The following is a 116,679-nucleotide window of genomic DNA, read 5'->3' as shown; positions in this document are numbered from 1 at the left end:
AGTCCTTGAAAATTAATCTTCACTGAAAACCAGTATTCAGGAGACCCTGGAAGGTTTATATATTTCCCTCGGTCCTGGACACTAAACACTGTGCCCCATTAGGGAAGTCTACCAAGAAGGCTGAAAGCGTCTACCTGTGGCATTACAGCAGTGTATGGCTTCACGGTTGTCCAGCCTCCTAATTGTTCAAGGGGGGTCAACTCTGTGAACTGATTGATGCCTGGAAATTTGGTAGAAGGCTGGCTCTTTGGCTCTTCCATGTAATGAACAGCAAGCGTTCAGTTGATTTTCTTTCTGAAAAACCTGTGATCCATTTGTCACCACTGGATGTCTCTCTGGTCAACCCTTCCCTAGGATCTGATTAGTAATCCCTGGTGCCTGGTATGGTAACCATGACCACTTTAAAGTTTAAGGATTAATTGCTACCACCTGGGCTTGGTCACAGCCTGTCCCACAGCTCTCCTGAGACCAGTAAGCCCATTTCAAAGTCCTTTCTGCCAGTATTCAAAGACTAGAAAGATAAGTCAAAAACATTCTTTTTTAGATTTCTTATTTCTCATAAAAGATTACAATGAGTCTTCTGGGTTCACAAAGACAGTGCTTCCAAAATTTTTAGGGGGCGCCATGATACATTTGAAAATATGATTTGGCGCATATGTATGTGCATTTTTTATTGAATTATATTGACTTGCACCACTGCATTAGTTTCAGGTGTGAAATGTAATGATTTGACATTTGTTCATTGCCATAGAAATTGACAAAAATTTTTTTTTCTTGTGATGAGAACTTTGAAGATTCACTCTTTTAGCAACCTTCAAAAATGCACTACAACACCATCAACTATAGTCACCATGCTGCACATCACATTCCCGTGACCTATCCACGTACTATGTGTGTATAGGCATCTATATCTATGTATAAAATCAGCATAAAATATTAGAAATAGTACATTGGATACACATGCTATACTCTGTGACTTCCCCTCCAATTCTACAGCATTTTAAATTAATTAATTAATTTAAAAAGATTTTATTTATTTATTTGAGAGAAAGAGCATGAGAGAGCACAAGCAGGGGAGCAGGTTCCTGCTAAGCAGGGATCCCAGATGTGGCACTCTCTCCCAGGACCCCGGGATCACGACGCAGAAAATCAGGAGTCAGGAGCTTTGATGCTTCACAGGTCAGTATTTCCTCTGCAGCTGAGGAGATGAAGGCAGACGCTTAACCGACTGAGCCACCCAGGCACCCCAGTATTTTTAATTTAAGCCCCACTGAATCGATAACAGTGACCCCACAGCTTAAAAAAAACTCTCCTAAAGATGTTTTCTAACTCGGTATGGATGAATTTGAGGGTGAAGGTTTTTAAATATTTTACATATCCCAAGAGTTATGTAGGCTTTTGATACAATTATCTGTTTCGGGCTTTTTAAAGCCTAAATGCAGCTGGGGATAATGGATCTAGGTTTAATGTAGATTTGCATTAGCCAATCCAGGAAATTGTTGAAAAAGCAACTGGCTGCCTTTCATGGCACACTAAATAAGGAATATCTGGGTGATTCGTTTGACCATTAGAGGCAAATTGCAGCTATGGAAAGATTTTAATATTTTCTTAGGATCCTGTATGCTTACATAGGAATAGATAAAAGAAAAAAATTCATGAGCTTATCTCCTAAATGTCTCCTAAAAAGCCTGCAAAAAGCAGGCAGACCTATTATAAAGAAGTATCCGAACAGGCAAGGATCTGAAAATTAATCAAGAACTGTTGTTGTTTTTTAAATTTAAGCACATCTATTTTCCTTATGAGGGACAATGATGAAGAATGACAAACCAGATGAAGGGAACAGGAGCACTGCTTCCAGATACCCTGGAAGAGGCAGGGAAGACAAAGGGTAAAGACACAGTGGACCCTCACCATCCTTCCTACTGTGAGCTCTAGGGCTTTGGGCAAGTTATTTAATTTGATTTCTGTTAAGCCTTGATTTCTTCTTCCATAAAGGGAAGAATAAAGTAAGGCAAATTTGCAAGCTTGTTATGAGGATTTGGGGAAACTTTGTATGGAATCTAATAGTTACACTGACTAGCATATAATAGGTTCATAATAAATAAAATAATCTTTTCTCTCCTGAGATCTCTTGTTTGTGTTAGGGGCAGGATGGAAGGGGGAAGGGAAGATTCTATGGATCTTCAACCACAGGTGGGTGGCCCTAAGTGAAATGACAGTCATTGCAAAGGGCCATTTCATGGAAATCAGAAAGTCAGCTCAGAGGCCATTAATTATTTCAGGGCAAAGGCTACTCCTAGGTGGGGCATTTTGTGTGTATTTGCAGTTGTCAGAAGACTGCCAATAGGAACAATAAGTCATATGAAAGAATGGTCTGGGAGGAATAAGGGAATCTTTCAAGATATACAATGTTTGCTTTGGTGCAGCCAACGAGAAGCCATATAGTGTTAATATTCAGGCAAGTTCATGAAAAACAAGTAAAGGAGACTCTTGCTTTGGGAGAGGATGAGTAATAAATGTATGAGCACCTGCCCATGGTTGAGATACACCATCTTCTGACAGGTCTATTTTCTGCATCCCAGGATAGAATTAAATTTTATAAATCTTAGTATCTTTTTTTACACTATTAATTTTTAAAAATCATGGAGAGATATATACACACAATAAAATTTGCTACTTTCACTATTGTTAAATTCAGTGGCATTACTTCTATGCACAGTGTTGTGCAACCATGATTACTAATCTATTTCCAAAGCTTTATATCACCCCAAATAGAACCGGTACCCATTATGCAGTGACTCCCCAGTTCCTCCCTCCTGCCAGACCTTGGTAACATCTTACCTACTTCCTGTCTCTATGAGCTTGCCTCTTCTATATATTTCATATCAATGGAACCACACAGCATTTTTTTTCTTTGTATCTGGCTTATTTCACTTAGTATAATGTTTTCAGGATTCATCCATGTTGTGAAATGTATCAATTTAATTACTTTTTTATGGCTGAATAATATTCCACCATCAAGATACACCGCATTTTGTTCATCCGCTCATCTGTTGATGGACACTTGGTTGCTTCCCCTTATTGGCCACTGGACTAATGCTGAAAGGAATATCAGCATAGAAATATTTGTTCAAGTCCCTACTTTAAATTCGTTTGGGAATATCCATCCCCAGGGGTGGAATTCCTGGGTCACATGATACATTATGTTTTATTTTTTTATCTTATTACCTTTTTCTATACTCAAAGTCATGGCCATGGGACCTGGTAAATTAGTTAACCCACTTGACTCATAGTTTCTGAAAATGGTGACATTCATATTTACCTCTTAGGTCGTGGTAAGATTAATAATGATGTGAATAAAGCACACAGCATAGTGTCTGTCCCAAGTGTTCAATAAACTGTAACCAAGGAGATGTGGATGGTTCCAGAAAACTATGTCCCACCCCTTGGGGTAAACTGGCACATGCTGTACCATGGCACCAACTCTCTTCATCTTGTCACCTGGGTCCATGCGGTTCCCCCCTAAACTGCTTTGAGCCTCATTTTGTCACTTCATCTTGTCAACACCTATTTTCCTATCTCGGTTATCAATCTTTTTGTTTGTTTTTTTTTTAATTCTATATTAATAGACTTTACTTTTTTAGATCAGTTTTAGGTTATAGAAAAATTGAGCAGAAGACACAGAGTTCCTAAATCCCTCCACCCCCACACAGGTACCACACAGGTCGAGCCTCCTGCTCAAACCAACACCACCCCCTAACAGAGTGGGACATTGGATATAATCAAAGGACCTATACTGACACCTCATTATTACCCAAAGTCCAAAGAATTTTTTTTAAGGGCCTAATTTTACCCAGTTAGCAGGTATAAGTGCTGAGGCTAGAATATAGGTTTCCATATCAAAACCTCATCATCCATAATCAATGGCCAAAACCCAAAGTTATTTACAGCCAAATCACCTTCAACTCATATCTCAGAAAATAAAACCTTATAAAGAGGGTCCTACTTTCTCCTTTCATAAAAGAAACTGGAGATTACTTCACAAAAGAAACTGAATTTCCCATGAGAACAATTAGATCTTTACATGCCCCTCCCAGAAAACCTCACCATCAGTCACAATATTTCCAAATCTTGTCCTTGTTATAATGCTGGGTCAGCGAACACCATTTTTTCCCAAACGCGTCCCCATCTTCAGTACAGTCCCGGTAGATCATGTGTCTGTACCAGAAGGGAAACACACATTTTGCAAAGTCTACAGAGAAGAGAGACAATCAGAATAGGAAATCTATTTTGTACCTCCTCTTTGCCCTCTCTCTCATGCACACACTCAGCCCCATCTACTCAGCAATATTGGGGTGGAATTGAGGTTTAGCTAAATGTTTTCTTTTCAAGGTCCCGTGGTTGAAGCTCTCATAATACGTCTTTGGAGCAATGTGATTTTCGTACTGTCCGAGACCTGCACAAACCTCATTTTCACAATTTAATTGACTGTGGATTTCCTTTTTAGAGCCCTCTTGTAGGCAGGTCTCATTGAACCACACAGCCCTGGTGACAAAGATCACCAATCAATCACCCTGAGGTGTTCAAGGCAAGACACTCACCTTCTTCAGAGCAATATTTCCAATATCCTTGGTAAGTCTCATTTAGGGAGCACCACTTATGTTTTGTCTTTAACTTCATGCAGTCATAGAACACTTCATTTCTATAGTAGAATGGAAAGAAACACTTGCCATCTAGAGAAAACAAAAATGCTTGGTCCTTCTCTGGGAGTGTTAGTTGAGATGTTACAAAGTTACTTTTGCCCCCACCTGGTTGCCCAGAAATGAGAGCCAGGGTCTGGGGTTCTGTTCAACATTATTGGGTCACATGACTGCAGAGCTGTTGGACCTCTACTAATAAAGATTTCTTATTTTCAACCCTTCTCTATGTCGCACTTTTTTGCATGGTATAAGCACTCTTGATATTTTGCTTAGCATTTGGCCCCAGTTCCAGAAACCTATCCTAAGCTTAGAAACATAAATGTGAGACTTCTTAAGCAATTTCCCCTTCATTTCTTTTCTTTATCTTCTTACACACACACACACACACACACACACACACACACACACACACACTGTATATAGCTTGGTTTGTATCTATCCACAGTTTTCTCCATGCACACCTGGACATTATATATACATATTCATATATCCATACAATATACATATAACTGTATATTTTATACATGTAGGGGCATACATGCACAGATTTTTTGCTACCTCCTGAAATGAATCATACTTTATATCGATAACTTGTTTCTAACTTAGCATATCACAAAAATCCTTTCCAACGTATCTTTTTTTTTTTTTTTGCCCTCCTGGCCTTCATTTAAAATAGCATTCAGAACTTTCTCTAGTTTTGAATTTTTGTTTTTTTTTAATCTACTAGTTTTGAATTTTTGTTTTTTTTTTTTTAAAGGTATTTTATTTTTTTTTAATTTTTATTTATTTATGATAGTCACAGAGAGAGAGAGAGGCAGAGACACAGGCAGAGGGAGAAGCAGGCTCCATGCACCGGGAGCCCGACGCGGGACTCGATCCCAGGTCTCCAGGATCACGCCCTGGGCCAAAGGCAGGCGCCAAACCGCTGCACCACCCAGGGATCCCGAATTTTTGTTTTTTTTAATCTACAAATCTTTTTTTTTTTAATGTTTTCCTATTATTTATTTATTTATTTATGATAGTCACACAAGAGAGAGAGAAGCAGAGACACAGGCAGAGGGAGAAACAGGTTCCATGCACTGGGAGGCTGATGTGGGATTCGATCCCGGGTCTCCAGGATCGCGCCCTGGGCCAAAGGCAGGCATTAAACCGCTGCGCCACCCAGGGATCCCAAGTTTTGAATTTTTGAATTCATCATCTTTCTCTTTCACTTATATTCTTACTCAGTGAATGACATCTCATCTACCCACTTAGGCCAGAAAATTTATCCAATGTATGCTTTTAACCTTTGGAGCTCTCACTCCTTTCTAATGCAAATTCATATTCTGTGATATGGGTTTTGCTAAATTTATTCAATATTTCCCTTATTCAGATTATTTTCCTTCTGTATATAAAGCTGAAGCCACTTTCCATGTATGTAAATCCTTATGTACTAAACCATTTATTTCTATAGAATGAAATCCCAAAAGCATGATTATTAGGTTAAAGCACACATGAACTGTTAACATTGCTGGGTATTGTTTTCTCAGAAGACAATGGCAATTCATCTTTCCTACCAATGTGCTCTTTTACCTGGATTTTCATCACCATGAAATTTCAAATGCTTTTGCACAATTTGAAAATGTTTACCTTTATTTTTATTTTATTTTTTTAAAGATTTATTTTTATTTATTTATGATAGACAGAGAGAGAGAGAGAGAGGCAGAGACACAGGCAGAGGGAGAAGCAGGCTCCATGCAGAGAGCCCGATGTGGGACTTGATCCCGGGACCCCAGTATCACGCCCTGGGCCAAAGACAGGCACTAAACTGCTGAACCACCCAAGGATCCCAGATGTTTACCTTTAAAACAGATTGTTCCGGTCTTGCTTTAAAATAGATGATGCAGAGTAAAATGAGCAGGGTCTGAAGCCAGCAAGCATCAGAAAAAAATTACTTATTATTATTTGATGCATTTTTGGCTGATACCATGCTATTTGTTATTACTATTGTGATTTGTTTAAATATCTGATAATACAAGGTGTTTCTCCAGAACACTTTTGTTTGTAATATTCCTAATTACTATTGGACATTTTTCCTATGTGAATTTTAAAATCAGGTATTTTCTGTTATATTGGCTGAAATTGAAAAGTAGTGCCAGCGAAGTGCCAGTAAAGGTCAGGGTAACTCTATTTCTCATATTTCTTCTCTCTAAATTTCTCATTTACTTTTATCAATTTTTTAACAGATTTTATTTATTTATTCATGAGAGAGACAGAGGCAGAGACATAGGCAGAGGGAGAAGCAGGCTCCATGCAGGGAGCCCGATGTGGGACTCCATCCTGGGTCTCCAGGATCATGCCCTGGGCTGAAGTCAGGCACTAAACCGCTGAGCCACCCAGGCTGCCCTATCAAATTTTATGAAAAGAGAAAAGTAATTTTATCAAGAAAAATCCCACTGATCTCCCCATTTTTACACAATTAAAAGAAAATTTATTTAATATCAAAAGTTTCTAATCAACTTACCTTTGATTTCTGGAAGGTGAGTTATAGTTTCTGAAAAAGAAAATTTGAAGCTGACATTTATCTTGCTATTCTTATGTCTTCCAACCGAGAACATGGCATGATCTATTATTTAAAACTTGCTTTATGTTCTTCAATATGATTTTATCATTTACTCATTTAAGTCCTGAACATTTCTTGTTGATTTAACCCCAAAGTGTTCTATCATCTCTAGTGGGTTCTTGCCAGTATAGAGAAAAACAATTAACTACTGTATATCTATCTTGTATCCAACCACTAAGCCAGATTCTCTTATTGAAGCTAGTAAACTTTATTAGTTTTCCTGGGAGTTTTAAAGTATGCAATCATACAATAATTGCACATCTTATTTTCTCTGGTTTATGGATTAATTCCCTTTTTTAAAGGTTATTTATTTATTCATGAGAGACACAGAGAGAGGCAGAGACATAGGCAGAGGAAGAAGCAGGCTCCTTGTGGGGAGCCTGATGCGGGACTCAATCCCAGGACCCCAGGATCAAGGCCTGAGCCACAGGTAGTCACTCAACCACTGACCATTCAGGCATCCCAAATATATAGTTTTTTAGAAAAATATTTTATTTATTTACTTATATGAGAGAGAGGGCAGGACTGGGGGAAGAAGCAGGGGGAGAGGGACAAGCAGACTCCACACTGAGCCCAGAAACTGATGCTGAGCTTGATCCCACAAGGCTGAGATCCTAACCTAAGTTGAAATCAAAAGCCAGATGCTTAATCTACTGAGCTGCCCAGGAGCCCCTAAAATATATAGTTTTATAATACTGCAGGCATTAACAAAGATGGTCCTATAAGTATGAAAACATTTGCACTTCCTCTTTAGATGACAAAAAGCTTTTTCTTACTTCATTATGTTCTATAAGACTCTGTTTTTGCAAAAAATAAAATCACATTATGAAGTTGTATGGGATGATACATTTGGTCACTCGGAAATATTAACAGTAAAATTGACAGTAATATTATAATTGCTTTTTTCTTTTTCCTTAACTACTTTTAACATAGATTGTACTTTATGTTATATACAAGGACATAAAATAGTAGTTTCTCATGAAAAATATAATTTCTTGCTAGGAAAAGAAGCATATTACTGAACAACTTTACATTTTATGGCCAAATTTAAAAAGAAATTCTAATAAAATAATTTTTATCAACTTACCTGCAGCTGGTAGATCATCATCTGAAAGACACAATTTTATTTTATTTCATTTTTAAAGATTTTATTTATTTACTTGACAGAGAGAAAGAGCACAAGTAGGCAGAGTGGCAGGAAGGGGGAGAGGGAGAAGCAGACTCCCCGCTGAGCGGGGACCCCGATATGGGATTCCATCCCAGGCCCTGGGATCATGACCTGAGCAGAAGGCAGACAGATGCTTAACTGACTAAGCCACTTAGGTACCCCTATTTTTATTTTATTTTTTAAGATTTTATTTACTTATTCATGACACACACACACACACACACACAGAGGCACAAACACAAGCAGAGGGAGAAGCAGGCTCCATGCAGGGAGCCTGACGTAGGATTCGATCCCAGGGCTCCAGGATCACGCTTTGGGCTGAAGGCGGCGCTAAACCGCTGAGCCCCCCGGCCGCCTTATTTTATTTTTAAAAAGTAATCTCTAAAAAAAATAAAAATAAAAAATAAATAAAAAGTAATCTCTATACCCATCATGGGACTTGAACTTAAAACCCGCAGATCAAGAGTTGCATACTCTATGGACTGAGCCAGTCAGGTGCCCCCAAAGACATTACAATTTTTAGCAAATATTTATTTCACTAGGTTTAGCTTTTAAAATAAAATAAAATAAATAAAATAAAATAAAATAAAATAAAATAAAATAAAATATTTTACTAAATTGTAGTCCAGTAAGGATAATATTTTGAAGGGGATGCATCAAAACTTCAGTGGTGCTTATTTTCAGTGGTATAATTGTGGGTGATTTTTTGTTTTTCCTTTTGCTTTAACTGCACTTTCCGGAGCTCCTGGCTGGCTCAGTCAATGAAACATGCGACTCTTGATCTCAGGGTTGGAGTTTTGAGCCCCATGTTGAGGGTCGATATTACTTGAAAACAAAATCTTAAAACACACACACACACACACACACACACACACACACACACATACACACATCTCTGTATTTTCCAAATAGCGTTAATGATCAGGAGCAATAAAAATGATCTCTAAAACAAAACAAAGCAAAAATCAGTAGACAAAAACAAATGACTTACTTTTTCCATAACTTCCTACAAAATAAGCTACAATATAGTAGGGAAACTGTGTTCTACAACTTCAGCATTCTTTTCTGTTTTGTTTTTGCTTTATTCTGTTTCTTTTTAGTACTATCTGAAAGGCACAACCTGAAGGAAACATTTACTTATTTGTCTTTCGCTTTTAAAATAAGATCAAATTGCTTTTAGCATCCGATATAAAAGGGTCTTGGGGCATCTGGGTGGCTCAGATGGTTAAGCATCTGCCTTTGGTTCCGGTCATGATCTTGGGATCCTGGGATCGAGGCCCACTTTGGGCTCCCAGTTCAGTGGGGAGTCTGCTTCTTCCTCTTCCTCTGCCTTTTCCACTGCTTGTACTCTCTCTCTCTCTCTGTGTCTCAAATGAATAAAAAAAAAAGTCTTTGCAGTTCCGTGTTACAGGTTTGTTGTGAGGAATAAATGAAATCATACATCAGGGCTCTGCACCATAGGTGGCACATGGCAAGCACGTATCTCATGGTATCTATTTTATTGCAATGATAAAAGATTTCTCTCCTTATAATAATTATTATTATTTTCTCCTTGATGAGATGGAAAACTCATTCAAGTTTGCAGTCGATTTTCACAAACAATAGAGAACTTATATTCACTAAAATTGGCTCCAGGATTCATGTTTAGGAGACTCTGGTATCTCACAAGTATTGAAATTACAAGAAATCTCACAGAAAGTACTAAGGCATCACATAATAAACTGCCCATTGTTCGCAGATCTTCAACTGTTCTTCTCTGAGATTGGAAGAGAGACAGGATCTCAATGGGTGTGTTTTGGCCTGTAAATGTTGAACTGGCAACCTGTACAAAATATGATTTTTTTTTCTGGGAGTAGGAAATACGACATAAAGAAGGCATTTAGAAATGACTTACTTTTTTCACACTTACAAGTATGAAGGATTCCAGTTGGAGGACACATTCAGAATATAAATTGACAGTACAGAGATGTGGCTCAAGAAATAAGCTTTCTCGGAATCTTTAACTCACTTATCCCTAGGCTGCTGTGTGACTTTTGGTCCATGACTTAACCCCTCTGTGCCTCCAATTCTCCTCTACAAAACGAGGGCAATAATGGTACCTACCTAATGGGATTGTCATGAGAAACATGTGTATTATGCATATCAAGTACTTAGCTTAACACCAGAAATTGTGTCTGCCATCCACAGGGGCGAGGCATGGGCAATTCTTTTGAGTATGTGAGAATGTTTCCATAACACAATGGGTTAAATGCTTTAAAAAGAAAACCTAAACTAACCATAACAGCAAAGAATTACAGAGCACTCTTGCTCGGAATGTAAAACAGTGCAGCTGCTGTGGAAAAAAACAGTACGGAGTTTGCTCAAAAAATTAAAAATAGAACTACCATGTGATCCAGTAATCCCACTTCTGGGTATTTATCCAAAAGGATTGAAATTAGAATCTTGAAGAGATATCTGTACTCTCATGCTCACTGCTGTATTAATCTCAATAGCCAAGATGTGGGAACATCATAAATGTCCATCCACGCATGAATGGATAAGGAGAATGTGGTATATACATGCCCTGGAAATTTATTGAAGAGAAATAAATTCATTAAATAAATACAATTAAATTGCATTAAAAGAGAAGGAACTCCTGCCATAGGCGACAATATGGATGGGCCTGGAGGACATCAGGCTAAGTGAAATAAGCCGGATGCAGAGAAACAGATATTGGATGATTCCACTTCAGCTGAGGTATCTCAAATAATCAGACTCACTCTGTGACTATTAGCTGCTAAATGCAAGCCTGTATCCTGGTTCTCTAATACCCGCAGGTGGTAGCTGTGATAATGACATGACAACCTCACCCATGCTGGCTGGCATCCTCCCAGCATCTCTGGGGGTGGGGGCAGCAAGAATCATTCTTCTCCTGTGCTGGGTATGGGAACTCAGAGCCTTGCCTGAGGTCACAGATGGAGCTTGGGTTGGAGCCAGAGAGGCCAAGAGGGGGCTGGACTTTGGAGCCCCTGCTGGAGGGAGGTGGGATAGCGGTGATCCATGGCTGGGAAGGTGTGCTCAGCTCTCCAATAGTAGGGACCACTGAGTCCCCTCACTCCCCCACCCCCACTCCATAAAATAATAAAGGCTCTTGCAGTGCAAGATTCATATTTTAGCACAAGCCTTTGCTGAAATTTAGCTATCCGCCAACGGGCAGTTCATCCCCCCAGAAATGGTCACAGGCACCAGGTGACAACTCCAGAACTTTGGGTTCACGCTGCATGTCAGGGGCTGCCTGCCTGGATGGTCCTCCTTGCAAGGGAGGCCACTGTCATGTAATCCTTCAGTGTGTCTCTATAGCTTGTAACCGTGGAGAAATTACATTTCGTACACAGCAAATGTCTAGTCCTGAAACGAGATCATTCAACCGGGCCCTCTGTGAAGCCTTGCCAGGTCAGTCGCATCTCTAGTGTCACTCGAAGCATGTCGGCGGTTGAGCTCGCATGGCTCATCTGTCTCCTCTCTGTCTTCCCACCAGCCAGTGGACTCATGATTGGAGGTACTCCTGCCACATAATCTCTGCATCACATGGGCCTGGCGGGATCCAAACCTCCCATCTCATGGCTTCTAAAATGCTAAAATGCAATGCTTCTCAGTTCTGTCTCCAGGATGAGGATGTCCCTTATTCTTGATGGCTATTTTATTGCCTGTAGGCTGGGTTGCTGTGGGGACTCGGTAGTTAATGCCTGTACTATGACAGTAGCCAAAGGCCAACATCAGCACTTGTGGTATGCATGTCAGTGGCTCAAAAGAAACCCCCAGAGACAACAATGGGGCCATCTTAACCTCTGGGAAGCAGACACTTGTGTGTGGAGATGGACAGCATGAATAAATAACATCTGCAAAGACTCAGAAGTGCACTTAGCACCAAGTAAATGCAAAGACCAGCTAACGTGCCTCGGACTGGGGAATCTTCATTCACCAAGACTCTGGGCACCATTGAGATAGTGTCACATGGGAAAATACGACATCAGTAATTCAGGAGGCCAGGCACTAAAAGTGGAGAAATTTTAGGAACATCTTAACCAGCTTCTTGCATTTATATTTTCTTTTCTATGTTCGTACAAGTGATATCTCATGAAAGAATCAACGTCTGAGACAAAAGCGTTATTTTTACATAAGCATAAAACAAATATTCTAACAGATAAGAAAGCAGTGGTCACCATCGCTTTGCAAAATTTTTGCAAAAAAAATTGTTTTCACAGCTATGTGCGATCCCCATCAAATATGTAAGAAATGCCTCTGTGATGAACTCCCTTCTTGTGTTGTCATTTACAATCATTGAAGGCCCTTCGATTTTGGTTAAGGAATAAAACAGACTTGCCAAAATTCAGTTCCATTTTCAAAGACTCAAACAAGGCATTTAAAATATAGTAGGGTGAGAGAGACACAGTTATCAGGTAACACGACTCTTTCATCAGGATTTTCCAAACTGCATTCTTATTCTTTCATTTTTATTAGTCAAACCTTCTTATTCTTTTTTTTTTTTTTTTTTTTTTTTTTTTGCTTTTTTAAAGCCTAGCAGTGGCTCATGTCTCTTAGAAATACTTGAAAAATAGAGAGAGTACATTTTTCTCTCTCAGGGTACGTGAAATTAGGATGGCTCTTACCCTCTCCATGGCATCTCAAGTCTGATTACATATGTTAGGAGATGTGCAAGACTCGGTTTTTAAATGTCCACCCCCGACACTGTCACTGCTACTCACCTTCATATTCAGGACCAATCACACTGTGAAGCCAACAGACCCAGAGCAATAGAAACTCCACATGCAGGGCCATGCTCCTCCCCTCAGGGACTGCTGGTTGACCAGCTCATCCTCAGGGATTTTATAGCCAACACCCCTGTCTCTTCCATGTCTCCTCCCTCCTCCTCCTTACCTTTCCTTCTCCCTCCTCCTCCCTCTCCTTTTCCCCTAGACTCCTCCTTCTCTCCTCCCCTTCCTTCTTGTAATGCCACTTCTCCTTTTCACTCCCTTATCCTTCCCCTGCTTTTTCTATCCCTCCTCCCTCTACCCTTGTCCTCCACGTCCTCTCCTTCCCTTCTCCTCCTTTCCTCTCTCTGCCCCAAAGCTAGACCACCTGCCTCACATCAGAAGAAATGCAGAAAAAGAACTATGCAAGGATTAGGTAAGTCACAGAAAGGAATTTCAGGTTGTTTCCACTATCATCAAGGATCCATGAGAGTATAGGTTTATCTATGTCTTGGTGCTTTTGGGTCTTTGAAAGTCCAGGGAGGCTGGTTGGAGATGCAGATTTGCTTCCAGATACAAGCATCCATGTGCAGGCTCTGTGGATCTCTGGTTTGGGCCTCAGCTCTCCAGAGACACATGGCAATCCACCCAGTGGGCTGCAGGTGGCTTTGCAGTTCTGAGGAATAAGCAATGTCACATTATGGTTCCCTACATGTCACAACTCTGAGAAGTAAGACTGAATTCTGAAGTCTCTTGTAGTCTTCACTGATATACTTTAAGTTAAAAGTATATCTATCATGTCTCCTTCATATTATTAGTAAGATGAGAATTTCCTTTGGAACAAACGATAAGGAAAGCCTTGGCCCCAAATTACAACCATCAAAGTGTCAACACCCATCAAATTGGAGGCTCTCAACTGTAGGACTTCTGCTCTGGGACAATATATTTTATTCTTATTTTTTCTAAATATTTTATTTATTTACTTATTTTAAGTAGGCTCCATACCCAGTGTGGAATCCAGCATGGGACTTGAACTCACGACCCTGGGATCAAGACTTAAGCTGAGATCAAGACTTGGACATTTGAGGCACCTTGGTGGCCTAGTGGTCAAGCATCTGTCTTTGGCTCAAGGCATGATCCTGGGGTCCTGGGATGGAGTCCCGCATTGGGTTCCCCCGCAAGGAGCCTGCTTCTCCCTCTGCCTGTGTCTCTGCCTCTCTCTGTGTCTCTCATGAATAAATAAATAAAATCTTAAAAAAAAAAAGAGTTGGACACTTAACTGACATAGCCACCCAGGAGCCTAGATTTTATTTTTAAATGAAACCAAAGCTTACTCAAGAGTTTTGGATTCCAATTCTAATTAGAAATGATCTCTGTCTTTACTTATCTCTAACATTCTTGCCTTCATGTACTGCTTCCTGTGGTCACTTAAGAAAGATTGTCCCTAAATCTTGGACTGATAGATGTCCACACAGGACAATGAAGTTGGCATTTGGGGATTCTTATCAGCATCTCAGCATTCATTTCATGTGAACCACTTTCTCCTCTTCCCGGGACTTGAAGCCATACATATCTCGCCAAGGAATACTTCCAATCTCAGAGCACAATTCTTCGTCATGTCTTTACCTCTGCTGTACACAGACCATTGTCTGCAAGATGGTGTCAGTCGTAGGCAGTTTTCCCTTCATGATCCAGAGGGCCAGGAGATGCTGTATTCACTATCTTTGTTGTTCAGATAGCATGTGAACAAGCAGTAGCCACTTCCCCTTCTTGTTTGAACATCTTTCACCGACACGTGGTAAGGCAGTTCTGGAATATGTTCTGCAACATAATAGTTGGTCTTTGGCTCACTATCATTTGTTTTGAGGGTTGGCACTTTATGAATACAAAACCACAGATATTAAGATGTCACATACTTGCAAGTCCTAAACCACGTGTGTTTGCCTCATCTCTGTTCCGTGTCAATCACAACTGCAAGTCACGTCACTAAACCTCCCACTCCAAATATTTACTCAGTCACATTTGTTTTGTTATTACCCATGTGAGATCAAAGAATCACTTAATGAATGAAGGAGACAGTTTCTCATGAGCACATTTTGTTGGCAAGTTTTAATTTCTGTGATTTCTATATGTCTGAGCATTGGTGAATGGGCTAAGAATCGACACACTCTCATAGTCTCACTAAACTTTTGCACAGCCTGAATATAATTCAGGGAAAACTTTTTTAATCACATATTTTCTGAGGTTTTAATTTAATTAATTAATTTATTTAATAAATCTCTACACACAACGTAGGACTTAAACTCATAACCCTGAGATTAAGAGTTGCACACTCTTTTGACTGAGCTGTCCAGGCCCTTCTGAATCCTGTATTTTCTAGAACATTGTTAATTAGGATTTGCTTGAGCAAATCTCAAAAATCTTCAACTACCAAAATTTATTGGCCATGTACAGCAATAATTTAAAGACTTGTGTAAGTTCTTAGCTTAGAGGGTACCTAGGTGGCTCAGTGGTGAAAGCGTCTGCCTTTGGTTCAGGTCATGATCCCAGGGTCCTAGGATTGAGTCTCCCTCTGCCTATGTCTCTGCCTTTCTCTGTGTGTCTCTCATGAATAAATAAATACAATCTTAAAAATAAAATAAAATAAATTCTTAGCTTCCATAGACCTGAAAGAATGTTTTTTAAAAATATTTTGTAAAACCGGTGTTTTGAGATTTGATTGGTGAGAACAAAATGTATTAGGGTATCTCATTTTTAAAAATTAATGTTTTTATTATATTTAGAAAGAAAGATTGTTTTACACAGTTAACAATAGGAGTGGCAAAATTATCATTTTGCTTTTAATTTATGCTTGTACTATTGGAAGCCTTCTGAAACAGGATTTTTTGGAAGACAGGTGGTCTTCAGGGAAGAAATGTGACTCTTAAAGATTTTGTTTAAGAGTGTGAATGTGGAATACCAAGCAATTATTAGATGTAGATACACATAAACACTTAATCTCTACTATTCTGCTTTATTTATGATATTTTAAATCATCCCAATATTGTACCCTAAAGGAGTATAATGTTCTTCTGAAAATTAACTTTCTTAATCTTCATACCAATAATTTTTTTATTCTCTATGCCTGTTTGAAAGTTTTTAATAACTAATTTTTTCATAAAATTAATGGCTTTCCGAAAGCTATTTTTTAACAATAACATGAGTAGGGTCGTGTTTTGCTTTTGCATAACAAATTGACATATTGTCTCACTGACATAATTTCTACATATAAAGTACATAAGATGTCTAGAATATGTCTAGAATGCATACTCATATTTAAAGGTAAATATTAACATTAAAAATGAATCTGAAACCATGCCTTGTTAACATTACCGATGTTTTGCAAATTAAAATGCATGCTGTGCATATTAACAATGAAAACAGCCAACATGATCACAAAAATCGTTGATCAAGTTGGCCATCTGTACGTCTTTGGAAAAATGAAGAGAAAAAAAAAAGTCATTGATCAAATAAGCATTCAGGGATTTCCAGGAAAGATACCTGTTGAGGCAACTGGACTGGCTGGCCAAAGGCCAAGGTCAGAATTGAAACAGATTTTAGCCAAATAACAAGATCAAAATCCAACTTTAGGTCTAACCTATACCAGATGATTCCTCACTTCTACTTAAATTTGCATTCATCGGAACACTAATGCAACTGAGCATTTCTTCTCTTGCTACAGTAAACCACTCAGCATTTATGTCCTATTCATTTCCTTTGCCTGCGCTTCTACTCGGTTCTTTGCCTTTTTCTTGCAATTTGAATGAATTCCTTGAGTATGCTAGGTATTAATGTCAAGTCAGTCCTAGACAGTGCAAACACTTACCCCCTGCCCTCACCTTGAACCTCAGCGCATCCGTGCTCTCACTCCTGGAACTGAAGTCGGGCTTCCAGGCTCACAGCTCTGTCTGCTACTAGCTGTGTGAGCCCGGTCCCTCATTTCCTCTTCTCTAAGACAGTGATAATAGCATCTGCCTAACAGGACTTGTGGGGGGAATTACACGAGTTATAGTGGATGAACAGCTGGCTAAGTGCCAGTCCACTGTCTTTTCCTCTGTACCTCACAAGCGGAGGGATTTAGGAAAATTCTTCACTATGGAAGGGCACGGGAAACTTTTCAGGGAAAGCTCTCTGCCTCCACCTCCCCTGGGCCCCACTTATGCTCTGTCTTGCCTTAGATGTGCCAGTGGCATCCACTGTTGCCCCTACCAGGGTGTCTAGCACATCATTCCTAGTGTCAAGTTGTGTCATCTCTCGGTATATGGGAAGCTTGAGGAAAAGAGAGCCAGCCTTGTCCTCATGAAGGTACCACTCTAAGCAAGAGTGGGTGGTATCAGAAAAGGTGTTTTGAGGGCAGCCCGAATAGCTCAGCGATTTAGTGCCACCTCCGGCCCCGAAGGTGAGCCTGGAGACCTGGGATCGAGTCCCACATCAGGCTCCCTACCTGGAGCCTGCTTCTCCCTCTCTCTCTCTCTCATAAATAAATACAATCTTTAAAAAAAGAAAAGGTGTTTTGAAATAGAGAGCCCTGTTGGGGTCCTAGCAAAGAGGATTGAAACTCGCTTTGTGTTGTGTGTGAGAATGTGGTGTTGAAAGATGCCCCAAGAAGGCTTAGGGCTCCCTGGAGACCAGTGGTTCCAATGAAAAGACGAGGCCTCTAAAGTTGTTGTTCAATGTGTATAAAGTTTCAGCAATGCAAGATGAATATGCTCTGGAGATGTGCTGTAGAACAGAGTGCCTATAGCTAATAATGCTGTATTGTGCACTTAAAGTTTGTTAAGAGGGGAGATCTCATGTTGAATGTTCTTGCAAACAAAACAGACACAAAGGGACTAGAGGGAGCTTTTGGAGGTGATAGACATGTTATTACTTTGATTGTGGTGGTGGTTTCACAGGGATATGCATATCTCCAAACTCATAATCAGACAGTAAACATGTACAATTATACCTCAATAAAGCTGTTTTTAAAAAAATTACAAATGCCAGTAGGTCTAGGCTGGAGGCTGAGAGTCATTATTCTTAAAAGCTTTCCAGTGATTCCAATATGCATTCCTATTTTATTTTATTAATTTGAAGATTTTATTTATTTGTTTGAGAGCACAAGGAGGGGAAGCAGCAGAGGGAGAGGGAGAAGCAGACTCCTTGCTGAGCAGGGAGCCTGATGTGGTACTTGATCCCAGGACCCTGATATCATGACCTGAGCCGAAGACAGACACTTAACCAACTGAGCCACCCAGGTGCCCCTTATATTCCTATATTCAAATAAGGAGTAGTTGAGAGCGAAACAGAGGCAAGCTGATGGACTAAGAAAAAGACAGAGGGAGGGAATACACACATGTATATATACATGCATATAAATGTATGCATATGGGATGCCTGGGTGGCTCAGCAGTTGGGCGGCACCTTCAGCTCAGGGCGTGATCCTAGGATCCCGGATCAAGTCCCGCATCAGGCTCCTGCAAAGAGCTGGCTTCTCCCTCTGCCTGTGTCTCTGCCCCCCTCTCTCTCTCATGAATAAATAAATAAATCTTTTTTTAAATTTTTTTTTAATTTATGATAGTCACACACAGAGAGAGAGAGAGAGAGAGGCAGAGACACAGGCAGAGGGAGAAGCAGGCTCCATGCACCAGGAGCCCGATGTGGGATTCGATCCTGGGTCTCCAGGATCGCGCCCTGAGCCAAAGACAGGCGCTAAACCACTGTGCCACCCAGGGATCCCAAATAAATAAATCTTAAAAAAATAAATGTATGCATATATAGAGTGGGATATTCAAGTCAGAATGACACACAGAGATTGGTAGTGCAAACCAGAGACTGAGAGAGATAAAGAGGAGGGAAAAGGACACAGGGCAGAGAGCAAAAGGGAGAGGGGGGAGAAAGCTGGTACAGGAGAGGCTGAGAGAGAGTGATCTCCACAATACAGAGAAAGAAGGAAAGGCAGAGACCGAGACAGGAACTAGGATATGGAAAGAAGGCTGCCATGTCAGAAAACAAAGACCATAAACCTCTTATTTGGAAAACCCCCAAACCTGTGAAATGAGAACCTGGCACCAAAGTGGCAATAAAATGAGACTCCAGACTCAGCTGCTCCAAGTCCCACTTTCCCCACCTATTTGCTGTATGGTTTTGGCAAGTCCCCGAGCACATTTGTGCCTCCATTTCCTCATCCTTAAAACCAACAGGTCCTACCTGTGATCAAGGGTAATATTTGGTAAATCTCTATGGTGTCAATCCTAAAAGATACTAAGGCAGGGCAGTAGACTTACAAAATTTTCAGAATGGTAGAATGGAATTTTAAAATGAGGAAAAATGAGATAATATGTTTCAGAGAGCTGCTGGTTTCGATTCTCCCATACTTCCCTTCTCACTAGAAAATTCTAGGGCTCTTGCTCTTAAATTATTCACCTAAAATCTGTCCACTTCCTTGTAGCTGCATATCCAGGAGCACTTTCTCCTCTGTTCATTAATATTCTGCTCATGACCCCAGCCTCTGCAAGATCCCATTAACATACACATGATTGAATTTTATGGGCCTCATGGATATGCATAAACTCATCTTGGGGCATCATTAATCATGGGGCTATCCCATCCAAACTGCCCTGATTCTAACCACTTACAGAAAACCTTCCTTTGGGAAGCTGCAGTGTCTTCCTACAGACAGGTTGGGGCCAAAGCGGTCGGGCCTGTCCCCAAATAATCCAGAGATTTGGGGAGCAGAACCTTAAGAGGGCTCGTGGAGACAGCTAGGGCCAAGAAGGACTCTCTCAAAGGTACACCTCAACCTAGAAACTCGGGAGGGGTGTGAGAAGTGGGACTTGGGGGCCCCCACAGCAAGGAGGGTTTAGAGCAGCCCTGTCCTCTGGAGGAAGAATAACATGAGCTATAAATATCACTGTAAGTTTTGCAGTAGCCACATTTTTTTTAAAGTAAGATAACAATATATTTTGTTGAACCATGATATCCCAAATATTATCATTTAATGTCTGATCAACACCAAAAAATTTAATGAGATATTTATATTCTTTTCCTTTTCATGCTTCTTCTTCAGAGCTCAGTAAGTTTTTTATGCTTACAACATGGGGCAATGAAAACTCGCCACATTTCAAGTGCTCAAGAGCCCACAAGTGGCTGGTGGCCGCCATGCTGGACAGTGCTCTGGAGCTCTGGGAAAGGAAGGCCAGAGAAAGTGGGGAAGGGGGGTGTCGGGGGCAGATTCCTTTCTCTGTTAAGAAACTCGAAGGGGTGGGTGAAGCCAGACTGTCTGAGCTATGTAAAGCCACGGAAGGCTGCCTGTACCCCAAGTTTGGGGAAAAGAGATGGAAGAAAAGAGAACTAGTCTGGACAAATTGCCCATTAAGTTCCTGGTAGTCAACTACTATCTACATGGTCGCATGAATCTTTGCACTATCCCTCTAAGGTAAGGCTCACTCTCCCTGTTTCATGAAGGAGAAAGCGGAGATTCAAACATCTTCCTGAAGTTTTGACACTGCTCCCTCCAAAGGCTGCCTGAATGCATAATAGAAGAGGTGCACGTGTGTATGCATATGTGTGCATGTGCGTGTGCATGTGCGTGTGCGTGTGTGTGTGTGACGGGGTCTCACACTGAGGTTTTGTTTCACACATGGAATCATCATCTGCTGCCAAGGAGCAGAAGGACTCAGTGTTTTGAAGCCACACTAAAAGTCCCATGCTTTTATGCCCATGAGCTCCTATAATTCCCACAATAGCTTCCATAGCTGGATTGTAATCTCCACAGATGAGAACTTGAAAACCAGAGATCAGAGAGGTCAAATGATCTTCCTAAGGTCACCCAATAGATAAATGGAAGAGGGGGTCTTTGAATCCTGGTTGGTTGGGTGTCATTGTCTTCTCATGGCTCCACTGTAACATTTTTGACTCAAGAGAAAGAACAAGCTGAGGCGGTGGGTTAGGCTGCCTCCTGGTGACACTCTCAGCACCTTTACACTACCTGGTGTGGCTGTTCCATGTTGGGTGATAGATATTGGTGCCCATGTCTCATTTCTGTTGAGGTCAGAAATCACGTCCAGTTCCTCTTGGTAGTTGCCACAGTTCTATATAGATGGTAGGGTTCTGGAATACTTATTAGATAGATGAATAAAACAATGAATGGTAGAAGAATGGATGGATGGATGATGGATGGAAAGAGGGATGGATGGATGGATGAAAGGATGGAAGGAAAGATGGATGAATGTGTGAATATTTGTGTATACAAACACATCTGTAATATTTACACATTATATATGCATATGGATTGCATATGCAAAATTATTGTTTTTAATTGTGAAAGTCATACACAGCTGTGGTAATTTAAATGGAGAATCTCATAGTTGCCCTTAGTTGCTCATTCTCACTTCTCAGAGATCCCACCAGCTAATAATATGGTGACAATGGCAAGATGCCAGCCCCAACTACCCCATGGCCCAGAACAAAGGGTCCTCCACAGCATTTGAATGTGCCAGTGCACAAGGAATAACTAGGTCCTAACCTGAATGTTCCAGACGTGGGTGTCTGGCTCTTAAAGATCTGGATCTTAAAGATCACTTTACAGTTCAATCATTGTCTTGAACCACCTCCAAATATTTTCTATTAATATCCATGTCTTCATCCAAGTAGGCTCATTAACATTCCAGAGCGTCAGTCCGTATCAACTCCTTGTATTTGTACAACATCCTTTATGGTACGAAGAAGCAAGTCATGCAGATACCTGGGGGGAAGCATCCAGGTGGAGAAAAGAGAAAGCACAAAGGCCCTGAGGTGTAAGGAAGCTTGGTCTGTGCTGGAAGCAGTGAAAGGCCTGGTGTAAATGGGGTGGATCAAGGGAGAACAAGAGCGATAAGGAATGAGCTTTTAGGGGAAGGCCAGGTATGGACGGTGGGTTGTATTATAGAAGTGATGGAGAATTGTGAATTGATGGATGCCCCTTGCCCCCTCTTTAATCTCTCCAGTGGCTTCCATTTTCATTTAGAATCTAAAGAAGGCTCTGCAGGGTCTAGCCCCATCCACCTCACCAAGCATCTCTCAGGCCTCACTCCTCCCTGCTCCAGCCCCAGACACATCAGGTTCAGCTTTTCCTTAAATATACCTAACTCTTTCTCACATCCTGCCTCTTCTGCCCAGATGAGCCACCATGACCCCGACTCCCCTCGTGTCTATATCCCGCTCTTCCTGCAGGTCTGTTTCTATGTCATTTTCTCAGAAGAGCCTCCCTTGGCCTCCTAACCAGTCACCTTGCCCCAGTTCTTCCTTACCGAAGCCTCTGTCCTTCATCTTTGCCATGATCACAAGCAAGAGTTATATGCTTGTCTCTGGTTTATTCCCTTCTAGTCTGGCTCCTTTGAAGATGGCCAACCCCAGGAAGGCAGGGGCCGGGCCTGTCTCACACGCTGCTATCTCTCATCCCCTAGCCCTGCAGCCCACATATCACAGGTTCAGTAAATATCAGTAAATATCTGTTCCTGAATGAATGCTTAAAAGCAAGCACCAAGGGTGGCTCAGTCATTAAGTGTCTGCCTTTGGCTCAGGTCATGATCCCAGGGTCCCAGGATTGAGACCTGAGTTGGGCACACTGCTTGGCAGGGAGCATGCTTCTCCTGCTCCCTCTGCTGCTCCCCCCGTTTGTGCTCTCTGGTTTTCTATATCAAATAAATAAATAAAATCTTAAAAAAAGAAAAAAAAAAAAGAAAAAAAGCAAGCCCCAAGGGAAGCCCCATCAGCAGCCCTGCGGACAGGACAGGGAAGAGCCTAGAGTCCAGGATCCATGAGGGAACGACAACCATTTGGGAGAGGGAAGAGGAAAGCCTGCCTTTGCAGGAGCAGGAGAGACAGAAGATGCTGAGTTCAAGAGCCATTCAGGAAGTAGAAGCCACGGGATTTGATGACTGATGGGACATGAGGGAGGAGAAAGCTTTACTCTTGGGAGGGAGAAGCAGGTTCCCTGTGGCGAGCCAAATGCGGGACTCGGGCCCAGGGCCCCTGGATCACTACCTAAGCCAAAGGCAGATGTTCAACCACTGACCCACCCAGGTGCCCCAAGGGGGATCTTTTATAAGAGTATTAATCCCACTCATGAGGCTTCACCCTCATGACCTCATCACTCCTACCTCCTTCTGCCAAAACTTTGGGAATTGGTATTCCAACATATGAACTTGAGGGAGTCACAAACATTCAGACCATAGAGAACATGGTACAATTAAATCAAGTCATGGTGTGTGTGTGTGTGTGTGTTTAGGGTTTTATATCAGGAGCTGAATCTTGGAATTGGAGGCATTTGAGGGGCATCTCAAGTATAGATGGCTATACTGGGAAGGCAGTTGAAAATACAACCTTGACACTCAGAAGTAAAGTTTTCCTGGAGAGGTCTGGTACGAACAGTGATTTTGGCTGCCATTTTTGGGGTGCTTAGCACATATTAGATCCCATGGTAAGCCTGAAGACAGTGTCACACAGCAGCTAAGATCCCAGTTTCTGGAATTAGGTTGTCAGAATGAGGTTTGTGATCCTAAGCAAGATACTTTAGCTTTATGGGCCTCAACTTCCCCAAATATGCAATGGAAGTAATACTAGTGCCCCTGCTTTGGGTTACTACCAAGATCATAATGAATTTAGAATAGTGTATAACACTCAATGAGTATTACCTGTTATTTTTTACTGATCTCATTTAATCACCATTAACAACCCTAAATGATAGGTAAGATTAGTAACCCCACTTTAAAAAAAGATTTTATTTATTTATTTGAGAGAGACAGTGAGAGAGCAGGAGCAGGGAAAGGGGTAGACTTCCTCCTGAGCCAGGAGCCCGACATGGGGCTCAATCCAGGGACCCTAGGGTTTGTGACCTGAGCCAAAGGCAGATGCTTAACTGACAGCCACCCACGCGCCCCAGTATCCCCATTTTTTTAGATGATAAAACTAAGCCTTGGAGAATTTAAGCAATTTCCAAAGATTACCCAGGTGGTAAATGGTAGAGTTAGGATTTCAACCAGGATCTGCTAATCCTCCACAATCAAAGGTACATCATCCAACTACAGTGTCTGAACCACCAGTCAGAGTTAGTCATGAGCAGGTAGGCAGCGAATGAGACATCACTCAGGCAAAGTAAGTTTGGGGCATGGTGCTGTGGTTAAAAATAACAACAACAACAAAAAAAATCAGAAAATGCTCCAATAGGTAGCAGGAAAGCCAAGTGAAAGGATGTGTTCTCAGACCAAAGTGCTCAGTGGCGTCCCCTACCTGTTTGAAGACCTGAATCAATGGCCTTGGGATATTTTTTACCCCAATCCACCATCTAGATTTGTTGCTAAGAATTGGTGCCATCTGATGTCTCCCCTGAGCTACCCTGATATTTGCCTTAATTAATCATAAACACAAGTAACAATTTACAATGGAAAGACACTTTCACATCAGGATCTGCCTGGACCCTCATGGCCTCCCCCAGAGGCAGGAGTTATTAACCTACACTCTGCAGGTGAGGGAACACAGGCCCATGGAGGGGAAGTGGTTTATGGAGTTTGAGGACTCTGACACTGATGTAGACAGGACTGCAGCTGAACCCGAGATTGTCACTTACCACCTGCGGTGCCTGGATAAGTTACTTAATCTCCCAAATCTTGGTCTCAATCTTCTGTAAAACATAGCTGATCATGCCTGCTCATCAGGTTGTTAGAAAGTGGCATATGGTAGGCGCTCAAAAACGTAGCCAGCAATAGAAGTGGTGATAGTAGCTGAGCCTCAAGACAAAACCAGACCACCAATTCCAATCCTGGCTTGTTGTTTCTACAGAGAATGGCACATCTATGTGTCATTAAGGAAATGGTACAGAGGCAAATAGAGCCAGTAGAAATTATGGCTAGTGAGGATGGTAAATGCTGATTATTAAAGTACTTTATTTTTTATTTTTAAAGATTTTATTTATTATTCATGAGAGAGAGAGAGAGAGGCAGAGACACAGGCAGAGAGAGAAGCAGGCTCCATGCAGGAAGCCCAATGTGGGACTCGATCCTGGTTCTCCAGGATCACACCCTGGGCCAAAGGCAGCGCTAAACTGCCGAGCCACCCGGGCTGCCCTATTAAAGTACTTTAATATCCAGCCAGATATGGGTGTTATCCATGGGGAGGGTTTAAGGCTATGCTAAAGATCCCCATGATGAGTAGAGCCCTTGGAGCCACTTATGTGGGTTAGAATTCTGTCATTTTCTCGTTGTGTAATCAACTCAGATCACTTAGCTTCTCTGAACCTCAGCTTCCTCATCTGTGAAATGCGATTAAAATAGCTATCATTTCATTTGTGAGAACCAAGTAGCATAATGTGTGTTGAATGTGTAGCCTGAAATGCAGTAAGTGCTCAACAAATTCCTACATCTCTCCTTCCCGTTACACTGTCCACTCCATAATGACAGTGTATGTATTTTTTCTTCCCTGTAAGAGTAAATTATTCTTCACTGCCCTCTGGGGATAGAAAGTAAAACAGCATGCATGACACCAAACCTGGGAGTTAGTGAAAGAAGAAGGGACCCACAGGAGCAAAATTTTTGTCTTCCTGGGGCTTTGGGTGGCAGTTGAGCATCTGCCTTTGGCTCAGGTCATGATCTTGGGGTACTGGGGTAGATCCGCAAATCAGGTTCCCTGCTCAGCAGGGAGTCTGTTTCTCCCTCTCCTTCTGCCCCTCCTTCCTGCTTGTGTGTACACACACTCTCTCTCTCAAATAAATAAATAAATAAAATCTTTTAAAAAATGTTTTTGTCCTCCTTCAATGCAGAAAGAAGAGGCCAGTTGAAATGAACCCATGGTCCAGTTATCTGTTGGGATGGACAACTTTCCTCCTCTACTTCTATGAGACAAGTGGAAGTGAGTATACTGGAAAAATCTGGGGAGGATTTGGAAACCAGAACGAATGAAAGGGCCAAAGTAAAGACTCCTGGATTCAAGTAGGGAGGAGATAGAGAATCATCTGCTTTTGGACTGTCTTGACTACGGATAGCTGACAACATGGAAAGTCAGACCATGGGTAAGCAGGTGGCTGCTGTAATTGACACAAGCACCTTTCATGATGCTCAGGAACATGGTAGGGATGTGCAGTTATGTTCATTAAAAGGAGGGCTCTAGGGGTGGCTCAGTCAGTTACACGTCTGACTCTGGATTTTGACTCAGGTCCGTGAGATCGAGCCCCAAGTTGGGCTCTGAGCCATTCTCTCCCTCCCTCTTTGGCCCTCTCCCACCACTCACATGCTCAATCTCTCTCTCTCTCTCTCTCTCTCTCTCTCTCTCTCAAAAAAAGGGGGAGGCCTCTATGATTCCAACGGATTGTGTCATCAGACTCCAACTTAGACCCTCCACAATTTTTCTTAAATTGTGGTAAAATGCCCAGAAGATAAAATTTACCATCTTAACCATTTTGAAGTGTACAATTCAGTAGAAGTACATTCATGTTGTTGTATAACCAATAGCCAGCACTCTTTTCAGCTTGCAAAACTAAAAGAACTCTGTACCCATTAAACAACTTGGATTTCTCCCTCCCTCCAACCTCTGACAACCATCATTCTGCTTTCTGTATCTATGAATTTGACTGCTCTAGATACCTCATGAAAGTGGAAGCAAACAGTACTTGTCTTTTTCTGACGGGCTTATGTCACTTAGCATAATGTCCTCAAGATTCATCCATGTTGTAGCAGCTGTCAGATTTCCCTTTTAGGGCTGAATAATATTCCACTGTGTGTGTGATACACACATGTACATACCACATTTTGTTTATCCATTCATCCGCTGATGGACTTGGATTGTTTCTAACTTTTGGTTATTGTGAATAATGCTGCTATAAACATAGGGTATAACAAATACTTCTCTGAGAATCCACTTTCAATTCTTGTAGAGATATACCCAGAGGGGGAATTGTTGCGTCATATGGTAATTTTATGTTTAATTTTTTGAGGAACTGCCATACTATTTTCCAAAGCAGCCGCACCATTTTATATTCCCATCAACAGTGCAAGAGTTCCAATTTCTCTACATCTTTGCCAATGCTTGTTGTTTTCTGCTTTTTTTTTTTAAAAAAAAGTAGCCATTCTAGTGGGTGTGAGGCTATACTCTTCATATATCTAGGAATCTAAATCAACCACCCAAAGATCTTATGGTAAGCACAGAAGCAGAACAAAGAGAGACCTTGATTATATGTAGTTCATTCAAGCTATGTTGAAACTATTCTCTACAACTAAACTCCTTTTCTGCCTGATAAACCCTCAAGAAACATTCCCGTTTTCATGCCCTTTTATTCCACAAAGTCCTTTTTCACTGATAACATTCTTTATTCCAGAGATTCCTAACCTGAGTTCACTGGGAAAGCATGAGTTCACGAAGCCCTGGATTAGTATAAAAGAAGGTGTGTATTTATCAGAGTATTGAGAATAGATATTGAAACAGACAAATTACAAACTTTCAGCAGCTTAACACAAAGCATTTTATTTCTATAAAGTCCAATGAGGGTGCATCTGGTCAGCAGGGATCCATCACCTTCCACCGTGGGTCTTCACCATCCTCTAGGGCTTCAGGATGCCCTGTGGATTTTATGCTTGAAGCTGATAGACAAGAATCAAGAGTCTGATGATCTTGGAAGAGAGGTTTGTTTGGCCAGGAAGTGATTGATATCTGTCACTTTCTCCCATTTCCACTGGCCAGAACTCACAGGATACTTAGCTACAAGGGAGTCTGGGAAATGTAGTTTTTAGTAGTAGGAAGGAAGATGAAGCTGGTTTTGAACACACAGCAGTCTCTGCCACAGGGAGGTATGAGTATTTTCCTAGAGAGAAGGTCTAGCTTCTCATAAGAATAGAGAGGTCCCCCAAAGGCTAAAAACTCATAGTTTATTTAGACAGGGAACGATGCCAGCTTTCCCAGTTATTGTCTCATTCTGGTCATACCTTCCTGAGACCACACCCATATTCCGGTGGCAAAACTTGGCATCCCTAAGTCTTCTCTGCACATATTTATGAACTAATTTGTTCCATACACATTTATCAAATGATTCCCAAATGCCAGGCAGGGTGCAATGGGCTAGAAACATAGCTAGCAATAAATGAAATTCATGCCTTATACTCAGAGAGCTTACAGCAAATGAGAGTGATAGACACATAAACAGGTAACTATATTCTTTTTTTAAAAAAATATTTTATTTATTTATTTGAGAGAGTGAGCAAACAAGCAAGAGAACATGAGCAGGGGAAGGAGCAGAGGGAGGGGGAGAAGCAGGGAGGAGCAGAGGGAGACAGAGAAGCAGGCTCCCTGCTCAGCAGGGAGAGTGGAGAAGAGTGTTGATCCACATTGAACCAAGTTATATAGATGAGTAACAGGGAATAAAGCTAGGAATAAAGAAAAGAGCAGGATGAAGGGCATGAGCCAAATGCCAAAGACAAGAAAGAACGTGGAGGAAGGTCGAGGAAATGTTAATCAGGCAGTGAGAACAGAGAGGTTCTGCAGGGCCCAGATTATGGAGGATTTTAACCCATTTAAGAAGATTAGACCATCTGCTGAATTACTTTGCAGATGGCTAATAGTATCTATTATGTGTTGATCCTTACTAACAACTCCCAAGGATAATCTTAATCCTGTGTCCAGGGGGCATCTGCCTGCCCTCCCCTCACCACCAGCATCATACATACTGGTGGTGTCCATGACTGAGAATCACTGATGACAATGATGACTGTGATGGTAATGATGGTATAGCAGTCATGTCCCAGGTCCTCTTCTAAGCACTTTCCAGATATTAACTGGTCTCAACTTTACAAAACCAAGATTTAAAAGTTCTGAGACCAAGAGGTGGACAATGCACTGTGACCTAAGGACCTCTACTTTCATCAACCCATTGGCGAAGCTCAGAAATGGAGGTCGGCCTTTTCCACCCTCTCTTAGCACATCCCTCACTCACCCTTATGATGGCCTCTGTCAGATTATACAGGGTAAGAATCTGATCCAGAAGAGACGGGGCTACCAGACTGAAGATAGAGAGGATGTCTTATTCGTCTGTATTGGTAACAGATTAACTATCCGCAATTGTCAGTGGTTCAATTCAACAGAGTTCTTGTCAAACTCATCTAGCACTTCAGTGTGGCTGTTTGGTGGGATGCCTCTTTCATTGTGATTCAGAGATATAGGACGCTTCTGTATTGTGGCTCCAACATCCCCTAGGGCTTCATTGTTCTCTGCAGGGTCCTTTTACCTAACTTTTTCAACTTGGGCACTATTGACATTTGGGGCCAGATGACTTTGTTCTGGAATCTGTGTGTGGTAAGATGTTTAGAAACATCTCTGGCCTCTGCCCAGTAGATACCAGTGGTACAGGTACTAGCTCCCTCCTCTCCTAGCTGTAACAACCAAAATGTCCCCAAACATTATCTAATGTCCCCTTCTCCATCAAGAACCACTGCTGTGTGTCCAGCTGGCAGAGGAAGAAAGGAGCATAGAGGTTTGCTTGGGACTTTTCTGAGCAAGGAAATGGTGGACATCATTTCCACCCACATTCCATGAGTTGTAACGAGTCATGTGGTCCCACCTAACTATAAAAGAGGCCAAAAAATGGGTTCTAGCTAGGAGCCCAGAAAGAAAAAGAAGATAGGTTTAGTGAATCCATGGAAGCTTTGCCTAGGTTTGGACCATGAGGACACACACGTATATGCATGCACATAAATAACCTATCAGAATGTCTTAGTCATAGTAAGCCTTCATTATATCTTTGAGGGAGGAAGGAAGGGAGGAAAAGAGGAATGACAGGATGAAGGCAGAGAGAAAAGCTGTGATCCTCAACCAGTAGATTAAAAATTCTAGTTCTCATTCTAGTTCTGCTAAAAAAGAAAAAAAGTATTAAGTTGAAATGATGCTTTATCTTACATGGTTCCTCACTTCCTTCTGCATGATGTGAAAAATTTGAGCTAGAAGAGAATTTCACAAGATGTGTTTCAGGGACCATTAGTCTCCAGAGGTATCAGGGAGTGAGGAGGAAGGATTATTCAATATACTCCAAACACCTCTTGCTAATTCAATTCTCATTTGAGTATTGACCCTTCTGATGAATTCTTCATTAAAGAAACTCATTTAGCTTTTTTTTCATGCGGTATTTTGTGAAATTATTTCTTCATTCTTTCATAAGCATCTACTATGAGCAAGTCACTATTCTAGTTTCCAAGGACGCACTGTGTCAAAGACAAAGTCCCTGTCTTCTTACCGAGGAATACAAAGGCCAAGGGTTGCATTTTTCCAATTTTACTCATCCAGGTACCACGCCCTCAATATTTGCCACATCTTCATAGCACCAGCACTATCATTTACTTAGCCTTCTTCTTTAAATGTGATCACTTTTCTTCACTTTAACATCCTATTTTAAAGAATAGTTAACATCAGCTCTGTAATCTGTAAAAATGCTACTACTTGCCATAAATAGAAATTGCAAACAAAAATAAATACTATGAAAACAAAATCCCATTATTATATTCTACTAGATGCTATTGTCCCAAAAAGGCTTTGAGCCTGAATCGTGCCCTCTTTTTTTGGTTGTTGTTGTTTGTTGTTAAAAAGGGAGATTATTAAGAATTAGAGACATGGTAGAGAAATACTAGCATTAAAGTGAAGCTTTCTCTTTTGTGTAATCAGAAAGATTGAAAAGAGCATTGAAAAACAAAATCATTTTTCAGAATTATTTGACTGTGTGTCTCTTCCATTACCTAATGTGATCTTGTGACCTTTACCAAATGCATTTTGTGTAACATTGATGGTACTCCAATGGTCTGGAGGAAAACTTCATCCCGGTTGTTTTTATGGTTTATGAGACTCCTTCCCTGTACTTTGGGTCTCAGTATAAACTGGACATGCCCTTATAGGTCATGAGAAATTTGGATGCTAAAGCTCCACGTGTTGCCTTCAACCACCCCCCCAGGGAATAAAACCAAGACTCATCCTTGGCTCACTCATTGTGACAAAGCCCTGTCACAATATTTTGTCTCTCTGTCTTCTAGATCAGAAAGATTCATGTGTATTTCCCTTCGTCTACAAGGGGTCTTCTTACTTCTCTTGCATCAAAACCAATAGCTTCTCTCCTTGGTGTGCAACCAGAGCTGTTTATAATGGGCAGTGGAAATTCTGCATGGCAGACGGTGAGTGGCGCCACACTGTCCCCTCAGCAGTCCTCTTCAAATGATGGATTGCAAAAAATAGTATGTGGATTTGTATAATATAATCATATTTTTGAAGATGAGTTATGATATACGTGTGTGTGCATAAAAAATGCTCCCGGGGCAGCCCGGGTGGCTCAGCGGTTTAGCGCCGCCTTCAGCCCAGGGTGTGATCCTGGAGACAGGGAATTGAGTCCCATGTCGGGCTCCCTGCATGGAGCCTGCTTTGCTCTCTGTCTGTGTCTCCGCCCCTCTCTCTCTCTCTCTCTCCTCTCTCTCTCTCTCTCTCTGTCTCTCGTGAATAAATAAATAAAATCTTTAGAAAAAAAAATCCTCCCGGAAGGCAAAACACTGGATGCTAGTATAGGGTAATAATGTTAACAATGATAGTGTTGAAAATGGTGCTCTCTGAACCACTGTATTCTTTGTCTCTTTCTTGATTTTTTAAATTAATAAGGAAAGACAGAAACAAAGTATAATAGAGAGGAGATTTGAAAGACTCTGTTTACTTTATTCTCAAAACCCAAGACATCTTTGTAATTATATGATTTTGATCTTTTGTGCACAGGATAAAAGGCATTTTGTTTGTTTTAACTAATATTTTATTGTTGGACATTTTAATTGTTCCTAGTAGTAGCTGGCTTTTGAATATGCAGGATTTACTTCTCCCTCATACCACTGTTCTTGACTCTCTTAGATCAAATGCTCCCTTTGATAGTAAATAAAACATTCCTTTTTCTATCCTGAAATAAAATGTATAAAGAACATTACCTATCCTAAATTCATAATTTCAAGATAAATCAACATAATTCCATAACTGCAATATAAGACAGAAATAAAATGAGACAAATTGATAATAAAGCAATAAGCATGCATGATCATAACTCACCTAAAAGATATTAAAAAGTGGCCAGAGGCTTGTACCTCCAAGTAAAATCTCTTTGATTATAAGAGCCAAAAATGACTACAAAGAAGCCCTGTTCCATTGAAAAACCGAAACCAAACCTGGAAGCAATGCTACCCCTGGTTGAAAATATTCCTCTAGTTCAAACGATGCAAATCAAGATCAACTGGTTTAAACTGAATCTGAAAATTAGAAACAAATTTAAAAACAATTCTGGGGGGCAGCCCGGTAGCTCAGAGGTTTAGTGCCACCTTCAGCCCAGAGCCTGATCCTGGAGATCTGGGATCAAGTCCCATGTCGGGCTCCCCACATGGAGCCTGTTTCTCCCTCTGCCTGTGTCTCTGCCTCTCTGTCTGTGTGTTTCTCGTGAACAAATAAATAAAATCTAAAAATAATAAAATAATAAAAATAATTTTAAAAATTCTGGAAAAGAGGTCCTGGAACAAGCATAAAATATACAAAAGGGGACAAAACTTTGCCAAAAGTGCATATACTAGACACAGTCAAGGCCAAGATATTCAACAATCTGCATTTAATTAAACCTCTTTCAGCCATATCACCGAAGGCTCTTGTACAGATGAAGGTTTGCCTTTTGCATCTCCTCTCTCAGCTCTGGCTCCTGAGGCAAGTAATGTTCTTTGGAACCCATACTGGTGGGTTACTAACTACCTGTGAACAGCTTTAACATCTTAGCCTTGCCCCACAGCGGTGGGGAAGTGGTTTTCCAGGGGCATTCCCAAGTAATGCCTTGCAGGATGCTTCACCTCATGAGTGAAATAGTGGAATCCGAAACGGGTATCCGTGGCAATCACTAGACATCTTAGCTTATGATATTCATATCACTAGAAATATATATTGTGTGCAGAGGCTTTCCTGCTCATTTGTAGGTTTCTTCAAATAAGGACAAGGTGCCACCGCTGTGTAAATCAGAAAAACAGAATCATCCCTAATCCCTTACCTCCCATCCCATGTGTAATCCATAAACCAGACTTAATTTTGCTGTCAAAATAGATCCTAGTTTTAGCTTCTGGAAAGAAGCTGCTTCACTGCCTCCATCCTTTTCTGAATCATCGTCACCTCTGCTTGCCAAAATTTGCTAACAGGTTTCCTCAAACCAGCCCCCCACCTTCCTCCAGCCAATTCCTCACACATCAGTCAAAGAAATCTTTTTGGAATGTGAAGTCAGGCAATGCTACTCCCCCTGCTCAAGTGGGACCTCTGTAGCTCACCTGCACACTTAGAAAAATATCCTGACCCCTGGAAAAGCCATTGCAAAGGAGGAGGCACCACATTTCCTGATTTCAGACTATATTGCTAAGCTATAGTAATAAAAACAGTACGGTATTGGCATAAAAATGGACACACAGATCAATGGAACAGAATTGAGAGCCCAGAAATAAGCCCATGCATATATGGTCAATTAATTTATGACAAAGGAGCCAAGAACATGCAATGGGGGAAAGGACAGTGTCTTCAATAAGTGGTGTTGGGAAAAATGGACAGCCACATGCAAAAGAATGAAACAAAATCCATATTTTACGCTGTACACAAAGTCAACTTGAAATGATTGAAGACTTGAAAATAAAATGTGAAACCATAAGCAGGCTTGGCAATGATTTTTTTTTATCTGACCCCAAAATCAAAGGCAACAAAAGCAAAAATAAACAAGTGGGACTACATCAAACTACAAAGCTGCTGTATAGCAAAAGAAACCATCAATAAAATGAAAAGGCAACCACGGAATGGGAATATTTTGCAAAAATATTTGCAAATCATATATCTGATAAGGGGTTAATATCTGAAATATCCAAAAGAACTCCTACTACTCAATAGGAAGGAGAAAGGGAAGAAGGACGAGGGGGAGGAAGAGAAAGCAAAAGAAGGAGGGGAAGATCCTCTCACCTTGGTCTGCAAAGCTCTACAGGACCTTGCCCTTTCTGTCTTCATCATCTCCCATTCTCTTCCTTGACTGCTGAGCTCCAGCTACACTGGTTGTCATGTTTCTTGAATGTTCTGAACTCCTTCCTGTATCTGAAGTCTTCACACTATTATTCTCTCTGCCTGTACTTCAGTTCCCCCCAATTTTTGCATGGCTGGCTTCTCCACATTGTGAGAGCCTCTTCTCAAATACAACCTGCTCAAGGAAGCCTTCCCTCGTCCCTTCGTCTATTAAACCCCTCCATCATCTCCAAATGACCCTGATTTTCTCACTTAAAATAAATCCACCCACTGTAAACATAATGTCTGAAATTATATTTGCTGTATTAACATTTCTGGTGGGAAATTCAATCTATCTATGAAAGTTGCAAGAAGGTACAAGCACCTAGATGATAATTTTACTGTATTTGACTTCTCTGATATTTGACATTTTTTTCAGTAATGGCAACATTCCTTTTATGTCAAGGTCTTGACTTCATCTGTTGATCATAAACCATCAAAATTCTTTGTTGTGACCTGATTCCTACAGGTCTTTTGCTGACCCTAAGAGATTCATTTTTAAGACATGGTGAAGTATGTTTGTTCAGCAGGTGGGGGTGCCAGAGTTGAGACTGGGGACTCTGTTGGGGAAGCTTTGAGGTTGAAAGTACAGGAGGAGGCTTTCTTTATGAAATACTTGATGAAATGAATGAATAAAATCTCTTCCAGACTTGATACTTGTTCTGTACTTTGGTGGCTAATGGATGGATGGATGGATGGATGGATGGATGGATGGATGAATGAATGATTAAATGACTGTCCCATCAATGGCTGGAGAAAGTCAAACCACTCATGGGCTCCTTTCTGTACAGATTACCCACGATGCATCTTCCCCTTCATCTTTCGAGGAAAGTCCCATAACAGCTGCATCACGGAGGGCAGCTTCCTCAGAAGGCTGTGGTGCTCAGTCACCTCCAGCTTTGATGAGAATCAGCAGTGGAAATACTGTGAAACCAACGGTGAGGCACTGGAGCAGGGATGGAGTGTTTGGTGGGGAGTGGGGGGACAGCAACAATTCTCCTGAGGTGATCATGGTGACACGGGGTAGAGCAATGGGAGCAATACTTCTAGAAATGAAGTGTCTTCTTAAAGAGTACATTAGGATAACTACAGGAGGCAGGAATGACCTGAGACCATGTTCCCCTGAGTCTCCAACATCAGCACCAAAAATCTGGTTGTCCCAAGAACCAAAACCATGGGGTGTAGTCCTGACACTGGCTTTCAAGTATTACGGTTGCCAATAAGCAGATTCACCCAGTGCTAGACCCTACGTACATTTCATCTTAATTCTATGCATACTCTTCACTTCTTAATGACCTCCATTCATTCTAGAGCTCTCTCTGTATTAGACTATAATCCAGGACCTCTATATATAATCTCTCATTGAATCTTTCCGTGGAAGTTCTATGAGATGCTTTTTTTTTTTTCTCTATTCAGCAAATGGTCCCAGTAAAATTAAGTCTTGCCCAAGGTCATTCTCCTAGGTGATGTCAGAGTTAGGATTTGAATTCAAGTTCATATGGCTCTAATGCCCATGCTTCCCCACTAAGTAGTGTTGCCTCCATCGAGATGAAGATTCAAGCAAGGCACCTATCCATGGGCATACTTATTCCCAAAGTCTTAATTATGTTCTTCCCTTAGCACTCAAAAAATCTTAATCCCATATAAAACCTTGATTTTATCTTTCCACTAGACATCCATCACTTGGGTCCTTAACACTATCAACCTTATCCTTAAATCTCACGATAACTCTGTTGATAAAGCCTGTGGAACACAAAAGCCTTTGTTCAGGGAGACAGTAAACTGTGTGGTCATGAATGATTTGGGTTCTCACTTATATGCAAAGTGGACATAATAGCATCACGAGAACTTGATTGGGTGCGTTCAGTGTTATGGTGCCTAAGTTCATGTGTGATAAATGGAAGCTCTTTTTGTTGTCTCTTCTTGTCCCTGTGACCTTTCCATAATTATTTTCAGAGTATGGCGGAAATTCTTTCAGCAAGCCCTGCATCTTCCCCTCCATCTTCAGAAATAGCACGATCTTTGAATGCATGGAGGATGAAAACAACAAGCTCTGGTGCCCAACCACAGAGAACATGGATGAGGATGGGAAGTGGAGCCTCTGTGCTGATACTAGTAATCTGGGGAAGGGGACTGGATGGACATGGATGGATTCCTTCATTCATTTACTCAGCAAACACCTAATCCAGCCCTACTGTGTGCCAGACACAGTGGGCATATGGTAATGAGTAAGGCAGAGTCCTACCCTCATGGATCTGATGAGCAAATAACATAAACAATGCAACAGCGTGATGGGCAAAATATGGGCTGCTTGAGATCCAAAAGAAAGAGGTCAATATAAGATTTTCAAAATGTGAAACACCTAACACTTGCTGTACAAACACAGAGTAAGCACATATGGTTTAAAAAAATCTGGGGTACGTGGGTGGCTCATTCAGTTAAGCGTCCAACTCTTGATCTCATCTCAGGTCTTAATCTTAGGGTTGTGAGATCAAGCACTGCACTGGGCCCCATACTGGGTGGGCATGGAGCTTACGTAAAGAAAAAAAATCGATTAATAATGTAACTAGAAGGATAGTGAAGCCAATTCAGGGGAAATTATAAGAAATACACAAAGTCAGTGAAGAGAAGAATGTTGAGTACAAGCAAGATTGTTAAGTTAGCCACAAAATCTGTTAACATCTAAAGGGCAATCAAACCTTTGTTGTTGTTATCTTGTCTACCAGACAGAAATTATTGGCATCTCTATTGAATAAAAATTAGTTATGATGTATTAGTTTTCTACAAGTTCCAGAGTTGGGGAACTTGTTCTAGCCAACAGCAGATAGTAAGTCAGACCAAGTTCTATTTCCCTAGAGTAGGGGTCTGCAAACCACATCCTGCCTATGGGCCACACCTGGACTACTTCTTTTGGACCCCAATCTAAGAATTGTTTTTTTTTTTTTATTGGAGTTCAATTTGCCACATATAGCATATCACCCAGTGCTCATCTCACCAAGTGCCCCACTCAGTGATTTTAAAAAGTCCAAAGAAGAATCACATTTTGTGACAAAAATTATATGAAATCCAAATCTCAGGGCCCTGAGCTAGACAATCAGGTGACCCTTAGGGACTGTTTAGACAATGCTCTAGAAGGACATGAAAAGGTCACATGGAAATCTTTTGCCCCTATTGCATGTTTTGGATAATTTTGTTAACAAAGGAGAACAAACGTAGATTTGGTGGATGATAAGGAAGAAGTCCTCAAGGAAGGAAAACAGAACATTTTTCTGTAAATATAATATTTCCCCATAGGGCACATCCCAGCCTGCGTGCACTTCAGGGACTCTGGACAGCTCTTCAGCACTACATTTGGGCATTTTAAATACTTGTCTACAGCAGGAAAGCTGCACAGCGAAGGCAGGGTGCATGCAGCCTTGCTGGGCTTCAGTTAGGAACATGGGCTCTGTGTGTCCACATATGACCGCAAAAACCCCACCAGTACTGACTCCGGTTCCAAATAAATTTTAGCAAGTGGTGAATTCACGCATCCAGGATCTTTGGATAAGACTCCCTGTAATACATCCTCTCAGTGCTTCCCACTCCACTCCCTGGTTCCCTTGGTGACATAATGTCCTACTTTCTCCCACCGCCAGGACCCCTTGTGCTTTCACACAGCCCATAGTCCTTCTTCTACTATTAGTGGAACTAATTTAGCTTCCTCAGGAAGAAAATCGGACATTTAGGATTAGGTCAGCATTTCTCTCCTCTAATGGAAGCTTCTGAGCAAGCCCAAACAAAACTCCCACAGGCAATGTGGACCCAATTTTGATTTTAGGATGGGCTCTGAAGCTTAAGCCTTCACCACAGTGTAAAGACACAGGGGTAACTACTATCCTATCCCCTTCTTCTTCCTAGGAATTTCCTCCTTGGTTCCTGGCTTTCCCTGCCACTTCCCATTCAGCTATAAAAACAAGAATTATTATAACTGTATCGGCAAAGGAACAAAAGAGAACCTCACATGGTGTGCAACCTCTTACAACTACGACCGGGACCACACCTGGGTGTATTGCTGATGCAAAGGTGAGATGCATAACACACCCAGGGCAATACTGTGTGAAAGTGACGTCTGTTCCTTCCAGCATGATTAGCTGAGATTACCAGCAAGGTGAGCTCCATGTCCTAGAGATGAGGTGAAGTGGAGGTTGGGTGGGTGGGTGGAGACTGGGACAGCTTCCCAAATGAGAAGGAGGTGGACTCTTTCAGAACCAGAAAGGTATCATGCCAAGTTTTAGGTCCAGGAGGCCTTGAGTGTGCAAGATAGGAAAATGGAATTTCTCAAACTGGAGTGTGAGAAGAAAAAATGAGCTTGAAAGGAGATTACCAGGACTTGTCTGGTACCTGGAGGCCATGGTGCCAGGTTATTGATCTACTATCCCCGTCACTGAGTAGCCAGTGGACAAAAAGGTAGGGTTCCCTTCTGCTCCTCATCATGAGGGTCCCTCCCCCACCTCCACACATAAGTCCTCAGCTATCTCCACAGGACAAACTTCATTCTCCCTTCCAGTCCTTTCCTCTGGCTTTAGTATTCTAAGGCCTGTGGAAGCTCTCCAGACCCTCTGGCATGGGTCCACTGACCTAATCACTCAGTGGTTCTGGGATTTAAACACAAACAGAAGCCCTTTCATCAGATGTGCGGACAACTTTGGTGTTTCTAGCAATGTTTGCCCTTAACAATGCATATGGCTTATGGGTGACACCAAAATTAGTGACTCCTCCTGAATTTTGGATTAGTCATGAAAATCATCTTCCTGGAACAGACGAGACATCAATAGGCCTGTGGGGCTCTGGGTACCATCTCAACAAGGTGGATATTAAAAAACATCCACAAGCTGGTGTGCTTGGATAGCTCAGTTGGTTAAACGTCCCTTGACGTCATGATCTCAGGTCATGATCTCACACATGAGCATGCTCTCTCTCTCTAAAGAAAACCAAAACCAAAATACCCACAAGTCATCCCCAGGCTGTGGCTAGAATTAAGAACATTTTTAGTGTCCTGCCTCTGATTTCTGTCCACCAGTGCACAACTATCTTCTGCAAGTCTCTATTCCACCAAGCCTACTACAGCGAGATTACAGTGGTCATGGTTCAGTGGCTTCCCACCCCCATGAGCCAGGTGAGGGGCAGGGGTATCCAACTGCCCTTGGCTCAGCTGCCTCCCTTTGGACTCAGACTTGAAAACCAATATAGAACTTTGTAACCACATTACATCTTGAGTCACTGCATACCTATTACCTGAATACTGGCTTTTGATTCTATTTTCAAGGGGAGGAGAAACATCTTCAGAGGAAGACGGACATACTAAGTCTAGAACCTGCTTCATCATTTTCATCAAGTCTTTCAAGTTTAATTGCTTTTAGAAGTACCTTGTCTGCCATTTTGCTTAATCACTTGGTCCTTTGTGAAGAACAGAGGGAATATGTGGCATAACCACCAATAAAGGAGCCCACAGTTAACCCCCAGGGCTGCTCTTTGTGCTCTCTAGAATGAGATAAGGTGAGGGACCAGAATGTATGGTGAAGGAAGCCTTGGTGACTGGGTGGTGAGTCTCACAGGCGGAGGTCAGATTCTTAGCCCAGGGGCCCTTGGAAGGAACTGCAACCTGCTATCTCTTTCTGGGAAACTGTAGATTTGGGTGGAGCATTTGTAGATACTTGTTAAATCATTAATAAATAAATTAGTAAGTTAAACAGAGGGTAGGAAATTTATTGCATTTGATGTAATGAGCAGTAGGTATTACATGCAACTGATGAATCACTAAATTCTACCCCTGAAACTAATAATACAGTACATGTTAACTAAATGGAATTGAAATAAAGACTTTAAAAAATTTTTTTTTAAAAAGAAGAAAATTCATTACAAGACTACATTGACTATTCTCTCCCCATGCCTGTGGCAGACATCATTAATTGATTACAGAATCTGTTTCCCTGTGAGCCCAAAATCCTCATTTTGTTGTTGTCCCTCTTCTCCTTCCTGCTCCTCCCCCTCCTCCTCTTTCATAAAACACTGAGCAACTGCTATCACTGTCCCACACTGCATGCAGACATCAGGAATAGATTTAACCATTCAGCCTCAACCAGTCTGATTGTCTAAAACGATGTTGCATAGACATTTGAGAAGCCGGAAGATCTCATGGTAGAGCTTTTCCACTGTAGCTCAAGAACAACCAGATGTTCCAGCTTCCCTTAATCACAAACACACCACAGGAAACCTGGCTCTCCTGCCCCCAGATCCCACAGGTGCCCCCCTCGTCTCCAGCCTTCCCTCACACACATTCTACCTCTGTCTCCTCAATCAGTACGCTCTAGCCACCGCCCTGTTCCTGAAGCCACCACACTGACGCCAGCCTCTGTGTCCTACTTGCATGGCATCCCCTTCCCCTTGCCTTCCTGAGCCTCCCTGCTCACTTCACAATGTCTGCTGAGTCACTCAGTAATGAAGATGGAGACATGCCCCCAGATCCCAATTCTGCAGAGGACTTGCCCAGCTCCGGCTGTGCCATCTGCAGGCAGCCTTCAGTGGTCAGCCCCAAATCAGGAATGTCTGCAGCTACAGAGTGGTCTCCCTTGCTCAAGGTTGTGCCCTTTCCAGGGCAGCCCATATGCAAGCTCTGAATGAGGGCAGGTGTAAAGGTGCAGCCATTTCAACCCCTGGGAGACAAGTCAGAAGAGCTAAGTCAGGAGCTTGTGCAGGTTGGGCTGAGACACATGAACTTGCATCCCACTTCCTTCTCCAGGTATCAATCCTAAGCACTCTTCTTGATAAACTTCCTGTACACTTCAACAGAGGAGGCATGAGGGGAACCCAACCTGAGACAGCCCATCATTAACAGACATGCTTTCTGGGGGCACCAGTCAGTAGAGTAAGCAGCCTTGATCTCAGGGAATGAGTTCAAGCCGCACATTGGGAGTAGAGATCACTAACAGAAAAAACAAGAAATGCGCTTTGGGCCATTCTAGCTAATCAAACTACCCTTGCCTCTCCCCTAGTTCTCTGAGTAGCTAACCATCTCACTTTATCTTCTGCAGTTTCATGCCAACCTGAGCTGCTCTTATGTGATTATTTTTTTTCTTCTCCCCTCTCACTGGAATATGAAAGCAAAGACCTTATTGCTGGCCTGTCTCCAGGACCTAGAATAATCCCAGATGTATAGCATGAACATGTGCTGTCTATAGCCACCCAGGGTGACTTATATTTAAATATAACTTACATCATTCATAAAATAATTGTCGATAGAATGTTAACTTAGTAAAATAAAAAATAAAATTCAATTTCTCAGCCTCACTTACCACATTTAAAACTCAATAGCCACATGTGGCAGGGGCTAATAACAGACAATGCAGTTCTAGAACATTCCATTGTCATGGAAGATCCCATTGGATTGTGTGGCTCCAGAATACAAGCTCCTTGAGGTCAAGTACCTTTTCATTGCTCTATTTCCATCATCTGGAACAACGCCCGCCATACAGCAGGGACTCAGCAAATGCCACGTTGAATAAGTGGGTGAGTGGGATGGGCAGATGAACAGGTGTATGGATGGAATGGAGCTGGCACAGGAGGTGATTTTAAAGGGTGATCTGGTTTATGTCACTCCTCTGCTCAAAATCCTCCAAGGTCCTCAGACTGGCCTCTAAGAACATACATGGTTTAACCTCCCATGCACTCTGATACATTATCACCTACCCCTCTCCAGCCAACATGGCCTCTCACCATTCCTCTCCAACAGGCCAGCTATATTCCTGCCTCAGGGCCTTGGCATTCACCCTACACTGTGTTGGAAGTGCTTTTCCCCTAGACAAGACCCTGGTACTGAGTAGACCCTCGTTTCCCCTACATAGAATGTGGATTCCTCCTATTTCCCAGACACCTTAAACCACTTTCTGCTCCATTTTTCTCCATATTTCTTACCATCTTCTACCATACTAACTAGGATTATATTTACTCATGTATTTTGTTCCACATCTGTCTCCTCCCTTTATAATGTGGTGAGCTCCTGGGGTGGAGGTGGGGGCCAGGATCGGTGTATTTCATTCACCGAGATAGTCCCATGCTTGGAAGAGTGCCTTGCACTCACAGCAAGCACTTCATACATTCCTGCTGAATAAATGAAGTGCAGAAGGGAAGGAAGGCAGGATGGAAGGAAGGAAGGATACACAGAAGGGCACAAAGTAAGTGGTCACAGTGAGAGGTTAGAAAACACATTATTCTGGTTCCACTCTTCAAATCTAAAATTTAACTTTATGAAACGAGGCTATTGAACCAGATGACCCATTGTATACTTCTACTTGGTGGGTTTCAAACATGAGGAAAACCTGGTGGAAGGTGTGATATGAATCCTGTACTTTGAGGACTTTGTGTCCTGCCTGGTGGAAGTAAAGAGGAACAGATCCTCTGGTTTCAGGGTGCAGATCAGTGTCAGGGTGTGAGGGCTGGCACAACTTCCCACCTAACAGAGGCAATCTACTGGAGCACCCAGGGCAGACCATTGTGGGGCAGGGTGGAGGGGGGTGCTGGGGTTCCCAGGAATGGTTTCCATGCCACCCAGCTAAGCTGAGAATTTGAGAATTCCCCGTCCCCCTTCTCTTTGCATGATGACAATTTATGGGGGATTAATTCCCTGGGGATCAGCTTGCTCTAAACCTTGGTAATCCAGATTTATGATTTAATTCAGTATCTCACATAAGGAAAAGGAAGTAGGAGGTGGGAGGGAAAAAACAGACCTTGCTTCCAGGAAATCAACCAAACGGGCTAAGCTCACTTTGGAAGCCTCTTTAATTAACCTTTTCCAAGTCCAGTCTTATCAGGAACTCTGTAGCCCCAAGATTGGCCTTTCCCCCCTCTTCCAACTGAGAGAAACTGAGGTGATCGGAAGCAGCTGAAGCAGGAAGGGCGAAGGGCAGACTATGGGCTGGATTTTTTGGGAGTCAAGCCCACGAGGACACTGAGGAAGAGACTCTGGCAGGTCATAGGCTTTGGAGATTATGGGAAGTCAAAAGATGTCATTAATCTTTGGAAATGGGGGAGCAGGACTGACCCTAGTCCCAATCTCATTTTCATTCATAGATTCTTCCTTCTTAATCTCATTCTAGAGAGGTACCCCTGACCCCACCCCGCCATCTGGGCAAAGTGATCATTTTTGGGTTAGCCTCAATTCATGCTCTGCAAGGCGGCCAGCCACCACTCTTCCTGGAAGGGCCTGAGGGGATTTGGTCCAAGGCAAGTGCTTGATCCATGTTGGCTGGGGGTGGGGTGACCGGGACTTCCAGAACCTCCTCAGCGAGACATCATCTTCACAAACTCTGCAAAGGAAGGTCTCTGGTGAGGTGCGTATTTGTAAGAGCAGCCAGCATTCATTTTAAAGCCCTTACTGTGTGTCAGGAACCATGGATGATCTTCGGGAAAGTTCTCAATGACCCTCTGTATCTCAATTTCTTCATCTCCAAAATGGAAATCACAGGACTGCCATATGCCATATGTAATCTTTCAGATGGTTAAACAAGATAATGCTTTAAGACACATCAGGTGTTAAATAACTATGATTAGCTAATTTCATCTTCTCAACCAATTCTGGAGGAGGAAATATCATTTTACAGATAAGCAGAGGCCAATGCAGTTGACCAATGGGCCTGAGGTCATGTGGATGGTGAGTGGTAAACCTTGGGAATAAAGCAGGGTGCACCTGACTTTGCTGTGACTCCACGCCAGATGAACTTTGGGGCCCCACCAAGGTCTTGAGGTCATTCTGTCCTTTCTCTGCCTGGGCATCTGCCTCCTGTCTCTTCCAGATTTCCAGGGATGCCCCTGGCACACCTGAGCCTGGTGAGATCCAGCAGGCATCCAGCAAACATTTACTAAGTTGTGGTAATGCAATAAATATCTACCAAGTTTCCCTATTGGGAATTACAGAAAAGATGGTTCAGAGAACATCCCTCACTTGCCATCCAGGATTCAACACCCTAGTTGGTGAACACAGCTCAGTGCCATGAAGTCTGCGTGATTACTTTGAAGAGAGAGGAACAGAAAAACATCAGTAGGACTACAGAGCTGGAGCTAATACACCCAGCTGAAGATGAAGGGAAGCTTCTTGGCAAAGGTTGCGCTGTTCCCATTCCTGAGGGATGGATAAGACCTGAGAATGCCCTGACGGGAAAGTATGGGAACTGGAAGGGAAGCGAGGGAGAAAGGAACAGGATTTCGAGGACACAGAGCAGTATGTCCCAGAGCCCAGCAACTCAGAGTGCTTGCTGAAGTAAGGAGTTGGTGGAGGTCAGACCATGGATGCACTTGAATATTGGACTAAGAATTTATCTTTTGTCAGGGTGCCTGGGGGGCTCGGTCAGTTAAGTATCTGCCTTCAGCTCAGGTCATGATCCCAGGGTCCTGGGATCAAGTCCCACATCAAGCTCCCTGCTCAGTGGGGAATCTGCTTCTTCCTCTCCCTCTGCCACTCCCCCTGCTCACGTTCTCTCTCTCTCTATCTCTCTGTCTCTGTCTCTCTCTTTCTCAAATAAATAAATACAATCTTAAAAAAAGAATTGAGCTTTTGTCTATAGACAGCAGTTGGATGCTGGGGTTTCTGAACCAGAGAGTCACAATTAGAGCCTGTCATGCCCTGTTCCGTCTCCTACAAAGATCATCTCTACTCCAATCCACACAGGATTACAATGGTTTCCATTCATCTGATCACTCAACACACATGTAACAAGCTCTGCACCAGGACTCGGGGTTTGGTGATGAGAGGTTCGGTCTGTGGCCTCAGCAGGAAACAGGCAAATCATGGTTATAAGCTCTGGTGGTGTCACTCTCCTTGTTACAGTGGAGGCATGTGCAGGTGCAGAAGAGGAATGCCCCTGCCCAAGAGAAGAGGTAGGGGGCAGCTTCCAGGGGCATAACTAAGACTTACCCAGCAGGAAGAGGCAAGGGTGATCCACGCAGGAACACCAATGCAAGCAATGTCAGGATTGCCACTTAGTACATGAGTTCTCTGGATTTTCTCTAAAACTTTGGGAGGAAGATGTCATATTGCCCCATTTTGCAGACATGAACACTGACACTTAACATGAGAAAACAGGGCAGCCCTGGTGGCTCAGCGGTTTAGTGCCGCCTGCAGCCCAGGGCTGATCCTGGAGACCCGGGATCGAGTCCCACGTCAGGCTCCCTGCATGGAGCCTGCTTCTCCCTCTGCCTGTGTCTCTGCCTCTCTCTCTCCTCTCTGTGTATTCTCATGAATAAATAAAAAATCTTAAAAAAAAAAAAACATGAGAAAGCAGCCAGGATAAGGCTGCATAGTTAGTAAGAGACGATCCTGAATTTGAGCCTCGAGACTCTGACCCCAAAGCCTCAGCTACTAAGCAGTCCACTCTCCAGATGGGACCCTCTGTTCTCTGACAAGGGTGCCTAGTGAACTGGGAAGGGACAGGGACTGGAGACGGGAGAGTGAGCCCTGCGGGAGCATGTGTAGGAATAAGCTCCTAGATAGTGTCCCAGGAAGAGGTGAGGGACACAGAGCCTTTGAAATGACCCAGGTAGAAAGGGAGAGTCATATGGGCAGTGGCTGTCCCCACACAATGTCACCTTCAAAGTCGACGGTACCGTCTCCGTTCACATCAGCCTCCTGCACAACCTCCGAGATCTCGCGGGGCGTGAGCTTCTCTCCCAGGAGCCTCTGCATGGCCTGCTGCAGCTCCCCGAGGGTGATCTCCCCGTCTCCATTGGTGTCAAACTGATTGGAGCAGAAGAGTGATATCAACAATGATCACGACAATCCCAAGAGCAGTGTTACTGACCACTTACTGTGGGTCAGCGCTTTCACACATCGTGCACTGGCGTGTCCCCTCTCTGAAGGTGGGTCATCTGCACTATCTTGTTCACTGCCCCATGCTCAGGCTCCAAACAGTGCCTTCCACACAGTATGACACACCGGATAAATACTGGCTGAATTAATGAACTATTTTCAAACCTCCACGCTGCATACCCTTAACCAATCTATTAGAAAGTCTCTGCGTTCTATGCCCCAAGCAGGTGGGGTAGCTAACTATCCTTCTCTAGCTACGCTGACACTAACCTGGCCAAAGCCACAATCATCTCTTTTCTGGACTATCATGACAGCCCCCCAATTGGTCCTCTGACTCCCATCATGCGTTGTCCACATATCAGGGCCTTGTGTTCATGTTCATTTAAAACAGAAATCAGGGGTGTCTGGGTGGCTCAGTCGGTTAAGCGTCTGCTTTCAGCTCAGGTCATGATCTCAGGGTCCTGGGATCGAGCCTCGCATTGGGCTTTTTGCTCAGCAGGGAGTCTGCTTCTCCTTCTCCCTCTGCCCTCACCCCTGCTTATGCTCTCTCTCTGTCTCAAATAAATAAAATCTTAAAAAAAAAAAAAAAACAGAAATCAGGTACTGTCACCCACTCTGCTGAAAATACTCCAGTGGCTTCCTATCCCCCTCAATGAAATCCTGACACGTTCCTCAACACGCAAACTCCTATGAGGTTGGGTCCTCCCTCTGCCAACTCTGAGCCCTTGTTGTTTGCATGCTACTCTCTCTCCAGCTCAGGATGCTCCAAGAACTCAGGGCTTCTTGCTCTTCCCCAAATGCGCTTTCTGCCTTCCAGCATCCATACCTGCTGCTTCCCCAGCCTGGAATAATATTTCCCCAGAGCAGTGCCATCCAATAAAAATATAGCATGAACCCCATGGCTGATTTTAGATTTTTTAGTCAGCCATGTTTTTATTTTTATTTTATTATATTTTTTCATTTTTATAAATTTATTTTTCATTGGTGTTCAATTTGCCAACATATAGAATAACACCCAGTGCTCATCCCGTCAAGTGCCCCACCTCAGTGCCCGTCACCCAGTCACCTCCCCCCCCGCCCACCTCCCCTTCCACCACCCCTAGTTCAGCCATGTTTTTAAATACAGAGAACAAGATAACTTCTAATAATCAATTTTACTTAACCCAATATATCCAAAATATTATCATTTCAGAATGTAATCAATTTAACAATTATTAATGAGCAGGGCACCTGGCCAGCTCGGTTGGTAGATCACCTGACTCTTGATCTCAGGAGTTTGAGCCCCACATTGGGTGAGGAGATTACTTCAAATCTTTAGAAATTATAAATGAGCTATATTTTTTTTATGCACACTGGATTTCATAAGACGTTTAAATACTACCATGGTAAGTACTTAGTATATACTTAGTGTGATTATTTAACATAATCAGTACACATGTATGCTTAAGCTAAGGATACTCTTAATCCAGGTGTATTTTACAACTGATAGGGCACCTACGCTGCTCAGTGGTTGAGCATCTGCCTTTGGCTCAGGTCATGATCCTGGGGTCCTGAGATTCAATCCCAAATTGGGCTCCCCGCAGGGAGCCTGCTTCTCCCTCTGCCTATGTCTCTGCCCCTCTCTCTGTGTCTCTCATGAATAAATAAATAAAATCTTTTAAAAAATCTGATAGTACCTCTCCATTCAAACACCAAATAGTATCAGAAATACTTGATCTGCATGTAGCTTTTGTAAAATTTGTAGGTGGAAAGGTAGATCCACATACTCAAGGTTTTCCAGGAGAAATGTTTCTCAGTAACTGAATTGTGTTATTTGTTTTTAAATTTAAGCAAATTGAGTGTATAGTCTATTGAATGTCCAATTAAATAAACAATTGAACTGAAACAAATCAAAATTAGATAAAATGAAAAAAACGAGTTCCTCAGTCATACCTGCTAGTATGTCTAGGGCTTGACAGCCACAGGTGGCCAATGGCTACCATTTTGGACAGAATATTTCTGAGATCACAGGAAGTACTGTTGGGTGATTGCAGCTCTAGGTCATATTTATGTGAAGCTGGGACAGGAAAATCACACAGCTGGTAGGAGGACATCTTCCTGGGATTCAGACCCATGTTTGCACGGCTCCGAAGTTTTGCCTTCCAAAGGCTATGCCACTCTTTATTTTTGCCTCCTGCACCGAAAGCTCTGAGGTAATAATTTTATTTGATTTCATTTTTAAAGATTTTATTTATCTATTTGAGAGAGAGACAGGGTGAGTGGGGGGAGTGGCACAGGGAGAAGGTCAATCAGACTCTGTGCTGAGTGTAGAGCCTGACGTGGGGCTCAATCCATGACCCTGAGATCATGACCTGTGCCAAAACCAAGAGTCGGATGCTTAACCCACCGAACCACCCAGGCGTCCCCTGAAGAAAGCATTTTATTAGGGAATGAAAGCAAATCTCAGCAAGCCCCTCACCCTCCCTGGGTATGAGACTTAAGAGATTCTTAAGTATCTCTACAGTGGGTTAAACTGGATTATCTCTTTACATTCCCCTCTGGAATCTCAAATTATTGGATTCCTTCTTCCCATTACAGGCACAGAGATTAGAGGTCTAACCATGTGTTCTGGGCATGGCAGGATCTCAGGTGAGATTTGTAAATTCCCTGAGCCTCAACGTCCTCATCTACATGACTGGGGATAAGGGGCGCTTATCCCTATTGTTCTTTATGATCATTAAACTAGAAAGTATTTGCAGAGGGCCTCGTGCATTGCAAATGTTTGGAAGACATTCCCCATTCTAGTTTCCAAAATATTTGGTTTGGGTAGGTTCCATGTTGGAAGACCAATCATAGACTCCTGGTGTTTCTTTCAAGTACCCCCAACACCATGAAAATCTTAACTCACTTCCTTGAAGGCGTCTCTCATCTCCTGGACACCGATCATCCCCGCCGTTTCCTCAAGGAGTTTGGGGGTCATCAGCTCTACAAAGTCCTCAAAGTCTACACGGCCACCCACTGAAGACAGAAGAGGCAGGTTTAGTGAGAGTCCATGTAACCAACCCTCCACTACCTCTCTGGACCCTTCCAGGTTGGTTTAAGAGGCAGCCCTGCTCTGATCTCTCTGCCATCTGAGAAATTTCCCTCTCAGCCAACCCGGAGCCCAGGGTCCCTCTAATCCGAACCCGGGTGGACGGGTGCATGGGGTGAAAGTAACCAGCTGTCCCTGTGACCTTGGGAAAAATCTCTTAATTGGTTCAGATTTCTGCTCATCTGTTGGTCTGTAGAAGGGGGAGCATGAATTGAGTGGAAGCCAAACCTCTTCCAGATAGAAACACAATCCTGTCTTTGGGTTCAACCTTGTTTACTCTGTGGCACGCCTTAGAGCAAAACCCCAGAGTGATTTTGTCCCAGCTTCCTTCTCAAAATGAGCTCTGGAACCCATCCCAAGTTTGTTTCCAGAGGCAGATCGGTTCCAAGCTTGCCCTCTACCTTTGCGTCTCAGTGGTCATGGTACTAACCTACATTGATAACCATTTACTGGAGGCTAAGCCTTGACCTGCATCAGCTCCTTCATCCCAATCCCACAAGAAGTGACAGATGGGAAAACTGAGACTCAGGAGTGGAAGTTGACTCCACTTTTCAAAAGCACCACAATCAGTACATGATAGAAGTAGGACTTGGACCCAGATCTGCCTCCAAGAGTCACCCTTTTATCCACTTCAAACGCTGCCTCTCCGAGTCCAGGCTGAACTATTTGCTTCCAGACTCCTAGTGGTGCCTACCCTCTTCCTTCCCTGTGGCTCAGCCTCCACATCCCTCCTGCTTCCACCCCACCCACTCCCAGCAGTCCTCCCCGGCCCAGCCTCACAGTTCATGCGGATTTGCTGGCCCAGTTCAGTCAACTCCATCTCTGTGGGCATGTAACCCATCGTCCTCATGAGATTCCCTAAATCCTTACAGGAGATGAACCCATCTCTGTCCTTGTCAAACTCAAGAAATGCTTCCCGGAGCTCTGAAAGTTAAGAGAAAAGAACTTTGAGGGGACTCGCAACAGTCAATGGGGAAGACTGGCCATCCCTTGAAACCATCAGGGAGGTACTGACTAGAGACTCCAAAGGAGAAGATATCTTTGAAAACCAAAATTTTAAAAAAGGAGTGATGTATGAAACATGGACAGAGATTGCAATGAGCAAGATTGAAATGTGCAAGAGGAATGATCCGCGAGACCGCAGAGTGATGGCACTGCGGTCCTCCAGATTCTGGGGTGACGTTATGGGGACCTTCAAAACCTCCAAAAGAAAAACCAACAGTCTTGGATTCATCTTAAAACTCTTGCATCTGTCACTCCTGGGTCTCTGAGACGCTTGGGGATGAGTGTGCCTTCTAAACACTTTGGGAGGCTCCCAAGTGACTGTGTGAGAGAGTTCTACAAAATCATGGCTGAATGGGAAGAGAGAGGTATGTGAAGCTTTCGTGGGAAGGGTCTACACTGAGATGCACAGGAGAGCAGCCTAGTGGCGGATGACAATGAGGTGGCATTTGGGGCAGGGGTTACCTTCGATCTCATCTTGTCCCAGGGGTCTTTCCTGGAAAGGAATGTAGAGAGAGGGAATTTGAGAGGGTCAGGGATCCCATATCTACTTCTCCAAACACATCCCTCCCTCCTCTGGGCAACCCCTCCCTGACCCCTCCTTGTTCCCAGTTCTCCTCTAATTCCCCTCCTCTTCCTTCTCCAGCCTCCCGATTCCCACCCCTGACTGTGTGCTTCCCGCCCTCTTCCTCATCACTTCCCATTTCCTCTCTCCTATCCCGGGATCTTGATCTCTGTCCCTCTGCCTTTCCTGAACAGACATCCATGCCATTGTGCTAGCAAGGGGTCTTCTATGTCTTGGCATCCCATCCCCTCCTTTCTTCAGAACAAGAGAGTAAGGCTCAGAATCACAGCTAATGCGCTCAGAGTGCCAACCCTGTGCCCGGTGCCCACAGTCACTTCACTGAAACCTCAGATCCACCCCAGGGGGTAGGACCACATAGCACTCTCATCTTAAGAGGAAGCTGAGGAACAGAGAGGTAAAGGTTAAGGGACACAGCTCTAAGTGGCAGAGATGCTGCCAAGGCAGGGAGACATTAAATCACTCCCTGGAGGTCATGCAGCAGGCCAGGTGCAGCGAGGGCTGATTTGAATTCTGAGCCAAAATTCTTTCCACTACACCCTCTTGATTCCTTTCCCACCGCCCCCCCCGCCATTCTTTCGCCCAAGGGTTAGAAGCTGTTTGCGTGGGGGCCAGTGTTTGGTGGCATCTGGGCAGGATGCTCACTGCCAGCATGACCAATTCTTCAACCAGCTAAGCATTTCTAATCCCTGATGCCACCACTGCTCTCAGACACACCTGAAGGGTCAGGCTGGGTATAAGGCACACCACCTGCGGACTCCACCAGCCTCTGGCCTCCCCCTTGTTCCTGGAGCCTTCCCCTGAGCTTCTCTTTCTCATGATTCCCTCCCCCCTCAGGCCCATCTGTCTCTCTCTCTCTTTCTCTCATCCTAAAGCCCAACAATGAAAAGGAAGCCCCCTGGAATCAAATAGACTTGATGGGACCCTGCCACTCAGTAACTATAGAAGGCAAGGGGCTTTGTGACTCAGAGCCTCCATTTCCACATCTGTAAAATGGGAACGCAAGTGTGGCCAACCGTGAATGTGGTCCTGAGGATGAAATGACAGCAGGAAAGCAAAGCCCTTTGCATAGGGCTGGGTGCGTAGCAGTGCCTCAGTAAGAGGCAGCTGTGTCATCACCGTGATGGTTACAGGTGTCCAGAGAAATGAGAGGTGATGGACAGGGACATCCCAGTTCCCCTTTTATTTGCAGGTCTCCTCCCCTTCTCCCTTCTGCTGCCGAGTCCGAGTCCGGAGTTCACCTTCACTCACCTCACTGGCCCACTGAGCTCCCGGAGTTCAACCTTCTTGGTCAGGAGTCCCCCTGAGGCTGTGCCCCTTATCCCGGCCCCTTGCACCTGTCATGCCACTTCTCTCCCCACACCCTGGCCCCCTTTGCCCTGTCCGTACCCTTCCCCAGTCTGCCACCTCACCCGCTGTTTCTCAGCGATGCCTTTCCTCAGGAAGATGCAGGCGGGGCCCATGGGAAACTGCATGGAGGGGCAGGGCAGGGGTGCCAGGCAGCAGGCTCAAGTAGGCTCCCCCTCCTTCCTGTCCCCCTTGGTGTGCAGCCTCCTTATCTTCTGTAGTGCTCCTTTGCCAAGTCTTGCTGCCTCTCTTGGCTTCTCCCTCGGTCCCAGTGTCCAAGAACTGTGACAGCTGGATCAGAAATCTCTCCTGGGGTTGGGAAAGGATCAGAGCTGTCCCTGCCTCCCCATATGGCTGGAGTGGGGTGGAGGGGGAGCCAGTTTCAGGCTCTGACCTATTATCCCCAGAATAGAGCTGAAGAGTTTCAAACCTGGGGATTAGAGCGGAGGGCATCCATTCATTCATGTTCCAGCAAGCCTGCTGGGTACTCACTCCGAGAGGGGCCTCTGCTGGCCTTCGGGTCTGTGCACATGTAGAGGACCTTGCCCCTGGCCTCAGGGCGCTGCCGTCAGCATGTGCCAGCGAGCAGGACGCAAGAACCTGAGTAACAGCCTGACTTCAGGAAGGGGCACACATAGCGATTAAGAGGGTGGTATCTGTGCTTCCTCTGCTCACCTCTTCCTCCCTTCGTAAATAATCTGGGGTGGGGTGGGGAGAGAGCAAGGTAGGCACCTGTGCTGGCCAGCGAGGGGGCTGGCAAGTGAGAAGTTGTGGTGAAGTCACAGCCCAAGGAGGCCATGAAGGTCCCTACCTTGGGGGTTGGGAGGGGATCAGGATAGGGAGCCAGAGTTCGAATAGGATGTGGGAGTGAGGGGGGTGCCCACAGAGGGGCAGCAGGGCCGAGTGTCTGGGCCTGGGGCAGTAAGGATGAGCCATGGGAGGGGAGCCTGACATGCCAAGTGGGTACACGAGCATGAGCAGTGAGGAGGTGTCTACACGCAGGTCCCGAGGATGTCCACTCACAGGGGCAGCAAGGTGTAGGATGTGGACAACAGGTCAGGGTGAGAAGGGTGCCCCCGCTGAGCGGGATGGCAGCAAGGAAGAGAGAGGAGTTACACACAGGGAATCTACGAGAAATAAAGGGCAATCAGTTTCTCATGGATACAGAGATGGGGAAAAGGAGGAGTCTGGTGTTGGATGGGAATCAGAGGCACTGGTTTGTACTGGTGGGTTTCAGGACAGACAGAGGGCTGTGACAGTAAACACAGATGTCACAGGGTATGCAGGGACACTGGTATGTAGGTCATCGAGCTAAGAGAACACAGAAGCTGTGACACCCCTGGCATCCAGGGCTTGGCTTTTAAAATACCATTCTCCATTGAAAGGAACAAGTCCTGGGGGTGAGGGCTGCTCCCACGTCTGGAGCACGACAAGCAAGTCTAAGATGAGCCTAAAACATCTTGGGCAGTAAAGCAAGGACAGAATTGTGGGGTCACGGCGAAGGATCCCAGAGGTCACCCTGAAGAAGCTCCCCTAGAAATTTGAGAATCCAAATAAATATCAACAGGTTATATGGGAACACGGGAAAGCAGGAGTCCACACAGAACTGTGCCAAGTTGGATAACATTTATTTGTGTCGCACAAAATATCCTCTTACGAAATACTGACTGCAGAGGGGTCACTTTACATGGGGGCACCAAGCAGACATCTCCTTAATCAAGTGATTAAAACGAGCATCATCAGATGTGACAAACTGAAATTAAATATTTGATTCACGTGCAATCATGAACAAGCCAGCTGCCCACCTTCCCTGCTGCCCCTCCTCTGCACACGCTTTCCGGGACTCCGCTCCGAGCACTGTCTGCCCTGGGGTCTCAACAAGTTCTAGAAGCAGCATTTCAACCAGAGGATGATGTTCCAGCTGCCCGCCTGTCCACCCTGAGCTCATCCCCTCATCACCTGCATTGCCAGCCATCAGTAGGATCTTGTCACTCCCACACCTTCCAGTGGGGTGTGAAACTGGAATGTTCCACATCCCCGAGGGGGCATGTGAGGCTCCCCATGGGCAGCGCTGCCAGCACAGGGCCTCCTGCGGACTGTCTGGACCAAATCCTGGCCCTCCATCTAGTAGACAGTGGACCTAGGGAAAGTTATTTGCATCTATGTGCCTCAGTGTCCCCCATTGTCAAATGGGGTAATAAAAATTCCTATCCGGTGGGACTGTTGTGAGGGTCTTTGGTGAGTGAGGACATCCCTGCCCAGCCCCGGTGGAGGGCTGTAGCAGCCACAGCTTCTGGGGGTGGTATATTCACAGGGGTCTGCAGGGGTGAGGGGAGGAGGAGCATGTCCCTGGCCCTGCTTTCCTCAGGAAGACTGGGTTCCATGCCTGAAGGGACCATGGGCTGTACACAAAGCCAGACGGACATGGGCACCCCCAGACACACAGCACGTAACACACACGTTATTTCGCCTTAAATACGGAGAGTTTGGTAAGTATGGCTGCACGTTACCTTGCCGGTCCTCTTTGGTACAGCTGTATCGGTTAGGAACTCTTTTAGCTGGGATGAGCAAAGGCCATTTCACAGTGTGCAGCCATACTGGGATTTGGTTGCACCCAATAACTATTCTCTCACCTCTGCTCCACCCCCACGACCAGAAGCCTGCTGGGCAGCAGCTGGCCCCGGGGCCACCATCTAAGGGCTACTTTCCCTGGATCTGCTGGCTATTCCTCATGGTCACAAGGTGGCGGCCCCAGCTCCAACCATCGATTCCCAGTCGAGGAAGGTGGGAAGGCAGGGCTGCCCAACCAGGTCCCCTTTTTGATCAGGAAAAACAGCACCGACTACATGCCAGGCACTGTGAAGGGGCTGAGGATCTACGGATGAGCAAACCAGGTCCGGCCAGTGGCTGGCTGCCCTCACGGGTGAGGCTCCAGAATCCGCGGTCCCCAGTCCGTGGCTGGCAGAGCTGGGGGTCTCACACACTCACTGCACCATCTCGCAGGAGGACAGGGCCCGGAGCCAGGCTGCTGGGTCAGAACCCTGGCACTGGCACCCCCGCTTCAGGCCTGGGTGCCCATCTCCCTGTTCTGTGCGCCCCGCCCCCCCAGTGTCTGTGAAGCAGGTTACCTGAGTTAACATTCAAGTCTCGGCTGCCACTGGCCCATACAACAGCCACCAACCAACCGCATGTGGCTGCTTACAGGAAAATTAAAGAAAATGAAATAAAATGAAATGAAACACGGCCATGTTTCCAGCGCTCAGCAGCTGCACGTGGCTGGTGGCTATCCTGCCGCTCAGCACGGATGCAGAACACCTGCAAACCTGTGGAGAATCTACGGGAAGGTGCTGGGTCAGACAGTTTCTAGCACGCTGCTGGCCACGCACCGTCCACGCGGGAGCTACTGGAGCTGTCACCCCAGAGCCCAGCACAGACTCCAGCACTACAGTGGGTGTTCAATAATTATTTATTTATTGAAAAAAATGATCCAAAAACCCCCTACCCCCAGCTTAAACCATCCCCTCACACACGCACACACACCTGACACTCAAAACCCACACGACCGCAACACCGGATTTGCTGACCAACAGGACACCCACCCTGCACCACCCAGCCCCTGGGAGGGTGGGAGCCTAGTAGAAATCTGAGTCAGAGTCTAAGTCCGCGCCCTGCTGGTTCTGAATCTGACTCTGCTTCATGTACAGGCAGGCCACCTGAGGAGAGTGGGTGGGGGTGGGCGGTTAGAAGCCCCAGGTCTGCCTCCCACCCCTCATTCCAGAATCCACCACCAAGAAGCTAAGGCCTCACCTGGCCACTGGTGGTGGCCTCCTCTGGCTTCTTGTCTTCACGGACGCGGATAAACCGAGGAAAGCGAAGGGAGATCCCCTTCTCACCATCCACCTGGGGGAAGGGGAGATGATAGAGACCCTCCTGGGGTCTAGCCGACAGGCCACTCAGGGCAGCAGTTCCCCATCCAGGGTCTCCTCCCTGCTCCTGCCCTCCAGTTTCCTGACCCATACAATGGAGCCAAGCAATGGATTGTAAAGATTAAATACGATATAAAGCCCTATCTTAGGACCATACCTGGAGCATTATAAGTGCTTAAGAAATGCTAGTACCATAGCTGTGGTCTATGCTGTTGTTCTGTTACTATTCTCAGGGCCAAGGAGCAGGACAGCAGAGGCAGATTGCAGATTTGAGAACCAGATGGCAGGGTTCAAATCCCATCTCCCAACTCAGAAACTGCATGACCCCAGGCGAGTGACCTCAGCTCCCAGGCTCTAATGCCTCAGGAGGCTCAGTGCTTTGTGAGGATGGAAAGGTGCACTCAAGTGCCATGCCTGTGAGCACAGCACCTGCTTCATACAGAAGCTCCATAAACGCTGCTCCTGCCACTTGTCTCCAGGGAACCCTAAATGTCTAATGTGGAGTCTGAGACATTTCAAGACAGAAATTCAATGAAAAAATATGAGTTCTGGGGTACTGGGGAGCTCAGTGGTTGAGCGTCTGCCTTTGGCTCAGGTCATGATCCTGGGGTCCTGGGATCGAGTCCCACATCGGGCTCCCTGCAAGGAGTCTGCTTCTCCCTCTGCCTATGTCTCTGCCCCCCTCTCTGTGTCCCTCAGGAATAAATAAAACTTTTTTAAAAATTTTTAAATAAAAAATAAATTAAAATATGAGTTCTGGGGCACCTGGGTGGCTCCAGCAGTTGAGCAGCTGACTTTTGGTTTTGGCTCAGGCCATGATCTTAGGGTTGTGAGGCTGAGCCCTGTGCAGGACTCAAGTCTGCTTCTCCCTCTCCCTCTGCCCCTTCTCACTTTGTACTCATTCTTTTTCTCTCTAAAATAAATAAATATTTAAAAAAATGAATATATGAATTCTGCCTTTAAAGGAAGTCCACTGCTAATCAGAAAAGTGCATGCTACCTAGATTTTGAAAGATTGTAGGAAATCACAAAGAAAGCACATTTCTTCTGGAGAAGGCAGAAAGCTGCCCTACCACCGGCCAAGGGGCAGTGTACGCCCCCGTCTGCTGACCCTTTGGCTGGCGTTGAGGGCTGAACCACTGGTGAGAGTGATCAGCCCAGGGAATTTTATTCTATTTTTTTAAGATTTTATTTATTTATTCATGAGGGGTGGGGACAGACACAGGCAGAGGGAGAAGCAGGCTCCATGCAGGGAGCCTGATGTGGCACTCGATCCTGGGACTCCAGGATCACACCCCGGGCAGGCGCTAAACTGCTGAGCCAGACAGGCATCCCAGCCCAGGGAATTTTAAAACGTGGTAGCATGAAAACAAATTATGGTTCAGAAAGACGAGCTACAGCCCGCATCACTGCTCAGCAGGAAGTGTCATAAACTGTTACTCAGAGGAACTGTGTTTTCAAAAATCAGTGAAGGCCAAATGTGAGCTTAGGGTATTAAAGGAAACAATTTGATTGTTTACTTTTTGTACCTGGGGAATTTCTTTTTTCTTTTTTTTTTTTTAATTGAGACTCTGACCCTGTTATCTGACAGCCAAATAAAAAGCAAGCTCAAGCTTTCCTAGTTACTATCAGCCCGGAGCACAGGCGTCATCCTCACGAGCCCCTGCTCCTCATTTCCCATCTGGAAGGTCGACCCTGGGTCCCTCCTGCTGCCTGGAGCCTGAGGTGTTCCCCCTTCTTCTACCCCTGCCCGGCCTACTCACCAGGCCCCGGGCAGCAGGGTAGATGGGCGACAAGGACAGATCCGCACACTTCACCTCCCACACGGCACTGGGGTCCAGCCAGTGATCGGGGGCCACAGCACCGTCGACCCGGACATAGGAGCGTGGGGTGGGCAGCACCAGGGTCTGCAGAGAACAGCATCGGGGAACAGCAATGGACATGAAGAAGAAAGAGGGTCTTAGGTCTCAAAGTCAAGGCTGGGGGTTGGGGCGTCAGGGAGGGAGGAGAGAGGGAAGAAAATGGGGAAGGGGATAGATGGCAACACAGACATGTCTTAAGATAAGAGCTTGGGTGGGGATGAGGGCAATGGTGAAAGGAAGAAATGAGACAGAGACCTGGAGAGAGAGAGAGAGAGAACCAAAGAATGTCACAGAGATAGAAGTACCACCACACAGGGAAGGGAGTCGTACCCCCAAATACCCGTGACCATGCAACACTCCCAATTACTAGGAGATTCACTCAGGGCCAACTCAGGGACCCCTGCGATAGTGCTCCCCTGAAACGCATCCCCCAGCAGCGGAGGCAGGAGGCAGGCTCCCTGACCCAAGTCCTGGGCGCTGTAGCAGCCGGCAGAGCTGAGACTTGAACTCTGAACACGGGGGCTCTGGAGCCAGCTCCACCACCACAGAGTGTGCCACGAGAGGTGGAGAGGCAGGCTGCTCACCTGGAGCCTCTGGTAGTGCTCCTCCAGTTCCTCATCACTGAAGCCAGTTCCAAGCTGCGGGGAGGACAGGGAGGGCAGGTCAGAGGTGCAACCAGTGGCTGAGTATTCCCCACTTGCGTCCCCCACCCCCGACTCCTACTCCTGCCACTGAGGACTCAGATTTGTGCATACCAGAGGCCCCCATCCTACCCTGGCCACAGAAACCACAGAGGAAGGGCTGGGCAGAGGGAGGGTTGCTGGGCGCAGACCCCGGGTGGGGTAACACCTCTCCCAGGGGCATCCCTGGCCCACCTGCTGCCCTGTGCTTGACGTAGAAGCCCTTGCTCTTTCCGCTCCATCCCCCTGGCCCAGGTGTCGCTCCCTTGGGCTCCCCTGAGTCCCACCTACTCTGGAACAGGATGTCCTCTCCAAACTCCACATGCCAGAGATTTTCCTTCACCCACCCAAACTGTCAAGCCTAAAAAAACCTCGCTGCCAGCAAACGTAGTAAGATGCTATCTTCAAACCACGGATATAAACATCAACCGGAAAGCCCTTTCTGAATGGAGAGCCTTAAATATCTTCTCGGGCAGAAGCTGTTTCACAGAAAACCGTTCTGGGTAAATAGTGTAAAATGATGCTGGACTGGTGCCCTATGATCTCTGCGAATTGTTAAGACCACGTCTGTCACGGGTCACCTGGGCTAAGCATCGTGGGCAGTGCTGATTTACTCTCAAGAACACAGCAGGCCACGAGCACAGGGAGCTGGTTCAGGAAACAGAGCACATCTTCCACAAACAACTGTGAAAAATTCTGGGCCACCTCGCTAAAACAGAGTCAGAGGCCAGTAGAGAGGGTCCCCCTAACTGTCGGTTACAGGAGGGATTGTCGCTTACGGAGCCCAAACCAACATTTGGTGATAGGCTCCAAAAGAAGAATCCACCAACAGGAAAGAACCATCCATGACAGGGCCCCCCGGGGAAAGACAAGACTTTGATCTGAAAACGGGACCAACCCAGCAACTCAGCCTCTGAGAAACCCTCATCCCTCTGAGCTGCTTTTTTCCCCCAAGACTTTCATTCAAAACAACTCCTCTCACTTCCTCCTTCTTCCCATAAAATACTATTATTTTCCTTTGCAGGAGGAGCCTACGGTTTCGCCAAGGCTTGTATGTCCCAAAATGCAATTCTATGCTATTTCTGAACAAACCCATTTTTGCTGGTAAAATAACAGACTGTTTTATTTTTAAGTTTAACACATTCATGTGCTTCTAAAAGTCCTGAAGATGAGGGCAAACACTCTAACGTTTTTTATCACTATGTTACTTATATGTATCTGACAGTATTTAAAACATGGGATTTAGGGGACACCTGGGTAGCTCAGTGGTTGAGCATCTGCCTTTGGCTCAGGTCGTGATCCCAGGGTCCTGGGATCAAGTCCCATGTCGGGCTCCCTGCATGGAGCCTGTTTCTCCCTCTGCCTATGTCTCTGCCTCTCTTTCTGTGTCTCTCATGAAAAAATAAAATCTTAAAAAAACATATTATTTATAGGGAAAAAAAATCCCTCATATACAAAGATCACAGCTTTGTAAAAGTATAAATAAGACATTCCCTCAAATTTTATGAGTGGTTACCTCTGGGCACTGGAATTATGGGTAACAGTTTATTCTGTTTCTGTGGCAAAAGCCTCACATTTGTTGGATCACCAATGTGCGTAGCTTTAAACAAAAACAAAACCCACTCCATTTCCTAAGCTCCTCTGTGGAGGGAGGTGGGCTGTGGAGCAAAATTCCAACCCATGCCACAGAAGCTGTTTGTTAGCTGAGGCTAATGTAGGGGGCACATCCCTCTGCTTGGGGCCTTCTTCTTTCCTGTTGTTTGGAGCGTGCATGGCTGTGATGGCTGGAGGTCCTGCAGCCACATTATGAAGATGAGGTCAGAAGCCATGACAAAACCCCTGTGCGGGGACAGAAGCCTAGGCCCCTAATGTCATCAGAGAGCCGCCTGCTCCTCTCCAGACTTCTCATTATATGAGAGAAAAATAAATCCCTTTATGTCATCATCTGTAGCAGAACCCAATTCTTAACTGGCACAACTTCTTTACATCTTTTTATAATAGCACATACTTCTACGTAAGGCAAGAGTTACTTATAGGATCAGAAAAAGCAAATAAAAACTAGAAAAAAGCTTAATCCTTCATAGGAAGAACACGAGAGCCTCTTGGTTCAGGCACCCCTCCCCCCAAGGTGGAGTCGAATCTACTCCTGCCTCACAGCACCTTGCATATGGCCTGGAGCTCCTCACTCTCCTCATCGTAGGCAGCCAGTAGGAAGCCCCCATAGCGGCCAGCCCGTTTGCCACGGCCCAGGTAGGCACCAATCACCACAAGGTCCAGGGTGTCGCCCACACCATCGAGGTAGTCCTTCTTCAGCTAGGGAGGGAAGGCCAGAGGTGAGGGGGCACTGAGACGGATCTCACTGCTGGAGGCTCCTTGATGCCAGAGCACGGGTCGTCGGGGTGAGCCAAAGGAGAGCGCTCTCGTAGAGACTGAGGACCGTCACCAGGCTGAGGTGGGATGTGGGAGGAGCTCCTAGACTTCCAGAACAAATTAGGAAAGAGACGAGCGAAGGGGAAGGAGCTGGCAAGGCTGAGGGGACAAGTCAGATGGAGAACCTCGGGGTCCCCCTTTCCCTTGGGATAGATGTATATTCCACTTACTCCTTTACATGGAGTAATCACTTGTTCCAGAAAGTGCCAGGCAGGAGTTCAGCCTGGGGTATGTAGCAAGGAAAATGTCCTAAGACAGGAACGCTCATACCCTCCCAGCTGCTGACAGTCTCAGGGGGACAGACCACAGGCCCCTCAAACACACCCGGGAAATCCCTCTGGCTCCACTCCGGCTCATCTCCTGCTGCAGTCCTCTCGCCCCTCTCCCGGCTAGCCTCCTGCCCAAGGGTTCCCAGTCTGCCCAGCACCCTCCCCAACCATCCACCATCCTCAGCCAGCCAGATGTCTCATGCCAAATGACAACCAGACCACAGGACTTCCTGTCTCAAACCTCCACTGGCTTCTCAAAACCCTCAGAGGAAAACCCAGGGTATTTAACGACCCCCAAGGAGCTGTGTCATCTGAGGCCTGCCCTCCACCCTGACCTCGACTCACACCCTAATCACCTTGCTCCCTGCACACACAGAGCTTCATTCCTACCTCAGGGCCCTTGCAATTGTTGCCCCCACCCTTCTCCTAGACACTCTGTCCCAGATCTCCATGTGCCTGACTCTCTCCTGTCATCTGTGCCTCAATGCAAGAGTCAACTCTGGAAAGGCCTTTCCCGATGACCAGAGCACTGCAAGATCCTCACTGGCCCCAACTTGACTTGCTTTCTCCACAATGCTCATCGCCCCCAATGTCATCTCATTTATGTCCTGGCTGACTCCCTCCCTTCCCGTCGGCCCCACCCAACAGAGAGGGGCTATGAACTTAGAATAGAAACCTCATCTAACTTCCATGGTGCTCAGGCCAGGGCAGTTCTAACTGATTCTTGGTGAGTCCAGCAGCAAGGATTTGTGGAGGGATGGTCTGTGGCTGGCTGGACAGGGAGGCATCAGGGACCGAGAAAAGGCTCCCGCACTTAAACAGGGTGGAGTGAGGACTGGGAACCAGATGGAAAGATGGCCAGATTTGGGAAGGGCACCTTGAGCCAGTTGTGGGATCTCTTGGCGATCTCATAGGTGGCATCGACGTCCAGAGTTTTCACCATCAGCCCCTCACAGGAGTCTGAGGGAGACACAAAGAGTGACCTCTGTGAAGCCCGGCTCATGACAGCCAGCCAGCCGGAGCCAGCAGCTTCAAATGAAATCACTTGGGGCGGGGCAGCCAAGAGGGAGTATACATGGCAGCTGGCCCCAGGCCCCCATACCTTTCACAGACTGCTCCAAGAACTCGGCAATTTGGTCTGTGTCCTTGGTGTCCAGGGAGGTGGCGAACACAAACTCGCCCTCCGTCTCCACAAAGTTCTCCCGGAGCAGCTGCCGGCGTCGGGAAAGAGGCTCACGTACCAGGGACTGAGTAGGGCAGGAAAAGAGAGAGGGTGTCACTGTGGAGGTAAAGAGAAGCCTGGGCTCCCACGAGACAGGAAGGCCCCCGACAGGGATGAACCAGGCCCACACGGGGATTTTGAGAACTTCGAGGACCCATTTCAAGGGCAAGTCAAAGGCAGCAAGGGGAGGGGCACCGGGGTGGCTTAGTTGGTTCAGTGTCGGCTCAGATCATGAGCTCAGGGTCCTGGGATCAAGCTCCACATGGGGCTCCCTGCTCAGCAGAGTGCCTGCTTTCTCTTTCTCCCCACGCTTGTACCCTCTTTCTGTCTCAAATAAATAAATAAAATCTTTAAAAAAAAAAAAAAAAAAAAAGGGCAGCTAGGGGGCTGGAGACCGGTCAGTCCTGTGACCTCAGGTGCATAAGACAGGGGCCACAGTCCTTATGGAGCTGGAATGGACTCGTTATTGTGGCTACAGTTCCATTTACAACACGGGTTGAATAAAGGCGAAAGGTGCCGATGACCACACGGATAGAAGATAAACGTGTTTCTGAGAGGATGCTTTCCACTTTAATCCAGGGGTCAGCAACCTTGTTGCACGAAGAACTAGAGTCAATACTCTGAGCTCTGTGGGCTACTGGGGCTTTGTGACAACCGCTCAGCTGTGGGCTGTAGGGCAGAAGTGTATGGGCATGCGGCTGCGTTCCAATAAAGCCTCCCTTACAGACGAGAAAGGCCGAGACAGATTCGGCCTGCAGGCCCTGCTCTACTGAGCTCCGAGTTAGAGCAAATCTATTCGTGGGAAAGTGCTGCTTGCCTTATACTATGAAACAGACTTACCCACCTTCTGGAAGTTAATCTACTCTCTGCGATCTTATTAGCTTTGATTGAATTAACCACACCCTTTCATGTTCCATCCATGCTCCTGATGGGCAGGCACAGCCCACTGGAAATCACCCTGATTTCATTAGTCAAGTGCAAGCGGAGGCCATTCAGCTGCCAGATTGTTAAAGGTTAGTTATCTAGGATGACGGTGGTGTTGGCAACTCATTCTAGAGGATAAACACTCGTATGTGCCAGCCACTGTGCTCATGCCCGGGTCCCATCGCTTCATCTGCCCCATAACAAGTACAGCGGGTGCTACTGTCAGCTCTTTATCATGGACAAGGAAACTGAGACTCTGAGAGGCTGAGTCACTTATCTGCGGCCACACAACCAGGAAGGGAGAGCTGGGATATCAAAGCAGGTGGCCTGGCTCCAGATCCTTAACCCATGCCCTGGAGCAGCAGTTCTCAAACTCTGCAGTCTCAGGACCCCCTCCCACCCGTGAAGTCTGCTTAGGACTCACTCCAGAGAGCTTCTATGTACGTGGCTTACATCTCTGGATATTTACCATAGTAATGACGTAGTATTAGCTATCATATCACATGTTAACATTTGCTACGTTAGAAATGAGAAATCTTGACGTTTATCAATTCATTTAAAAATAATAACTCCAACATGTTAACCCAATAATATGTCATTTATGAAATGTGCTTATGTTAGAAAAAGTAAGAAGAGGGGGCATTAGTTTATACTTTTACAGATTCTATAATGTCTGGCTTTTAATGGAGCTGGACGCTCACGTGTGTGTCTGCATTCAGACAGCGACAATGTGTTGCTCTGGCTGCCATACAGGAAGAGAATCTGCCTCATATGGCTGCGGAGCTGGGAAGGGCAGGCAGGACCTCACAGACTTCCCCGAGAGTGTCCTGGAGACCCTCCAGGGTCCCTGAGAATCGCTGCCCAAGTATGGCCACTCAGAAGGTCGGCTCCTAAGCTCATACACAGCCCCCACCTCCCCCCGGCTACCCCTAGACATGCAGCCAGAACTCACCTCTCCATTGAGGTAAATGAGGTCGAAGGCATATAGACACACCTGCACCTGGATCTCTGCTGCATCCACCTCCTGGGTTGGAGTAGAACGGGGAGCAGGGGTGGGGAATGATGACAGGGGCACGGTAGGTTTGCCTCCCATCATGCCCCAGGCAGACACATGTCACTACCACTCTCCCCTTTTCTCCAGGCAATAGCCCACACACCCGTGAGAGTGATACTGGCTCCTGGCTCTGCAACCTGATGGCTCTCAGCTAATCCCAACAAACTCAATCCCTTTGTCAAATATTTGCTCTCCCAACCTCCCTTGCAGCTAATGGCCAATGAAGATAAAGAAGTTTGGTGGGGCACAGGTTGTGGGGGGGGGGGGGAATCCTGGCACAGATCCTTCATAATAAAACAGAGACAGGGGCAGCCCTGGTGGCTCAGCGGTTTACGCCTTCAGCCCAGGGCGTGACCCTGGAGACCTGGGATTGAGTCCCATGTCGGGCTCCCTGCATGGAGCCGGTTTCTCCCTCTGCCTGTGTCTCTGCCTCTCTCTCTGTCTCTCATGAATTTAAAATAAAATAAATAAAAAAATAAGATAAAATAAAATAAAATAAAATAATAAAATAAGATAAAATAAAATAAAATAAAATAAAATAAATAAAATAAAATAAATAAAATAAAATAAAATAAAATAAAATAAAATAAAATAAAATAAAATAAAATAACAGAGACAGGAGAAAGGCTCTTTCCTCCTTTGTACTTGGTATGCTGGAATGAGAATGTAATGGCTGGAGCTGTGGCAGCCACATTGTAAGGCAGCAAGAACCACATCCCGAGGAACACTTTGTCCTTCTGGGGTGGGGCAGGGCTAGGAGGAAGAGAAACTGTGTGACCACGGCAGGTAGTGGAGGGAGACTGAGACTACCTTGCGTTTGCGGGTGGTGAGCACTTGGAATGGCTGGATCTGCTTCTTTTCCCGGTCCCATGCCACGGCTTCTGTGTCCAGAATGAAGGACGTGACTGACGGGAGTTTAATCTGAAAAGTGAAGAAGGAGACCCAAGGCTGCTGAGAGGTAGGGGATGAGGCCCAGAGAAACAGGTCCTTTTCCTTCTACAGCTCTTCCTTCTCAAGATTCACAAAAAAAACTGATGTCAATTCAAAGATGCACATGTGTACACAGACCCTCTTCTCATTCCCTGTAAGTGGGGGGAAATGAACTTTTCTGAGACTTACTACTTGGTCCCATAAGCTGGAAACCCAGTGACCTTTGTCAGTTCCCCGTGAACTTGTCCACTTCCCCTCTGAAATCTCTAAGTCACCTACAGAATACCACCTCATTGAGCCCAGTCCAGCCCAGGTCACATCATCCTAGCAGTCCACTCTATTCCTGTATGGCCTCCACATATAAACTGTTCTCCTCACAGCAGTTAGGGTGCCCTCAGCAACCTCAAATCTGATCAGTGCATCCCTGCTAAAAGCCATATCTGGCTTCCCAAAGCTGTGGGGGCTCTCCTCAGTCGGCCCCTGGCCCATCCTCACCTCACCTGGTCCCCTCAGACTCTGCACCCCAGTACACTAGCCTCTGTTTTGTGGATGGGCTATGCCCCTCCAACCACAGAGCCTTTGCACTTCCTAATCACTCTAGAACATCTGTCATTATCCTTCACCTCCATTGGGAGGACTTCTTTTCCCTCAAAGGAATGCTGCTGCACAACTCTAGGTGGCACCATTCATTCTATATCCTGGGGCAATATGTGGTGGTGGTTTGCCTTGCTGACACCGGGCCTAGGTCAAATCTCTTACAGATACAGAGGCTCACAGAATGGTGGTCTTTCCTTCAGAGCCCCCGTGTCCCTGTATAACTAGAGAGCCAGCAGTGGGACGCTCTGATGAAGATCTCCTGGCCCTGCCAGGCCTGAGCTGGGTGTAGCCTGTCCATGCTATGTCCCCAGCCTCCTGTGCAGGGCTCAGCACAGAGCAGGTGCCCAGTAAATATGCACTAAATGAATAAACAAAAGTGGACAGAGACAAAAGACCCCAAACTGGAGGATACCGCTCACAAGAAGCCCTGGAATAGGCCACACCACTTGTAGAGACAAAACGGTCTATCGATGCTCATTGCCTCTGGGAGCTTATGGGGGGTACTGCTTGGCATGGGACACAAGGGAACAATTTAGGTGATACACCAAAATTTTTTATGTTTAGACAAGTGTATATAAACTTACCAAAACTCACCAAACCATGTACACTAAAATCAGAACTCCACAGAGAAATTACATCTAGTAAAACTGGAAACGATAGCAGCTGGCAGCTAACAAGAGCTCAGCTAATGCTATGCTCTGGGAAAGCTCAGCTAATGCTAATGCTGCTCTGGGAAAGTGCCAACTTCCTAATTAACTAGGATCAGGCAAGAAGGGCTGTTTGACCAAGGGCTCCCAGAGCAGGCCCAAGACGCTCAAGAGCAAAGAAGCCATCCCTATTCCAATGACAGGGCTGATATGCAGGCTGGCTCCCTGCACCTACGTCCCCACTGCCTCTCCTTGTCAGTGTGACATTCTGGCTTTTTCAGCCTCTGCTGCGCCACGGGGCCCAAGGCTGGACGGTGACCCCAAACCAGAGTTGGCCCGGGGTGGTGGGAGGCACCTGGACGGTAGGAAGCCAGAACCCCCTTGACTGTCTTTCCATCTGAATGGTGGCACCTATCCGGGGATGATCAGGGGACAAGTGTTGGGATGAAAAGCCGACCAGTCAAGGACAACAGAGGACAGAGACAGAAATAAGTGGCTTCTGGAGAACTTGGGTGCACAGCTGAGCCAGGCTAGCCTACCCAGATTCCCTTGAGAAAAAAAAGGGCATCTGCTCAAGCCTCTGGGAGATGGGTGTTGCATTATCTGCAGCCAAACGCACTCCAATCTCCTTCTGACAACCGTGCTGTGTCCAGCTGGCCTGGACAGGCCGCAGTTCTCTGCCCCATAACTGCAGCCTCCCCTACCCACCCCTCACCAGGGGAAGCAGACACCTACCTTGGGGATGCGGCTGATGATGTCTGGGTACTTTCCGGTATTGTCTTCCTGATTCCTGCTGAAGATTTTCACCTCCCCACCTTCCAGAACGTGGATCTGCAGCAGAGAGAGCAGAGAGGGACTCAGAACCCAGCCCACCCCCACTGGTCCCTCCTTTCTCTTCTGACCCCACTTTCACCAGCAGAAGATTCCAGAAGGTCTAGAGAAGGAACTGGTGCAGAGACCTGAGTAAATCACCTCCTCCATCCATGCAGCGCCTCCCCCCAGTCTGTGGAAGCCCCTGCCATCACCTTCCTCATCCTCCCTTTCACCACCACCCTCTGCCCCCACCTTGGATGCTCAAGTGTCTCGCTCTGTTTAAGCGGATTTACCTGGATGTTAAGCTGTAAAAGACATTCTGATTTTATTGTTAATTTATTTTAATATAGTCTGGTCACAGCCCTTAAGCAGAATGGACAAATATGCCACCTTACACGTATGTCATCCCAACAGTTGAGTATGTGTTGGATATGACATATAGGACTTAAAAAACATATGAAAACATACATATTTAAAACTGCTGTTACTACCATAAATTCTTTTATTTTTTCTCAGCATTATATTTTGAAGATCCTTCTATGACACTAAATCTGCTTTTAACTGCTTCAAACCACCAAAGGGTGGATATCCACTACACTTGCTCCTCCATCCCGGTGATGAACATAATAGTCCCAACTCCCCGCCAGGACGGCAGAGCCACAAAGGAGCATCCCTACAGACCCAACCAAGGACGTCCTTGGCACCGGGGTGTTGGACACATGCTTACATAATCTCACTGAAGATTAAGTAGGTGCTTCCCATAACGGCTGTTACAGTGAACACCCCCGCCAGAAGGGCACAGGCAAAGTGAACTCCCACTGCCTTGGGTCAGGAATTTCGATAATTTCATCAAATAAAACTGATTTTCAGGGAAGTCAGGTGAGCTATGTTAACGTTGTCGTTAAACAAAGTTGGATATTAAACCCAGATACATAAGGTCAGACGAGCAGTCTATGACAGGAGGTGCTTTGAGTTTGGGTCTGCCCCATCCCAGGGCCCTGCTCTCTGGCACATGCTCTTCTGCTGAAGGGATGTGTCCACCTTCATACCTGTGCCCTCTGCCCATCGTATTTGTACTCGCAGGTGAAAGCTGCCTCTTCAAAACGTTTTAGGACCTCGCTGACACCCCGGGTGGGGTGCGCCAGCATTGGTTTCAGTGGAACCCCTGGAGGGGGAGGAGCGAGAATTAGGAAACTGAGGTAGGCACCATTAACACATCAGAGAGGGAATATGACAGAGACAATTAGCTGTGCCCAAGACCCATTCTCCTTTCTGCGTAAGAAGAGAACATGCCCTCCCGGATCAGGAGGGCAGCTTGCCTGCTCTCAGCCTCCCTTGCAGCTAGGTAAGGCCACACAATGAAGATGCATGGGTAGGGGTGTGCACAAAGTCTGGTCACACCCTTCTCCCTCTCTCTCTTGTGATCTAGAAACGTAAGCCACCTCTGGTCATGCACATTAAGGTGAAAACCTCAGGATGATAGAACAACAGGACAGAGGAACCTGAGTCCCCCAGTGTGTGTGTGTGGGAGGGTGTCCCTGGAGCCCAGCCACGTATCCTGCCTGATAACCTGCCTTCCTCTAGACTCTTATGAGCCAGAGGAAGACTCTGCCTGCCTCGACACACTGCCTTTTGGGGTATCTCTATCACAGCATTCACCCCCACCCTACCTAATATAGACAGAGACTTGAAACAGAAAAGGGATGGGTTTCAGCACAGGGAACAGAACCCAAATGTGGTGGCAAGAGGAGGAATCTGCAGGTTCTTAGAAGGATGAAAGAAGCTAAGGCCAGGAGGAGGGAGTGGAGCTTACAGGAGGGCTGAGCTCCAGCTCTGTGGCCCCAGACCCAATCCTGCCCAGGGTGGGGCTGGAGTCACCCCTAAGGGGCTTGTACCTGGGCTCAACCTGCAGTGCTCGGGGAGGTGCTCCAGGCCATGCTCCAGCAGTACAGGGATGATCCGGTCCAGGTCGGGCACCTCGCTGGCGTGGGGGCAAGAATAAACTTGCAGGTGTCTTTCCAGAACTCTGGCGGCCTGGAAACCCTATGCTCTGGTTGCAGATGTGCCTCTGTCACTGTCACCTTGTCCTCAAGGTCTGCTCCTGACTCCTCTGCCCCTTCACCAAACAAGAGTCTGGCTATCTCTGTCACGATCTCCCCCTCAGCGCGACTGTCTCTCTTGGTCTGGGCCTGCCATCACCCCTGCCTGTCATCACGAGGCCAGTGGCTCTTTACCTGACCTACACATTTAAACAACTCAGGGATAGATAAAGGACTTTCTCCAAGGCCAGGTCTCACCTCTCAAGATTCTGACTTAGCTGGCTGGGAGTGGGTCAGGAAGCAACAGTTTGTAGATCCTCCCCGTGGGCAGAGTGGAGATGATGTCCTGGCTCAGGGGTTTGAGGGTTCTCCCCTGCCACGTGCCCGAGTGGGCGCCCCAAGGATCTTGGCAGAAATGTTCTTGGGCCCTCCCGCCACTGACACTCTCTCTGGGCGGTCACCACCTTGCTACGGCCAGCCCTGGGTGGGCCGCTGGCCAGGTCCCCCCACACGGTCCTCTCTACAGCCCTCGCTATCACCCCATGGATGACCTGACCCGTCACTCCGGTCAGTCACTAGCCCTGCTCTGCTTCTCTTAGGGCTTTTGTGCATGCGTGGTCCTCCTGGAACTCCCAGGTGTCCAGGAGAGCTGCAAGCTGCTCTCACCTGAGGCCCGCATCTCTTCACTGCTCACTGTCCCCGATCCTTTGCCGTTCCCCACCTTCATAATTGCTGTCCCCCACCTCGTGTCCAGCACTAATCTTGTCTGGATTTCCACCCTGCTCTGTCACTAGTGCCTACCAGCCGCTGGCACCTCCCACATCACCAGTAACCCTCGGCACTGAGCCCACCGCCCCTCAGGGTCTCCCGCCCCTCCCAGTCTGTTCACCCTTCCCATGGCCCCGGATCTCACCAGAACGTCTGCTTCAGGATCATGCCTTGCTCCTCCAGCCACGTCTTTCGGGCTTCTGCCGTCCGGCCCTTCCCAGCATCCACAACGGCCGAGGGGAATTCTAGGACCAGACCCACCAGCAGAGGCTTTGGGATGGGCCTGACCCCTCGGTGACCCCGGGGGCTCAGGGGTGGCGTGTTGGAAACAAGGCTGCCAGGGAAGGAGCCTGGAGAGGAGCCGAGGCGTGGACTTCAGGAAAGGAGGGCAGGCGGGTAAACTCCAGTGCAGGGCCTCACCTTGGCCTGGGGGCGTGAGGCTCACGGCCTGGGCGAGGGCGGCCAGCACCGACTGCTCTGCCAGCCCGAGGCGCAGCCGTCCACTCAGGGCTCTGGGGAGACAGCAGGCGAGGTGGCACGGGCTTGTCACCACCCTTCCATCTTGCCCTCTACCCTCTGCCCCCCGCCTCCTCCCATCTTCCCCACCTTGACTCTCTGTAACCCTCTCCTCAAAACCAGAACAACTGTTGGGCCTGGAAGACACCTGAGGAATCACATGGCCCCACTGAAAAGATGAGGAAACTGAGGCCAGGCCCTAAGAGCCATGGCCGCTGGCCTTCCCTGGGGCAGAAGTGGGTGCCTGGCGAAGTCTTTGCTTCTCATCTCAGCTGCCCTCTGGGGAAGCAGTGAGGCTCGGAGAGGGCGAGCCAGGGGAGTGGACCAGGCAGCGGGACACAGCCTCCCCAGAGGGGCCAGAGAGTGTGCCATCTCCCCTTCAGGAGACCCGGCTGAGGGTAATGGGGCCGGGCAGCGCCAGGCTACCACGCGCAGTACCGGGCGCCCAAGAAACACTCCATGGTAGGAGCTGCCCATGACTATTTTCACCCTCAGGGCAACTGTGTGGCTCCCGTCCGCTCGGCTCTCATGGAGGCCAAGGTGGACGTCACTAATCCATCAGGGCACCTCTTACCCACGAGCCCCAGGACACAGGAGACGAGCTGCCTGGGAAAAGGACCCAGTATTCCCATTCCCCCTGCTGAGGGCACCAGCGGGAATCCCACTGCCCATCCGTCCCTCCCTCCCGTCACCTCTCCCAGTCTCCCAGACCCACGCCTACCTGGCAATGAATCGGGCTTCTGAGTGGCGGCAGGCGACGAAGAGGCCTTTGATGACATCTATCTTCTTGGCTGTGGACTGAAGGGAGGGTCGAGCAGTTGGTACCTGGGGCGAAGGAAGGGGAGCACACCTCCTCCGGGCTGGCCCCCTGGAATGCCTGCCCCTGCTGTCAGCCCATTCCCACTTCTCCGCCAGCTCCAGCCTGCCTCCCTACCTCCCTCCCCCTATCCAGCAAGTATTTACTGTCCCGTGTCCTGTCATGAGGCAGCAGCAGAGCAGGTGCTGGAATCTCAAGAGGAGATGCCCCTGCACCATCCTGCAAGCAGGAAGAAGGAAAGCTCTGCATCCCACCAGCAGGCCTAAAGCCTCCCAACCCCAAAGAGTGTGATCAGAAGTTCCCCTTGCTACATGCATGGCTCCAGGTCCCCAAGGGGAAGGGCAGAGAGGGCAGGGGGTTTGGGGCGCAGGGGTGCCATCGTGCCCCACTCACGGCACTGCCAGCAAGCCGGGCAATGTCTCGGAACTTGGCGAAGACCCCGGCAGCGGTGAGAGCAGGTGGGGGCAGCATGAGCCTCTGGGTACTGCGGCTGTTTTCGGCCACCAGCCCCACGTCACCCTTCTCAGCTGCCTCTGCTTTAACAGAGTCCAGCTGCCGCCCTTGGGGTGGAGGAAACCAGTGGTGAGGGGGACGCATGGGGCCATGTCTGTCTCAAGCTCTCTCTGTCCACACCCAGCCCAGGATCCACCCTGCCTCCCACCATGAACACCAAGCCCCAGAGGCCCCACTTGTGGTCTCCCTGCATCTCCCCTTGCCCTCCAGGCTCTTTGGCCTCTCTGGGCCCCGACCCTCAGTCCCAGGTCCCTGGTCCAGCCCTCCGCACGCCTATCTCCCCAGCCCCTCCTCCCACCCAAGGCACAGGGCCTCCCTCACCTGAACCAGCACCCATGCTCCCACCTTCAGTGGGACTGAAGTGCCCCTCTGCCATCTCTCACATCCTCTCCACCTCTGTACTTTCTCCCTCAGAGCCTCCTCACGCAGGAGCTGCCACCACACCCCCTGCTTACCTGTGGCCTGGGCCACCGCCTTGAGGAGAACACCATCACCGACACCAAGTTCCAGACCCTGCTGGGGCGGCCCAAGACGGTTGAGGCTGAGGTAGAGGATAGGGAGGAGGTCCGGAGGTGACAGGGCCACCACAGAGCGCAGCAAGTTGCTCAGCGTCTCCACCATCCGGAGCCTGGGGGTGGGGGTGGGGGGACAGGGGTGTGACTTTCTGGCATTTCCGGGGTCAAAGGTGGGGGCAGGTGGAAAGGATCTCAAGAAAGGAGAAGGGGAGCTCAAGTCCAGGCCCAGGTGGAGGCCTGAGCTGTAGGCACAAACACAGGCTGCTGGTGGGACAGTGAGCCTGCTCCACGCTTACGGATGACCATCCACAGAACAACTGCTGCGCGTGGAGCATGTTCTAGATGCTGTGGTCGGGGAAAGGGGGGGTACCGCATCTGAGCACTCTGCTTTGTGTGTTTCCTCTCCCTGAACGCTCATGGCTCCCCCAGGAGATAGATAGTGATATCACTCTCACTTTACAGACGAAGCAACTGAGGCCCAGAGAGATCACATAACTCGCCCAAGGTCACAACCAGTGAGAATCAGGCTGAGACGTGAGCAGAGGCCGTCAGCTCAAGGGCCCACACTCCCCATCACCACGCTGTGCTAGCTCGCAAAGTAAACCACGATTCTGCGATTCTGCGTGGCTCAGAGGATCTGTACAAACGTCTGCGTTTGCTGTCAAGGCCTCACTAGAAAGAGAAGCTAAGTCTCTCTTACAGAAGAAGCTCAATTAAGGCATGGAAGAGGCATGAGAAAAAAGAGAGAGAGAGAGAGAGAGAAACACAAAGCACCACAGGGGCAGACAGGCTGACAAACAGCATGCCCCCAAAACTGAGGTCGCCTGGAGCCTCAGAATGGGGCCTTATTTGGAAAGAGGGTCTTAGGAGGTATAACTGAGGTAAGGAGCAAGATGAGGCCATCCCGGGTGGGGTGGGCCCTCAATCTAGTAAAAGTACCCTTATAAAACACAGAAAAAGACACCCAGAGAGAAAGACCACGTGGAACTGGAGGCAGAGACTGGAATGACGTGGCCATAGGCCAAGGACTGCCTGCAGCCACCATCAGCCGGGGGAGGCACAGGTCAGGTTTTCCCGAGAGGCTCCAGGAGGAACTAGCCCTGCCCACCCCTTGACTTCGGACCTGTGGCCTCCTGAAAGGTGAGAGGATGCATTTCTGTGTTTCTAGTCACCAAGCCTATGGCTGGATATTTGTTCTGGCAGCCTGAGGACACTCCTGGGGATGCTAAAGTCAGTGGCATGAGTTTGAAGACAAATACAATCCCTGCACAGGCTTGGAGTGGAGCCCCATGAGACGCCTGCTAATTGCAAAGGGGAAGACAGCAAATGTATGGCGGAGGTGTCCGGTAGATGCCCTGAAGCCATGTAACTAGGAGTCTGATGGCAGTGGCAGGTGTCCCCTGCCACCTCCCCGCCCCGGCCCCAGTGGGATGCAGTGACATAGCATCCCTCCTGACAGGAGACGCGTCACCTGAAACAATTCTTGAGGAAGTATCAGACAAACCTAAACTGAGACCTTCTACGAAATCACGGGACTCTTCAAAACTGCCACACGGTGAGAAAGGCCGACTAAGAGAAACCGATCAGGATGAAGGAGATGAGGAGACAGGGTGACCCCGTGCCAAGGGTAGGGGTCAGGGTCTGGGTCGGGCCCTGGCCCAGCAAAGACAACGCCAAGGGGGCAACCAGCAAAAACACACACAAAGTCTGTATGTGTCACTCAATAGCGTGCACTGACGTTAACGTCCTGGTCATGGCAACTATCCTGTGCTGGCAGGAGATGTTAACACTAGAGATAGCTAGCCAAGGGCACATGGGGACTCGCTGTGCTATTTCTGCAATTTTCCTCTAAGTTTAAAACTATTTCAAATAAAGCAAAAAAAAAAAAAAAAATTAGAGAACCGTCCAACTGTGGGTTGGGGTTTGGACAGTCGCCTGCGGTTCTCCTGAATGCAGTGATTTCTGACAGCATCTCTGGACACTGAATGCCTATGCTACTCTCTCTCCCACAGCTCTCAGAGCAAGCTGGAGACAGATGATCTTCACTTTACTAGTAACGAGATCAAAGCTCAGAGAGGTCAGGCCACCTGCCAACAGCCAGGAAAGCAGCAGAACTGGGCCTACTCCCAGACCTGTCTGCACCCACTGTCCCCTGGGCTGGGCTTTGGCTAATCCAGCCCTCCTGCTGCTGGGGCCCATAGGCCTGGCACTCTGGGCCCTTCCTGGGCCCTCCGGATTACATCTTGGGGTTTATGCCCCAGAGGAGGTTTCTTTCTCACGTCTGAGAGGTTAAAAAAAAACGAGGTATGATGGACAAAAATGAAGGAATCCTACGGAACAGTTAAAAGGACCGAGACCTACTTCAACCCACAGGGAGCGATCTTCTGGAAACAATGCTGATGGTGCAGGCGGGCAGCAGGATGAGGTGGAATGAAGTGGGTGCCCCCACCCCCCAGCACTGGCTGAACACACGGGGGATGATTGCTGGGGCCAGGCAGGAGGGGAGGCCAGATCCCAGCAGCCCTGAGTGCCAGCAGCCTGGCCAGCATTCACTGGGAGTGGGGTTCTCGCTGTAACCTGACCCAGACATCCTTACACTAAGAGTGACAAAATTGGTGAGGTTGTGGTCACTTCTCACCATTGAGGGGAGATTAAGTTCCTGCTATTGGGAGAAGGCGGTTTCCCCACCCCAGGAATCTGGGCTCACCCTCTTGGCTCGTTTTGACCCATAGAGAGACAGAAGTATGGTGTGGGTCTCTGCAGCTCGGGACCCAAGAGGCCCTGCAGCCACCCCAGGGGCCGGGGATGCAGACCGGAGGGCAAAGGGGAAAGAACAGAGGGGAAGGGACCGAGCAGGAGCACAAGCCAGTACCCCACCACCCTCCACCTGCCCAGGTGGGCCTGCCTAATTACCGAGCAGAAACTTCCTCAATCTTCTCAAATGTCCGGGCCACAGCCAGGTAAGGGACCCTGGGGAAGGAAGAAAGACATGGGGCAGTGTGTACAGCCCACACCATCCATCTGTAGGTCCACCTGAGTCCCCACACCTTCAACACTGTGTCCCCAGAATGGGGACGTGAGAGATCTGATGGCTTCCTCCAGTGGAGGCCTCTGGTGAGACGCACCCGAGGACAGGGAATAGAGGAGGGGTAGTTGGGGGCGGGGGAAGCCTCACTTCTGGCCTGGCTTCCAGCATGCATCATCAATGGGATGGTAGTTGTTCTTGGCAGGATTGTAGCTGGGAGGGTCCAGGGGTCTGTAGAGGCAACAGGGAGATTAGACACCTGAGTCAAAGAGAAGCCATTCCTCCAATTAATGTTGTCTGAGCGCCTAGCCAAGCTCTAGGCATGAGGGCACAGAAATGAATGAAAACTAAGTCTGTGAGCCTAGAGCTCACATTCTAGCTGGGGAGTCGGGGGGGGGGACCCAAAAAACACAGAAACAAATCATTTTGATATTAAAAACTATTTCCAAAAACAAAATAAAACCAAGTTGGGGAAGGCAGGATGGAAGGTGCTACTTCTGAGGAAAGGATGGGGAAGGAGACATTGGGCAGAATAACATGAGGAGCGAGCACATATCATAGAGAAGAACACTCCAGGCAGGGGGAACAGCAAGTGCAAAGGCCCTGAGGTAGAGACACACAGAGAGAGGCAGAGACATAGGTAGAGGGAGAAGCAGGCTCCCTATGGGGAGCCCAATGTGGGACTCAATCCCAGGACCTTGGGATCACGACCTGAGCCAAAGGCAGATGCTCAACCACTGAGCCACCAAGGCAATCCTTTGGGGCCATTCTAAGAGGCAAGGGATCCCTTTGGGCATCCTACCCAACCTTACCTCTCTGGATGGAACCAGTAGGAATGGCAGAAGGGTGTGGTCCCTAGATGTCTCAAGTGCCAGGCACTGTGTTCACAGCATCCACCTGTTAGCAATCAGCTACACTAGGGACTCTTCTAACCCTGTTTCCCAGGTAAGTGCTTAAGTAGCTCCCACTCAGCCACACAGCTAGTTAGCAGAACGGCTTCAGAGACGGCATCCTACACCTCCCCACCATAAATGCCTCCAGAAATGCCTCACACTGACCCTGCTGGAGCCACCACAGCAGCCCAGACCCTGCAGTCAGATTCATCTGAGTTCACGTCCCTGAGTAGCTGTTACCCCGAGAAAGCAGCTTCCTCTCTCTGAACCATGGTGTCCCCATCTGTACGACGGAGCCACCGAGAGTCCCTACCACCCCGCGTTGTCGGGAGAGTGAAGAAAGACGTGTAGCAGCGTGATCCTGGGGTCCTGGGATGGAGTCCCACATCAGGTTCCCCACAGGGAGCCTGCTTCTCCCTCTGCCTGTGTCTCTGCCTCTCTCTCTGTGTCTCTCATGAATAAATAAAACACAACCTTAAAGAAAAAAAAAATCCCCAAAACACGTCATTAGAATAATCAATCGTAATCACCAATGGTTAAAGTTGAAAATTTCTAGTGATCACTGGTCTCATGGTTAGGGAATCCAATCAAGAGAATCTGGACTTCCTGCACGCCTCCTCTTAATACTCGGTCCTCTCTACTTGACAGCTGATACAGACTCACCCCTTGGTCTCCTCCTGCCTTGGAGTGCCAGGGTCCTCTTCTTTCCCTTCTTTCTTGGTTGCCGGTTTCCGTGGGGCTGGGAATGAAGTCAGGAACCTGTATGCCCTCCTCCTGAGAGCCCCCACCACCCAATCATGGGGCCAGGAGTCAGGGGTCAGACCTTCCATGGGGTGGGGCACGCTCTGGAGAAAGGCTCGCCTGCCCCCTTGGATCGTGCTGGCAGCTCAGGGGTGGGAGACACTCACCAAAGAAGCTGCTGACCGTCTTGGGGGCTCTGGTGGGCAGCTTAGCCGAGTCCTCCTTCTGAGCCTCCTGCTTCCCAGACACCGCAGGCTCCAACGTGCTATCCACCGGGGGCTCTGCTGCCAAAGCAAGAGATGTCAGTTGGTGATGCCAACTTTCAATCCGAGGCTTCATTTGTCACCCAAGGTTGTTCTGATGCCATAGATGGAAAAGGCCATCACTTTGGCCCCTTGTCTTTACGAGCCTCTTGGGTCTGATGCTTTTTGGTCAGTACTAACAGAAATCTCTCTAGCATTTGGTCTGAGCCTGGAGACTTCTCAGACAGCGGCAAAAAAAAAAGACATCTCAGCAGGATCAGAAGAAAATGTTTCCACATCTCCTGCAGTTGCAGAAAATCAGATACGATGTGCATCTTCAAAACGTCCCCTCACCTGTGGTGCTGTTTCTCACACAGGAGTTTCACAGACACCCGGCTGCAGGGCTTGTGAGGGTAACTATAACCTCAAAACCCCCCAGCTCAGCCGGGCTGCCTTACTTCATAACTACCCTCAGTAACGTTTAGTGCCTGTGATTTCTCAAAGATACAAATATTTTGAGGATGACTGGCTCTTTCTTCTTTTCCCAAGTGCACTGGGAAGGGGTGAGGGGAGGATTTTAACCATAAAGCAACGATGATAATAAAACCTCTGATTCCCCTAGAATTCACTTTTTGAAAAAGATTTCACTTATTTATTTGAAAGAGAACGAGGAAGGACAAAGAAGGAGGAGGGGCAGAGGGAGAAGCAGACTCTCCACTGAGTAGGAAGCCCAACTGGGGGCTCCATCCCAGGGCCATGAGATCATGATCTGAGCTGAAGGCAGACACTTAACTGACTGAGCCACCCAGGAGCCCCCAGAATTCACATTTAAACAACACACTTGAGTCTTATTTAAAATTAACTGGCCTTGGAAGGCCAAACCAGAGAGCTGGGGCTGCAGGGGGACTGGAAACTCACGGGAGGTCTCTCGATGTTCAGGGGATGTCACAGGTTGGTCCTCTCCTTCTGCCTCCTTCTCTTGGGTCACTTCAGATTCTGACAGGCTTTCTGGTGGGGTCTCTGCTTTAGATGACAGAAAAGTCAGATGGAAAAAAAACACTCTGACCCCAGATACATTTCAACTCCTGAGACATTCTGCTCTCATTTGCTCCTGTGCCAATCAGGCATGTCTATAAAGCGCCAGGAGGTGTGAGCCCGCTCCTGGTCAGCCCCAAGCACAGCAGGGTCTCCAACAGAATCCAAACCCCACGTTCATTCGCCTGAGCAGCTGGAAACGGATAGACAGTGTCTTCTTATCAACTTCTAGAACTATTCACTGCAAGGTGCAACTGGAAAGAGTTCCAAATGCACATGATTAACTTGATAGAGGTAAAAATGAAAAATGTTTTAAACTGGAAAAAAAAAATCACACCTCTAGAGTAATTAAATAATGAAACTGTGGAAGCGACCCTGAGAAAAACATGCCTTAGGTTCAAGAAGCTACTCACCCTTCCGAGGCCCCAGACGCAGATCCGGCTAAAAAGTGCACCATTTACACTAAGATTGCATATGGACTAAACATCACTGATAGAAAGTCACATATACCCTCGGGAAGTTGAGCCTAATAAGGACCTTTTATTCAACAAACACTGACAGTAGCAAAGGCGGCAATGGATCGGATCCTGGCAGTGGTTCCCACAGGTGCCGTGCGATAGTTCCCAGTTCCAGGGGAAACTGGTAACACCTGCTGGACGCTACAGGAACTACTAGCTCGAGGTATTTCAGATTTCAGTATCCTCAGACCACCGGCCTCGCAATTTCTGATGCTAACCTTTCTGCAGAGCTGGGCTTTCACTGGTTGCTGCGATCAAAGCTCCACACTGGGGCAGCTCCAGTGGCGCAGCGGTTTGGCGCCACCTGCAGCCCAGGGCGTGATTCTAGAGACCCGGGATCGAGTCCCGCATCAGGTTCCCTGCGTGGTGCCTGCTTCTCCCTCTGCCTGTGTCTCTGCCTCTCTCTCTCTAGCTGTGTCTCTATGAATAAATAAATAAAATCTTTAACAAAAAAAACAAAGCTCCGCACTGGGGAAGCCCAGATGGCTCAGTGGTTTAGCGCCGCCTTCGGCCTAGGGTGTGATCCTGGAGACCTGGGATCGAGTCCCATGTCAGGCTCCCAGCATGGAGCCTGCTTCTCTCTCTGCCTCTCATGAATAAATAAAATCTTAACAAAACAAAGCTCCGCACTGCACAAACGCCAGCCAACAGAGAACGGGAAAGGAGGGACTGCAATGTTTGGGCAATTGTGCAGAGGCCAGGACACATCCTAGCTAGTGGCTAATCATGAATATTTCAAAATGAAACAAAAAATAGCGCTTTTCCTTTCAATGGATGTGCACTGTTTTCTCAAACACCCAGGTTCATGAACCATCAACAGTTGTCTGGACATAACTATTTAATAAATGGAACTGCTAAGGTGGTGGCTCAGGCTGGGGGGGAGCCAGCAACAATTTACTAAGACGTTCTAAGGATGCTGTGATAGGCTGGGGAACTCTGCCTTCCGATAATATTTCTAAGGAAAAAGAAGTCATGGAGAGGAAAACATTTTCCATCAAAACAGACAGAAAAACAATAAAAATGGGAAACTGCCTATGAATCAATACTAAATTATAGTGGTCCAAACAAATGCATTTCAAAATGCTCTCGTAACAAATGCCTGTTGGTGTACAGGGTTCTGATGGCCACACCTAGATTCAGGGACATGGAGATCGGGGATCCTAACAGTCTGGCCTCTGGAAGAGGCCCCCACCCTTCCAGATTCCCTGCCACGTGCACTGTGCCCTCCCTCCCTCCTTCCTCCTGGTGCCTCACCTTCTTCCTCCTTCTTCTTCTTGGCCTCTCTGTCCTCATCCTTGCTCTGCTCTTCCAGGACATCCTGTATTGTCCGCTTAGGAAGCTGTTTCCGAGCTGAGGAGGCAAAGGGCTCTCAGTGTGGCTGACTTTGTGGGACCGCCTGCCCCCGGTCCAGGGAGCTCAGGCCCATTGGTAATGGGGGCCCCTGAGAAGGCTCCGGAACCCTCCCCTTCCGTCCCAGGAGGTCTCATCCTTCAAGCTCTGCTGCTTCCTGGCTGTGTGAACGTGAGGAGGTTACTGAATCTCTCTGTGCCTCCCTCTCCTGCGTGTGCAGAATGGAAACAATCCGCGAGAGCTAGTGATGCTATGATGTGCTTGGCCCAGTACCCAGAGCTGACTGTAGTAGCTGCCCTTGGGGCCACATCTGTACCCCTAGGATTTGCCATCAGCGTGTATCCTGGGTGGCTCTTCCGGGGGCCACCGAACATCAGGGAAGCAACAGGCTCCGAGAAGGGCCCTTGTTCATGATTGATGAGAAATGGTACATAAATGCAGAGCCCCTCTGAACTGCTCCATCTTCTGCTATGTCTCCTTCCCTGAATCACTCACTGTCCGTGTTCTCTGCACTCCCCAAAGAAATGCCTCACTTCTTGAACTATTGTTTCAGAGCTTCAGAAATTGCTTCTAGAGGACTCTAAGCAAGATGCTCAGGCATGGTGAGGAACTGAGAGGCACCTGCCTTTTAATTGTCTCTAGTCACCTCTTCTTGGCCTCCTGGACCTGGTGGCTCCTTTGCACAGTTGCAGACGGATCTACTACCAGCTGTGGCTGGCAATGCCCTAATTGCTCACAAAGCCATCCACATTTCCTCACCCCCATTCCAGAAGCAAGCTTTCTGATATCTGCTGCCATGTTACCCCCATCTCTCTCCAGTTGACCTTCTAACTCTTCCCACGCCACATAATCCTTCATTCTCCATTACCTGGAACTCCTGCAGTTCCCAAACAGACCTCTGGGCCCTCACACTTGCTGTTCGGTGGTCCTCTAGGAAAAAGTACAAATGTCCTTTCCTCTAAAAAGAATTCCATGCCTCCCTGGCCCACCCTGAGGGTCAATCTGAAGGTCAGCCCTGAGTTTCCAGCATGCCTTGGGCCACTAAGCTATTTCATGACACCCCCACTTCCCGCAGCCCTCCTGTGGCACCCCAGCACTCCCAGGACAAAACCCAGGGTCCTGGCCTAGCATGCCAGGGGCCCTGCGGGAGCCACCCCCACTCTCCTCTCTCACTGCACACCGTCCTCAAACTCGCCCTGCTCCCCAAATTGCATTTGATCCTCCAGAAACACGCCAGTGCATGCGATCCCAAGTATCACGCTGTTCCTCCACTGAGGCTCTGCAGGGCACTCATGGCTACAGCAGGAAAGGCTGCTCCCCCTCAGCCCAGTCAACACTACTTCATCTCCTAAGACTCAGCTGGGGGTTACTCGCTCCGTCTTGGCTCAGGTCTGAGCTCCAATAGTTCTGAGCCCTATTACCACTGCTACTCCTTTTCTTTTTTTTTTTTTAATTAAAGAATTTTTGAAATTTTTTATTTAAGTGTAATTAACATGCAGTCTATTGATTTCAGCTGTGCTGAGTTTTTTTTCAAGATGTTATTTTTAAGTCATCTCCCTACCCAAAATGGGGCTCGAACTCATGACCCTGAGATCAAGAGTTATAAACTCTTCCAACTGAGCCGGCCAGGCACCCCCAGGTGTGCTAGCTCTTATACCATCAGTGCTGCTTGATGGAAATATATAGTGAGCCACATACATGGTCTTAAACTTTCCAGTAGTTAATTCAAAAAAGGAAAAATAACCCATATGAACTTCATTTTAATAATACAGTTTATGTAACCCAATATATCCAAATATACTAACTCTAACATGTTTTCAATATTAAAAAAAAAATGAACATTCTCTTTTCCACGTTGAGTCTTCAAATTCAAAGTCTGATGTACTTTAGCACATCTCAACAACTGGGTGCTACGTTTTCATCAGAAATAGCGGATCTGTGTTTGGATTTCACAGAATTTACAGTTGAAGAAGAGTTACACACTCAAGTTATTCTAAACGTGCCTGAAAATCTTCCGTAACTCAATCTGGCACCAGCTTTCACTCTTAAATTTAACGAAAATGATGTTAACACTGAAAATTCAGTCCCTTGGTCCCCATCTGCCATCTCTGTCACCCAACATTATGTGAAGGTCTCTTACTTGTGCCTCCTCACCCCAAACAAAACCTTCTTGATCTACCAGAGGACAGAGGTACCATTCCTCAGGCCAGCTTTCTGCAGACCATCTCCAGTGTCCCTGCTTGGTGTCCCAACCCTGTGAGCTACACACCAGCACATTATCATCGGTGCTCTGAAGGGCCTTCTCAATGCCTACTTCCTTCTGCCATTAACCCTCTTCCCTGCTCACTATCCCTTGTCCTTCATGGGCTCGGCTGGGTGAATCTCTCTTCTACAAGTCTCTCTCTTCACTGTGCTCCCACAGTGAGCTGCACTGTCTCCTTGAGGCATGTACCCACGGTTCCAATGACCAGTGTTTCCTGAGCACTCACTCTGGGCTGAGCTGAGTTCCAAGCACTTTCCGCCTATTTGCTCTTAATCTCTGTATGGTAAATACTGTAATTATTGTTGTCTCTGTTGTATAGATGGAGCAATCAAAGCTCAGAGAAGGTAAGTCATTTACTCAAGGTCACACAGCCAGTAGATGGTGAAGCCATGCTCTAAACCACAATGCTAAGATCAGAGCTGTCACAAGGATGGCCGCCTGGTGTACAAATCCTCCTGCGGACAATGACAGGTAAGGGAAAGGGCAGGGGCCTGTGTGTCCTCACCTGTGCGCCGCTTTGGGATCCCTGCTGAGACGTCCACAGGAGAGGTACTGGAGAGGGAAGGGCTGCTCTCGGGATATGTGACAGGGCTGGGAGGGGAGCCTTGTGGAGAGCCTGGGGCAGGTTTCTGGAAAGCAAGAAAAGAGAAATTTTAGAGTGAGGGGAGGAAGAAGTGGCCACTTCCTTGTCGTTTTCCAAATAGTTAGGGGTAGTGAATTCTCTGTCCATTCAGGCCTTCTCGAGACTCTCTTACCTGGGCCTTACCCTCCTGTGGGGTTTCATGGCGCCAGACTCTCCTTATCATGGATGACAATAACAACTCTCTGTTTTCTAAGGTAACAGAACCTTTGATTTTTAGCTAGGCATACAATGGCCCAACTGGAAACCACATTTCTGGGGTGGCTCAGTGGTTGAGCGTCTGCCTGTGGCTCACATCGTGATCCTGGGGTTCTGGGATCAAATCCCCCATCGGGCTCCCCACAGGGAGCCTGCTTCTCCCCCTGCTTATGTCCCTGCCTCTCTCTGTGTCTCTCATGAATGAATAAAAATCTTAAAAAGAAAAAAAAAAAAAAGAAAAAGAAACCACAAATCCCAGCCTCCCCTGTAGCTAGGTGTGCCCAGAAACCTGAGAACTACACTTCCTGGCATTCCTTGAAGTAAGTGTGGCCAGGAGCCTCACTACTACGCAGCACAATATAAGGGAAAATGATGTACACTTCCCGTGAGTGTCTTGCTCTTCTCACTGGCTGAATATGGACATTCACTTGGACAAGGGCATCTAGGGATAAAAGCAATGGTACAGAAACAGCCTGAGAAACTGACATACTAATCCTGGACTTTTCGTGCTCATTAGAGAGAGAAATTCCTACCTTGTGTAAGCCCGTTATTTGTATCTGGGTTTCAATCCCTAACTCATCCTACTAGGCCCTCTGCCACTTATTAAGTGATTGCCCCTCAGTTCCAAGGCTACCCCATCCACTCTCCCTCATGATGCTGGGACTCCGAAAACCCCTTTCCCACTCCAACAGAAGGCTCTGTCAGGCAATGCCCTAACAGGACACCAGAGAGGCCTACTCCAGCCAGATTCAATTTACTGCATTTCCAGTAACACTCACAGGGCCTGTGATGTGATGCCCCGTGGATGCCAGCACCCTTACCCAGGGCCCCTGCTTCACAGATCTGACCAGGTGCTCAGGGCACCACCTGTAAGCTCAGAGACCCTGGCCCCCACCAGCCAGCATCTGAAGGTCTATCAGCTCCACAGCTCCAGGGATGGTGGCTGCACCCTACTCTCTCTCTTTTTTTTTTTTCCCTACTCTTTTCACCCCTGCAGTGACGCAGTTGAAAACTGCATACCTAGTTGATAATTCTTTGTATTAAACTCTCTCTGTTCAAATCACTCTTGTGGTTTTTCTCTATTTGGATCCTGATAGACACAGGCCCCACAAGGATGTTGTGAAGGTTGCCTGGGACCCAAAGCTACCCCTGTCCCTCTCCTGCTCACAACCGTTCCACAGATTCCTAGCAGCCACAGTGCAAAGTCCAAGCTCCTAAAGTGGCCCCTCCCAGTCCCTGGAACCTGTGAATATATTCAGGTATGTGGCAAAGGGCAATTAAGGCTGCAGAGGGAATTAAGGTCACCAACTGGCTGCCCATTCGGTGACTTTTAACAAGGGAAGGAAGGAGGAAGGAAGCCAATGTCTCTGGAAAAGACAGAAAGCCTCTGACAATAGGAGAAACTGCATGTATTTTTGAGCCTGTAATTTGGATGATGTGTTATTCTTAGACCCATACATGAACTGAGTCCCTTCCTGTTCACAGCTACCCCATGAAGTAGGTGCTCTCAAGAGCTGCAGGTTATAGGTGAGGTGGTCGAAGCACGAGGCAAGGAGCCTGCCCTGGGCACAGGACAGAGATGGAACCGTGTACAGCAGACTGTCCATTTGCTCCAGGGAATAGCTGCTAAACTCCTCAACCTCCTGGAGCATGAGCACTCCTGAGCAGGTGACAAGAGGCTAATGGGAATTATGGCTTCTTCCAGAAATAAAGAATAGATAGGCTGGTGGGGACCTACCTGGGCTTTGGATGGCGTGAGGGCTTCATCCTCCTCCTCCCCTTCACTGCCCAGGACCCGGGCCACCTTCCGCCCTGGCCTCTTCACTGGAGAATCGCTTTCAGGCACCTCTCCATTCCGCTCCTTCAGTGCCACCCTGGAAGGTGGGAAAATGGGGGTGTTCCAGCAGGCAGAGAGGGGATCCTTTCCCAAATGCTCCAGCTCCTTCACTATGTTCCATTCCCTTCCTTTTCTTTCAAGCATTCCATGAGCTTTTTCTAGGCGCCTCCTCAGCATATAGTTTTAATCATCCATCTATCCACTGCATTCACATTTCTGGAGGCCTCCTGTATGCGCACCTTCTCTGTGATGGACAAGCAATGCTAAGGAGCAGATGGGAGTTCCAACTAAGAGCAGAGAATGGTCTCTGACATCCATTTGGACATCCTCTCTTTTTCAATCATACAAGCCCCTGAGATTTAGCTAGGTCCACGGGCTCTCAGCTACAGACTATCATTCTCAGCCTCCCTGGAGCTATGTGAGGGGTTCTCACCAATAAGATGGACGAGGTATGGTCAAGCATATGACTTGCTCCTGACTGTTTGCGCAGTCTCACTCCTGGAACTTGGGACTTACCAACCTGCTTGGACAACACTGAGGCCCTGAATCCAGCTGTGCCTGAAGCAGGACCCACCTTTGGACTTCCCAGTTACTGAAGTCAAAAAAATTCCCTTTAGAACCCCCAGACGTTCTGAGCTGGGTCCGAAACACTCACAGCCAAGAGAGCCCTGACTTACAAAGGAACAAATTCACCTAGCCCCGTTACGTACTTTGGAGGTGGCTCTGTCTCTCTGATGCTGTTGGAGGTCTCCTTCTCTGGCCTTTTCACTTTGCCCTCCTTCTTGGGGTAGAAAAATGACCTGGAGGAACACAGAAGGAGGGGGAAATGGGAATGATAACAACATAAAGAATCAACTAAGCATTTTTGGTGGAGATAAACACACCAAGTACCCACCCCCAAGGGGCTGACACTCCCTAAGAGGCAAATGTTAAATAACTAAATATAAGACATTGGGAGGTATGAAGTGCTCTGGAAAAGATAAATAAAGCAAGGCCTCCTTTGTCCACCTGGACTGGCTGGACTGAATAGCTGGCTTCCAGAGAAGTGAGTAGTGAGAAGGGACATTGAAAACGTGATGGTGGAGAGGCCTCGCCCACTCTCCTGACCAAGTGAGTACCGTCAGCATCACCAGCGATGTCCCAGGCACATTGTTTACCCCAACTATGAGGTGACAAGAGGTTACCTTACTTCGCTGCCCATGACCCCAGCCTAGTTATGAGAACAACATCAGACAAACTGAGAACCGTTTGCATGTATCATGACAAAGTCTGAGAAACTGTCATCTGAAGTGACGCCAGAGGGAACCGAGGAGGCATGACAACTAAATGCAACATGATACTCTGAACCAGATCCTGGAATAGAGAAGGGCATTAGTAGATACACCAGTGAGATTGGAATAAAGGGTGGAGTGTAGTTACCAATAATGTACCAACGCTGGTCCCTTACTGGGACCAACAGGCCACAAGATGTCAACGGTGGAAACTAGGTGCCTTTGTGGAAATGGTCTCTACCACCTGAGCAACTCTTCTGTACATCTAAACCCATTCCAAAGCTGACGCTTAATTTACGGTCAGCAATCAACTGATCAAGCTAAGCCAAGACAAGCCAGAGGCAGAAAGCCATCAGAGGTGCTATCCACCCAGGACCCACGATGCCCAGACTCGTCTTCATGTGAGAGAAATGCAGCCTGTGATGCTATCCAGGTCTGGGTCAACCTAGAATCCATCCCCTTCTTCCAGGAGCAGCCTCACCAGTTTCCTACTGGGACATCCCCTCAATTTCCAGTGAACGAGTTCTGGCAACTGAATCCAACCAAGCCTGAGGCCATTAATTCAGAAGGCTTCAACTACACAGGCCACGCAATTCCCCGTCTCATTTTCCTGAAGCCAGCTTGCATTACGACAGGGTTTCCCACCCTGGACATCATGGATATTTCAGGCCAGACCGTTCTTCATTGTGGGGGGCTATCCTGTGCACTGTAGGTGTTAAACAGCTACCATGCCGTCTCCTATACAGTAGATGCTAAAAACAAACCCCCCCTCTCTCCCCAGGGATGACAACTAAAAATGTCTCTGGACACTGCCAGCTGTTCCCTGGGGGGCCAAACCACCGACTGCAAACCCCTGATGCTGTGGAGTCGGTGTTTCTGAACCCCGCAGCTAAAAAATTCTGGTTAACATGCTACCCGTCCCCAGATTCCACATCTCATATTCTGTCCTGCTCACTGGGAAACTCCAATTTGGAGGCTAACCTGTGTTCTTCCAGGAAAAAGTGAAGGAATAGAAGGATAAGCAGACAACTCAGAGGGTAGGATGAGCATCCTTACATGATACTCCGCTGCATGATGGATCAGAATGCTCCCTCCTCCTTCTCCTCCTTTTCTCCAGCCAGCTGTTCCTGAAACAGAAATCCAGATCCTTGGTGGGGCTACCAGTTGTGCAGAGACCAAAACATGTAACCCTCCTTCTTTAAGAAAAAAAACAAAAAAACAAAACCCACAAAATCAGAAACATGAGTTTCCCCACTGATAAGAAAATCTTGTTTTTATAGACAAACTGATTTGCTGGTGAGATTTATTAGTGAAGAAAAAGTTCCAAGTCAGACCAAGATGAGATGCCTCCTTGATCGTGTGGAGCCAGGCTGCTTTTCATTTAACATAAAGGAGACTGAAACCTACAGATTTGGTTGTTTATTTTTGTTTCTGTTTGTTTGGATTTTTTTTTTTCAGTTTTGTTAGGGGTTTTGGGGGAGGCATTAAGTTTCAAGATCAGCAAAAAATGGGGCCACCTGGGTGGCTCAGTCGATTAAGCATCTGCCTTCAGCCAGGGTTCTGGGATTGATCCCATGTTGGGCTGTCTGCTTGGTGGGGAGTCTGCTTCTCCCTTTCTCTCTGCCCCTCCTCCCTGCTCGTGCTAAGTAAAAAAAAAAAAAAAATCTTTAAAAAAAAAATCAGTAGAAAACTGTTTTTAGGTGATTATATAATATCCTAAAATGACCCTGAAACATGGCCGCCCATTAAATAATACCCACTGGTACACATGAATCAGCTGCTGAGCAGTTTCTAAGGTACACTGTTAACAGAAACGAGGGGCAAAACATCCCGCAGAGAACATCGATTCCAGAAAGTTATGTACTGTATGATTCCATTTACGTAACAAATGACAAAACCTAGGATAGAGATCAGGGGTTGTCAGAGCTTATGGACAAAAGGTGGGTGGGGAGCAGCTATATAGGGGTAGCACAGTGAGTGCCTCTGTGGAAACAGACTGTTCCATATTCTGACTGTGGTGGTGGCTACATCGATCCTTACAAGGGTTTACACTGTACATATGTGCACACATGAGCACAGGCATACATGTGCACACACACAGCCAAACCAGCTCTGTGGTCTAGTTCATGGTACTGTCCAACGCCAACTTCCTGGTTTTGATACTGGACTATGGTTATATAAGATGTCACCATTACAGGGAGACAGATGAGCTATTTTTACAACTTCCCGTAAGGCTATACAATTTTTTCAAAATAAAAAGTAAAAAAAAAAAAAAAAAAAGTATGAAGTCACTCTCATGTACTAATATAGAAAGATGTTCTAGGTACGTTTAGTAACATTTTAAACAGTGATAGCACATAAAAAGGACAGAGAACAGCGTACATAATGTGCTACTGATTCCGTAAGACAGGAGAAAATAGGAACACATCTATTCTTTAGGCCTGCTTTTGTTTGCCAAATAGAAACTCTGGAAGGATAATCAAGAAGCCAATGGAAGCGGCCGGGGGGCTCTCAAGGTGACTGGGAGTAGAAATGTGAACCAGGCCTGTCACTGCATACTTCTATCCTGATTTTATTTTAGATCCTGCATATTTATTACCTATTCAGTTAAAAAAAAAAACAGTAAATAAAGGCCCCACATAACTGTTCAGATTTTATTATCCGCCTCCTATCCCCTTCTTCCAGGGTCCCTCTGGGGAATGCCCTCCCCTCCTTCCAGCAGCCAGTCCCTCCTATGCCCAACTCTGAGAACTGGATGAATGTCCAGATGCTCCCTGGGGCACCTGCTATAAGAGACCCTCCATCTCCTGACCTCCCGTGATGGCTAACTGGTACTTCTCTTGTCACATATATCGTGTTGACCCTCTGTTCTCCTGATTATATCACAGGTCATCTTTCCAATCAGACTGGGAGCTCTGGAGCCATGGGGCTGTGCCTGGTTCATTCCCATCTTCTCCAAAAATTATCTCCCAAACTTTAGACATTCTCCATCCTTTTGAAATTTCAACTGTATCTATGTAAAACCTGAGTTTTTTCCCCTTAATATTTTTTCTGTTAAAAAGAAAAAATCAACTTTATTAACTGGGGGGCTTACTAGGGACCGGGCACCATTCCAAGTGCTTTATTTATTTATTTATTTTTCCAAGTGCTTTATATGAATTAATTCATACAAGATCTATTACAATTCGTTATTATCCTGATTTTATGAATGAAGCAAAGGGAGCAGAGAGGTCAAGTAATTTGCTCAAGGCCACACAGCCTAATGGGCTGAAAGCCAGGATCAGAGTCCGGCTCCAAAGTCCCTATCTTTAACGGCTACCTATTCTTGAGGTTGAGAATGGCAGGAGTCCCCCTGTATTGGGATCGAAGGGGTGGTGGGATGAGATAACCAGTGTAAAACAATCATGTTACCCAATACCTCCCAACAACCCGATCAAATATTTTCAATTTTTATCCCCATCTCGCCAATGACAAGACACACAAAGAATCACAGAACTTTTAAGTGGCAAAGGGGGTAATTTGGTACAGTAGCAACAGAAGAATAACTTAGATGGCAACTAGCTTTCTGTTGCAGTGCCCCAGGCCCAGTCCTTAGGCCTCCTCTCTGTCTTGTTAACATGGACTCAGAGGGCTTCAACGTACTCTATGATCAGAACCCCAAAATGTCTAACTCCAGCTATTATTAGTCTCTAAATTCAAGGGGCACATTCTGGTTTTCTGCACTGGCACCTAGATGTCCAACCAAACTCTCCAAATCAATGGGCCCAAAACCAAACTCCAGAGGACATATACCCACACATTCCTTCTCCTATCTCTGCGTTGGTAGCTTTTCAGTCAGAAAACCTGAAGTCAGAAACCCTGGAGTCTACTACATGCATATTTAGCCGTTAAAAATACAACAAAACACCTGACAATATCAAGTGCTAATGAGGATGTAGAACAGTGGGAATTTCTGGTGGGAATTCAACATGGTACAGTCACTTTTGGAGAAGCCTGGCAGCTTCTCAAATGGTGAAGCAAACATGCTTCCCATATGACCCAGCAACCCTACTCCGAATTATTTACCCAGAGAACTCCTATGTTCACACAAAACCCTGTAATCGAATGTTTACAGCAGCAGATCTACTTACAGTCACCGAAAACAATCCTAATGTTCTTCCACAGGGAATGGATGAACAAAATATGGCACATCATATGCTTTTGTTTGTTGAACTGTATCCCACTGTAGGATGTACTAAATAAAGCTTGTTTACATTCACATGGCAATAAAAAGGAATGCAGGGATACACTGCAGGGAGGGAAAAGGACCAATGGTTGAGGGGAGGTTGCCTATACAATGGAGCACAAGAATTGCTTTTTGTACAGTATCTTGATTGTGGTGATCTTTACATAATTCTACACATTTCATCATCGACAGACTTAAACACCAAAAAGAATAAACTCACTATATGTAAATTTTATTTTAAAAAAGGGGGGGGGCAGCCTGGGTGGCTCAGTGGTTTAGCGCCGCCTTCAGCCCAGGGTCTGATCCTGGAGACCTGGGATCGAGTCCTACGTCAGGCTCCCAGAATGGAGCCTGCTTCTCCCTCTGCCTGTGTCTATGCCTCTCTCCCTCTCTCTCTGTGTCTCTCATGAATAAATAAATAAAATCTTCAAAACAAAAACAAAAACAAAAACAAAAACCAACCCTTACATTGTTGATTCACCTCTTTTCTCACACCCCAAACTTGAATCCCACTAGCAGGCATTGCCTCCCAAACACCACCCAACCACCTCTCAGCATCCCACTGCTACCAGTGAGCAAGCAAGCGCCGGTCTGGCTACCGCCACCCCTAGCCTGCTGTACTAACCCCTCACTCCTTTCCTTCCCAGCAGTTAGCACAACTGGACCTTATAAATTAGAATTTGTCCCACTCTCTGGAGTAGTGCTTCTAACACAATTTGCTGCATGATAGGGACATTTTATACCTGCAGAGTCCAAAAAGATCACTCTACCTATATGTGCAAGCATTTGAAGGCAGCTAGTGCTACTGAGGAGCTGAGGTTTTCATCTGTTTCTAATGAGTTTAAATCTCTATATGTGGCTGGCTGCTACTCTATTAAGCAGTGAAGGGCTAAAATGTTGAATTCCAGAAAGGTAAGGATTTTGTCCATTTTGTTTAGTGATATGGCCACAGGATCTAAAATTGTGCCAGGTACTGAATGCATTGGCCCATCTGCATGTCTTTATTTAAAAATCTGGGTAACAGGCAAAGTCAGTTGAGCTCCCAATCCAACTTGAGTTGGGTTTCAGCTCAGGTCATGATCTCAGGATTTTGAGATTGAGACCCATGTCAGCTCCACACTGAGCATGGAGCCTGCTTGGGACTCTCTTTCCCTCTGCCCCTCCTCCCTCTCAAATAAATAAATCTTTTTAAAAAGCTGGAGTAACAAAAACATCAGAATTTAGGGTTCATAAGCAGGATCTTTCAAAACTGCAGGCCACGTGACAGGAAGCATGATATAAGAGTCAGTTTGAGGATGACCAGCCAAAAGGCTCAAGTCTTTTTCTTTTCGTTAATAAAAGTTCACATTTCCTGACCTGTCTGTTCCCTTCACCACCTTCCACCTTGGAAAGTATTTTACACCCATTCCCCTAAACATGCTACTCTCTCATCCTCTGAAGCTCAGAACAGCTCAGCATCCCCCAAAAGACAAAGAGGAAGTTGAAACAGAAGAAAGTGATTCCTTCAAGGCCAAACAGCCAGCCAATGGAGGATACCAGAAACACAGAGCGCCAGTTCTAAGAACCACCTGGGATTATTCCAGCCCACTCCCAGACCTCCTGAATCAGAAACTCTGGGAATAGAGGGGGGAATCTACAGGACCAGCAAACTCCCAGCGAATTCTAAAGTATGAAATTTAGGAGGTCTTACTTAGACTCCACGGGCCTTTGCCTCATGCCTCCCTCAGGCTAATAGATCAGAGACCTATTAGACCTAATGGGACGACAAGGAGATGGAGGCCAAAGAAGTGATGCGTCCTTAATCCCATTCCCTGCTGTCTCTCCTCAGTGATTCCCCTCCGCTTTCAGATGCCAACCCCCTCTTTCCAAATGCTCATCTCTTCTCTGAGCCAAGAGCACCCCACCTGCCTTGCCTTACCAGCTTTCCCCTCACCTAAGGACATCAATAACCTTCTCTCTCGGCTCCCCAAGCTCCTCTGGCCCTCCCTCCACCCTTTAGGGCAATGATAAACCTAGACCTTTGGGTTACTCTCTCCAGGGCCCCCTCCCTCCCCAGGCCTCGGCCTCCCGGCTGTGTGTCCAACCCTACCTCCGCTCCGCCCCCTCATCAGGGACCCACAAAGCCAGAACTCTCATACAGAAAGGTCCCGACCTTTCCTAAGGCTTTGACCTAGACCTGGACACCTCTCTCTGACCCACCTCCATCCAGCGGGATCCTTCCCCAACACCGTTTAAAGCGGACCCTACTCTGAACCTCTCCTCTGGCCCCGCCTCCCAGCACCTGGCCCCGCCCACTAACACATCTTCCCCAACCCCCTTCCCGGTGGCCCCGCCCACCACGTCTTTCTCCCCACGCCCCCCCGGCTTCCTTGACCACGCCCCCCGCGGTGGCCCCGCCCCCCAGGCCTCTCCTCAAACCCTGTCGGCTCCTACGGCCTCGGGCCCCCGTCTAGCCTCCCCTTGGGCCTCTCCCGCCGGCAGACGCCCCCCGTCCCCCGCAGCGACCTGCTGCCGGCACTCTCCCTCTCGCCGCGCTCTCGGCCGCCTGAGCGTCGCCCCACGCCCGCTCCCCTGCAGCCGACCGACCGGCGGAGCCGTGGGCCCGGAGCGTACGACTCGAGCGCCGCCCCCAGATCTCCCAGTCCCGCGTCGGCGGCCACACCTGCCTCGCGCCGGCCCCGCGCGCCACTGCCCTGCGCGTCACACCCAGAGCCGCTCGGCGCTCGACTGCAGTCCTCAATTCGCGCCACGGAATTCGCGCGCAGACTTTGGCGGGCGGGGGCGGGGCCGTGCGAGGGGCGGGGCCCGGGCGTCGTCCGCGCCGCCGCTGCCTCCCGGAGGACGGTGGGAGTTGTAGTCTCCCGGGTGGGAGGCTACTAGGAAAGGGGTGAAGCAGGGTGAGCCCTCCCGCAGAGCACGATGGGAAACGGCCCGAGCCTTCCCTCGCTCCGGGTGGGCGGGTGTAGCTGCGGGTCCGAGAAGTGACTGGCGGGGAAAGAGGGAGCTACAGGGGAAGACGCTGCGCGAGGCACGGCGGGAAGAGAGGCGGGAGACCGCGCGGGGCATCCCGGGAGCAAGGGCCGGGCCTGGCCTCGGCGCGGAGCATTGTGGGAGGTGGACGCCGCGCCGGGGCGGGTAGGTGAGTGGGGAGGGGCGGGAAGGGTGCACATCTGGGGGAGGGGAGAGGCACAGCTGGGTGGGACAGCGGAGATGGGAGGGCCCGCCACAGGAGGGGCTGGGAGGGCTTGGGGAGGCGGGAGCGGGCTGGGAGGGGTTGCACGAAGGCGGGAGGCGCAGCTGGACGTGGGGGAGCATCCGGGGTGATGAAGCCCATCTGAGGACGAGGGCTTCCATGTCTAGGACCAGAACGCACTTCTGGGGAGTAGATAGCTGCAGATGGGAGGTGGGAGCTACTGCTGGACTGGGGGGCGCGTCTGGGCAGGAGGGGGGCACAGACCAAATTTTGGTGACACTTCTGAGAATTGGCCACAAGTGAATGGAGCACACACCTGTGGGCTAAAAGTACATACTGGATGTGGGGAGGACATCTTGGAGGCAGGGGCTGCAGCTGTATGTGACGACTGATGGGGTCACATCTGGGGCAATAACTGGTTGTCGGAGACACATGCAGGGAGGAGGGAGGCACAGGTGCGTGAAGAATAAAACTGGGGATGAGAGGTCAGTGCCTGGATGTGGGAGCAGATCCAGAGATGGAACATCTTTAGAAGAGGGCACAGATGGGTGTGGGTTAGAGCCAAGTGTAGACACGGCGGGGGGGGGGGGGGGGTGTCACATGAATGGGAGCAACAATAGGTTACAGCCAAGTGTGGAAGATACATCTGGAGGTGGAGAGGAGGTCTTAGCTGGAAGTTGGGAAGAGATTCGAGAGATCCACCATTGAACTTAAGGGTTATATTTTGGGAGAGGAACCCCAACTGTACCGAGGGGCACATCTATAAAGGAGGGGGCCAGAGCTGAAATTAGGGATCAGGATGACAGGCTCCAACTGTCTCAATACTGCAGGCATGGGAGAAGGCCAAAGATGGAATGCAGATTCATATCCACATACTAATGGGGGTGCATCCCATCCTGGGCCCCGCCTGGAAAGAGGCACCAGCACCAAAGAGGCAGGCGGGTAATGAAAGAAGCGGGATACCCCTGGTGGAGATGGGTCTAATATCTACGTTCCCCTCTTCCACTCAGGCGCCCCAGGATGGAGTCCCCACCCAGCACAGCGGGGCAAGAGGAGCAGGAGCTGCGGGAGCGTGCCTTCTTCTCATGGGCCGAGTTCAGCCGCTTCTTCGACGCGTGGTGCCAGCAGCGGCTGGCGCTCTTCTTCGTCAAGAGCTCCATGCACCTGGCGCGCTGCCGCTGGGCCAGCGCGCCCCCACTCTACACGCTCATCGACGTGCTCAAGTACAGCTACGTGCGGCTCGTGTGCAAGGACGTGCGCGCGCCCAGCCGGCCCACCGTGGGGTGCGTGAGCGGTGCCGAGCCCTGCTGGGTCCTGGGGGGAGGGGAAGCGAGGGGTTAGAGAGGCAGAGAGCCCCTGCATCAAGAGACAAGAGAAGGGGAGGGAGAGATGCCCACTAAAACAGCTAAGTACACCTTGCAGGAAGTCCCGGAGAAAGGGGACAGCCAGTGAGCTGGAAGGACATACATAGTAAGTAGCAGGGAGGGCTCCAACAAGACTTCAGTAGGGACTTAATAGAGAGCCAGAGTGAAATGCATACACTGAAGAAAGGCCCCTCCCCTCACCCAAGACAGAAAATTCCAGAAACATGGAGACATGGAGCCAGAGACACCAGCCAGAATCAGAAAAATGGTTGAGAGCCAGGTTTGGGACACATACAAAGAGATGAGAGACAGACTGAGCTGCAGAGAAAGCCACAGGACAGAGAGAGAAAGATCCATCCATTAATTTGGTAAATACAGGGCCAGGTCCTACACGAGGGCTAGAGACAACTTTGCTGGGGAGAAAGGGTGTTGAACAGGATAGACCAATCCCCTGCCCTCCGGGAACTTTCAGACTGGACAGGAAGGCTGACGTTGTATGAACAAGCTCACAAATAAGTTCCCTCCAAGTGGAATGCTACAAGGGGGAATTGAAAAATCCATGAGAGAGATAGGAGATATAGCCAGCTGGCCAACGATGTTTTAATCGACCCCAGTTTTAAACCAGAGCACTCCCATAAAATATTTGGTCTCCAGCTTTTCTTGAAACACGGGAAGAGGCTGAGCCCACATTCTTGCGCGGCAGACGGCCACTGCAATTAGACCAGGCATTGGCACTCAGGTGTGCCCCAGACCCCACCACTCTCTGTTACCTCACACTTAGTCCTGTCACTTCCCTCAGGCTCTGCCTTCCGGCTGCCTGAGACCAGCTCCACCACTTCCAGGGTGGGTGTCTTTGGGCCACAGATATCCCATCTCTGAGTTGGGTTTCTCCTCTCTGAAGTGGGGTTATTGCAGAGCTGTTGGAAGGTTACCATGAGCCCAAGGATGGGAAGGAACTCCCCCCCCCCCCAGTGCCTGGAACATTGGGCAGTTGGGTAAAGAACACATGTTCTAGAAGTCAAGAGCACAGACTTGGGCGCCAGCAGCCTCGCCTCCTGTGATTAGCCAGTGACACTGAGCAAGTGACATCACCTTTCTGGGTCTCAGTTTCCTGACTTGGGAAAACAGAGGAAGGGATGGTACTGATCCATCTCCTAGGTTTTGTGAGGATTCAATGAGCTGATAACATGCAAGTCACCAGAAGAGCATCCAGCACAGAGTGAGTGAGCACTTTGGAACAGCAATTCTCACCATAATTTTTTAAACATTTATTGAGAGATTACTGTTCTTGGTGGTTTACTCACTGCTTACCTAGAAACAGAGACTCAGAGGTCAGGAAGCAGAGCAGCACCAAACACACATCATCACAGAGAAATCTAGAACATTAGAGCTTGTGAGCCACTTAGGCCTAATCTGGAATCTCTTAAAAGAAGCCAATTCAAAGTAACTTATTGAACACCTACTGTGTGCATGCTCTTTGCTAGGCATTTGGAACCCAGAGCTGGCCTCTGCTCTTGAGCAGCGGAGAACCTAATGGAGGAGAAAAAAAAATAAAAAGGAAATTGGAAATAAGGGCTCACAGTTGTGAAGGAGAAGAAGTTAGATGGTGGGAGGGAAGAGGACAAAAGAGAAGTGGTCAGTGCAGCTCCATCTGAGACCTTACAGAGTGCTTCTGGAAGTCTTCCTGGAAAAGGTGACCAGTAAACAGAGACTGGAAGGATTCTCTGTGTTTATACATTTACATATGTATGTATTTGACTTAAACGCATGGCACTTACTATGTCCAGGCACTATCTCCAGTGCTCTGCAATTCTCAGAGGGAGCCAGGAGACAGGAGGGGCAGGACTGGAGATTGACAGGCTGGTGCCCTGACTGGGGAGACAGTGGGATAGTGTCTGGATGGGGACCCCAGGAGTGAGGGTGGTTGGCAAGCTGGTTCAGAGATGATGACTGGGGGCCCCATCATTTCCCAGTCCGTCTGTCCCCCCAGCTGTTCAGACAGCACCTCTCCAGGGTCATAACCCAAGGACAGCCCACAGGCCAGGGTCCTAGGGGGCGTCTAGTGTGTGAGAAAAGACTGCAGATGTGGGCAGAATGGTATCAAAGTCTCGACTTGCAGGGCTGAGTCCAGGGGCCGGGATTTATCTTGGGGGAGCCCTGGCCGTAGGATGATCCCTCCTGTGGCCGTGTCAGGGACAGACTGGAGGAAACAGGCAGGAGGCCAGCGAGGAGCTGGGGCTGAGGGGCCCCGAGAACGCACATCACGGCTTTCTCCCTGGCCACTCTGTCCCCCTATCTCAGACGTTGCCTGGCAACCTCTCCCAAATCGCCACCCTGCCTCTCCCCCCTCCCCAGCCTTCTGCTCTGTGCCCACCCCCCACAGCCTCTCTCAGCACTTCCCACTCTAGAATACACACACCAGCCTTTGAAAATACAAAGAGCTTGGGAACCTGAAAGATCAAGAAGAAATGGCACATGGTGTGCAAAACAGCTCAAAGCGGTGGTACTTTTAGAAGAAAAAAAAATTGAGGAAAATGGGCTGGTTTTTTTTATCAAGTGCTATGTACCAGCCCCTTGTCTAAAGTACTTTGCATAACGTAATCCTCTTCTGTACTCCTCTCAATAAACCTGTGAGGTAGAATTCTTCTTAGCCCCAATTTCCATGTGAGAAAACAAGCACAGAGGTTAAAGGAATTTCCCAAGATTGCCCAGCTTCCCAGAGGGGGAAACTAGGATTGGGACCCACACAGTTTGACCACAAAGCCCATATTTTTGTTGCCTCTCTCTTCCCTCCCCTCCCCCTCATCTATATTTCCATCATGGATTATCAGTATGAGAGTTGAGTGTGGTCCTGGTGCTATGCTGTGTCCATCCGCTTTGTTTCAAGCACCCACTGTGTGCTGGATGAATGTGTTTTAGATGCCAGGGTTTCAGTGGAAAAGCACCCTATTCAGTGAAGAGCATGCGTTACGGATGGGCATCACTCAGATCATCACCCCAGTGTGTGGTGAAATCTGCCCAAGCCTGGGGATGGTCAGCGAAGGCTTCCTGGAGGAGGTGGCGCTGGTTCTGAGTTGTGAAGGAGGAATAGGAGCTAACTAGGTGAAAAGAAGGGAGAAGGATGTTTCACGAAGAAAGAAAAAACTAAGTAGAGTTGGTGGCAGTGGGAATGGGGGAAAAGTGGATGGTCTGAGGAGTTCAGAAGGCATGATAGACAAGACTTGGTGCTGGGTGGCTTGATGTAAGGAGCGGAGTGCCTGGGTGCTGGGGGTTCGTATGTGCAGTGGAATTGTCTTTTCTTAGTAAATACTAAGCGCCTCCCAGGGACCAGGGGCTGTTCTCGGTGCTGGGGATATAGCAGTAAGCAAAACAGACAGTGATCCCTGCCCACGTGGAGTTCACACGTAGAGGTGGGTGGCATTATCCTCCCCAGCTAGCTGTAGAGAAATTGCAAAAATTGCGTGTTGAGGCCACAGTAGACAGTTATTTTAGATCCTGGGACCCCAGAGGGGATGTGCAGTTCTCTGGCAAGATGCACCACTTCACGGAGCTGTGACCTCCCTTGAGTGGGGGCTTGTTCTAGGGACTGAACCACTCAGGCCAAAAGAAGCCAGACCAGAGAGTTTCACAAAAGCCTGTGAGTTATCCAGGGGAAATGTGTCAGATAAGAGCCCCGTGAATGGGCCTTTTTGGTAGATCAAAAATGGGTCGCGCATCGGGAATGTCTTTTAGTTACCTAACACCACTGTGAGGGCTCCACCTTTGTATTTTATTTGTATACTTACAATTTTTCTAATTTTGTGTTATTTTTGTCGCTTCCAATAAGGCCAAAGGTCTTGAGCTTTTTATGTAGACTTTCAAAATCTGGCAGGCTCCTGGTTTTACTTTACCTCTTAATGTATGGAGCAGAAAAGGAATGTGTCAGGGATTTCCTTCTGGTTTAACAAAGGCAGTTCCTAAGTATTTATACTAGAGATTCTTGGGGTGTGTTCTGAAAAGGATCACCCTTCCAGGGGACCATTTGGAAACAATTTGGGAGCATTTTAGAGGATGCTACTGGCATTTACTGCCTGGGAGTCAGGCTTCTTAACTACTTGCCACGCCCTGGACAGTCTATGTTACAAGGGTTGACAAGCTGTGAGGACCTTGGGTGAAATCCACCCTGCAGCTGTTTTTTGTAAATAAAGTTTTATTGGAACACAGCCAGACCCATGCATTGACATAGGATGTATGGCTGTTTGTACAATATAGCAACAGGGTATATTTACTGTCTGTCTTTTTGCAGAAAAAGTATGCCAATCCCTGCTCTATAAACATAAACCTCCTACCAAAAATGCCAATATCATCCCTTATGGAGAAACACGGAACCTCCTTTCAGAAGCAGCTGTCAATTTAAGTATTATCAGCAGGGAAATACACCCCATTTCCCACCCCCACATTCTCTTTCATTTTTTATGATGCTCCTTATAGCTCCCTGAGTGATTTCAGCTAATGGGCCATGCCCTGCTGTTTGAGGGCCATTGTCCTAGACAGGCTCTTTCTCACACACAAACGGATAAGAGAGTTGGCTATCATTGGAGCATTATTTGTAAGAAGGGAGAGCTGGACACACCATGCAGTTGGCAGAGGGGTGCCTGGCTGGCTCAGTCAGTTGAACATGCGACTCTTGATCTCGGGGTGGTGAGTTCGAGCCCCACCTTAGCTATAGAGATAACTTAAAAATAAAATCTTTAAAAAAAAAAAGCAACATACAGTTGGCAGAGTTGGGAGTGGAATAACAGGCAGGAAAAGGACTGAACCAATGTTGAAAAACTAATGAGTGAGAAAGCAAGTTGCAAAAGTATATAGAGAGTGGGGTTAGCTTCCCATTGCTGCCGTAACAAATTATCTCAAACAGGACAGCTTAAAACAATGCAAATGTGTGATCTTGCAGCTCGGAGGGCCACAAGTCCAGCATGGGTCTCCCTGGGCTAAAATCAAGGTGTCTGCAGGGCTGGCTCCTTCTGGAAGCTCTAGGAGAAAATCTATTTCCCTCCTTCTTCCAGCTTCTAGAGGTACCCAATTCCTCAGCTTGCGCCCTCCCCCCAGCTTGCTGTTCCTCATCCAGCAGAGAAGCATCTCTCTCTCTCTCTCTCTCTCTCTCTCTCTCTCTCTCTCTCTTTCTCTCTCTCTCTCTCTCTCTCCCTGACTTTGACTTGCCTCTCTGGCTGCTTGTTTCTGTCTTCCGCTTATAAGGACCCTTGTGAGTACACTGAGCCTACCTGGGTAAACCATCATCATCTCCCCATCTCAAGACCCTTAATTTACACACCTGCAAAGTCCCTTTTGCAATGCACAGTAATGTTTGCGCAGCTCCAGCAACTAGGATGTGATCAGGCTGTTGGTCTGCCTACCATACGCTAGAAAGAAAAGGTTTCCTAAGTAAACTTTTTAAAAGCATATCACACATTTAAAAAAGCACACGCATCGTGTGTATGTAATTCAGTGAATTTCCCCAAAATAAAATGCACATGTAACCAACACCCAGACCAAGGAAATACACGTGCCAGGTACTAAGAAGCACTCCCCGTAGAGTTAGCCACCCGAGGGTAACCACGATCCAGTCTTCTGACAGCAGCGGCTACCTTTGCTTCTTATTGAACTTTTGCTAAACCTGATACACGGTGATTTATCATCTTTTGTGCTGGGCTTTCACACAGCTGATCTGTGAGATCTGTTGATGATGCTGGGGATAGTAGTGGCTTGTGCATTCTTACTATTGGTTAGGATTGTGTGTAAGGATATATCACTTTCCTACTCTACCGTTGGATATTGGGCTGTTTCAAATACTTGGCTAATATGAATAGTGCTGCTGGAACATTCTAGTACATTCTTTTGGCACCCATCTTCAGGCATTTGTCTTGAGTGGAAATACTGGGTCACGGGGAGGCACATGATCAGCGATAGCTGATACTGTCACACAAGTTTCCACAAGTGACTTACATTTAACACTCCCATCGAAGAGAAGTTAAGTGTTGCGCTTGCTCTACCTCTTGGTCTGTGCTCTGTGTTTATTGGGTCATTCTGGCGGTGGTAGACGCATTTGCTGGGGGTTTGCATTTGCATTCGGTAGATAACTGAGGAGTTTGAGCACCTTTCCATGTATACAAAGTTTTAAAACCTAGAAACCTACCACCCACTGTTGATGGGACTGAAAAATATATTCAGGAATGCAAGATACCCAGTTTGGGAAGTGGCTACTTTGGGGGACCCAGGAGGGAGAGGACTTTGTCGGGACAGGGTTCACAGAGGTGTTCAGTTTGCCATTGCTAAATGAGAAGTGGATACAGAAGTCTCTGAAGTATTGTATTTCTTACAGTTCTTTGAGGGAAATAAAATATTCATTCACTTTTGATAGAAATGGGGCAATAGGTGCAGAGGTGTGGTAACACTAGTGCCCGCCACGTTGCAGACAGAAGTTAAGTGTTTCCCATACATCAACTCTTTCAATCCTCACAATAGCCCCACAAGAAAGGCACGATGATGATTATTTCCCTTTCAACATAGGAGGAAACTGAGGCACAGAGACCTGAAGTGACTTGCCCAAGGTCACACCACTGGCAGATTCGGAAGGCCCTCTCTTCTTCTCGATGTTTGCAGCAGTTCTTAATTTTAGAAAATGATAATTAAAAAGGAGAGAGAGAGAAGGAGGACGAGGGCAGAGGGTGTTGTGACGGCGGCGGTGGTCATTCCTCCCGCAGGCCCCCCCAGCCCGGCTGCCCGGCCTTCATCATCGTCAAGCTGAGCCCGCTGCGGGACCGCCTCGTGGTGACAGAGTGCCAGCTGACCCACTCGCACCCGGCCTGCCCGCTGGAGTTCGCCTACTACTTCCGCCCGGGGCACCTGCTGGCCAACGCCTGCCTGCCCGTGCGCACCACCAACAAGATCTCCAAGCAGTTTGTGGCTCCAGCTGACGTGCACCGCCTACTCTCCTACTGCAAGGGCCGCGACCACGGCGTCCTGGACGCCCTGCACGTGCTCGAGGGGCTCTTCCGCACCGACCCCGAGGCCAAGGTGGGGTCTTGGGAGAGGCAGGCAGGGGTGGGGGAGAGCCACACTCCAGCCTCGCGGGTCATTCATTCATTCATTCATTCATCACCCCCCCGTCCATTCACTCCTTCCATCCATTCCCCCGTGCGGTCATTTGGTCATTCACTAAGTGCTGGTAGCAGCTTTGGGGGAGGCAGCAGCCTGCCAGACACACGTGCTCCCTGCCCTCAGGAACCAAAAGAGCTTTCTGCCCCAACCAGGGATTCTGCACCTGTAGGGTCTGGTAGCCCCTGGCCACACGTGGCTATTGAGCATTTGCAATGTGGCCAGTAGGACCGAGGAACGGAATTTTAAATTTTATTTCATTTTAGCTCACTGAAATTTAAGCAGTCACTTCTGGCTGTTGGCTATCTTTGCAGAGGAACCTGCTAGAATTACCTTGCAGTTGTAATGGGAGAAAGCCACAATAGACAGACACACTGTGATACTATGTCAGTTGGGTTGGAGGTAGGAAGAAGAGGCTACAGAAAGTGCCATTGAAAGAAAACCAAACCACACACATAGAAAATGCACAGATGAGAAGAAGTACATGGATGGAGGAATGTTCACAAAATTAAAACAGCCCATCCCTGCCACCCAGATCAAGACTCAGGAGGGAGGGTCGCCTTTGTCACCTAAGGTGACAGAGTGAGGAGTGTCAGGGAGTATAGGGTGCAGATGTGGAGAGGGACAGTTAGTTGTAAGGGTGCTGTTGTATTTTGAGTGGTCAAGGAAGACATCTCTAAGAAAATCTGGTGAAGCAGAGGAGACAGAATGGAGGCAGGGGACCCCCCATCCTTCTTCAGAGGGGCTGGAGTTCCAGGCAGAAGGAATAGCCAGTGGAAAACTAGAGGCTGGAGCATTTCTGCTATTCCTCCAAGAGGGATCTTTGTGCTGCTTTGATCCAACTTCAGAGCTGGGGTGGGGTGGACAAGGAGGAAGGAGGGAAATTAGGTGCCCCCCCACACACCAGCTGTGCTTTTCTCTCATGCATGGAAGAGGTCCCAACTCAGGGTAGTGACGCAGTGTGAACCCACTCTCCAGAATTAAACCCAGAGGACTCCCCTCACCTCCATCTCCTGCTCAGGAATCAGCCGTGACTCAAGCCACCAACCCAAACCCTGTGCTCTATCCACACATAATATCGGTGATAATCTCAGTTAACATTTATCAAGCACTGACGATGTGCCAAGCACTACCTTGTATGCTTTGCATATTATAATTCCTTTAAATCTCACAAGAGCATGTGGAGGAAGGATTTCACCATTCTACCCACCACCCACCCTCGCAATTTTCTAGACAAGGAAACTGAAGCCTGAAGCACAGAGAGGTCAAGTCATTGGCCCAAGGTCACACAGCTACTTAATAATGGAGCTGGACCTCAGACCTACACAGTCTGGATCCAGGGCCATGCTCTTCACTGCTCGCTATTCCCCAGTTTGGAAATGAGGCTTGGGACCCTTCTCATAGTTCTGGCCTCCAGAGGCTTGAGGGTCCCACCCAAAGCAGTTTGTTGCTCTGTACAATGGGGATACATGCCACTGGTTTTCGCTGAGCTATTATAAACAGCCTTGGCTATCTTTCCTGGAAATATGCATGTAGGGTTACCCCTGTGAGAAGCAGCTCACTGACAAATGAAAACCTTCAATGCCGAGGGGTTGTCCTTTTAACTTCCAGGTTGGAGGCTGCCATAGAATCCAGACTAAACCAAGGCTGGCTCCTGGGTCTGTGTTTTAGTCTACCTTATACTGTCAAAGGAAATGAGGAAGAAGTTCTGGAACACCAAGAAACAGACCTGTGAAAGGTTTATTCCTTTTCTTTTTTTTTTAACATTTAACTATTGACTTTTTGAATATGTAACACATTCACATCCTTCTAAATTCTAAAGGTACTAGAGTTGGTGGTGAAAAGTTGCCTTGTCACCTCCTGTCCCCCAAGTCCCCCCCTCAGAAGCCACCAGAGCAGCAGTTCTTCATACATCTTATATATCTTTCTATTCTACAGCTCAGGATGATCCAGGGGACCTTTCTATGATAATAGTAGTGATCTGTTTCTGTGTTGTCCAGGACACTAGCCCCTGGGCTCGTGTGCCCATCGAGCACTTTGCAATGTGGCTAGTATGATGGAGGAACTGGATTTTTTATTTAATTTAATTAATTGCCATTTAAACAGCCCTATGTGGGCTAGTGGCTTCCCATTGAACAGCACTGCCCTGTATGTATACAGATAAGTTTGTGTCTTTAATTTTATTTCTACTGGCTCTCTCCCTACCCCCAGCAAAGTAGCATATTAGACATACTTTCTTGCATCTTGCTTTAGATGTTGGGACTGGTCACATGTCAGCTTCTTTCATTCTTCCTCTGAGGCTGGTCAAATCCCCCTGAGAAAAGCCTGTAACGTCTTGCCTGGCAGGGGTAAAGGCCAGGCTGCCAGCTTCCGGGAACCACATGGGGGAAGAGAGTTGAGGAGCTAGCTTTGGGGCAGCAGGATGCACAGATACCCTCATCAGCTGTACCCATGGTCCCCGAGGCCGGTGGCCCTTGCCGTTCTAGGCTTTTCACAGAATAAATCTCCAGCCACCAGGGAGTGAGAGGAAACTTGACTTGGAGAGGTCTGCTTGCTTCTTAGACAACCATCGACTTGTCTAATTTAACCTCCTCCTGCTGCCTAGCACTCTGCCAATTCCTTTTGAAGATGCTACTGTTGGTCCTCGGCATTTTGCAGTTGCTGGCGCAGGAATCATGGGGCTTAGGATTTGGCTTTTGTTTTGCGGGAGATGGGGAGTGTCTTGTCCATCTGCTTGCTGGCTTCCCAAGTTTGGTTCCTGTTGTCTCCTTTTCTATTGCTCCTGTCTTTAAAAAAGAAATCCTTTTCTATGAAGTTCAGGGAAGATAAAGTTAGAAGATTATGATCAACCTGTCACCTTTACATGGCAATTTCGCGTCGCTCTTTTCAATTATGAGATATAGTGAATGAGTTCTGTATTATTTATTAATCTGCTAAGATAATAATTCTTTGGTTCCAAGACCAGGCTAAGCAACAATCAGATTATTATGCTCTCTGCTTCCCAGCAGTCTCCTGTAGGAGGGATGACTTTGTTTCTGGTTTTGTTTTGGGGTTTTTTGGTTGTGGTTGTGGTTTTGGATTTGGTTTTGTTCCTGTTTTGGAGGGGTCACTTTAAAAAGCCAAATGCCTAGGTCCCCCTGAGTGGAGATGGCCTGCTTGGTCTTGGGAGAGGGTCCCATAAGAGCTAGTGTACCCAAAAGCCACTGCCACAGTTTGTGGGCAAGACTGAGTAGCCACTTCAACCAGGGAGATGTTAAGACCTTTTATAATCTGCCCTGAGGCAGCAGTGTTGGACTGAGGTAGGGTAATCAGCAAGCCAACTGGCTTTCTGGGCAGAGATGGACCTTGCACAGAAATGTTGTAACTCCTGTCATAAGTACACTTTGCTTTCTGAGAAAGGGCAACGTTGATCCACATCCATAAAAGTGTGCCACTTTTAGGAATACTAAAAGGTAAACTGATATAGTCACTGTGGAGGACAATTGGGCAAGATCCATGAAAATGACCACTTTGCCCCTCTCCCATTGCCAGGAATCTGTTGTGCAGACATAGTTACACAGGTGAAGAATGACTTACAAGGTTAATCATTGTGGTTTATGGAAGCAAGAGATTGGATGCAACCAAAACCTCACCAGTAGGGTAATGGTTCCAGAATCCTGGGACATCTATCCCTGGAATACCCCACAACTTTTTTTTTTTTTATTTATTTTTTATTTTTTATTTTTTATTTTTTTTTCCCCACAACTTTTAGACAAGAATGCTAACAACTCTGGCAACTGATCTGAACAGATCTCTGGGGCACATTTTTAGGTTAACAATGGCAACCACCAAAAGCAAGGAGCAAAACAGTGCATAACATGCTGTTTTGTGTATAAAAGGAAGAAAATGAGACCATCTAGGTGGGCTTGCTTGCTTGTGTTCACATAAAGAAACTCTAGAAAGTACCGAGGAGGTGGATGGGCGTAGGAGTAGCAAATGGGACTGGGTGGTTGGAAGATGATAGGAAGAAGACCGTGGCTGTATGGCTTCTATGATTAGACTTTCAGACCCTACGGAGTTTTGCACAAACAGATCATTTTATTTTACTTATTTTTTTTTTTTAAGAGACAGAGAAAGTGTGAGCAGGGGGAAGGGCAGAGAGAGAGGGAGAGAATCTCAAGCAGCCTCCATGCTCAGTGCAGAGCCCCATGTGGGCTCCATCTCACAACCCGGAGATCATGATCTGAGCTGAAATCAAGAGCTGGAGACTCAACCAACTGAGCCACCCAGGCGCCTCTCAAATAGTTCATTTTATTGTATTTATTTATTTTAAAGTTTTTATTTATTTATTCATGAGAGACACAGACAGAAATGCAGAGACATAGGCAGAGGGAGAAGCAGGCTCCCTCCTGGAAGCCCAATGTGGGACTCGATCCCAGGACCCCAGGATCACAGCCCTAGCCAAGGGCAGACACTTAACCACTGAGCCATCCAGGTGCCCGTCAAATAGTTCATTTTAAAAGAGGAGGTGAAAAATAGAGAATAGTCCCAATGCACTATGCTCCCCTGTTTCTCTCTAGAAAAGAACAATTAGGGGGTGAACAATAGAGAATCTTAAGACTGTGTCAGTCAGGAGGGCCCGGGATTCGCTGTCCCAGTGACCAGCCCTCAAACCTCAGTGGCACCAAAGTTTATTTTCTGCTCACACTGCATGCCCGCCACGGGTTGTTGGGAGACATGCTCCTCATCAGAATCCTCCCAACATGGTTAGTGTATCTGTCAGGAAGGACCGTTGGGGCTTCCGCACCCAGGTGACACACCACGGCAGGTCACTTCCATTCATATTTTGTTAGTCAAAGCAAGTACATGACCCTGCCCAACTGCAAAGCAATGGACGGGTGGACTCCTGCCAAGGGCTCGAGACAAGAGAGCCACGATTAATTGGCACATGGTCAAGGGCAACCATAGAGAGGACGGATAGAGGGCTGTCCCACCCACGGTCCCCCAGAGCCCAGTCTGAATCTGGGCTCATGTTTCCCTGATCGTAGTTCCTTGCCCCCCCCCACTTGTCTTAACCCCTCTCTCTTCATGGCTCCCCAGGGGAATATCCTCTGTGCCCTACAGCTTTTGTACCTTAGAGCAGCTATTTTCTGGGTGGTACAGTAACAACTAGAAACTGATTTTATTTGTTTTGTTAGGTGCTAAAAGCTTTAGATACATTCTGGCTGGGCATGCAACAAAGTTACTTCCTTCTGCAAGCCTTAGTTTGTTCATCTGTAGAATGGGGATAAGAAGAGGTACTACCTCATAGGATTGTCAGGGTTGTTGTATGAGGATTAAGTCTGTGTGTGTGTGTGTGTGTGTGTGTGTGTGCGTGTGTGTGTGTGTAAAATATAGTTAAGTAGGAAGCCCTGTGTGTTTAGCTACTATTCTTATTCCCTCAAGTTCTTTTTCAGGACAGTCTGGAGGATAGTACTTTTCTGATCATGTGAAAACAAGATTGTGCTCACACGTAGGAGGAGGTGTGGATGAAAAGTATTTAGCGGTGCTGTTTCTGATATTCACATTTGTGGAATCCACTCTGTGCTGATGCATCCCAGTGCCCCCGATCTATGTGTCTGAGGTAATACCTACCCTCACGTGAGCCCTCATAGCTGCCTACCACATGCCCTTAGAATCAGGCCCGTGGCATCACTCTCATGAAGGCCAAGAGGGTATAGTGGTCAGGAGTGCAGACTCTAGGCTCAAGTGGCCTTGGGTTCAAATTCCAGCTCTGTTGCTTACTACCTGTGGGACCCTGGGTAAGTGAAAGAACCCATCTGTGCCTCAGTTTTGCCATCTGAGAAATGGGAATAGTCATAAGAGTCCCTGTTTGCAGGATTGTTGTGGAAATTGAAAGAGCTAATGGCCTTGGCAAGGAAAAACCACTTCCTGTTTGGTCTGTGTTCTCCTGAGCTCTCCATGTGCCTGGAATCATCACGTGTACATTTATTCATCTTGGGTTTGCAGGCTGCTTCTTCCTACTCTAAGAAGCCCTTTGGGCCACCCTCAATTCCTGAACCGGCACTTGGCACACACAGCAGACTTGTTCAGTAAATATTTGGTAGAAAAGTTCATTCATTTACGTATCCCCCACTTTCAACAAATGCCACCCCTCGGTGTCACCTACACATCTCCCTCTGCTCCTTGCTTCCCCCCCCCCCCAACCATTCTGAGTAATCGAGGCTCTGATCCCACCCCACTATCTGTTAGCTCCACGGCTTTGGCCAACTCACTCCCCTGGTGTAGCTGGGGGCCCTCGGACTGGCCTCAGTTTCAGGGCTCACAGAACTCAGCAAAGCTGTTATACCCTCAGCTGTGGCTTATTACAGCAGCAGGACAGAATAAAATCAGCAAAGGGAAGAGGCGTATGGGGTGGAGTCCAAAAGAGACCAGGCTCGAGCTTCCAGCTGTCCTCCGAGTGGAGTTGTGCGGACACAGTTTAGTTCTGCCAGCAACGATGTGTTAACAGGCACAGAGTCTTGCCAACCAAGCAAGCTCATCTGAGCCCTGGTGTGCAGCAATTTCACTGGGGTTTGGTCACATGGACACGTCTGACTGCCTGAGTGGCTGACCTAAGTCTCCAGCCCCTCTGGAGGTCAAGCTGATACTGTGTGACCCCCACCATAGATCACCTTGTTAGCATAGACTGTCTCAAGTGGCCCAAGGCCCTCAGACACTCTTATCAGGCAGGACATTCCTATGTCCCAGCATCTGGGCAAGAGCCAGAACTTCCTTTGGAATATGCAGTTTGGACCCCCAGGTGGGTAGAATTCATTCTTCTCTACACACCTGGAATATCTTTAAGGAAAATGATGGTGCCCTCTCGGCAATGGCTGTCACTCACTTGGAGGGCCTCACGCCAACCTTAGCCCCCTTAGCATGCCCTCCACACTCAGGTAATGATAATAACGGCTGACAATAAATCGTGACCTCATACCACTTTGAGGGCTTTGTGCGAATCAGCCCATTTAATCCTCATAGTGATTTTGTAAGGTCAGGGAGATGGACTCCACCTTTGTAGATGCGAAAGGCTGATGCACAGAGAAGTTTAGACACTTTCCCAATGCACACAACCAGTGTGTAAACTCACACAGCTGGTAAGAGGAAGCACCTGGATTTGAATCCCACAGTCTGTGCAGGAAAAGCTTCCATAGCCTCTTTAAAAAGAAAACCTGAGTTCAGAAATCAAAGATCCCTTGAAGGATGGGAGCCAGCTTCTAACTCATCGAGTGCTTGCTTGCCTTCTCTGGAAAAATCTCAAGGCAAATACATTTCGCTGTATTTTCTTTTCTTACTCCTGACTCCCCAGAAGAAACAGACATGATCTCAAGACTATAGGAACATGTCACTCCTTTTTAACAACTGTTATGACAACTTTTACCTTTGCACTAATTTCTACACTCACGTTGACAGACCCTTCTGTGATGGTGCAAATGTCCTGTATCTGCAGCATTCAGGAGAGCAACCACTAGCCTAGGACTCATGGGACCGATGAACCGAATTTTTATAGGTTGTCAAGTATTAATTTAAATGTAAATAGCTACATGTGGCTAAGGCTACGGGCTTAGAGCCCTTCTAGATTGAAACATTTGCAGAGATAAATCGATCGTAAAGTAATTATAAATGTACAAATTCATGACGGTTGAAAAAAATCGTAGTGGGGTAATAACTAATCCAGCAGAAAGTTTTCCAGGCTTTTTCATAAAATTTGGTGAATTCTAATACTAGTTAAGATGCTGAATATAGGATTTCTGGGTTGGGAAAGCAATCTCCTTGTTCTTTATGGACTCTACTAGACCTCTTTTTTTTTTTTTTTATCAGAGTTTTTTATTTCTCCTTGAAAGCTGAGAATGACGCAGTGTTTTTTTTATTTTTTTTAAAGATTTATTTATTCATTTTATAGAGAAAGAGTGCTTGAAAAAGCGCAAGTGAGGGAAGGGGCAAAGGGAGAGAGAGAAAATCTCCAGCAAACTCCCTAAGTGGAGAGACCCACACGGGACTTGATCTCATGACCCTGAGATCATGAGCTGAGCCAAAATCAAGAGTCCGATGGTTAACTGACTGAGCCACCCAGGTGCCCTGATGCAGTGCTTTTTAACCATCTGATAGGAGGAGGTTGGACGATAGCAGCGCGGTTTGTGGTGAGATCCGTGCTTTCTTGATTCAGATCCTGGTTCTGCAGCTGTGGGTCAGCACTGACAGGGACCAGCAGAAGGAGTCCGATTACTGCCTGCCTGCCCCATTCAGTGGCTTTTTTTTTAAAGGTTTATTTATTTATTCATGAAAGACACACAGAGAGAGGCAGGCTCCCCATGGGGAGCCCAGTGCGGGACTTGATCCCCACCCCATCACGACCTGACCCAAAGGCAGATGCTCAACCACTGAGCCACCCAGGCATCCCATTCAGTGGCTTTCGTGCATGATGATGCTAGAGTGGCTGAGGCCAAGAAGAAAGAGAGGGACAGATGAGGTCCAAGGACCTGATCACCCAGTCCACAGCATGGTGTGAACTCTGGGTGGTACTTGAAGTGGGATGTGAAGTCCCGGGAAAGGAAAGGTTTTCGAGCAGGGGAGGGAGTGAGCTGATCAGAAGTTTTAAAAATGAAACAGAGATGGGGCTGGTTGGGGGGCAGTGAGAATCAAGTGCGGCTTTGGGCTGCCAATCTCCAGGGACACTGGAGATGTCCAGTGGGCCATGTTCCTGCAGAGGCAGTTCAATAGATGGACCTAGAGCCTGGAGATACAGAACTAGGAGTTATCAGCTGAGAGATGAGGAAGGCCATGTGACCAGATGAGATCACCTTGGCAGAGTCTAGAGACAGGAAGGAGGAGAAGAGGAGCCAGGGGGTGCTCTGCAGCTCAGCAACATTTAGAAGTGGAGCAGGGGTGGAGGAAGGCTGAGACAGGCAGAGGAGACCACACGGGGGATGCCTGCGAGGAAGGAGGACAGCCAGGAGTTTTGAGGATGATAGGAGCCAAGAGTGATTTGTGTTCCAGAAAAGGGTCAGGGTCCCAGTCCTCAGTGCTGCTGAAAGACAAGTCAGACAGAAATAATAGTGGGATTAGATACGCACCAAGCTTTGGACACAAATGATCTCATTTTAGCCTCTCCATGACCTTATTCAATAGACATTACCTCAATTTTGCACCCAGGCAAAGTGAGACTCAGTGCAGGGTCCCACAGCTAGTAAGAGACAAAGCGAGGATTTAAAACCAGACTCTTCCCTGAACTCTAGAGACGTGGCCAGAGGATATTGCTGCACATTTACGCATGCCTTCATTCGGAATGTATGGAGCTGTCGCTGTGGGCGCCATTCAAAACATTAGGAAAGCAAAACACAACATCCCTAACCTTGTGATGCTTCCCTGTTAGGACAGGCAATAAGCAAACCAGCAAGTAAAGATGTGACATGCTTCGGGGTGGTTGAATGCTATGGCCAATCACGGCTAGAGGGAGCTGGGGTTATTTGCTTGGAAGGGATGGTCAGAGCAGACCTTTATGAGGACATGATCTCTGAGCAGGGGTGATAATTGCTGTAATTATGAACACTTTGAGAGCACTTACTTTTGGTTGAACGAATATTGTAGAATATTAATGTATTTTTGTGCCAGAGCAGTATTCAACAATGCTTTAATTCATTTCATCCTCACAGAGATACTCTTCATTTTGCAAATGAGATGGAGGTCAGGGAAGTCTTGGGAAGCCACACCGCCAGGAAGCGGGGGTGGGGGTGGGGGCTCCAGGGTCTCAGCCCAGGCAGTCTGGCTCGGGGCCCTAATGTGGACCTGACCCTCCAAGCAGGAAGGAACAAATTTCCAGTTCCCAGAAGGAGAAGTTAGGGGAACAAGGAGAGTAAGGACGAAACTGAGGCTCAGGTTAAGTCACCAGGTTCGGAAGTGGTGGGGCCGGGACTCAAACCTAGACGACCGGGTTTCTAAGTCTATGGATTTAGTGCTAGACGGGGCTCTCAAACTGAGCATGCGTGGGAATCCCCTGGAGGGGTTGTCAAGGCGCCCACTGTGGGGCCCTCAGAGCTTCTGACTTGGCAGGGGGGCCTAAGAATATGCATTTCTGTCAAGATCCCAGCAGGTGACACTGCTGCTCGAAGGCCTACACTTCTAAGACGCTGTAGACTGCCTCTGGGCGCAGGAGGAACCTAACCTAACCCAGTTCCCGGCCTACCCTGAGGCTCAGAGAGGCTGTCTCGGGTGCAGAAATCGCACAGCTACTAGGCGGCGGTGCAGGCTCTCAGACCCGGGCAGTCGGCCTCCAGAGGTCGCGTTTTTAACCATTTCACACACACCCCCTCCGGCACTGCCTCCTGCCGGTCGGAAGAATAAATGGCCGCACGCAGGAATGAATGGATTCCCATTGCCCCCGGTGGGGGGTGCGGGGGACCCGAGATCCCGGAGCCGCCGGCGTCCCCCGACCTGTTTCCCTGCCCCCCCCCGCCCGCAGGTGAAGCTGGTGTTCGTGGAGGACCAGGCGGTGGTGGAGACGGTGTTCTTCCTGACGTCGCGCACGCGGGCGCTGCTGCGGCGCTTCCCGCGGATGCTCCTGGTGGACCGGCTGCCCGGGCTGCAGGGCGCGCTGGACCTGCTGGCGGTGCTGTGCGTGGACGGAGCGGGCCGCGCGCGCCAGGCCGCCTGCTGCGTGGCGCGCCCGGGCACGCCGAGCCTGCTGCGCTTCGCCCTGGCCTCGCTGCTGCAGAGTGCGCCCGACGTCAAGGGCCGCGTGCGCTGCCTGACCGCCGGGCCCGAGGTGGCGGCGCAGCTGCCCGCCGTGCGCCAGCTGCTGCCGGGCGCGCGCGTGCAGATCTGCCGCGCGCAGGGCCTCGAGACGCTCTTCAGCAAGGCGCAGGAGCTGGGCGGCGCCGGCCGCGAGGACCCGGGCCTGTGGCCGCGCCTGTGCCGCCTGGCAGGCGCGTCGTCGCCCGCCGCCTACTCCGATGCGCTGGCCGAGCTGCGCGCGCACGGCCCGGCCGCCTTCGTCGACTACTTTGAGCGCAACTGGGCCCCGCGCCGCGACATGTGGGTGCGCTTCCGAGCCTTCGAGGCGGCCCGGGACCTGGACGCGTGCGCCCTGGTGCGCGGCCACCGCCGGCGCCTGCTGCGCCGCCTGAGCCCCTCGCGCAGCGTGGCGCAGTGCCTCCGCGATCTGGTGGCCATGCAGTGGGCTGATGCGGCAGGGGAGGCGGCGCCCGAGGGCGCGGACAGTGGGGGGCCGTGGCCGGAGGGCGAGCCCGGGAGGGGAGCCCACGTGGAGAAGGAGAGGGGGAAGGGCCTGCAGAGCGGGGACTGGGGAGGAGCCCCCAAAGAAGGAAGTATATGGAGAGGCGCCCAGCTGGAGAAGGAGTGGCCCCGAGGTTTGGAGGCCAGAGACCGGGGAGGGGCGCAGTTAGAGAGTGAGATGGGGAGAGGGTTGCAGATCCAAGATTGGAGAGAGGTCCAGGTGGAGAACCAGAAAGTGAGAGGGCTAGAAGGGAGTGTCTGGAGAGGGTCCCCGTTGGAGAACGAGCAGTGGAGAGGGCCAGAGATCAGAGATTGGAGGGGGGCCCCGCTGGAAGATGAGAAGGATTGGGGACCCGAAGGCTATGTGCGGAGAGGCGCCCGGTTGGAGGACTACGGGCTGAGCGGATTGGAAGGGTATTCCTGGAGGACCGCCCAGCTAGAAGAGCAAAGGATCAGGGTGCTGGAGACCACAGACTGGAAGGGAACCCAGCTTGACTCTGAGAGGGCCCGGAGTCTTGAGGGGAGCACCTGGAAGGGGGCCCAGCTGCATGATGAGAAGGCGCGTGGACTGAAAGCCAGAGAGTGGAACGGGCCCCAGTTGGAAGCCGAGAAGGGAAGGGGGCTGGAGGTCAGGAACTGGAGGGGGCGCCATTTGGAGCTGGTCCCTGAGAATGGAGACCAAAGGGAGCCCCAGTGGGGAGATGAGAGGCCGAGAGCTCCAGAGATGGGAGAAGAGAGAGGAGTGCGGTTGGGGGTCAAAAGAAGAGGGGACCTGGAGGATGTAGTGCTGGTCCAGCTGGGGGACACAAGGATGGCAGGCCTGGAGAATGGAGAGGGAGCCCCACCTGCAGGCCCCAAGAGCGGAGGACGACAGGGGGTGGAGTGTGGGGGCACCGGAGGGAGGTGTCTCGGGCTGGGGAATGGGGTCACGTGCAGCACCCCCGTGGGGACTGCACTTGAGGGGGACCCAGAATGGGCAGGGACAAGGAGAGCACACCTGGCCCCCGGGGAGGGCCCGCAGGAGGGAGGTGAGGAAGATGGCCAGAGGGAACCGAAGAGGCTTTGCTGCCCCTCGGCAGAGGAGGAGGTGGACTGGGAGCCCCTGGCCAAGTTCCGGGCGGCCTGCGGGCCAGAGCTAGCAGAACTGGTGGCCGAGGAGCTGGCCTTTGCCAGGCGGCACGGTACCCGGGGTTTCCACTGGACTGGGGCTGGGTTTGCCCTTAAGGATGGCACCTCGGACTTCTTCCTGGACAGGGCTCTGACACGCTGCAGCTGCTCCATCCACGCCGCCCGACGTCTGCCCTGCCGTCACCTCTTCGCAGCGCGCCTCCTCACCGGGGCAGCCTTGTTCCACATGGACCTGCTCAGGGACTGCTGGGGGAGAGCCCCAGAGCCCTGACCCTTCAGGCCCCTGCCTGCCACCCTCCGCTGCGAGGGCAGGAGGGCATTCTTCGATCCCAAAGATAATAGGGCTGAGGCCAAGGAGGCCACCCCAGTCCCTCTGGCCACCTCCTGTGTCATCCAGAGACCTCACCTTGGCCGTTTGCCTCTCTGGGTCCGCAGGGAGGCTGACAGCGGTCTCCGAGGTCCTGGAGCCACAGTGTGGAAGATGGTGGTGGCCAGGATGGCTTCTGAGGGCTTCCCTCAGGAGAGGAAATGTGTGATGAGACGGGGGTAGACAGGGTCAGACCGGGGCAGAAGGAAGGATGGGACAAGGCTGAGGGAGGGGGGAGACAGCAGGCTATGGGGAGAGCCCAGGCAGGAGCAGATGGTCAGTCCAGAGAGTACAGGGGCAAAGGAGAAAAGCAAAGGGGAATGTAGGAGGACAAATGAGGGTGGAGGGGTGGGGGTGGAGAGAAACTGACGGGGACAAGCGGAGAAGAGAGGATAAGAGGAGAGGCAGAAATAGGGGAAAAGCAGAGGGAGGCAGGGGAGAAGGAGGCCAGGGGTGGAGGACAGAAAAAAAAAAAAAAAAGACACACAGAAAGAAAAGGTATGGGAGAGGGGGAGAGAAGGAACAACAGGGAGTGATTTGAGAGTCCCCAAAGCCTGGAGCTTTGGATCCCCTTGGCCTTCTGGTTGGTCATTTCCAGAAAAGACTAAATGAGAAAGGGCGTCTCGGGGGATGGGTCAGAGGCTCCGGACTATTGTACTTCAAGATTGGAATAAAACAGTATTATTTTGGTTTCTGCACTGAGTTCCTGGCTTCTGGGGTGGGGGGAGGGGGGAAGTCCAGACCAGGAGAGAAATTGAGTGGTCCGACGTTCCTTCTTCCATTCTATCAACAAGACCTCCTGGGGCCAGATGGAATGGAGGGGCCCAAAATAAATCCACCCTCCCACCCCCTGCCACTGCTTCAGCTCAGCAGTCCTCCTCCCTTGTGTCCACATCGACCAGTATGCTAGGGTGGCAACTTGCCAACATCCGTGGATTTTGGCAAATCAGTCCAGTCAGTCCAGTCTCAGCCACTGTGGCCAAGAATGGTTTAAGAATGGCTGTGTGACCCAATCCAGGCCAATGGGTCTGCTCAGGGTGGGAGACTTCTAAACCTTCTCTCAATCCCAAGAAGCCCCGGAATGAAAATGGTCAGGCTTAGACCTGATTGGGAGCATCTTGGTGGAGCGTGAGAATGCAGCCAGTGCTGGCAGTGACAGAGCCAAGAGATGCCCTCTATGATCACCCCCAACACCCCCAGGAGGTGGGCATGGTGCCCATTTTCCTGCTGTGGAAATTAAGTTGGAGAGATTCAGTGACTTGCCAAAGGACACGTAACAGCCCTCCCCAACCCAAACATTCACCCCTGCACGACCATCCATCCCTTGAGAGA

General features: G+C 47.7%; 5 protein-coding genes across 14 annotated transcripts; 2 read left to right on the top strand and 3 right to left on the bottom strand.

Moving 5' to 3' along the window:
* Positions 1–4,109: 4,109 nt before the first annotated feature.
* On the bottom strand, positions 4,110–7,297 carry BSPH1 (binder of sperm protein homolog 1). The gene is made up of 3 exons (XM_041734433.1): positions 7,204–7,297; positions 4,602–4,733; positions 4,110–4,252 (listed from the first exon to the last, which is right to left on the bottom strand). The coding sequence occupies exons 1-3, from the start codon at positions 7,295–7,297 to the stop codon at positions 4,110–4,112; spliced, it is 369 nt and encodes a 122-aa protein (XP_041590367.1).
* A 6,222-nt stretch (positions 7,298–13,519) lies between these two features.
* On the top strand, positions 13,520–40,063 carry ELSPBP1 (epididymal sperm binding protein 1). The gene is made up of 7 exons (XM_041729662.1): positions 13,520–13,636; positions 26,015–26,103; positions 31,254–31,391; positions 35,103–35,249; positions 36,268–36,426; positions 38,209–38,373; positions 39,617–40,063. Exons 1-6 carry the CDS (start codon positions 13,608–13,610, stop codon positions 38,364–38,366), a joined length of 720 nt encoding a protein of 239 aa, XP_041585596.1. The 5' UTR covers positions 13,520–13,607; the 3' UTR covers positions 38,367–38,373; positions 39,617–40,063.
* A 3,085-nt stretch (positions 40,064–43,148) lies between these two features.
* CABP5 (calcium binding protein 5) lies at positions 43,149–52,523 on the bottom strand. Its single transcript, XM_041745285.1, has 6 exons — positions 52,215–52,523; positions 50,685–50,715; positions 49,998–50,141; positions 49,035–49,144; positions 45,928–46,075; positions 43,149–43,652 (listed from the first exon to the last, which is right to left on the bottom strand). The coding sequence occupies exons 1-6, from the start codon at positions 52,275–52,277 to the stop codon at positions 43,627–43,629; spliced, it is 522 nt and encodes a 173-aa protein (XP_041601219.1). The 5' UTR covers positions 52,278–52,523; the 3' UTR covers positions 43,149–43,626.
* Positions 52,524–53,760: 1,237 nt separating this feature from the next.
* Positions 53,761–93,709, bottom strand: LIG1 (DNA ligase 1). 6 transcript variants are annotated; one of them, XM_041744724.1, is made up of 28 exons: positions 93,571–93,709; positions 87,740–87,810; positions 86,123–86,212; positions 85,314–85,449; positions 83,243–83,366; positions 80,379–80,474; positions 78,490–78,594; positions 77,497–77,613; positions 77,252–77,327; positions 75,846–75,926; positions 75,584–75,640; positions 72,611–72,783; positions 72,036–72,202; positions 71,547–71,623; positions 70,730–70,821; positions 70,455–70,554; positions 69,398–69,483; positions 68,552–68,667; positions 67,425–67,520; positions 65,326–65,436; positions 64,414–64,485; positions 62,418–62,562; positions 62,193–62,275; positions 60,777–60,929; positions 58,521–58,574; positions 57,838–57,981; positions 55,957–56,049; positions 53,761–55,862 (listed from the first exon to the last, which is right to left on the bottom strand). In XM_041744724.1, the coding sequence occupies exons 2-28, from the start codon at positions 87,754–87,756 to the stop codon at positions 55,782–55,784; spliced, it is 2,742 nt and encodes a 913-aa protein (XP_041600658.1). In that variant the 5' UTR covers positions 87,757–87,810; positions 93,571–93,709; the 3' UTR covers positions 53,761–55,781. The 6 variants fall into 6 exon arrangements, with proteins under 6 accessions (XP_041600658.1, XP_041600662.1, XP_041600661.1 ...); XM_041744728.1 differs by having other exon boundaries at positions 78,490–78,591; XM_041744727.1 differs by having other exon boundaries at positions 77,497–77,610; positions 93,571–93,708.
* Positions 93,710–93,938: 229 nt separating this feature from the next.
* Positions 93,939–116,037, top strand: ZSWIM9 (zinc finger SWIM-type containing 9). 5 transcript variants are annotated; one of them, XM_041744719.1, is made up of 4 exons: positions 93,939–94,043; positions 95,112–95,384; positions 102,206–102,518; positions 113,080–116,037. In XM_041744719.1, exons 2-4 carry the CDS (start codon positions 95,122–95,124, stop codon positions 115,249–115,251), a joined length of 2,748 nt encoding a protein of 915 aa, XP_041600653.1. In that variant the 5' UTR covers positions 93,939–94,043; positions 95,112–95,121; the 3' UTR covers positions 115,252–116,037. The 5 variants fall into 5 exon arrangements, with proteins under 5 accessions (XP_041600653.1, XP_041600656.1, XP_041600654.1 ...); XM_041744720.1 differs by having other exon boundaries at positions 93,945–94,047; XM_041744721.1 differs by lacking the exon at positions 93,939–94,043 and adding an exon at positions 94,142–94,311.
* Positions 116,038–116,679: the final 642 nt, after the last annotated feature.

The sequence above is a fragment of the Vulpes lagopus genome, chromosome 2 (assembly GCF_018345385.1).
Source record: "Vulpes lagopus strain Blue_001 chromosome 2, ASM1834538v1, whole genome shotgun sequence".
Lineage (NCBI taxonomy): Eukaryota > Metazoa > Chordata > Mammalia > Carnivora > Canidae > Vulpes > Vulpes lagopus.
This window is presented reverse-complemented; position numbering and strand designations above follow the sequence as displayed.

Bases quoted from the DNA above. Each gene is read 5' to 3' on its own strand.
- ZSWIM9 (XM_041744719.1), top strand. From the start codon at position 95,122: ATGGAGTCCCCACCCAGCACAGCGGGGCAAGAGGAGCAGGAGCTGCGG. The intron at 95,385-102,205 runs GTGCGTGAGCGG...TTCCTCCCGCAG, and splicing joins CCCAGCCGGCCCACCGTGGG to GCCCCCCCAGCCCGGCTGCC. The intron at 102,519-113,079 runs GTGGGGTCTTGG...CCCCGCCCGCAG, and splicing joins GCACCGACCCCGAGGCCAAG to GTGAAGCTGGTGTTCGTGGA.
- LIG1 (XM_041744724.1), bottom strand. The intron at 70,822-71,546 runs GTAGGCGTGGGT...CTGTCTCCCCAG, and splicing joins GAAGCCCGATTCATTGCCAG to AGCCCTGAGTGGACGGCTGC. The intron at 55,863-55,956 runs GTGAGGCCTTAG...CACTCTCCTCAG, and splicing joins AGGCCACCACCAGTGGCCAG to GTGGCCTGCCTGTACATGAA.
- ELSPBP1 (XM_041729662.1), top strand. From the start codon at position 13,608: ATGCAGAAAAAGAACTATGCAAGGATTAG. The intron at 35,250-36,267 runs GTGAGGCACTGG...AATTATTTTCAG, and splicing joins GAAATACTGTGAAACCAACG to AGTATGGCGGAAATTCTTTC. The intron at 36,427-38,208 runs GTAATCTGGGGA...TCTTCTTCCTAG, and splicing joins GAGCCTCTGTGCTGATACTA to GAATTTCCTCCTTGGTTCCT.
- BSPH1 (XM_041734433.1), bottom strand. From the start codon at position 7,297: ATGTTCTCGGTTGGAAGACATAAGAATAGCAAGATAAATGTCAGCTTC. The intron at 4,734-7,203 runs GTAAGTTGATTA...TGTTTTCTCTAG, and splicing joins TCACCTTCCAGAAATCAAAG to ATGGCAAGTGTTTCTTTCCA. The intron at 4,253-4,601 runs GTGAGTGTCTTG...TCTTCTCTGTAG, and splicing joins GAAATATTGCTCTGAAGAAG to ACTTTGCAAAATGTGTGTTT.
- CABP5 (XM_041745285.1), bottom strand. From the start codon at position 52,277: ATGCAGTTTCCCATGGGCCCCGCCTGCATCTTCCTGAGGAAAGGCATC. The intron at 49,145-49,997 runs GTGAGGCTGGGC...TTCTGTCTTCAG, and splicing joins CCAGCAAATCCGCATGAACT to TGGGTGGCCGTGTAGACTTT. The intron at 43,653-45,927 runs GTGACATTGTGT...CTTCCTTTGCAG, and splicing joins CGGTACCGTCGACTTTGAAG to AGTTTGTGAAGATGATGTCT.